This window comes from Opisthocomus hoazin, chromosome 8 (assembly GCF_030867145.1).
Source record: "Opisthocomus hoazin isolate bOpiHoa1 chromosome 8, bOpiHoa1.hap1, whole genome shotgun sequence".
NCBI classification, from domain to species: Eukaryota; Metazoa; Chordata; class Aves; order Opisthocomiformes; family Opisthocomidae; genus Opisthocomus; species Opisthocomus hoazin.
Window position 1 is genome coordinate 51,639,453 of NC_134421.1, and position 141,771 is coordinate 51,781,223.

Below are 141,771 nucleotides of genomic sequence, written 5' to 3' on the forward strand. Positions count from 1 at the left end.
TGCTCTGGAGCCCAGCAGGAGGCCCAACAACAACTTCTTTCAGCTTAGGCTGGCTCTGACTCCCAGCACATTCTTTCTGGAACAGATAGGGAGTCAGTAAAGCGTAAAGTCAGAAGCATCAATAACCGATGAGGACAACAGGATTGGTGGGCCAGCGTTTCCCTGAATGTGACCTGCGGAGCCCTGAGATCCTCGCTGGTGTGGCAGAGTAATTCATAAATTTTTCTGTTTGCACAATGTTCCAAAATGGCTAGGAAATGCTTTAAAACTGTTCAGAGAATAGCAAAAGCCGAAAATTTGTTGCTTGTAAGTAATGTTCATAGGATGGTTTCCCATTAGTTACAGTCTGTTTACAGACGGAGTGGAGTATTCCTCATTAAAAGCCAGAAAAAATTGGAAGATGTCTGAAAAATAATTGTCCTGTTTAAAATTCCCCATGTGCTCTGTGGCTCGTATTTTAGCAGAATGATTTTAATGAGAAAACCCTTTGTTTCTTTAAAGTAAACCATTCTGTGGTCAATATTCCACAGTGTATCTGGTGGAGTAAACCAGAGAATTCAGAGACCTTTCCTGCAACACCCAAAACCATCCTCACTTGCTTACACTGGCAGGTAGGGCAGTGCCCTACCGATGGCACGCTCTCAGCTTTAGATCTGATAGTTTAGACACAGCCTAAGCAGCTTCGCAACAAATTGTTTCACTTTCCTGTGCTTCAGTGTCTGCCTCCATAAGCTGGGGACAACAATGATGAGCTCTTCTAGAGCTTCTTGAACCCTCTGACTGAAAGGTTAAAGCTAGGTTTTCACTACTCCTATTAATATTTTCCTATGGCTGTGATATGAAGGAAAGAATTTTCCCCTACGCAACACTAGGTCAAGCATGTTTAAGGCTGTCTTCAGCTTTCACCGAGTCAGTGGCTTTAGGAGCCTGGGCTCATCTCTCAGAGTTGGCTTTTCATTAGCGCTCCTTTTGATGCGAGTGCTTCAGCCCTGCATTTTCTGCATAATGAAAACCTGTCTAGTTATTGAATGTTGCTATTTTCAATGTGCCACACAAAGTTCAGATCCTTAGTTTTTAGACGTAGTCCGCTTTGCCTGATGCCGGTGTATACGGATATTCGTACATCACTTTAGCTACAGACCTGTACGGTTGACACATTGCTCAACGTGTGATACCAAGCGGCGAGCGAACAGGCAGGCCTACGGATTTCCCCACGCATTTGTAACACCGTCAGCTGAGCTGCTGCAGCCGGGAAGAAATTCACCACGCTGCCTTCCGGCAACTGAAAGCACAGTGGCGTAAGGGAGTTACATCTCTTTAAATCTGGCCTCAGGGTCCTATTCTTTCACTCTGCTTTTATTAACAGGTTCCTGATTTTCTTAAGGCAATTTACCATATTTTTTCTAATTATTTATTGGTATTTAACAAGTACTGAACTATAATGGTTTTAATTTGCCTGAAAGATTAATTCTAACTACAGTATTCATCTCAGTGAATAGGATGTAGCAGGGCATTGGGCTCACCTCCAAAGTCTCGATGTGCCGTTGATTTCAGGTGGCTGTGAACGGATGGCAGTTACCCCTCGGGCCGGGCAGAGACCGTGCTCGCAGTCCCGTCACGGGTGATGCTCCACTCCACGGCTGCCTTGCTGCTGGAAGCTTCCTCCTGTACCTGGGGTGGAATGAAGCCCTGGCTACGCAGGTGCAGACTTGTTATCTATAAAGGCACACCAGTTTATCAATCAATCACGCAGGCAGTGGTGCCAAACACCCTGCAGCTTGTGTCCGGGCGGGTTGGAAGCGGGGTGACCAACCTGCGTCCCCAGGGCTGGAAGGAGACAAGCCTGCAGGAACCGTTGTGGACAGTGTCTCCTGGCTGCCCTGGACCGAGCTCCATGTTCCCCATCAGCTCCACACTGCCCTGTGCCGCGCCGAGACCTCAGGGTGTTACAGCCAGGTCCTCCAGCTGTCCCCAACGCCCCCTCCCCTGTCCGTGGCACGTGTCCTGCGGCTTGGTGCCTTCACAGTATTCGGCTGCTCAGGTCAAAAACGCTGGGTGTAACTGAAGTAGCGTGGGGGGAAATGGTGGGTTTATACATCTCGCCTACTGCCTATAATGAAATCCCACTTGTACGTAACTAAGCTAGGAAGCAGTACACATTAAACTATTCAGAATAATAGGTATTTATTTTCAGTGCTATTTTCATTAAATATTGGTATCATATATCCATGTCTGAGGTAATAAATTAAAAATTCAAGATTTCAGTCCCGTATTTGTGCTGCACTTTTTTTCTACCATTACGCATAATTTTGAAGCAAACACACATAGTCCATAATTCTCAGTGCAGCTAGGAATATTATTTTAACACAGTCACTTTTTGTTTCACTATCATTTTGCTGAGAATGGTTATTGCATGATACACTTTTAGTAGATGTTTTAGTTATACTAGTTTTCTATTAAATCACACATACTGCAGTTATAGGAAGATGGACATGAAGATGTGCTTTGAGCCGAGGAAGGCAAATCTTGAATCGGAGTGATAGCAGGATTATTGTCTGCCTGCACTAGAGCCCAGATCCAGCAAAGCCACTTCAATGTGTGCTTAGCTTTAGACATATGAGTCATTTCAGTGCCATCCATGGCCTTAAGTGTTTGCTGAATCAAGGACTAGCCAAGTCTGCAGACCTAAATTCATAGGCTTCTTTAACTGTGTGTTGTTTGAAAACAGTTTTGCTGGTTTCATATTTTGTAAGATATTTTGTGACGACCTTCGTAAGATTTTTCGTATCAGTGAAGCACCCATGAAAGTTTCTAACCTGGTTCATAAATACACTATGAAAAAATAAGCAGCTACAATGACTCTCTTCTACAGATTTTGTTAAAAGCAACACCCGGTTTGAAAAGTTATTAAAGTAAGTTTTCCCATGGTAAAATATATTTAAAAAAATAAACTCTTCATTTCATCATCTTCCATCAAACATATAAGCTTGTTAAAGGGCGGGGCATACCGCAGGTATTTTCATTTATAAATGCAAGAGATTGAGGGTATCAATCTTTTTGCACTTCAATGCTGGTGGTAGTAAGGCCCTTCCAGCTAAGTCTCCATCAAGCCCAACATTAGTGAGCTAAAGAAAGAAACAAACAAAAATTTTGCTTGCATATAACTTTTTCGTAATCCCAAATTGAAAAAAAATCCTCTGTGCTTATGAAAAAACTCTTATTTAACTGCTGCCAATAAAAAGTATACCTCACCTCCATGTTGTTTTAACTTTACTCAGTGATTCCGAATGCAAAGGATTTAAACACTCACTAAAATTACTGTGGCATGCCATCAGACTCTCAATGTTCATAAATTGTGCTAGTCCCCATTTAAATCAGGACGCTATAGTTTAGAGCTAGAGCTAATGGTTGTATTGGTGTTAAAGGTCTATTTCCACCAGATTTTCTTTATTCTGTTTTGCAAATGACTGACAGTGCTCATGATGTGATCCTGAAAAACCGTCTGGTGTTATTACCAAAAGGCCATAGTCTGTGTGAAAACTCTCCATGCTCATGCAGCGAGTTGCGCTGTTGGGGGGACCACGGTCGGCACCGCAGTGGTCACGGGCCTGGCCATGAGGTCGCAGCTGGGCAGCCCGCGGTCTTCAGTACTCCACTGAGCTCACGATTGCCATTGGTTCATCAAACGTCGCCAACCTCATCTGCTTTGGGGTAGGGATGGAGAGAATTTCCCCGGTGTCAGTCGGTGAGTGGATACCATTGTCTATCATGTTTGAAACTTCCTCCTCATGATCCTCGTACAGCGTGTTGATGTGCAGCAAAGGGTGGGCTGGGTTGCAGTTCAGTGCAGGTGTTGGCTCTGGCTTGACCTGGTTCAAAGTCATACCCGTAGCAGCAGCAGTTGTGGCTATGTGGTTGTGGTTACATGTGACAAAAGCCCCGGCAGCAGGCACAGTTCTGCATGTCTCAGACGAGTATAGGATCTCTTTTGCAGGATGAGGGGTCTCTAAAAGAAAAAAACCCAGCCAGTTAAAAGATGGGTAGTCTTTCACCCTTCCAGTCCATCACACAGCAGTGTCCTGAACCAATAAAAGTCATTAGCAGTTTTGCCACTGATTTCAGTGGGAGCAGGAGTGGACCCAAAACTGAATTTTCTTGGGACCCTTTGAGAAACCCGACAGGACTGTTTCAGAACAACAGGGTTGTAAGCTCAGGGAAACAGGGCAAACAACAAATGGGTTTTGTAAATCTCGCTCTTTTTTACGCATGCTCATGCTTCCTTACGTGAATGGTATTTTCATAAAATGAACAAAAAACAACTGAAAAATATCTTTTCCTCTACAGACTGGCAGGTGTTTAATAAATGTCATGATTTAATGTTTTGACAAACGTTATGAATGTTGAAATCCACAGGATGGAATACAAAAAGCACTGATATCTTCAATGGGAAAGAATAGTGGTTACACATTGTAAGCCACTTGTCTTTAGAAAGAACTCAGCAATTTGACATTAACTGATGTCTCTTTCCAGAAATTTTAAGTCTACCTTACCTGGTGGACAGCAATGCAGGTCTAACTCAAAAGCAAAGCTGAAAATTTTTAATGGGAATGGGGAGTAACAGAGCCCCAAAACTACAGTAATTATTTTTTGCCCTTAAAATATTCAAGCACTAGTTTAGATTAAAGTAATTAAAACCAGAAAACCCCAGTAGTTTTGAGGAGTTGAAATCAGAGCAGGTGAGTGGATAAGGAATGCTGTAGAATAGCTCACATGCACACTGAGGAGTTGAAGGGCTTGAAGGAGCATAAGGATTTGGAAGTGACAGAAACTTTTATACCTCAAACCACTTCTTTGCTGGGCAGTGGGGTGACGGTAGCTGTCAGTCTGTCGAAGCCCAGAGGGAGGTCTTAGCTTGTAATGAGATGAGAGCCATTGCTTTAAGTACGTACAAATCTCTCTGCAACTTCAACTGCATAGTGCTTCCTTCTTATGTCACTGGCTTACAAAAATAAACAAGAAGATATCTATCTGTCTATCAGTTTATCTACTGATCTGTCACTTTTCTTAGAGCTCACATGGCCTTCCCCATCACTCTAGCACCTAACAACTATTGATATACTTGAAGCACTCCTTTGAGGTAAGAAAGGGACAGGATTTCCAAGACAGACACAGCGAACTGAGGCACAGAAAGAGCATCCCCTGCGAGGCCACACAGGAAGGGAACAACAGAATTCCTGAATCCCTGATCAGCACCCACCCTTCAGACTATCCTCTGGTCCAGATGAGAAAAAAGGCAATTTAAAACATCTCTTGTGAGAAGAACAGTATCAATGAGCTGAGCTGTGATTTCCTACGTGACAAACACATGCCAACCCCTAAGAACTGACAGTTAAACAGATTTTTTTTTCTACAAGGAGCTTTAACTGTCATTAGCACAGTTTCTCACACACTCCCGTCAGAGTACTGGTCATCTGTCATGCCAGTTTCCACCTGACTTGAAAATAAGGCAGATTTGAATGTGCCAGGTGCTGGCTGAGCAGGAAGGGTATCACGGAGGCCAAACTCTCCTCATTTTCTTGGCAGGGCATAACCACATTCATAATTGTGAAAATCTGCTTACATCTGAAAAATTACGTGGACCAACAGCCTGCAGGCTGTTTTGTACAGCTCTACCTGTAATAATGCTTATTCTCCATATAACTGATAGAGAGAACGCCTATTTCTGAGGCATGCAAGCCCTAAGATTATTAACTATGCCAAAATCTAGCAAGGTAGTTCAAACAGTTCAGATAAGCTTTGATTTTCTGAAGATTGCTATGCAAATTATGGTCTGCGGAGGTGGTATGGGCATTACAGCATACTGTACCTTTGAGAGAGGAGGTAACGTGTACAACAACATTCTCTTCCTGGTTTAAAAATCCACCCTCTTGGCTTTTTGACGTAGGCATGGAAGGGATGGCTTGAATCTCTGGCTTGGGTTTTTTGCTACTAAGTATATACGGGTGAACATCCAAGGAAAAGTGTCGTGTGTGCTTTTTTTCACTGCTTGTGGTTGGGATAGCATTTGGCTCGGTTTTATGAGCGGACGATTGCTGTGAGGTTTTTGCAGCGGACTCCAACAAAGGAGCTATAAGGCTGTCTGTCGCTGTTTTTCTCCGCACAGGCTTCGGTTTTTCGGGTTTATGGTTTTCAACCTTCATAATGGCTAACTGTTCCTTGAATGGCTGAGGAAGGGGATTGGTAGTCGGGATCCATTTCATCTTCTTCCTTGGTCTCTTAATGATGAGCTGCTCATTAGCATCGATGTCTGCTGGATCAACGCTTGGGTCTATCGTTTGGATCCCTGAATCACGCATGGTTGGAGTGGCATCGTGGTTGGACTGGGCCAACGCTGCAAGCAGCTGGCGTACCACGTTGTCATACATCAGATCACTTTCATTTGTAATAAAATCCAGACGGTTCAATGATTTTATGTGGTCCCGATTTTCATTACAAAACATGGCCAAAATATTGATGTCACAAAACTGGGACTTCTGCCACTGTTTCTTGGTCTTTATTCCAACTTTGTTCAGCTTATCAAATATGAAGTTGGACTTGCGGAATATGAAGAGGTGAATTAAGTTGATGAGGATTATCAGGTTCATAAAGCAGAGGAGAACGATGTCTACACCAGCAATAATCCGCTGGAGCTGGACAGATGGCAGTTTACAGTTCACTCTGATGTGTAATTTGGAGCTGCTCGTTTTGTCTGGAGGCTCTCCTAATGCACATGTAAATTCATTTTGCTTCTGTGTAGCATAGTAGGTGGATAAGTATGTAATTGGTATGATGCTTAAAAAGATGATGAACAAATGTCTCGCAAGATAAAGTTTAGCTAAAAAGTTACTTCGTCCTCTTCTTTCCAGGTATTTCTCAAACAAGTTCTGCTCAGGGCTTTTTTCCTTCTCTGCGTTCTCGATGATCTCTCTCTTCTCTCTCTCGGTGATCCCCGGGCCTTTGGACTGAATCTGTTTCTCTATTTTTGGTGCCCGCCCTTCAGCTGCACGGTGGTAGCAGTTATCGATCTCCTGAAGCAAAAAATTAAGCTCTGAAGTCAGTCGGGTGGAGGCCAGAAATTCCCAGCCCAGAGCTGGAATGTACATTATCCCAGCAAAAGCCAGCAGTGCATAAGGTAGGAACTTATGCTCAAACAAGGAGGGCCAGTGGCTGGCATCAACTCCTGGCAAGGCATCTTTTAATTCTGTCCAACAATATCCTCTGGCATACAAGGCTTGATCGCGGGTGAAGTTGTGTGGTGTGTAACAGTATATTGGCTCCTCTGTATAACAGAGAGAAAAGTCACTGCTGTGCATTTAACCTACAAAAGGAGCTCTGGAAAATAAACATTTCAAATAATATCAATTTTATTTTACTGTATCTTTACATGACCGTTAAGCCCTCCATATCTATTAGACAGATCACATCTTCACAAGCCTCCAGGCAAAACTATTTACCTGGAAGTTTTAGAATGAACCTGAGCTAGAAATGTCAGCAAGAAGTAAATATTTTGGTTTAATTACCTCTCTAAGAACAATATCCTAAGCAACCGTGACCTAAACTCTATAAAGCTAAAAGACCTGATATCCACTATACAGTAGCTGAGGATGTTGTGTGCAAATGCGAAAGGCTCATTTTGGTGAAATTTAAGGTTCATCCCAGCTTAACATTCTTCTAAATAGAAAAGAAGTTAATGTAGCTGAAGGCAATATTTTTATCCTTATTAACACAGTCTACTCATTGGATAGGCTAAAAACACTGAAACGTAAAGACATACAAACATTTAGTCAACTGTATCCCTCCCAGCTGACACTCTTCATTTAAAGTGTGACTGACCAGGACAGAATCTGGTGTGTTAATTGTATTTATCGCTATGAAAATTTAATTCTACCTTTGAAACTGTAACATTGTTTTTTACACAATGTGCAATTAAAAGATGGAACTCCGTGTCACACAGTATTATGGAAGAAATAAATACCGTGGATCAAGAAAGCAATCAGACAAAGTAACGGAAGAAAATGTATAGCAAGGATTATTAAACACACAGATAGTGATGCAATTTTTCTCTCAGGATAGGTTTAAGCCACAGGCTGCTGGAGGGTGGAAGGGTTTATCAAAGGAAGTAACACCATACGCTTGTCTATTTTAACACTCCTTCCTAAGCATTTGCTTTTTACCATCGTCAGAGACAGGATGTTGGGCTAAAAGGACTTTTGTCTTGACCCAGCAGATAAATTATGTTCTTATTCAATTAATACATTTTTCTAGTGATGCATGAAAGTAAGGTAGAAAAACTTGTGGAAGCTAGAATAATAGTAGCAGTAATTGCTCAAATAACAATGACCATTATCAAAACATCCTCTTCAAAGAGAAAGACCGTATTTTCATGTTTTGGCAGGTAGAACAAAGGGAATATATTTCACAGTGTTCTAGTATACCTTTAAAAACTTCCTAAAATGAGACCCACAGGAAGAAGGCACGTTCTTTTGAATTGAGAATTGCTCAAGAACACCAAGCTTGCTCCAGTTCTGAATGCAGTCTACAATTCAGATTGAGAACAGCTCACTGGAAGAGACTTGTGGTACTGCTCTCTTAATAATACAAATCACAAAGAGAAATAATAAAATATTATGTTATTTGATAACAATAAATAAAATATTAGAAATTAATAGGCAGGCAAAAAACCCCTAATCTTTTTGGCTTAATAGGTCCTTACTCAACCAACTACTTCTCATATGCAAGCAAATCAAAAGCATTTACTACTTCTTTGGTAAAACGTTGAGGTGTAAAACTCTCCTGTGACACACAGAGATCTACATGCTGAGGACTGCACAAAAATTGTTTTGTTTTAAAAAGTGATTCGGTGAGGATTCTTTTCTAGAAGTACAACCAATTTAAACAGAGCTGCTAGAATAAACGATGCTACACAAGACAGCATGTAAGGTGAGTAAGCTCTAAAAATTCTTTAAAATCACTTTTGAATACTATTTTAAAATGATCTAACCCCCACCTCAAAGGAGAGGTTAAAGCACTGTAACATTACACAGCTTCCCATTTAGACTATTTTTTGTATTTACAGCCATGTGTTACATGAAAAATGCTCTCACTGACTCTCTTGGTTTTGGACATTACGTGCCCTCCCAACCTGATCCATGAAGGGATGCATATAAAAAATTACAGCTTCTGCTATCACAGATTTTGCTATTACAGATATACTGTATGATTTCCCATGAGACAAAGTAGATTCCTGTGTGAAAACGCTCCCATGGGGAAAAAAAGCGCAAAAAAGCATGGCGTGTTTCTCATAAGCAGAAATGTTTTGAACTGGGTGTCCCTAAGCTCAATAGAACCTGCCAATATGAAACCTAGTTTCCTGTGACATACATGGGTTCATTTCTCCTAGGTATCAGCTCCATGAATACCTGGGAAGACAGCATCAAGTGTGCATACAAATCATCCGTAAGGATTATTTTTGGATTCATGTATCAGTTGCTACTACCAAATAAACTATGAACAGTTCTGTTCAGTTCTCTTCACTGAGACTTGAAAGCTATGGTGACTTCTGCCAAAAAAGTAAACAAATCAAAAGGTCTTCACATTTATGTTGGACAGATCACTTACAGACTAACTCTGCACTCTGTCCGTTGCCACTGCTTCAGCAAAAAGAGTCTGAAGAGCTTCACAACTCCGGTTTGGACTGAACAGTTTCATTAGAGGCTACTTCAAAAATGGGGCTGCTCAGCCCAGTAAAGAAAGCAAGTATCATTTTACAGGAATTTGCTTTTCCTCTGTTAAGCAATTTTTAAGCTGCTGCCATTGCCTGGTACGTTGTGAGGGATCTCTAATTTATCAGAACAGCGGAGCATGGTGTCCCATTCTTATTCAATGTTTTGTTATTTATTGATGCTAGTCTAATATTTTCTTTGCATATTTGTTAAATTGACATGGCTTTCATTATATGCCATGTAAATCCCAAGACCCTTCAGATGAAACCCTATCCTCAGTGAAGTCAGTGGGATTTCTTATAACTGACTAAAGTAGGGGCAGTGGGGTTCCAGTGCCATTTTATTCAAAAGGTATCTTCTAATACGTTGGAGCCATAGTCAACCATCAGTGAATGCCACTAATTTTGGTAAAGTTACTCCACAGGGGAATTTAGCTTAACCTTCTCAGCACAGGACATGACTTGCAAAGCAGAGCATCAGCTCATTTATCCAGAAAATGGTCCAGACAATGGAGAAGAGAGGAAGACCCTTCCAGACAATGATTCAAAGCAAAAGACTAATTTAGCTGTCACCTGAGGAACCTGTCCCTCTTCACTGGCAAGAGGCTGCCAAGCAAGATCGCTACTAGGTCTGAGTTAGCTTTTGTGAACGCTCCTTCTTAGGCGATGTCAGCATTTTACCTTGCATTTAACCTGGCATTTAACACCATGAAGGTGTCTGATCCCATCATAGTAGCGTATGGACCTGTTTCTCCTCTACCGCAACCTGTGTCAATTGGGAATAAAAGAAAAAGAAATGCACTACGGCAATAACTAATCCTGTTTGTTATGAAGGATGGCAGTAACATGTAGCTGGATCTCAACACGCAGATCTGATGAGGATGGGGGAGTAACAAGTTGTTACAGCTCACTCTAGCTGTGACGGCCAAACTTAACGCACAGTTTCAAGAAGGCACAGCAGATGTATTGTTTTTAATTTTACAGTCTTCTGATAGGTAAGTAGCATTAAAAGAAGGCTGTAACAGTGCTAAAATCATAGCTCTGACATTGGATCATGCAATACAAAACAAAGTATTTAACTTTATATTCATAAATATAGAAAGTTTCTACCGATATTCTTATTTCACCCTGAAAACCCTCAAGCTGTTTAGGAATTTTATTTTTCATATAACCACTCCATCCACCATGAAATGCAGCTTTTCCCCCAAGACTCGGCAGTTTAATTGCATGTGAGGTAACTGTTCAGTTGTGTAGGAAACAACAACAGAATAAGGTACTGCAAGGAGGTTTTTGTTAAAAAGCTTAGGGGATATCATCACGGCTGAGCAGACTGGTTGTCTTCTCAGTGTTGTGTAGGTTTAAGCCCATAAATATAATCTATCCCTCCACTCTCCTTGATAGCTATATTCTTGTAAGCCCAGGAGACAGAAACTCCTATCAAAAAGAAAAAAGAGCAAGGTCATCATCTCCAAAATAGTCTTTTGCCAGTTCCAAACAACAATGAAAAGGTGGCTCAAGGTGGACATGCATCTGTGATTTGCACACGTGTGCATCCACATCAAAGGCAAAAAAAAAAGTGAGATAACTAACCTGCCACTGTTATTGGTGGCTGGAATACTAAACTCAACTTATCTGCATTAAATGTGAAGGGCTTACTGTGACATTTTTAGTTCTGATGCTCACAGTAAAACCTCAGTAAGTTTGAAGTCTGAAGGTCTGCCCTTAGGTCCACCTACACACGTGTTAACTGCATGCCAGAATATGAAGTTCAACACAGTTTCAGAAAAAAGTCACTAGGAATACCTAAGAACAAATCCTGTCTTTGGTAATACTTACCTACATTCCCAGGAAATATTCCTTCTGAATAATTTTTAAGAGACTAAGCAACCCTGTGCTAATGCTGTGCAGAAATAATTACTACATTGGATAAAAAGTCCTTGATGTTAATATATTATAAAATATATTATATTTTATCTTATACCAACTTGAGTATAAAGAGGCATACTAGGAAGCTTGGCTTCCCTTTTTTTGATACGGTTAGGTGATCCCAGGAGCACTACACCAGATGTTTTCAAGAGCTGTACATAAATACATTTTATCCTGTTCACTGTGCACGAGTAGCTTCCAGAAGTCCACAAAACTAGTCTCATGGATAAGGTATGAGAGACATCTCACTATATTTTTGGACATGCAAAGAAGATGAAATAATCAATGCAGAACTATTTAGTTGTGTAATAAAACTGATTGTGTTATGCCACTCTAAAAATTAAAATCCCTTGACAGCTAAGTTTTTTCACATGCTCTGTTCTAGCCAAAGTAGGGTGAGGGATAAAGGAAGGGCCTGTGCTCAAAAAATTCTTTACAAAGAATCTAAATAGTACGGAAAGGAGTGAAGGCAAAGTATGGAAGCTAGGAGCTGCTGAGTCTGCTGCCTGTTAGTAAAGGCTCCAAGAAATGCTTGGCACAGGCTCCCACTCCTACTGTTCCCAGTACAAGGTCAGCCACCTCCTTTCAGTGGTTCCCCAACCTCCACGTTCAATTGCCCTCTTCCAGAGGCCCCGATTTAAACACTGTTTTTCAGGCTGCAGGTACTAGGCATGAAAATACATCACGTCCAGCAAGAATGGCTGATTCATGCACGAGTAATTTTTTTTTCACTTTTGAGAAACGGCCATTTCCAAGAATGAACGCAAAGGCCAGTTGCACCGGGAACACATTAGGTAAAATATGGCTAGAAGGCTATCGCTGCAATCAATACAAGCAGCTAGAGCTCAGGCCCCCCATATAGCATCTCAGTCAAAGGAAGAGATATCAACAGCACAGCTCACCAAGGTGGCTGTGTGTGTGCATTTGCCTATCTATATATAAAAAAAAAAAAAGCCTTGCAAAAAACTGTGAGCTGGCATACGGTACACAGAAACAACACTGTCAAGAAGACATGGTGAAGCTGGTAGGTATGTATCACTCTGTTACCTTTGCAAAGTTAAATTTTTACAAGTCTTCCTGGGAAAGTGAGTGAATTGCATCTAAAACAAACATTCACTTGCTCCTTCAAAATAAAGATAACAATGCTAATCTCTTTGTATTCAACACTGCAAAAAATTAGACCTGCTCCTAAAAAGACTTAAGTGACTTCATGCATTGGGCAGTTCCTTTGCAGCCAACGGGACTACTCACAGTGCTTAAAATGTGGCATGTGCATCTCTCTGAAGAACTGATGCTGTAGGGGGGTCAATTTCAAATATTATTATGGGCAAAAGTTATTTAAATAAATATGGACAACACATTTACAATGCTTTTGGTAGACATTAAAACTAAGAAAGAAAGATATTAGTAATAAACAGTATATGCCCCTATATAAAAGGGCAAATGACTTTTCACATCTACCATATTCCCGGTGAAATAAAGTATATTCACCCAAAGCAAAATATAAACCATAATAACAAATTGTGTACGTCTCCTGTGATCTCCACCTTTTAGAATTTACTCTGGAAAAAGAAAGCACACCTCATTAATCTTCCAACAGAATTGCATGATTTCAGCATTCCAGTGCAATCATTCAGTAATTCCAGGAGGAACAGCACAATTTTCTAACAGCAGAAAAATAGAAAAAAAGGAACCCAGCTTTCAAAAAATACAATTCAAAAATGAAAAGATGAAAATTATTGTGCTTGCTACACCAAGACAAAGGTAAGTATGCCTCTTGTGCAAAAAATTATTCTTCGAGGATCTAGAAGTAAACATTCAGCCTGACCACCATGGCCCTACATCGGGTACAGGCAGCAGAAGTGGTGCTCAGGTGCTGCCAAACAGGCTGGATCTCCCAGCTCCTGGACAAGTGCCTAAACCCTCATGCTGGAGACCTGAGTTAAGTATCATGTAAGTACACTCATAAGTATACTTATTGAGTTAAACATACTACAGACTCACCCTGGGCCTAGTGCTCCCTAGCAATCAGCTTTCTGCCCTCTTGAAGAGGGCTGCTAAATCATCCTCATGCTGGTGTCCAGCCTGCCTGTGAAGAAAAACTGGCATTCCAGTCAAGTTCTCTGAAGCACTCCTTGTACGGTCCTCTCCACTTGACTCTAAGGAGAAATTCAGTGTTTAGGTAGAATCTCTCAATCTCCCTGCCCATCGGATGCCAGAACACAAGTTTCTAACAGCCGAGGTAAATGAGAAACTCCTTGAATTCAGCAATAAATGCCAGTATTTGACAAGGGTAGTCCTTATCATACTGCTCTCCTTACACTGTGTCACATACACGTAAACAATCAGACATACAATGCCTCATTCATCTTGGGTACTAAAAGGATTGCGTAAGAAAGCAGGTAGAAAACTGTTTATTTTGAGAAATAGAAATAATTTATTTAGTAGTTTTTCAGCAATTTTTAAATGGAAAAGAAGAAAATGTCCTGGATCCTCTTCTCTCTGGAAAAAAAGAACAAAAAACATTCATGTTACTGAGGTTTAAAATGTAGTCTAAGGAAGTATAACATTATCTAAACAGTATACAGGTTTTCCATCTCAATCACACAGTCCACGAGCAATACATAACTCTACTTTGAATGTGATTTTAACAAATGCTGGCTAATACCCAAATTAATTCACAGCCAAAGGAAAAAAAAATCCCTTAAATTAACTGGTTTATTTCAACTACTTTATTTAAAGGGTATTTAAAGGTTAGAAATTAGTGCAGCATGAGGATGGATTCCTGAAGTTACTTTTGTGTATCAGCTGTAGTCATACAGTCCTATTTAACTCACCGAGTTTACTCATATGAATAAGAACAGAAAACATTCAACAAACTGAGCCTTAACTCAGCAAGCTAATCATTAAGAATTATTACTTTTATCAAAACAAAAAGACAATACCTTTATCTTTCTTATGGAATATTCTTTCCAAATCTGAATATAGGTTCCATGCCCATGAAGTCTTCCTAAGGTACAAATTTCTCCATGACCAACAAGGTAAGGTATAGCCTTTTTTGCCCACTCTCTGAAACCACTTGTCCTGTTTAAGAAAAAAATCTTGAAAAGAAAGTCCCTAAAGAAATGAGACAGGAAACCACTGATGCTAGTAAGTTTTACTGGCCCATACTCTACAAGCATTAGTCGTAATGGGCAAGATGTAGATAAACAGTTTCAAAGACTGAGAGGTAATGAGTTCCCTGCAGGTGTAACTGCAATGTAAGGGCAGCAGCAGGTGTCCCCATATTTACAATTGGGGTCTTTTTTCCTTGCAGTACTGCTGCTTACACTGCATATCTTTTGGATCTGCAGAATCAATAAATAATGCTCTTTCCTAGTGTATATATAAAATTACAGAACTATGTTCCTTGTATGTAATAAACACTGGCTCTTCTAAAATTAGCTGGTATGCTGAAGTTCACTGACCAGCAATCTGAGGCTTAAACACTTGTAATGCCTGCCCAGGTTACTCAGGAGAGTAAGATACCTACTCCTACTTGGTTGATATCTTGAAGTCTGTTTGAGAAGGTTATTCCAGAAATGGCAACTGTTACGGAGAAGGTGCAGAAACACCTAAATGAAATCCCTCAGGCTGCTCCTACAGAGGAACGTTTCCTCAATGAGCTGCCACCCACCATGTGACGGCGGTGCAGTATGGTGGTAATGCCACTGGAAAGAGAGCTTATTTATAGTAGCTGTACTGTTGAACATCTCTAGCAGCGTTTCTTCCTGTGCTTAAGCGAGCTCTGTAAGAACACAGAAAACACCTGGAAGGAAATGACAATGCTTGCATTTGTACATAGAGGTATGTTTCTGTGTTATAATGTTGCTTTGTATTATGTTAAGATTTGAGGGAAGATTAGATCTGAATTTAAAAGAATGTGTTCATCAAAATACAATGAAATTCAGCCATGCAGACAGTCCTACAAAAGAGATCTGAATAACATTTACTTCTAAATTTAGTGCTTACACAAGAAGTTGAGTGGAATTTTGGCGATGTACAGATCTTCTGCACAAGAGAAGCAGCAACGTGTGGAAATAAAGTGTTACAATGTTTTCCAAAGATCGAAAAGTATTTTTGGGCAATTCACCAATACTCCTCTAGAGATGGAACCCCAAAGCAACTACAGAAGCACCCAGACACTATGAAAATGTAGACTAGAGCAACATCTAAAGCAAACTGCAAGAACACTTAAATGACAAAGTGAAATGAATTACAAAAGTCCAATGAAACTGATGATACGCAGACAAGGGTGGCTCCTTCAGTCAAGAGTCAAGTGCAAAATACAAACACAGGAAGCAACAGGAAACAGCAGGTTTGTTCTATTGCATTATTGTTATCTAATGACTAACAATGAAAAAGCTGGCTTGTATTAAGTACCTCTTGGCATAAACACAGCACCCAGAAAACTTCATATTGAAAAAGAAAAATGCCAATAGTTAGCTCATTAGGTAATTACGTTATTTTAATAACATAGTATTCAGGATGCAGAGATGGCCAGTCTACTGTTTTTCTGAAAACTGGTTCCTCCACGTGCAGAGAAATTGCGTTTTGTAAAGTATCAGAACTGTTCTGATCTGTCACAACAGAGCCAGGAGAATCGGCCTCCCAAGGCTCGCAGGAGGTCTGCCATTTCCAGAGTGGAGGTCTCCTGCCCTCCTGAGCAAGTCATGGATCCCAGAGAAGACAAGGCACCTCAACCTCAAAATGCTGAAATAATTACTTCAGCATGTAACTACAATGCTCCGGAAACAGTCGCTGAGCTCTAAGCTGCAAAAAACATACCACGCACCTCAGCACCTGGCTGCATCACTGCTCTGGTACTCAGAATCTGCACAACAGGCATGGTGCCAGTGAAAAAAAAAAAAAAAAAAAAAAGGCAAACAAATCCCCAGACCTTGCTATTGTAACGAACTGCTGTACTCTCCAGCTCAAATGCAAGAGTATAATACAGGCCTTGGACAAAATCCCTGATGATGGAAATATCTGCACTGATTTCAGCGTTTTTCTTAGAATCAATCCTGTATCATGGGGAAAAAAGGAAACCTCTACAAGAATCACGCCAGTCTGCTGCAAAATTCTTCAGCTTTTGCAGTTAAACCCGTGTACCTACTGAAGGTGCCCAGTGCAGTCATTTTTAATGCTGACAAAAGCTAAGGAACTCAGTGATGATGCAGATACTTCTTGAAGAGTTTTACAGTTCTAAGACATGGTACAAGCTTAGGTTTCTTCTAGATTACAGATGTACAATTTCTATCCAGTTTTGGGAGAAAAAAGCTTCAAAATACTTCAGGGCAGCTTTGAAAAACAGTCTTGACCTTACACTTATTTATTCACAAGGTTCCTCTTGACTAAGATGAATGAATTAAATAGGTCTCAAATAAAAATATTTTTGATCATCTGTTCAAATTGTTGGAGTTATCCGAAAGCACATACTAAGCTAAATCGCATCCACATTTTGGACCCCTTCACATATGTGACACTTGGGAAGATGAAGGGTTTAACAGTGCAGAGTCATGAAATTTCATATGAAAAAAGATGATGTATATGTGTCAATGAAGTTTGAGAAATGGAATTAATGAAAGAAAAATATCTGTAGCTGCTACGAGTTGCAGTGGAATGATAACACATGAGGCTCATGCATTTCCTCAAGATTACCTTTCTATTTAACATTCAATTGTGTAACTTCAAAGCTTGAAATGACCAAAACTCATGGAAAGCCAGCTTGCACATCTTGTCCACGGTTCGTGTTTGTGTGTGCGTGTGAACTGCCCCTACCCTTTGGGGAAAATTCCATCAGCAGTGCAAACAGCCAGCAGCTGAACTGCAGCCAGCCTCTGGTTGCTTGTATGATTTCAGTCCTTCTAATAAATATATGATTAGGAAGCACTTGAACACAAGTGGTACTAAGACACTCCTTAAATTCTCTTATCACAGCTAATACCACCTCAGAACCAATTTCTGCATTGGTATCATCATGTACATAAAACAATCTGTCCCTGTATTCTTAGCACTAACAATAATCACTTTGAAAAATGTCATCTTCTCTTTCTTACCGTACATGGCTTTAAGTGCAGTTACAGAGAAAAAACGGACAAGAAGCTCAAAAGCCATCTAATGTATAAGTCACGTAAGCGAGCATGTGTAAATATGCTGCCCACAACTTGAAACAGAAATACAAATTAGAAAAGCTGACCAGAAATACAAAACTCCATCTTATAATAGAGAAATTGTCAACATATACTATTTCAACCACACTGTAGAGTGAAATGCATAAAAAGACACTGAACTCACGCATATACTGTACTACACAGTGAAGTAAGCATTGTTTATGCAAAATGATTACAAATCAGAAAAGAAAACATAAAAACTTGAACTGACCCTTCAGTCATTTAACTTACTGTCTCCTTCCATTACTTCCTCATGAGAATTTTCTAGCAGAAGGGTGGTAGAGGGCTGAGCTACGTAACTGCTAAGAGACATAGAAATACAGTATTTATGAGCAACTTTTTGGTATTTTGTAGGCACTGTTTTATAAACCTAGCAAGAAAATCAATGCCAAAACTTGGGTTTTGACTAAAATATAAAAATCAACTGGATGATTGTTTTGCTTTATTTTCATAAAGTATTGGTATTTAACAGCTTCTGAGGGAAAACCAAACGTGACTGCAATACAGAGGGAATAATTCACTGTGAATAGAAAGCATGAGGCACTATACAAGAGGGATATGACTTAGCAATCCCTGTAACTGACCACATCAGTCCCAAAGCTTTTGGAAGTTTGGAAACTAAAATATTTCAACATCGTGAAGATAACACATAACAGAAACAGCAAGGTATTCTCCTTTGGGGCCCACCACTCTATGCTCCCTTACACAGAGAACCTCCCAAAGACATTATTGATAGCATTGCTTCTGAAAACAGCACAACATTGAACTGGAATATTTAAACCACTTAGTAAGAACATTAAACAACAGAAACAAACTAAGCAGCACATCATGATAGCCAAGTATCTGTTTGTCTACTGGACTGCAGAACAGTGTCTTGGAAGTTCAGCAAATGCCATGGGACGTTTCACTACAAAAGGCTGCCACTCGCTGCCAGTAGCATCGCTGTTGTTCACAGAGGACAGAATACAGCACTTGCTGGTGAAGATCAGTATTAAGTAGCCAACTGCATCTTAATCGTGGCTACTGTCTGCGTGTACTAGTTCCACAGTAAAAACAGGGAGGGTAGAGGAAAGGATGAAAACCACACGGAACACCAAATAGACCCACTTCAAACTATTCATGAATGTTGCAGTCTAGTAATACTCTGCATTCTGTGGATTTTAGAAAGGAAGTGAAAACGGAAAGGTGGTGTATTAAAGGACCCATCCCTTTTTATCTAGATCCATATCTCCCCAGACTGACCATCCCTTAACAGGAGATACTGAAACATTGTCACTAAAAACAACTGATGAACATTGACACAGGCTGTAGCTGGACTAGAACTACGTATCTTCATGCCTTACCTACTAATATTTAATTATAGTTTGGTGTTTTACCTTTTTTTTCACTTAATATTAATCTAAGGCTAGTCTGCTTCAACATGAAAGCACTTTAAATACAAATAGGTAAATAAACAATTAAATAAAAAGAACACTAAACCCTTTCTTGTGGGAAAGGGACCAATCCAGCAGGCTCCAACACAGATAAAATGGAAGGACAAAAGTGACAACCTATACTTACAGGCTTCCAATTTGCTTCTCCACCAGCCAGTACCCGGTATAGTCACCTACTCCTCCACTGGGACAGTGCAGTACTACCAAATCTGAACTCTCTGTTCACGTTGGTTGTATTTTACTTCTAGTTTGCATAGGAATAACTAACTGTTCAAGCTGCTAGGGAATGAAAGTCAGGCTTCTGGATCTTCAGGTATGAGACATCAGACCTCTAACAACTTAAACACAAGCACTGACCTTTGCAAAGCACTACACATACATTTGCATGAGTGCTCCATCAGATGCCTAAGAATATGTAGGGTATAATGGGGGTCATGTCACTATTCTGACAGAAATTGAAACACACTGGTATTCATATTTAAATTAAAAAAAACAAATCTATCTTTAAAGCAGTAATTTCCGAAAGAAAACAGAGCAAACGGAAGTAAGTTCCCTTGGGACTACCAACTGCACGCTTTATTATTCTCAACAGGAACATTGCTACGATAGAGGTTTCCGTTAGCCTGTGCTGCCTTCTGTAGGCACCTTCACTAGGGCTGAGAGCCCTGTGACTCCAGAAGACCAATTCCACTTAAATACAGATCCATCCACTAGGTCAGAGAAACACATCTCCAAAACTTTATTATCTTCAAGGCCAACATACACTTGCCCCTAAATACAGGATGCCCTGGTTTGATACAAAGTCTGTCCACAGGTGAGTTTTAGAAAGGGAAACAATACTCATTCTTCTCTTGTGGGTACTCATGTAGGCTTGCTTTGTGTGGGTTAGCTGATTATTATCATAAAGTCATTTAGGAACAACTGCATGCCGAGGATAAATATGGTACATGGATTTATTTTAATTAACTTTCTACAGGTGTTCTTTCTGGAATCATACTGGTTTGCCTGAAAAACATTAAAGGGGAATTGGGAGAACCCGAAACAATAACGTAAGAGGTTAGCTGAGTTACTTTCTTTTCTCTTACGAAAAAAAGTTCAGGCAGTGCAAGGAAATGCTGTATGCATTTCTTTGCAGAGGGCCAGTGCAAGAATTGTATCTGACTTCAGCCATCAGAGTGAAGTCCTGTCCCCATCAACACCAATAGTCAAACTCTTACTTACTCCCTTGCAGCCTGAGTTTAACTCTCAGGAGCACATCCTAGTGATGTGTATGCCCTACACCTTCCCTCTGCAGAGAGCTCAATTTCACCCAAAACGCACTGCCATCAGGGAGTGAAGTTTGGACACAAAATTTTATATCCCAATAAATTTGGTTACGTTACAGACCCATTTATAGGGCAAAAGTGAACCAAGGATGACAGCCCATTTTTTTTTTTAATGACAAGTCATAGTGTAAGGACACTGTAAGCATCCTGGGCTGCATAACAAGGACCGTGGCCAGCAGGTTGAGGGAGGTGATCCTCCCCTTCTCCTCCACTCCCTTAAGGCCCCCCACTTGGGAGTACTGCATCCAGCTCTGGGGTCCCCAGTACAAGAAAGATCTGCTGGAGCGAGTCCAGAGGGAGGGTCCCGAAAATGCTCGGGGGCGGGAACACCTCTCCAATGAGGACAGGCTGAGAGAGTTGGGGTTGTTCAGCCTGGAGAAGAGAAGGTTCCAGGGTGACCTTATAGCAGCCTTCCAGTACCTGAAGGGGGCCTACAGGAAGGACGGAGAGGGGGCTGTACCAGGGCCTGCAGGGACAGGACAAGGCACAGTGGTTTTAAACTGAAAGCGGGTAGCTTTAGATCGGACATAAGGAAGAAATTCTTCACTGTGAGGGTGGTGAGTCACTGGAACAGGTTGCTCAAAGAAGCTGCGGATGCCCCCTCCCTGGAAGTGTTCAAGGCCAGGTTGGATGAGGCTTTGAGCAACCTGGTGTGGTGGAAGCTGTCCCTGTCCGTGCCAGAGGGGCTGGACCTAGATGATCTATAAGGTCCCTTCCAACCCAACCCATTCTATTATTTTATGATACACATAATAGAAGAAAAGCCCAATACCTAATTTAAAGCCTTTTGTAACACATTAAGTTCAGCTGGATTGTGATTTATTCAGAAAATCAGCACAGTATCTGCTAAACAATTAGGTCTTGCCTTTTACGCTACTAAAACAGAAATTTGTGATTTAATTTCTCAAATGTGATGTAAAGATCAGAACACTCCAATGCAAGGACAAACAAATCACCTACATGAATAGCAAATGCATTAACCTACACAACAACTTTGCCCGTGGCATTGAAACAACATAATTAACTCAGTAACTTTATCTTCACCCACAGGCAAACTACAGTATACAATATATTATACCACAGACATACTAATTTTTATGGTTGTTAGTTACTGCCTTTCAAAATAAATAATACCCTCTTCCTTTGTCCTGTGTTGTGGGGCTGAATGTGGCCTTTGTACGTGCTTCACCGCAGCCTCTGCCCCCACCAGGCTTAGCACTGCCCCAGGATGCCCAGATTCCCTGCGATGATGGGGTGCCTTCTGCACATCCCCAAGGCAGGATGCCCACCCCCTTGGCCAAGCAGCTCTCACCGTGCTCTCACCGTCAAGTTGCTCTTGACTACACTTTAAGCTACGTTTGATCCCACACACAGAAACTCAAAAGTAGATCAGAGAAACAAGAGGCTCTTATCTCCTCTACACGCTCGTGATGCAGATTCTTCCAATCCTCAGCAAAAAGTTTTGTGAGCAACCACTGCTTTTTGATAACTACGCTTCTATGTCTCCAGTGCACACCCCACTGTTCCAAGAGCTTTACCAACACTGATTAAATAAAACAAGATAGACCCCCAGAAAAGGTGATTGTTCTCATAGCTTTCCATGGCTTGCACTGGAATAACGATAAGCGTCAGTTTTTATTTCCTGTTCTGAAGCAGTAACTGATGCCCACGAGGGCCCAAAGCAAAGTTTGGGAAGGTACTACGATATTCACAACCAAAGGGGCAGCAGGAACCTTACTCAACTTTGTCAGCAAAGTTTGCACTTTTCCTACCTATTATTTCAGCAAAGCAAGCAAACAGAGATAGATTTTTTTGAACATCAATGGCAGTGCATGGGTGAAAACAGAACACAAACTGCAGAATCAGGAGTAAGGATGTATTCAGCTGGACTACTGTTATTACCACTGCCAGTGTCTTGGGACAAGCTCGACTTAGTAAAGAAGTCTGAGTACGTACTGTTTTGGTAACAGAGTCACACCTGATTCTGGTCACATTAAAATTAATGGGAGTTTTGCTCTTGAACTCTGTGGAAGCAGAATTGAATCCACTAATCCTAAGCTCTTCAACTCCAGTCCAAAAAGGAATCTATTTAGTTTAGGTGGGTGTCAGGAGGATGGGGCCAAGCTCTTTTCAGTGGTGCCCAGTGACAGGACAAGGGGCAATGGGCACAAACTGAGGCACAGGAAGTTCCGTCTGAACATGAGGAAGAACTTCTTCCCTCTGAGGGTGACGGAGCACTGGAACAGGCTGCCCAGAGACGTTGTGGAGTCTCCTTCTCTGGAGATATTCAAGACCCATCTGGACAAGGTCCTGTGCAGCCTACTGTAGGTGACCCTGCTTTGGCAGGAGGGTTGGACTAGATGACCCACAGAGGTCCCTTCCAACCCCTACCATTCTGTGATTCTGTGATTCATCAGACCCTCACAGTGTTTGTGTTACATTCTCTTGTTATCTTTAATTTTTTCCTTTTTCTCATTTTTCTAACTGCAGACCATCTGAACAAACACATGACATCATATGACAGAAGAATGTTGTTCCACATTTTTCCAAAGACATAAGGGTGTTTTCTGCGTTGCCTTGTAAGCTTTGCCGTGGCAGGACACAATAGGTTGCCACTCTGTCTTACTGGCTCAAATGACCACGCACAGTCCGTAAGTATACACAAATGATACTGCTTTTGGTACTTCCGAAAAACAAATTTGGAACACAACCACCAGCCTGGAAAACAGTCTTCCACAGCATAAAATAAACTCAAATGCGGAAATTCAGTACACTCCCTCTCTTCCATGTACTTGTGTGGACCACAGTTTAGCCTTGCAGAGGGACATCCACTGTATTAATCCGAGTCTCTGAGACTTGAGGCTTCCTCCGCCATCTGCAGTCTCGCAGGATTTGTTCACATGGAACAACTTACTGCTGTCTGCACAAGCAGTGAGTCATCAAAGGACTTCTGCTAGGAAACTCACACAAGGTAAAGGCACATGCATTTACAGGGGGGCGTGACCTTTCCTGCACCCAAAGTTATCGTTAGGCCTACTGAAGTTCAAACCTGTACATCTCAAACAGTATGAAGGCACATATATAAGTACGCACTCTTGTGAGCTTCTGTAGGATTGCCTTTGTATTAGTCAACTTCTCCACAAACCAAATAGAGGAAGGGATCCCAAAAACTTTTGTATTCTACAGGGCATCACTGAAGGTGACCTTGAATCCCGCCTTTCAGTCACTAGGAAGAGACGGTTTTCAGACGTTCAGCAAGCTCAGCATGCCCTGAAAATTTGGTGTCTTTGAGACACCTCCAGATGAACACCCAAAAAATGAGGCTTTTATCATTAACTGTGGCTGAAGATCTTGATCTATGCAACCGTATGTTTAAAAACCAAGGCAGACTCAAAAAATTTTAACTCTAAGAAAAATTTCAAGACTCCATTTGGAAGCAGTTATTCTTCTAGGTAATTTATGTCATAATGAAAACAAGTATTAAGATGACGTAAGTGTTGGAAGTCAATCCCAAAGCAGCGTGCAAAGCAAAAGCCTGATTTCGGTATCTTTCGACTGATTGAATACAGCCAGTTCTCACTAACCTTACAAGCTACAGACTTCCAGGTCAGTCCTGTACGTTAAAGCACTAATAATTTCCCATGGATCTTCACCATGGAGCTTCAGGGGATCTTAAACGCAGTCATTCACTGGCAGCTACACTCATCAAGCTTATACTTCAGAAAGTAAAACAATGTTTATATACACACTAATGGCCCAAGAAGTGTCACAACAGTTTACTGGGTCAGTAATTTTCAAGACTCATCAAAACTTGACCTTCCTGTACTGGAAGGACTCCACATTGGCAGTGACTGGCAATCAGACCAGGCTTTTTAAACTGCCACCCGCTGCATGCAAGATGTAGGCCTTCAACAGGAACCGACACCAGTGATTTCCACCATCACAACACGGGGCAAAGCACAGTGTGCCTGTACCTCCATACGTTCCATCAGCCTCCACGAAAGCAGCTGCCCCTCCCTAGCAGGCCAGTTAAACGCTCACGTAGACGCCCGAGTTAACGTCTGGACAATGCCTGAAGTCAACCAGGCTCTGGCTGAGGACCCACCTCACACAGCATAAAACCGCACCTGGTGTCACCCACTCCCATTTGCTGCAGGGCAGCGGACACCTTCCCGTGCCAGAGACCGGAGCCAGCTCGCTGAGCTGGGGTGGCCGGGGTCCCCTCCCCACCGGTGGGGAAAGGCGCTCGACCAAGGCGAGGGGCAGCGGCCATCCCCTCAGCGCCCATGGCTGTCAGGGAGTGCCGGCCGCTGCGATGCCGCCGCCCGCCAAGGCGCGAAGGTGAGGGGCGGCAGCCGTCCCCTCAGCGTTGACGGCCATTAGGGAGTGGCCCCCTCAGCGCCAAAGTCCGCCCCGCCCGCTGCCAGCGTCCCGCCGCCCTTACCGGCGAAGTTCTTGGTGAAGACGAGCGTGACGAGGAGGATGGGGATGAGGACGGTGCCGATGGTGACCACGCGGTCGAAGGGCAGCTCCAGCTTCAGCTGGAGGAGCAGAGCCGCCAGCGCTCCCGCCTTGTCATCCTGCTGCCCGGGCAGGATGAGCTCCTTCAGCTTCTCTCCCGCCAGCAGCGCGGTGGCCATGTCGGGGTGGTTATCGATGATGTGTTGCATAAGCGGCGGCGGGCGGCCTCAAGCCGCCGGGCCTCCCCCGGGGCGGGCGGCTCGCTGCGGCGGGCTGGCTTGCGGGCGGCGCCCGCCCGGCCTGCGGGGACAACACCGACAGCGGTAACGGCGGGGATGCGGGGGGCGGGGGGGGAGGGACGCTGCCCCCCGCGGAGGGCAGCGTCCCCCCCCCCCCCCGGCGCAGCCGCAGCCCCCAGCAGCCATGCCACCAGACTGGAGCTGCCTCCGTCGAAGCGCTGCGGGCAAAGGAGGGGGGGCATTTACCTGGCGGCTTCCTCGGTTCCCAGGGGGACGGTGAGCAAAACCGACGAGACTCGTAGGGGAAGCCGCGAAATCAATTCACGCCGGAACCTCCCCGCCGGGGAAAGGTCCCCGCACCTCCGCAGCCGCTCCGGGTTGCGGGCGGGAGGCGAGCGATGCGCTGAGGGCTGCCGCGGGGAGGAGGAGGAGGAGGAGGGAGGCGGCGAGCGCAGCCGCGGGATGAGCTGCGGGAAAGCAGAGGTCGCTTCAGGTCTCGGAGCGAGCAGCTGGAGCCCGCGGAGCCGGGAGCGGCCGGTGCGGGCGCGGCCCATGCGGGTGCGGGCGCGCAACACGTCGCGGCGGCGGCCCCGGGCGGCAGCCGCCCCCCTGCAGGAGCCACCGTGCGGCGGCAGCGCGCATGCGCCGGGGCGGCTCCGCGGGCGCGCGCGGCGGCCGTTGCAGCTAGCTGAGGGGCGCGGGGGCGGGCGGGGAGAGGAGGAGGAGGAAGGCAGGCAGGCTCTGGAGGAGATCTGGAGGCGGCGGGGACGGGTGACCCCGGCAAGAGGAGGTCCGGGTTCCTCTCCCCTCCCCTCCTCTGCAGCGGAGCTCAGGCCCGGGCACGGCGGTGCCTCCCGCGGCCCGGTGGCCTGTGAGGGAAGGGGAGACCCTCACCCGAGGAGGCTGAGCCCTGAAGGTGCCCTGAAGGTCTTGAACCTGAGAGCACGTCAGGGTTTAGGCGCTCCCATCAGAAACCTTTCCAGTTGCTTGCTTTTTAAAGCTCGTGTGGGGTTAATCACGCCTGATAGAGCAGCCTAAGGGGTAGAGAGCTTGCCAGAAATGGCAGAGGACAGCTTTCAGCTTGCCTCAGCCTAATGGAGTTCAGGCTTGTGTCTTCACAGAGGTGACCAGCCTTGCTGTCCAGCTTTGGAACGGGATGGGAACAAATCCCATAGTAATGGTCTCTGGGCAAAAGCTGGACCACACAGCATCAAAGGAGGACACCCATGCTGCATCATAGCCAGCAGCTGCGGCATTCAGACAAAAGCTCCAGGTCACAGTTCCTCCTTCTCAAGTTGTTTATGGATTTTATATTTAGAAGTACTTAGATGAAAACCAGAGATACGCTTAAACAGATATTGCTGACATTTCTCTCAAAGGTTTGCAGTTGTCATCTGCAACGCAGTGTAAGGCAGAGAATTTCATCTTTGCCTTGAAGTTTCCCGTTCCCCAGTCACTGTGAACAATATGATGATCCTGCTTGTTATTCAAGTTTAAATTTTGGGTGCAGGCTTTAAATAACACTTCTTGGCAGGGGTCCTTCCATCCAGGCAGGAATGTAATGAGCAAGGCAAGATGGATGTCCTGGTGGTGACAGGCCTGCTGAAGGATCCTGGGCAGCAGACACAAAGCTGTCAGTTCCACATGCTCCTGAAGAGCCCTGAGGATGAGAAGGCAGGAAAGCCTAAACCTGAAGCTGTCGCCATCACTTCTTTCATTTTCCCTGCTTCTCACCCTCTGTAGGCTCTGTGGCTCTGTTGGTCCTCTGTAAGGGCCAACACGCAGTATCTGCCTCACGGGCAGAGGACAGGGAGGAGAGGTAACATCTTCTCACCCCCTTGCCCAGGTGCAGTGGGTACTCACGGTGTAGCGCAGCAGGTCACCAGCTGTATCCCAGGCAGGAGAGCAGGCAGGGCGAGGCAGGAGGGAGAGCAGTGAAGAGCCGGGTGCGGTGAACTTGGGAATGGAGTACAGCCTGTGTTGTTCCCACATGTGGGGAGTGGGGGGACGGTTGCTGGGTCAGGCCTCAAGCCTCAACAATCCTTCCTGCCTGAGGTGGGGGATGGGTGCACCAAATCTCTCGCCATGTTTGAGCTATGTTGAGGGTAGATTCAGGCTAGATAGGGGGTAGATTTAGACTAGATACATGGATGAAATTTTTTACAAGGAGAGTGGTGAAGCACTGGAACAGGTTGCCCAGAGAGGTGGTAGATGCCCTATCCCTGGAAATGTTCAGGGTCACATTGCAGCAGACTGAGCAACCTGATCCAGTTGAAGATGGCCCTGCTCACTGCTGGGGAGTTGGACTAGATGACCTCTACCAGCCCAAACTATTCTGTGATTCAATGTGTGTATTTTATCAGCCCTAACACACAGGCTTTCCATTCTAACAAGAAACAACTGAAACTCCTCGTGCACTTGTTACTGCTGCTGCCAGAGGGATGATATTGAGCGAGGTGGACTGATAGCCTGAGGCAGCACAGCTCATCTGCTGCAACACTTTTGCTCAGACTTTCGATGTCGTGATCGTTTCACCACGCTTTTCTCTGCTATTGGCAGTCTTGTTGTCCCGCTCGTTGAGAATGTTGCTGAAAGACCATTATCCTAATCTTCACTTTGTCATCTCCTTTTTAAGTCCTCTCTTTCGCCCGTCCAGTTAATTAATTCAAAACAGGCTGCTTCCGTTTTGTTTTCAGAGGCTTCCTGTGGTATTTCTCCTCCCATATTCCCCTGCCTAAGCCCTTACCACTTGTCTGCTGTCTAGATGCTGACTCTTGGTGCTTCCTCATGTTTTCCCATGAGGAAATAATGCCAGCCTTTAGTAACCATGTCTGAGGAAGCTCGGTGTAAACATCTATGAACTTGAACAACATAGGAGCAGCCATCCTGCATACGTCTAGTCCCGTATTATATCTCCCACTGTGGCTGTAACTGGACAATTAAGCATAAAAATGAGGCAGCCTGTGTTGATAGTTGATATCTTTTCGCTAACACTGTCCCAGCTTCCAACTATGTTCAGAGACTTTCCTGAGCTTGTGATGGTGTAATAACCCCCAAAAGTTCTCTTCTCAGAGTATTTTTTCTGGTCTCCCCTTGGCACTGTGCAAATTTCGGGCATCCACAACCTCTTTTGTTAAGGAATTCCACAGGCTTACAGCCTGTTGTATCAAAACCACCTTGTTCTGTTTGTTTCAAACATAGTTTAATTTGATGGGCCTTAGTTATGGGAAGGTATTTGGATCAATCCCTGTCCGTCTTTTCCATGACACCTATGCTTTTGTAGACGTCTATTGTATCTTCTCCCTAAATTATATCTAGTTCCACTTTAATATGCAAGGAGTCCCACTAGCGTAGAAAAAAACCATAAATCAAACACTCTGTTTTTAAAATAAATATGACATCCATGAATAATTTAAATTTCTCTTTTGAAGGTTGCTTCATTATAATACCATTATTTGATTAAATCATATCGATTTTGTAATCTTGCTTGCCAAGATTATGTCTGTATAGCAAGCCAAAGAGACAGTCAAGATGGAACTGCACTGCCAAACCAAAACATGTGGGTAAACAGAAACCTGTAGTGGGGCAGAGACTGGGACACAGAAAATTACTGTCGTGATTTACAGACAAACACCATAGCCGAGTTTCTCAGCAGTAACATGCTGGCATGTATGCTGCTGGATAATCTAGACAATAATCAGGCTGTGATAGTAATCCTGTGCTAATAAATATTTCACAAGCTGCTGGTAAGGTCAGAAATTGATTTACAGATCAAAGTGGAAAGCCATGTGAATGAATTCTAATTAGTTCTAACAAAAGATCAAAAAAGGAGTATTATTTTTAGACAGTTTGAAGAAATCATTTGGTGTTATCATATAGAATATATTCATTCTTGAAGGTAAAGTGTGTGGCTTTTTAAAATTTTGTTTTCCAAAGTTCTGAAAGTTCAGAAATTTAAAAGCAAGTGAGTAAAAGTGAGAGATTGTGAATTCTGGCAGGGAGCCTCCAGAATTTGCCTTCGAAGCAGAGAATAGACTGCCTCTAGATGCAGGGTGAGATTTAGCTATTCAAACATGAATGCATCTGAGCTAGACATTGCAGCATACTATTCCTGAATCGTGTAGGAGGAGAAGGAAGTAAATGTAACGGTGCAGTTCATGCGACCAAATACAGATGTCCTCTTCAAAATTATATCAATCATTTCCACATTGTGGGTGTCCAGAGTTTAGACATGAATCCCACTCACCTTCTCTTGTGTTACAGCGTGTCCCAGCTTAGCCTTTTCCCCAAGGGTGACTGCATGCTGTCTTGTCTGTTCCTAGTCACTTGGGAATCGCTGCCTTTTAATCTGCTGGCTTTACCATCGGTCACGCTACCGTGAATCCTTCGTGCAGTCCCTCAGGATGTCCTTATGGAAAGGGTGCAGCTTCCCTGATAACACCCTTGAAGAGCAGAAGGACTGGGAAGCAGCTGTGGGGCGTTTCTTGCCTTCAGCGTTGGCTGTGACTCTAATCCGCGTAGCCTGTAGCCCGCCAGCCCACCTCGGGATGGCCTTACTCACGGAGCAGTGGCGTGCGGCAGTGTGACCCTCGCGCAGACCAGCTGCTCCCAGGGCTCCACGGATGCTGTCGCTAGGCTGGGTTTGCAGTCCATGCTGCCACAGCTCTCCAGACACTGCTGTCCGTCAGCGTGAGCAGCAGTCGCGCCTTTGGTGAGGGCAGCCGTGCCTTCACCAGTGCACCTGGGAGACGAGACTGTGTAGGGCTGGCAATGGGAACTGGCAGATGGCAGCGAGCAGTGGCAGCGAGCCTTAGCGTCGAGGTGAGTGTTTTGGCAGTAAAGTGAAGTGAGATGCCAGATGATAGTGAAAAGTGGCAACTGGCAGTGCAGCCTGGCTGTGGCAGAGATGAGGCTTTGGCAGTAAGAGAAGGCTCTGTGCTCCCTGTCGAGAAAAACTGACTCGTAACAGTAAGATGTCATACTGTTGCTGACATCGGAGAAGTATTTTTTGCAGCAATGCATGTCTCCTTGCAAGTGGATCTTTTCTGGGATTGTTTATGCCTCTTGTTCTCCCAGTCCCACAGTTCCCTGGGGAATCCTATTCAGCTGGACCTGAAAAGCTTCAGCTCACTGTGCTGCATATTATTTCTCAAGCAGCAGTGAGCCATCAATCCCTTCCATTGAGATCAAGTGAGAAGGTATGAGGAGATTACACAACCAGCCTCATTAAAATGCTTGGAGAAGGAGTACTGATTCCAGGTCCCTTTCCCTTTCCTGGCTACTGAGTGTTGGTGACACGTCCAAGCAAAAGAGGCTCGTGCAGGTAGCAGGAGATGGTGCTGACCCTGCAGGCCTGGCTGGTTACAGCAGGGTGCTGGGCTGGCCGGCTGCTTGCTTGCCCTCCTGCTGCTTCTACTTCAGCTTCTTTCTGCTGTGCAGAGGGAGGGAGAGATCACTGCAGGAAGACAATGTCAGTGGCGCAGGCTGTAGGAGACTGATTTCTGGCTTTCTCTTGATGTCCTCTTTGTGTCCTCTTGTGCTAAGAAATGCCTGTGGTGAGGCTTTGAAGTAGCGAGACATTCTCATAGCAACTTCTGCACTGTCTGCTTGCCATGTGCAGGGATGCACTTGGGTGGAAGCACTGGCATTTGCAGGGCCATACAGTGAGTAAGAAAGAGGCCCTGCTCAAACACGGCTTCAAAACCAGCTGATGCCTGCCACGGGAACCAGGAGGGCGACTGAAAGTGTTCAAGGGCAGAGAGACTGTGCGAGCACAAAATGGGTTATTCTGTTGCTCTGGTATGCAAGCAGCCTCTGCATAAAACAAGAAACTGCTTGGCTTAATTAGAGTTAGGAGGGAAGTCAAGGCTAAAGTAAGATAAGATAATTCTGTCCAAAAAATTGTGATATAGATGAAATGTAACCAGCTTGAGTGAAAGGGTCTGAAGGGAGTCTTGGGACTATCTAGATAACAGTACGAGTAATACCATATTGGAGCAAAACTTCCTAGATAAGAGTGTCAGAAACACCAAATTTGGGTGCAGATGTAGCAGCATTGGGACCAATGAGGAAAAAATAATTAGGAGCAGGTCATTAAATAGGTCCTGTTTGTCTGAGAGGAGTCTAGGCAGAGAAGGGGTGGGTGCAGGGTTGATGAAAAGGTGGGCTCAGGAAAATAAGGAATAAACATTAGAAATTAAAATAATTCAGGAGGAGAATCATAGAATAATAGAATGGTTTGGGTTGGGAGGAACCTTATAGATCATCTAGTCCAACCCCCCTGTCATGGGCAGGGACATCTTTCACTACACCAGGTTGCTCAAAGCCCCATCCAGCCTGGCCTGGAACGCTGCCAAGGAGTGGGCATCCACAGCTTCTCTGGGCAACCTGTGCCAGTGCCTCACCACCCTCACAGTGAAGAATTTCTTCCTTATATCTGATGTAAATCTGCCCTCTTTCAGTTTAAAACCATTGCGCCTTGTCCTATCGCTACATGCCCTTGTAAATAGTCCCTCTCCAGCTTTTTCAGAAGCCCCCTTTAAGCACTGGAAGGCCACAATAAGGTCTGCCCAGAGCCTTCTCTCCTCCAGGCTGAACAACCCCAACTCTCTCAGCCTGTCCTCACAGGATAGGTGTTCCAGCCTTCTGATAACTTTTGTGGCCCTCCTCTGGAACCGCTCCAACAGCTCCACATCGTTCTTGTGCTGGGGGCTCCAGAGCTGGACGCAGTACTCCAGGTGGGGTCTCACCAGAGCAGAGCAGAGGGGCAGAATAGACTCCCTCGACCTGCTGGCCATGCTAGGAAATAAACCAGGATCAAAAACAGGAAATAATAAAAATAATAGGAATTAGATATAATCCAGCGGAGAACAAAGAAGGGATATTCTGGTCGCAGAAGTATGGACACCTCCAGTGGTAAAGCTGACCTGTGGCCCCAGGCCCCCCAGGATGCCCCAGGATCCCTTGGGACAACCCGCTGGACTCCCATTAGGCCTGTGTCTGAAAGATGAGGTGTGCAAGGGTGGGGTGAGGAGGGACGGGCTTGTGCCCTCACACTAAGTGGAGAAGGGAAGGCAACAGAGTTGTGATGTGATAGGGCCTGCATGCGATTTATAAGATTCTTCGTTGTAATATGATTGTGAATTACTACTAGTAGTGCTAACAGGCAATAGAATTGTAACTCAGAATTGTTGTGTTTGTACTGATGCAGTTGTGAATGGGCACTGCTAATCTTAGACATTTGTTCATTAACCAGTGAAGGTGTGTTGATTAATCAATAAACATTGTAGCTGTTAATCAGTTACATCTTAGGTCTCCAATCCAAAGGAGAAGTCAGACACGTGATCATTATTTTATAAGCTATTTTGTATGCCAAAAGCTAAAACCATTTCATTTTCCGAAGACTTCCCACCTAGTTATCCACAACAACCAAGGCGGTGAAACAGGGAGTACTGTTGTGTGCTGTGACGTGGGACCTCTTGCAGCGTTAACCTAGTGGTTTTATTCTAACATCACTGTGGCATTGACGATTGGGGAGTCAAGAGATCGTAGAGTGGTGCAAGCCAAAAGGCTGTATGGAGTCCAAGTTTTGTGGGGCCTCAATGCTGTGGCTGAAGACAGCGAGATACAGTGCTCAAATGCTTCAGCAGCAGAGACTGCAGCTGCAGACAGATTGCTCATGACAGGAAATGCGCACGGCGTTAGAAAGGTTGGGCATGACGGAGCGTGGGACCTGGAGACGACACACTGACGTGGGACTGAAGAGACATTCAGAGAGAGCCTACCACGGTACAGAAACTAACACCAAGGGGAAAAAAAGAAAGAAGCCAGCGTCTTAAAATTTTATTTGAATTTAATTATGGCCGTTTGTGTTACTTCAGAGGAGACTAATGACATAAATGTATTGTGTATTGAGCTGATGGTGTTTTTACACTTGTATCTTTCTGTTGCCAGAAGACAGCTTGTTTCTTGTTTTCGTCTCCTGCTTCAAAATTTCCAATTCTGACAAAAGAAAGCACAGCACATGCTTAACTGCTTTCCTCAATACAGACTGCAATCAGCAACATTCTTTCAAACTCCAGGCTGGAGCTTGCACAGTAAAGGCTTCATCCTGCCAGGCAGTGGTATTAAGTGTCACATGGAAGGCTGTCATAATGCCAGTCCAGTGTAGCAAGGAGCTTTCAAAGTTGAAGTAAACTCGTAATGCAAACGAACAAGGAAGTACAGATAAGATGATGATGGCTTTTTTTTTTTCATTAAACCCTAAGTGAAAGGGTGAGAGTCCTGATTTCTGCTGCTAGTCCTGCTTGTTTGAGCATCACAAGCTAAAATACGTAAAAATCATTTGGAGCAAGGAACAAAACTCTCCAGGACTCATAAACTGCTGGGAGTCCTCGTCTCACTGCGCTACACACAGGTACCCTGCTGCTTGTCCCCTTTCCCTGGTCCCATTCAGCTGGCACTCTGCTGCGCGTTGGCTCTGCTTCAGCAGGACGGATGGAGAACTCCGCTGTTGTAGCCTATTTTGTCGCACAATCAGGCATTTTATTGAGAAGCACATATTCAAATTCTTCAGGCTGAAGAGGGCCTAAATCTCAGATTTTTCACTTCCCAGGGAAGTGCTCTAACCCCTAGGATATCACTTTGTCTCCTCTGCTACAGGATGTTGGAATTTTCTTTAATGAAACTTAAAGGAAAACGCTAATGTTGTAATTTTACAGTTGCTCAGAGCATTCAGTTATGCTGAATTGTTTTCTTGCTATTTCTGCGCATCAGCCTTCAGATAAATGGTGTATTAAGAGGAAGGAAGGTTTTAACCCTATGTCTTGACATACAGAAGTAGTACTGGAGGGATTCCTTCTCCTGTATATTTGTTAAGGATTGCTGGCTGGGTGGATTCTGGAGGGAGCTCTGAGATCTGCAAGATAAGCTGTGCTGCCAGAAGGCAGAGCATACTGCTGCTGCCCTGGGGTTGTTCAGGAAGAGAGCTGTGGAAGGTACTGCCGCAGAGGCAAAGGAGAGGGGCCGTGTTCCAGGAGGCAGAGAAACGCAGGACGAACAGAACAGAGAACTTCACACAGGTCTGTGGAACAAGAAGGAGAATCAAGGTGAGGGGCAGCAATGCTGGTTCACAACCACCCTCAGCAACTTCCAGCACGTTGCCTTGTGAGTCTGTGATTCTGCACAGGGTTATGAGTACACAACTCCCCTCTCCCCACAGCCCGGGTCTGACCTCTGCGTCTTGTTCTGGAGAGACGCATGGGGCTTTCATTGCAGAGATCCTTTGCAGATGTTTAGTAGGGAGTTAATCTAGCCTTTCCATTTTTTGCTACTGCAGAGTGAAGACGATTCCAGGGAGGCGGACAGCTCAAGCAAGTGAAGGGACAGAAACAGTGCTCATCCAGGTAGTCTCTAGCCAGCCCTGCATCACATGTCCAAGTAAAGATGCAAAAGGGAAAGGAAATGAGGAGAGGCAAGGAGGTAAGTGAAACTCCTGCATTTTTCATCAGTTTTTGTTCATCAGGTTGCAGTCTTTTTGGTAGGGACCGTTAACTGTTATTAGCAATCAGCTGTTCTAACTACATGACTATTTTAACCCCCTTGCAGACATTGGCAAAATTAATACAGGTCATTGTTTGTTTTTAATGTTTGGTATTGTCCATTTCATTGTAAGGAAATGAGAAGGAGCAGCTGTGCCAGCATATTATTCTTAATGTATTTGAAAACAGTGAGTAATCTACACAGTTCAATTGTAGGGATCCCCATGTCCCCAAGGCAGCAATCGCAGAGATTTACATTTTAATTGATATTTTATTCTGTAAAGGAAAATAAAAGCCCTCAGCTACCTAAGTCCTTACAATTAATTAGGCACAGAATACTCCATAAAGATTAACAGTGCCCTCATCCCAGGAGCGCCAAAAAAACCCCCCAAACCCAAAAGACAAAAGAAGCACTTTAAAATCTGTAAGCTATCAGTACAACATGTCTAACAACAGTTCACACTCCACAAAACAGCACATGCCTTTGCAGTGAGTAATTACTCATTAGAATTGTCAGGCGTGGCATGAATTTGGGCCCATGTGGCATCCTTAATTCCCATTGCCTGCTTTAACCTGAAGTCTGTAGTACTTACGAGGGCGGATGGTTTGGCTAAGGGATCCATCAGTATGTAGGCTCTGCTCCACAAAAAAAATACCCGCCTCTAGTTTTCCAGCTACGGGCTGTGACAAAAGCAAGTCATGGGTGTATGTATGTGCTTTTGCAAATTTGACAGTGGTTTTCAAGCCAGTGCCATTTTGCTTTTGTGTTCCACATGCACAGGCCAACCCTACCCTGAATCTCCTAAATGCACTGGACTGCAGAGGGAAATTGCTGAGAGCCTGTTTCAGTACTTAAGCGGATTACTTCAGTCGTGTACCATGGCCCTGAAAGACTGTAGCACCTCCCTTCCAGCCATGACATCCTCCAGACATTGTGGAGCTGTTACTGGTCATCCCATGTCAGCAAGGCAGTATAATCCCACCTACCATGCTGTGTCTTGTTCTGCTGCTCCTAAGTGTTGATGGCTGAGAACGCAGCATTCATCTTGTTTGCCAGATTCATCATATGCTCTGTATTCAGTCTCCATACTCAATGCCTTCACATAACGATGAAGCGTCTCTCTGATCCACTGTCCCAAACCACAGCTGCCAGTGAACACAGAGCCAAACAGTGTCCAGGCCCTGCAAAGCCATATGCCTTGGCAGACTAACACAGCTTCTGCCCTTGAGCCTACTAAGAAAAAGCGAGTCTCACAATGCACCGCTGGGAAGTGTCCTCCTGGGAACAGCTCTGCGTTCCCATGGAGAGGGTGGATTTGCCCCTACCAACTGCCATAAGACTGTCAGGCACAGCACGAGCACCGGTAGCTGTTGATTGGAGCCTGTCAGGCGAGACAGCACGCGTGAGAGTGGAGGGAGTGTACCTGTGTCAAGCTTGGCATCCACATGTGCGGATGTGTGGATACTTCCTAAGAAGTACCTGCCTCGTAAGTCAATTATTTTTTGTATATTGAGTTACGGGGGTCGGGCAGCCTTTGTCATCTCTTTTGGCAGATGCTGTTGGGTATGAATTTGGGCATCAGCCTATCCTCAAGAGATCTTCCAGTCCGTTTACTGGAAGGACTTAGTGTCCAGAAGACTTCAGCTGGTGACATTCTTCACTGTTAGAAGAAACTATCACAGAAAAGGTAATGCAGAACCGGAACACGATCTTCAGTGGGTTTTGCTGTTTTATATTTGCGAATGGGCACGCACAAATGGAGATTTCCCAGCAGTTATTTCCAGACGTGGGCATATTTTCTAATGGATACCAAAACATAAATTTCTGGAACAACAAGATTGGACAAAAACTCCAAATACAACCAGTGCTTTGCCTAGTTAATAAGAAATATGTTTTTAATAATAATGAAAGAGTAACAAAAAAGAGTTAAAATAGAAAAATTATCTGTTTTTATTCTTCAAGAACTCTTAATCATCTTTTCCCCTTTGAATGAGCTTTGACTACAGCCTACACATGAATATTTTGGCTTAGTTTCAGCTCAGAGATTTAGAAGTGACCGAAGGAAAGAGCTGAGAAAGTTCTTGCAGCATTTCTCAAAAAAATTATAATCCAAATATACGTAAGAAACAGAGTCAATTCTCAACAGCAATGATCAGTATCGGTGCCACAGACATTACCTTAGGTAGCACAGTGAAAACAGGTTTTTGCCGCTGTCAGAACCAGCTGGAGTCCAGCAGCAGTCGGCAGGACCTGCACTGCATCCTGCGGTGGGACCGCTGCATTTCTGTCGTTTCTCCAACAGAGTGCATGGAATCTGGCACAGATGAGAGTCCTCACGACTTCTCCATGCACACCGCACCAATTACCTGCCCAGTCTTCTATGCCCTGGTTGTCAGGTTTGCTGTGTCTGCGCACTACAGCCTAGTGTTTGCATCCGCAAACTCACCGTGTCCCTGGCTGCAGATCTGATCTGCGCGTGTCCGATAGCCTTTTCTTCAGCATGTCCAGCAGCTGGGTCTGAACCATTGCTCCAACCACACTGCCCAGCACTTAGAAATCAGAGAAGTCCTTCTAGTCCACCCAGAATCCTTGTCCCAGCTCTCCACAGGGCTTAGTAGCTCAGGTGTAGTGTGGGACAAGGCAAGAAGCCTGCCTGGGCTGAGGAGGAACAGGAACTGGTTCCCTAGGGATCTGGAGTGCTGGGCAATGCCACGCAGGGTCATTAGTGCAACTGTCTTTTTTGCTGTCTGAATCTGCGTTACCCTGATTTTTTGCCTACCTCTCTGGAGTATCCTAGCCTCTTGTACCCTTGAACTAAGTAAAACTACAGTTCAAAACCTGAATAATAAATATGCTTTCTGTAATTTACATCCTCTGAGTAGTTCTATTGACTTAATGTTAAAATGATGCATGGTGTAAGGAAAAAAACAATACTGTCATAGTGGTCAAACACTGGAAGAGGTTGCCATCCTTGGATGGCCCTGAGCCACCTGACCCTGCTGGGCAGGCGCAGAACAGGGGGGATGGACGAGATGATCTCCAGAGGTCCCTTCCAAGCAAACCTATTCTATAACCTTGTGTTACACAGGTAGCATTTCACATCTCTGTCACATCTGGAAAGATGCCCAAACCCAGAAAGAAATAGGCCTTTGAGAGCTACTGTGGTGTAAGTGCTGTACAGCTGCTGCAAATCATGTCCCTCCATTCCTGGCTGCAAACACTTCGCTTTGTAAGTGATGTCACCCCTAAGAGCTATTAGGGTAAGATTACATGCAACACATCTCCTGAAGAGCTGCATTCTCATCTATCAATGTAACAGTTTTTTTCTTGTAATGCTACGACAGCAACTGGTGTAGCCTTGGGCAAAACATTTTTAATTCATGTGCTGTTCTGTTAGTTCTGGCAAACCCGCAGGTGCTGCTGCTTGTGGCCCTGGTTCTGTAAACTCTTATGCACGGTCTTAATTTTCCTGTCCTACAGTCAGCCACACTAAAAAAAAGTGGAAATATTCACCCTGGCAATTGTGAATTAAGCCACAGCACAGGTGTTTGCAAATGGCCTGCATTTGTGCATCGTTCAGCACAAGCGGGGTTCAGTCTGGCCGAGCTCTCACTGGTGCGCTGCTGTAATCCAGGTGTAATCATGTGGAGGTCTCCAGTATTAACTTGACTGTAGGGAGCTCCTTACCTCTGAACAGAGAATATCAATGGTTAAATAATTTCCCATTGTGCTGAATATATGTTATAAAATACTGATTTTGGCATAAGTTCCTATTGCTAAAGTTAGAGTACGCCTGAAGCTATAAGCTGCAGTTATTGATCAAACCCCTTTTGTTTGCAGGGATAAAGACAAGTGGTGAAGTTGCTTATATAAACCTGGAACAGATGAAACCTTCACAGCCGAACAGATCAGATAGTGGGAAGGGAGGGTAAAGCTGTCAACCATGATGCACAAAATGGAGTTACACTAAATTAGCGTTTTCTTTGGAAAGTAGCAGGAAGATAAAATTAATATATTGCAATAGGGAGGAGATACTTTATATTCCATCATTATCTACTAAAGCTTGTTAAAAAATAACTAGTCCTGTGAAAAAACCCCACCAAATTAAGAGAACCAGGTAATCTGCAGTTTATTAAGGAGTTAATTAAAAAATAATTTGAGTGATTTTGATCTTAAACAACTGCTTGAACCCTGAAGAACTTATATTTAGTCTGGAAAAAACCTACCATTTTACCCGTTAATTAAAACGGGTGAGTGCCATCAGATGGGGAACTACAGGCCATGTAGTCTACCCTGAGGAGAAACCGCAGAGAACGTGCTGCATACAGTATCATAACTAATGCCAATCAACAAGGCAAGGGCAGACACTTCCCCAGTATGAAGGCTGTGGGATGGACATGGCTTCTTCCTAACCCTGCTAACGTCAGAGCGTGTAATATTTTCAGCAGGCAGGAACCGAAGGCTTCCCAGCTCTGCACGGTGCCACAAAGTCTCCGTAGCTTCTTGTAACTGATGTATTTTGTTGAGAAGCCAAACAGAAGACCAGGGGTTACACCAGCAACCCCGAAATTCACATCTGAAGCAAACTGTATCAAATACATTTGGACAAAATTACAAATTTGGTTGATAAACTCTGAAATAATTACTTGATGTAACAGACTCTTTGAAGGCATTTATAAGATATTCAATATGGACTCAACTTTCTGATACAGAAAATTAAAGCATGTGAATAACTTTCATGCTGATTCACAAGTTGCTAGATATGTAACAACACCACAGATATTTGATGGAAAAAGCTTATAGGCTTAAGTTATTCAATAAAGCTTGTGCTGGAGCAGAATTAAATTAGTATATAATTACATTTTCATATTAGAAGAAAAAGTCAAGTGAAAGCCAGTCAAGTCAAGCCAGACAGGTAATATCTGCAGAAGATCTGATGCTGCCCTTTGGGCATTCAGCTTAGTATCTGTGGGCTGTAGTTATTCATCATGACCCTAAAGCCACAAAAGGAAAATTAGTCTTTGCAATATTAAGTAATAATGTATTTTCTTATCTGAACATAAGTTAAATACACATTTTTGATCAGTAAAAGAAATGAAACTCGAAAAATTATAAAGGAATGTCATAGCGGCAACAATCTCTAAGTTATCCTGACGGAACCTGCAAAAGCCTGACTATTATCTGCAGAAAGGAGCAAGGTGCCTTTGTCAGCCTTGCTCTGCGTCACCCAGTGGAAGGCAGGAGTGACTCTGCCAGAGTCTACAACACACAGCACGAAGCTGCTGGCAGCGGGAGTTGAGTCAGGCTACTGCGTTTCTTTGAGTGCAGGGGGTTTGATCAGCCTGGGGCAGGGCAGAGGCTGGGCAGAGGGAGGTCCACACCTCCCCAGGCACCGCTGAGGCAGCTGAGGGCAGCGAGATGGGAGCACTGCTGAGGCACCTGCCTCACTCTGCACACGCTAACGGCACCGCTTCGGTGTCAATGGGTTATTACACTGCATGCGTCTACCGCGACATACGCAGGCAGCTGTTCAAAAGTTCGCAGTAAATCTCTAGCATGCTGTTAAAAGGGAAGAAAGAGATTCCATGAGTACCTGATCGAAGGTCGCAATTTAAAGGTTTTCAGCCCCCAATGCATGCAAATACGCACTGATGTATTCAAGACAATGCACTTCCTGAAAATCTTTTTTTTTTTTTTCCTAATTACATTACCTCCCGAGCTTTTAATGGGATTCCTTCCTCTGCAGTCAGTGGAGAGTGGATGATGTCCTTATGCAGAGCCTGAATCTGCACTGCATAAAGCAGTTGCTTTTCAAAGCATCAGAAATGCTCAGCAAGAACTTGACTTTCCAGATGCAAACAGTACACAGGTATTTTTTAAAAGTTAATGTTTGGGATAACCCTTAACTGGAAACTGGGATCATTTCATTTCTCATGTTCTTAACCAGCTCTGCAGCTCCCAGCCTTAAAGATGAGTAAAGTAAACCGACAGCCCCACAGGTCTGACTGCACGGAAGTTGTGGGACTGTTCACCCTTTCAACGTACCATCAGTTGTCTGCATTTACGTTCAGACACTCGGGACAGAGTCAACGTCTTCCTCCAGCATCGTGAAGCTTTCTACACACATCCCTAACCTACTGCACAAAGAGATGCAGAGAACAAAAGCTGAAACTCTTGAAATCAATAGATCTACAGTTTCCCTTTGCTTCTCTAAGCACGTTCAAAAAGTCTGTGAAGTGCATGTGGTTACTCACAAGCTCAAATTACATTCTTCTTCGGCAGGGAGTGCTCAGCACTGTCTAAGAAAATGCCAGAATTTCAATGGCATACTCATATGGGTGAATTTACTTCTTTGTGTCGAGGCCCTGCCTTCAGATAACCCCTTGAGGAGTTGTTTTGTCATTCAGCTGAAGGCTTGCTGACGCAAGTTTTATTTGGAATTTTGTTTGAATACAGATACCTGCTACTGCAGGCTTATGGACTACAAGGTATGGCTTGCTGCAGGTTTCCAGCCACAGGTCCAATGCAAAAATTCCCGTTATAAAAACCTGGGAATGGCAAATTCCTTTCACAGTAGGAGCACAAGGAATTACTAAAATAGACATTTTTGGAACACAGTTGCTCCAGGACCTCAACCATCGTTTCATTTTGTAGGAAATAACGATAAGCTTGATGCACTGGGGACTAACAGAAGAAAAGAGAGGAGAACGTAATTTTAAAGCACTTGTCTTCATGAGATGTTTTAATGTACCTACTGCGTGAAGTAAGAGTTGATTTCCAGCTGGTTCTTTGAATAATTTACTCTTCAAAAGTCTGAAACATCATTTATAAAAGGAACATGTTTGAGAGTACGTTAACACGCTGTTCAAAGCACTGTCACGAGGCTGCTCACTACCAGTACCTTTGGGGATGGCGTATGCAAGGCTGACTCCTGTCTGTGCACGATGACTAAAGGTAGCACGCTGCTCTTGCCTGGCTATACACAGGGGGATGCAAACACCGGGACCTAAGAATGAGAAACAGCAGGGAAAGCTGTCCTGAACTGTTAACGCTTCTTCTCCTGCTGAGGAGACAACGTTAACTCACTTTATTTCAGAGCATCTCTACAAGCAGGCAGCAGGACAATAAAGATTGGCTTTTCAGTCCGGACCAAATCTTGTTAACTTCAATCCCAGGCAGATCTGCAGTTTAATCTGGATAAAGATTACATAGCAATTTACAAATGATACCATTAGTCTGCCTGTAATGAATTTATTTTTACTTCTACTATTAATAAATCATGTAAAAAGTAATTCTGGTTTTTTTGTAATCTCGTTCCATATGTACTTCTGCAGTGAGTCACTTCTTTAAAAGAAAATCTGTTCATTAAATTTTCTCTTGCTAGACTTCTCTGTGGTGGTAGCAGTGACTCCACACACAAGTGAGGTGCTGGTACAGGGCGCCACCAAAAAGGCCACACATGCTTACAGCACGCAATCATTTTTAAGACTTGATTTCAGGAGATGCTGAAGTACGAAGAGGCAATATTACAGTTACTACTTCCAGTGCACATGAGAGGGTAACATTCGTCTGGAATGTCTTTGGGATGACGTTACCTAGCTAGTGGTCCCTAGTACCACACGCTTAAAATAAAAGCCCGATGGTGCTATACTGGATGTAGAAATCTGACTGAAGACTGGCAAACAAGTTGCTTCTGAAAATGGGTGGCGGCTTCAGTAAAATTAATAAACAGCCTATTACCAGCAATTCCTTGGGTCGCAAGTTAAAAATCGCCACATCTGACACACGCCAAGTCTTAAGCCAGGCAGCTCCAGCACAGCCTCACGAGCGTGGAGATTTGGGCAGGTGGCACGAACGGCATCGCCGGCGGCAGGATGGCAGCACGGCGTGTGCTGAGCTCGGCCGGCTCTGCCCACACCAGCCCTGCCCTGCCAGCCCGGGCAGAGGTCGGGTGCCTGTGGAAACCAGCATGCTGTGTCAAGGGAGGAAGGACACATCTGGAGGGTGCAGTTACAGGGCTGGTAATTACCGTCACTGTCCTTTTCACCAAGGCCTGAAGAGTCTTCAGTGAGCTCAGCCCAAAACAGAAACGACAGAGGTGAAAATGCCTTTTGGTCGCCGTCCTGTTCCACACTAAGAATGTCTTCATTTTAGGCACTCCACAGGGAATGTTTATGCTGGATTTCTTCTTCTGCCTCACTTACCCCACCTGTGCTGTTTGCTCATTAATTTAAGGGAAGCCAAAAGGGAAATTTTCACTACCCTTCTGTCCTCTCTATCTCGTCCTCTTCGTTGCCCCAGGGCACGGCTGTTAGCAACAGAACGGAAACCACCACGAGGCCTTTGACTTCCCAAAAAATATTTTCAGCAAATTGTGAAGAGCTGATGATACGCGTATTGTTGTGCTTTTCCCTCCTACCCCCCAGCTGCCGGGGATTTGTACTGGTGCTGCTCTGCTCGGCCCCAGACAGCCTGGCACAGCAGATCCGTAAGAAGCGCAGCAGCGACCACGGCTGGCTCAGGCGACGGCTGCCCCACTGGGCTGTGCTGCCAGCTGCCCCCGGACACCCACCCTGCCCCGGGAACACCCGCCCTGCTGAAGAGAACCCACTGTCACAACAAAGGCCGCAGCATCAGGGCTTCTCCTTCGGAGCACATTTTCGTCCTATGGTCAACACGGCACACGTGGTTGCTTCAGAGGTGTCGCTATTAGGGACACCCCCGCTTCCCGTTTGCCCCTTAGACGAGCAGGGCTGCTCTTCTGGTCGCTATGACCCCTCTAAACACACTTGAATATCACGATGGCGATCACCTGCCAGATTGACAGTGACTGGTATTCATACAGGGACACATTTTCCTGCTTTTCAGACATGTTATTAGGAACACACGGATCTCTTATGAACACACACACTTCTGCTAAGCACCATCGTACCAAAAGGCACGTGAAGGGAGAGCTTTCCGTTCACAAAAAAGCAGCCAAATACCTCAGCTTTCTTGAAGCGAAGTGGTTTTGGGGACCCTAGCTTTACTGTATGCCGCTAAAGACGTGCCCGAGCGCGTTAAACCTGACACACAGGATACGTTTCACAGACCCGCCCCCTGCACTATCACCCGCACGGCTCTACGGAAGAAGCAAGAAGCCACACAGCCCGACCCACCCAGCTGGAACAGCACCGGCTGCACCTTCAGACACCCCTGAGCAGACTGACCACCGCTGCCGGACACCTCTCCTTAAGGACACCACACGTGGAAAGATTTATCTGTTGTTCATCTCCATTATTCATCTCTGTTACCTTTCCTACTCTCAATTTCCGCTGCTTCTCACCTTCCCTTAATTTTGATTCTGTTTGCATGCACTTGTTCCCCAGCTGAAACAACTACAAGAAGCGAACCACGAACCACACTATTTACATACTTTTACCTCTTACACAGTCCATACTCCAAAGCGTAGGAGGAAAAGTGGCAGTATTTTCCTTGAAGATGACAACTGAATTTATCGTATTAAAGCGTGCCAAAAAGCAAATGAAAAAGCATCTGAGTTCTGTCCAGGACTTGTCTACAATGTCACTTCCCATTAGGAAGGGTAAATATTTGAACAGCTGCTGAACTCCCATGTTTACTTTACATCGCAAACCCTTTTCATTCATTTTAAAGTGATCTAAGATAATTCACGCAAGTCTCTTGGACTTGCACTGTGGATGTTGTCACTTGACAAGTGCTGTCATAATGAACAGCTCTCCCCATTTCACAGAATCACAGAATCACAGAATGTTAGGGGTTGGAAGGGACCTCTGTGGGTCATCTAGTCCAACCCTCCTGCCGAAGCAGGGTCACCTACAGCAAGATGCACAGGACCTTGTCCCGGCGGGTCTTGAATATCTCTAGAGAAGGAGACTCCACAACCTCCCTGGGCAGCCTGTGCCAGGGCTCCATCACCCTCAGAGGGAAGAAGTTCTTCCTCATGTTCAGACGGAACTTCTTGTGCCTCAGTTTGTGCCCATTGCCCCTTGTCCTGTCACTGGGCACCACTGAAAAGAGCTTGGCCCCATCCTCCTGACACCCACGCTTCAGATATTTGTAGGCATTTATAAGGTCCCCTCGCAGCCTTCTCTTCTTCAGGCTGAACAAGCCCAGTTCCCTCAACCTCTCCTCGTAGGGGAGATGTTCCAGTCCCCTCATCATCCTCGTAGCCCTCCGCTGGACTCTCTCCAGTAGCTCTTCATCTTTCTTGAACTGGGGAGCCCAGAACTGGACACAGTACTCCAGATGAGGCCTCACCAGGGCAGTGTAGAGGGGAAGGAGAACCTCCCTCGTCCTGCTGGCCACACTCTTCTTGATGCACCCCAGGATCCCATTGGCTTTCTTGGCAGCCAGGGCACACTGCTGGCTCATGGTTAACCTGTCGTCCACCAGGACGCCCAGGTCCCTCTCCACAGAGCTGCTCTCCAGCAGGTCCACCCCAAGCCTGTACTGGTGCATGAGGTTGTTCCTCCCCAGGTGCAGGACCCTGCATCTGGCTTTGTTGAACCCCATCAGGTTCCTCTCTGCCCAACTTTCCAGCCTATGCAGGTCACGCTGAATGGCAGCACAGCCTTCTGGTGTATCTACCACACCTCCCAGTTTGGTGTCATCAGCAAACTTGCTGAGGGTACATTGTAACTCTTCATCCAGGTCGTTGATGAAGAAGTTAAACAAGACTGGGCCCAGTACTGACCCCTGGGGGACACCACTTGTCACCAGCCTCCAACTAGACTCAGCGCCGCTGATGACAACCCTCTGAGTTCTGCCATTCAGCCAGTTCTCTATCCACTTCACTGACCACTCATCCAGCCCACACTTCCTCAGCTTCCCTAGGAGGATATCATGGGAGACTGTGTCGAAAGCCTTGCTGAAGTCAAGGTAGACAACATCCACGGCTCTCCCTTTGTCTACCCAGCCAGTCATGTCATTGTAGAAAGCTATCAGATTGGTCAGGCATGATTTCCCCTTGGTGAATCCATGCTGACTACTCCTGATAACCTTCTTTTCTTCCACTTGCTTGATGATGGCCTCCAGGATAAGCTGCTCCATCACCTTTCCTGGGATGGAGGTGAGGCTGACCGGCCTGTAGTTCCCTGGGTCCTCCTTCTTGCCCTTTTTGAAGATTGGAGTGACACTGGCCTTTCTCCAGTCCTCGGGCACATCTCCTGTCCTCCAGGACCTCTCAAAGATGATGGAGAGTGGCTCAGCAATGACATCCGCCAGCTCCCTCAGCAGTCGTGGGTGCATTCCATTGGGGACCATGGATTTGTGGACATCCAGATCACTTAAGCGATCCCTCACACAGTCCTCCTCGACCAAGGGAAAGTCGTCCTCTTTGTAGGCTTCTTCTCTTACCTCCGGGGCCTGGGATTCCCGAGGGCCAGTCTTAGCACTGAAGACTGAAGCAAAGAAGGCATTCAGTAGCTCTGCCTTCTCTGCATCCTCCGTCACCAGGACACCCACCTCATTCAGCAGCGGCCCCACGTTGTCCCTAGCCTTCCTTTTGCTGCTGATGTAGTTGCAGAAGCCCTTCTTGTTGTTTTTGACATCCCTTGCCAGCTTCAATTCCAGGCGAGCCTTGGCCTTCCTCGTCGCATCCCTGCATGCTCTCACCACGTTTCTGTACTCTTCCCAAGTGGCCTGCCCCTCTTTCCACATTCCATGGACCTTTCTCTTATGCCTGATCTCCGCTAGAAGCTCCTTGTTTAACCATGCAGGTCTCCTGCCTCCTTTGCTAGATTTCTTTCTCAGGGGGATGCATTGCTCCTGTGCATGGAAGAAGTGTTGTTTAAAGAGCGACCAGCACTCATGGACCCCCCTGCCTTCGAGAGCCCTGGCCCACGGGATTCCTCCCAGTAGCTCCTTGAAGAGGGCAAAGTCAGCCCTCCTGAGGTCCAGGGTTTTGATCCTGCTTATCGCCCTGCTTCCTTCACGCAGGATCCTGAACTCGACCATTTCATGGTCACTGCAGCTGAGTTTACCTCCAACCTTCACATCCTCCACCAGTCCCTCCTTGTTTGTTAACACAAGGTCCAGCAGCGCGTCTTTCCTTGTTGGTTCCTCCACCATTTGCATCAGAAAGTTATCATCGATGCTCTGTAGGAACCTCCTGGATTGCGCCTGCCTAGCTGTATGGTCTTCCCAGCTGATGTCAGGGTGGTTGAAGTCCCCCATGAGAACCAGGGCCTGTTATTTATCAATAAACCAAGGCCTTTGGCATCATGCTTTTATAAATTCAAATTTATTCACAAACCTAGTAAGACTCTACTTAAATCGGCCTTATTTTATCCTCCACATGATCACTGTTGTTATTGAGACTAGTTTGGTATCAACTGCACATCACACCTCAAGTTAATATGCTTCCTCGTAGTAAGATGTACTGAGCTCTGCCACTACGACACAGAATTATTCTACTAATGCCGCTTTTCAGCAGGCGGTGACCACTGAAGCATTTCATTTTGTGCTACTGCATTCCACAGCGGCACACCAGTTTACATCAGCAGCCTTTATTTCCTCATCAACAGAAAAAAAAATTATAATTCCAGTTGCATCATCTTCCCAAACATGGTTATTTCCCCTCTTAGCTACGCTGCTTTTCATTAACTTGGAGGAGAAAAGCCGCTTCCCATGCTTCTAGGAGAAGATGGTGTGGGCAGCCGGGGCAGGCTTCCCCTCCCCTGGCGCCAGCTCCCCATAGACTCACGTGTCTCTGCTCCTGGGCTCCCTCCAGCCAGCAGAGAGGGACAGGCACCCTCGGGACTCACTCACATATTCTGGACACCATTTAGGGTGAAGTAAACTGCCTTGCGCAGCCATTTCTCTCCATCAGCTAGAGGGGCAGCCTAGACAATCTCAATGAAACACAACTCCGGCACCTACCTTGCCACCCGCGTACGCGCCAGATGACAGAGAGGAATCTGCTGTCCAGTTCTAGCACTTCCACGTCACCTGCACCTTCCAGCTAGGCAAGAGGAACACAAGTCACATACTACGGGAATTGAAGCAAAACAAGTGAAGATTAGAAAAGTGACTAATTCTTGTGGGAGGTTTTGCTTGCTTTGCACATGTATATGGGTTTTTTTTCAATTAAAAATTGTTTCTCCATTTTCCCTTTGCAGACTGTATTCTTTCATTACCTATAGTCTCTTCTAGCTTCTAATTTTTTCTTCCTTGACATCAGTATGCCTTAAAAGAACTATCAGTTCTAGACTAGGAACTATTCATCTGTGTCTTCCGGACAAATTCCAACCCTTTCCAAATTTAACACTGCAACAGCACTTTGTCCTCCATTTACCTACAGTTCTTCATTCCGCGGTCTGCACTTTGACTTCGGTCCTTCTACAGCACATCAGCTCCTCACTTACTGTACTTCTGTCAGACACCACGCTGGAAGCGTTCCTTTTGCTCTTGTAGAGCAACTCTCAAGACACCAGTAGTGAAATATCTTTGAAGAGATACTGAGACATAACAACACTTAAAGCTGGAAGGAAATTTGAGCAGTTTAAAAGGATTATTTTACACTCCCACCCTGCACCATGTGCTGGAAGAACGCCCTTCCCCACAGCTTGGAGGCATTTTGCATTTTCCTTACCATTGCTATTAAAAAAAAAAAAAAGCCAATTGTTTAAATTAATAAAGATTATATAAATCTTAACAGAACTGAGACAGATGAATTGTTTCTGAATCTGTGAATGAATCCTGATGTCCTCTTTTGTTAGTTGCAAAAACCCCCATATTGCTGTTTAAGAGTCTGTTTCTTATTAAGATTTAGAATACTTATTATTCTGGCACCAAGAGATCCAAAATGTGCAGCACAATACTCCCAGACACCTTGAAGCTCTTTTATTTAAAGAAGAAAACTCTATTAAACTTTCCTATCATTGTCAAATCAAGTTTGCAGAAGACCGTAAACAGCGGATGCAGTTGCCCACACACTCTGAATTCTGTTCCTTGCCCCACTGACCTAATGTTCTTACTGGGATAATGGGCCCTATGGAAAAAACAGAATCACACAAGGTTGTAACTACAGCCTCAATTTTTTTCCCCCCTTCAGGTGCAGACTGACCATTTTTCAGGAGGATGAAGGACAGAAAGAATTAACAGGGCTCCCACCCCCCATTATTTGGCAAAATACAGTAGCGTATCTGTGAGGCCCGGGCTGCACCCAGCCACGCACGTGTCTTGGACTGCTGCGCTGGTGCGACTTGACTCCTGAGGCTCCTGTGAGAGGCCCACGGTCAGATCCTCAAAACGTCGCTAGGTAGTTGGTAGGGATGGAACTTTTATTAAATAAAGTGCAGTTAAACAGCTGTTTCAAAAAAAGGTGGAACTGCAGAAATAACAAATGAAACATAAAAATACTTGCCCAGCAGCACCTGCCTCAATCAGTGATGTAGTGTGACCTGACCTACACTGCACCAGCGTGGACAGACCAACAACAGCAATTTAAGGGCAACTTAATAACATTAAAAATCATCAGTGGAAGACTGTAATAAGCAATATGAGGGACTGCCCCTCTAATAAAGCCTTCACATTCTAAAATACTATTAGAAGCACATCCTTTTTCTTTTACTTGTGATCTAAATGCAGCCACCTACAGGCTAAGGCCCTTCTTTCAAAACGCAAAGACCATCCGTTGAGGGAACTCCTGTGCCCTGGCAGCAAAACTCAGCTGCTGGGACCGCCATAAGGCTGAGACAGCCACAACGCAGAACGTGCTTCTCAGACCCACGCTACTGTTTGAAACACACCAAGACAACAAGAAGAAGAACCTGCCCAGCGTGCAGCTGAGCACTACGTGCTTTGACTCCGGCAAGGAAAGCTCTGGGGTTCTCCAAAGGCATAACTGATCTTTCAAAGCTAGTTTTTAAAATGTCAACTCTTAACTGCTCACGTTAAATGGCTCAAGAATTATCTGCTTTACAGACCCCCTCTTTCTCAGTCTCTTGCTCTTCTTAAGCCTGCAATGTCCAACACAATATTTGGAGGGAAGCGGGGAAATTTGTAATAGTGTTCCTGTGTTCTCTGACGTGATGTACCCGACACGCTCCTCAAGATGTGGTGGAAGTCCTCTGTCTGGCTTTAGTAATTTCTTAGTAAGGCAAGGAATTAATAAATCAAAAACAGCCACGACAGAGTTGTGGTGTTTTTTTTTTTTTTTTTTTTTTTTTTTGAATACTCCCTGTGTTCCTGTAAACACAATTGAGTAACTGGAACGTGGTTTTCATACAAAGTTAGACCTGGTTCAACTCTCTAGTCTAAAGGAAAGAGACTGACTCTGTCATTGCTGCTTCTGCATGCAGCGGCTGATCCTCTTTTTTTTTGCATATCCCAAAAGAAATTTATGTAAATTTTTGTCACAGTAAAAATGAAAGATGATTCTAACCCATAGCAAGAACTCAAACTATTTTCTCCCCTTTTCCTCATTGCAGCTCATCAGGCCATACGTCTTCATGAAAGAGATGACTTGAATATTGAAGCTAACACCTCTGGAACAACCAGCTCTGCCTGCACATCAAGCTGCCAGAAGAAACTGTTCTAAAGTTGCAAACACTGTTTAATCCTGTACAGTTCCGATGGCTATGTCTCTCTTCAAACAAGGTTCAGTAGCAGCTGGGTTGGCATAAAGAGGTGAGAAACATTGCAAGAGTAGGAGGAAGACCGTTGTTTTGTATCACACAGTACAGCTTTGCGGTCATTAGTAAGGGTGAGGTGAAAGGGTTAGGAAAAAAATGTAGTTTTAAACACGTTAACAATGGAAGCAGGAACAGAAATTCCCCTTGTCCCCATTCTTCAACATCCAGAGAGTGCCAGCTTGCTTCATGCAGCCATCTCAATGAGGCACAAGCACTTCTCAGGCAGCACTTTTTAAGAGAGTCAGAGGCTATTCTTGGTAACTCAGGGGAAAAAGCTTCCACATTTCAGATGTGGATGATGTGAGTTACCGTAAGAATAGTTGTCAGTGAAAAGAGTATATGAGTTTCTCCACTGGCAAAATGTAGTTGTTAAAGATTTTTTTTTTTCTTCCCTCAAAAACATGTAGTTGGCCTTTAAACTAAGAACTCTTCTAGAAAAATAAACACTGTATGATAATAGGCATTTATCATTTGACTTTTGCTGGGTAATAAAAGCACAATGTTAAAAAATAAATCAAGTAGCTTTTTATCTTTGTAGAAACCGATGTCAACATGCAAACTATTATAGTTAAAATATTATTAACTTGTAGCTATTAAGCATCACAATATAATCAATCCTCTGCTACTTTGCTATGCAGAGGTCATGGAAATACTGATCAAAGGCTTTGCATTACGTCTTGCAATCCAGGAAACATCATCAATCTCCACTACAATCACTTCAATGTTCTCTGAAGAGAGCACCAGCACATTGACAAAGAGCCAGGCTGGCAGCAAGTCCAAGCAGGGGCAGGTCTGAACAGTGGTCTGTGGGGCGTGGTACCTCCCAACACAGTCCTGAAGCAAGAGGTCTTTCAACAGGCAACAACTAGGACAGACTCTTAGTTGCACAACTTCCTGAATTTCATGTACAATACTGGCATGGCATCATTGATGCTGGTATTTTCAGCATCATACTGCACAACACAAACCACCAATTCCGGGCTGTCACGAGTGAAAGCAATTTAAGCAGCATAACACCGTGCCACCAGTCTGGAGTGCTGCTCAAGTACAGCTGTGGCTCCGACTGGATACACTCAAACAGCGTAGTTTGGGTGAGAGGTAATTCCGGGTTCTCCGCACCGTGCCACAGTACAGTGCGCCCTTACACAGTATCTGGCTTTGATGTATTACCACGTTTGCCATCTTATGAGTTGCAGTACCTACATACTGTGCATTGCAGAGGAAAGAAGTACAGCGCACACCAGGAATGGAAGTGATAGGAGTGGACTGTAAACAAGCAAACAAAAGCTTTCTCTCCTTTTCCCCCCTTCCATTTCTTTCTCTGTAGGCTATAGTCCTATCCAAAGTACAGATAGCCTGTTACATCTTGTTTCACTGGTAGTTCCTAAACACAGTGGCTAGCTATCCCACTATTCCTAAAGTGTTGCTGGCAAGACTTCATTACCAAGGAGAGGACAAGAAAAAGAAAAAAAACTTAAGGGGACAGCACAGTGCCCAATGAAGCTGACACCAGGAATACTGCTAACCCATCAGGTAAACAAGATACTTTATTCTACAGTGTATTTGTAGAAATACAAAACATAGTTTTAATTCTATTCTCCTTTTTTTTAACCCACTATTTGAGGCATTGTTCTGACATACACCACAGCAGACAGCTGGACTGCAGCAGGAAACCAAGAAAATCCTGTGTGATCTCAGCGGTAAATACAAAGGCCTTAAAAACTGGAAGTAGGGTTTTTGAGCGTGTTTGGCTTAAGATAATCAACATCAGTCAAGTGGAGGTATTAATGTATCATTCCAGTTCACACTGCAGATACATTACTGTAACACTACCATAACAAAATTACAAGACACATATGTTCTTGGGATGGTCCAGTTCTAGGAGGCACTGCAAAAGTCTGAGAAAACTGAGAAACTGAAAAAATAGAAAACAAAAAGCTAATGTAAGAGTTCATCAATATTCTTCTTTTGAAGCTTGGAGGATTCAGGCATACTGTTACAGATTCAGGCACCCTGTTCTATGCAGAGGCATGAAGTCACACACATTTTAAACAGAAAAGCAAGTTGCCACTACTATTTTATACTGTTAAATTTCAACTTTTTCACTTCTTACAAATCTTGTTTGCAGAAACTTCCAACCACTTTAGAATGTGTGCCCTTCCTTGAGGACAAAAGGTGCTGGATCTGCTCAGGACCGAATTTCTGCTAGGTGTTCTTAGTTTCAAAATGAACGGGGACTGAATGCATCTTGAACACTGAAAAACTAGTCACACCTGTCAATTAAAGGGAACAAGATAAAAATTTTGCTTACCTTTCCATGAACAACAATTTTGATTAAAAAGTTTTATCTAGTAGATATTACCCATTTAACAACAAATTACTAGAAGGGACTTGTTTAAATCAATCTTCAAGCAAATGTCCTTAATTCCAGTAAAGTCACCTTGAACATTTCCCTTGCACCCCCTTCCCCCCCATCCGCAAATCCTTACAGTCATCGAATGCATAATGTATCATTTGGGGATACATAAGATACCAAAGTCAACAACAGCTCTTCTTTAATGCTCAGATTCTTATTACGTTTACAGTACTTAAGAAAGCAAAAATCAAATCCTATAATGATATCACAGGTTGCTGTACTTATAAATCTTTCAAACAATACTAACTTTAACAATATTGTAAACTGCTGCATATCTAGCAAGGTTAAAGTGAAGCCCAGACACTCACTTCTGCAGCTCCGAAGGCAGGTCACAACCTACGTAAACTCGATTCATTAAACTGTATTCCAACAGTGCACAGAAACAGGGATCCTACAAGAGAAGACCAATGTTTAATTTAAATCATGCTCCTCTGTGAAGTGAATTGTCAAACAGATTAACACGGCATGTGAATGCAGGAGATTTTATAGGACCTTTTCCAGAAACAGAACTCTACCAAAGGTGCAAGCATGATGTAAGACGGGAGGAAGATACCTATAGCTGCTGTAAGTCACATTTGTTGCACATGGTGTGGGGAGAGTAAAATTTCTATTCAGACCATTTATGGAATAGTGCTTTTCTTCTTACCCGCAAAAAGTCAGGCATAACATCTTACCAGGTATTAAGAAAAGTTCACCTTATTCCTCCGGAAGGACCATGCACGGGTTCAGAAGAAGACCGTCTGCCTGGCAGGCCGTTATATTAACGGGGATCAACCACTTTTGCCCTCCATTTTAAAAGTGAAGCAACTGCATTCACTAAAGAATCTGATTGCATAGGGTTATTCAGAACACGCTTACTGGACTTGCGAGCTGCTGGAGAACTTCAGCATTGAGACTCTGATCTCTTCTAGAGAGAAAAAGGAGGTAGGAGCCCATATGCACAGATAAGCGTTAAAATTTCCTTCGTGCTTGGAAGCCTGCTGTGTGGGTGCCAGAACTGTCCATACTTACAGGAACCTATAGAGGTCAGATCTTCCCAAATGCAGACTAAGAATAGCGTACCAATTCTTAACATTATCTGATGTTCCCTCACATCAGATTAACCCCACAGACCATTCATGTCCTGTGGCAAACACCACATGCAATCCAAAGATATAAGACCAATACTTACTTTCACAAGAACATGAGGATTTCCCACGACAATCAGCAAAGCTTTTGCCCTAGTAATTGCCACGTTAAATCTTTTTGGGTTAGAGAGAAAGCCCAAACAGTATTTGTCATCACCAAATAAGTCTTCATGAGATCGCACCTAAAATTAATTTGGGACAATTTTAGAAATAGAATAATGAGAAAGCAACTTACCTAGCCATAGTGTAACTTTAACACAATATTTGCTTACTGCAGCAATCCACAGCTCAGTGTCAGCAATGCACAAGGTAGCTTCATAATCCAAATTTCAGCTAACTATTTCCCACCACAGGCTTTCCCACAGGTCTATTCTCCAACAGGCTGCTAACGCAATCTCAGCAATTTGAAGAAAATGGTGCACTAGCTTCATTTGAGCAGCAGGACTACCCACTGTAATTTGAAACACAAGATATCAAGCGCTTCCTAAAACCCAGTTATTTTACCTTTTCAGTAGAAGAAATGCTAGAGCTGCTAGTATTCCAGTTCCTACAGCTGAATGAGCTTCACAGTGTGTCCTTCTGCAAGCCTTCTTCAGCAGGCTCAGTGTGCTTTGACTTAGCTTAAAAAAAACAGCCACAGCAACTAATGTGCCATAGCTATGGCTCATTAAATTTTCACCTCTATCTATTTCATCTATATTTGAACCCATCTTTGATAAAATTTTCATGACCTAAATAAGGAGTTCTTATAAATAGGAGCATAGTACTTGCCTAAAACTACTTTAAGAGAGATACAATGCTGGATTGCAAAGCTATGGTATGACGCAGAACAAAGAAAGCGAGCTTAGTACCACTGCTCTCAGAAAAAAAGCAAGCACGAAAATCCCACAAACTCTTCCCACAAGCCACAAAAGAACCCCCAAAAATCAACTGTTCTCCACCCCCACGTTCACTGTACTTTCCAGTGCTTCGGTTGTTTATGTAGCTGTTTTATCCTCCCTTCTCCTGGAAATCCTACGTATTCCCATTAAAAGTAGTCCAGTAATGGCTGTATCTTCAGCTACACATTCCTGGTCTGCACTTCCTCCTTTGATCCGTTTGCCTTGCGTGCCATGACTCAGACTTGCACAGGCTCGGCCTGTACACTGGACACTCCTGCACAGCCCCGAGGGATCCTGGGTCACAAACACCTCAGGAACAACACGTTCCAAACACATAAATCTTTTACTTTAAAGACTTACTGCACTAAAACCCACGTTACCATTTGGAAAAAAAGCAAGCATATGCAGAATTTTTATGTATTGTGAACTGAATTCTACACTGTAGAAATACAGCTATGTAGAGCCTGTCGTACCCACCAAAAGAAAGTCTAAACCCTCAAACACAATCACGTATGCTGGACTGGTATCACTTGCTGATGTTCAAAGCATTAAGTCAGCCTTTCTCTGAAGTTTCCCAACTGTCTCTTCCACTGATCCAGCACAGATTTTCACTTCTGTCCAGGAGTTCAGCGTGCCTACAACGGTGTGCGTTCGATGGATGTTGTCTTAGAACATAAAGGATTGGTATCACATGTTCCAGTTGCGAGAAGCCATCTGCAGAAAGCCTCAGCAGCTGTCAGCTGACTCATCAGCTGATGCTTACACTTCTCAACTCTGTGTTGATTTCTCCTTAGAAGCACAAAGAAAAAAGTCTCCTGTGAAGAGCACCAGCCAACTATCTTGTCTGCCCCTTGTCTTTCAGGCATGTAAGTAGGGTGTAAAGAAGCTGTTGTGGTTCTTCCCTTCATGGGGCTTTTGTGCGAGTTCAAATACCAGGGATATGTCCATGCACTGGAGTAGTATCCAGCATTTAGAGAGAGGGAAATGGCATACTGATCTAACCTCAGCTCAACCTCAGTCTTCTGAAGAATTCTTTCAGCTGCTACAGACAGGATTTCCACGCTCTACGACTACCACATCTTTGTCTGTCACTGGCAGCTAACATGCACTGAGATCGTTCAGAAAAACCAGACATCTGTTGAAGCATATAGGTCATCAAGTTTGCAAAAGAAGGCGAGAGACAAGGGCTGCCAACTTCCAAATAATAACAGCAACTCCCTCCCAGTACTCTGCGACACAATCCTCTCTTTCCCCCTTCGTCAAATGCGGGGGATGGCTCAACAGAAATCTGCAAACATGATCTCCCCAAATGCGCACTTTCCCCCATTTCCTGAACTCTCCCTTTTGTCAACACTTTTCTGAAAGACCCATTTATTGCAAAGAGTGAACCTAAATACCTCTGCATTTTCATGGTTATTTAAAAATCTCTAGTGATGCAGTTTATGCCCCTATACCCTCATAAGTACATAGATGTAGCCAACTGAAACCAACTCTGAATCAAGGAGGTGACGTACTGTTAAAACGATGGCCTGTGACTAGCGTACTGCTGAAGCAGAAACATAGCACGGATTATTTTTTTCTTCCCCGGACCCTTTCTTCAAGGCACGATAGCTTCAGATTCAAAAAGCTAGCACTTAGAAAAGACCTTTACCAACATCCCTGTAATACAACCAGCACAGCAGTTAAAGTACACCATCAAGATGATCATGAAAGACTATCAAGTGCTCTCCTACCAATGCAAAATAAGTAAATTGTGATAAGGGGTGTTCAGCTTCTAGGCACAGTCAGTGTGGCTGTCTGAGAAGTTGTCAGCTGTATACCGCTAAGTGATGACACTCAAACTGAAGGTGAAAAAGAATGTAAGAACCTACATTAGCTTTTATAAGTCAAATAGTAATTACTTCTTAATATTGCAGTTTACACAGTTGTCTCTGTAATATTTTTAACACATCCAGTTTCCATTCTCCCTGTGCACGCTTAAGTGAAAGGTACATTATCCACAAGAAACTAAAATGAATTCAGCACAAGTATCTACAGATGCTGTACTGTTTCCAGACATTTAAAATAAGCTCTGTTTTCAAATACTGTGACAGACTGACAAAAACATAGCTTTAAATTTTTTATATTTAAAAGCCCTATATCAAGAAGGAAACATAGAGAATTAAGACACATAAAAAAAACTCTCCATGGGACCACAACAAATATACATACTGTTGATAAGATGACAACCATGTACTCCTGCCCTTGAAACTCTTCTACTGTGCCAACTTTAATGTCTGCCAAATCAATACTTCTCAGAAGAAATCTGATTTTTTCCACCTATCAAAAAGAAAAAGTGTTTGAAGGAATTTATTTTTACATTTGAGAGTGGATTACTTCAAAATTGAAAATACACTACAGATGTGATTTAACACAAGAGATGTCACAGTGAATGCTTACAACCAAGCTTAGCCATCATCCAGTACTACAGTTTTAAAGTAAAACAGTAACTTTTCCTGAGAAGTATCACACTTATTACACAACTTAGAAGGCGAAGTACTCACTACCATAATTTGAACAGAAATTGTCAGATCTTTAGTAACCTAAATTTTAATGAGTAGAACAACTTCTTCCAAAGTGCATGACACCCAAAACCATGCTCACCACCGATGTGGCACGGCAAGCAGCTTCCTCCAGCCCCTCAAGAAGACCCTGCAGATTCCACCTCTGCTTGCCAGCTGCAGCATGCACAGTGAAAGACAGAGGTGAGATGGGACCTTAAGAACTGTCCCAAAAAGAGAACAAGAAGTCTTGCACAGTGGAATGCTGGTATGTGCGGGATCAATACGTTGTATAGCAACATTAAGTTGCTTGGAGACTATAATTAAGTGCTCTAAGAAATTTACCAAGAAATCATGCCTAGCTAAGCTGAGGATTACAGTCCGTAACCACTTTCTAATCAGCGTTCCTGCAATACAAGGTGACTTTCTTGAAGCGGACATTACTTTTATGCATCTTGCATCACAGGCAGATGAAGGATATTATCATACTAAACGATGCAAAGTGTTCTAGGAGTGCAAGAGGTTCAGTCACATCAAAACGGTATATAAACATTTGAAAAATAAATAGTAACTGTAAATATGGGCAGGTGCATACACCTGACCACTAGGATGAGTGCAGGCAAAGCTCTAATTTGCAAGTGAGATTTCTTCCGAAGGGGTTGATCTTTTCCCACACACCTCACAGCGTTTCCCCCAACCCACGCACGCAAGGCCATGAATACTGAGGTGTGAACACCAAGAAAAACAACATGCACGCTGTCCAGAGCATCCTCTGGAAATGAAAGGAGATTTAATCTTCTTTACAAAATGAAAGCAGGTGTCACATGCTTAACTGACTTGGATATAAGTGTTTTTAAAAACAAAGCACAGATTTTGAAGCTGACATTCAACATTCTCTACAGGTTTAAACAGCAGCACAAACTTCAAGTTTGACTACTGGATAGCTAAGAAGTCCCAGTTCCTCTAGTTTCCTCACAGCCACAACAAGGTGACATGCCACCTACTTCACTACATTTCCCTTCTGTTCCACTCCTCAGTGCAGGGAGCGAGTGACAGATTCAGACTGCTGTTCCAGCTGTTGGATAATAAACTATTGACTTGCACCCTTTCCTCCCTACAACTGAAAAATCTGCTTCTGTCTCTGAAACTGCAAACAGATCTCTCCTTAATCATTTCCTGATTTTTAAAACAAAAAAAAAAAGCAGAATGCTATTACTGCTATCTTTCTCTAGGATTAGATTTCAATGGAAACATCGTTAATGATTGATAATACACTGTGTAATATGACACAGAACAGTGACGTTTTGAGATATGCCTCCCTGCTTTAACAAACCACAGATGAAAAATCAACTTTGAAGTCCTTAGACATCGGTTATACCTGTTTACGATACGGTGTAATCACTCCAATATCAGTCACGGACACTGCCGCATTTTCATTTTTAGCAAGGTGGCAACAGTACTGCATTACTTGAACTGCTTCAGTGGGGTTAAACCACGAAGGACTGTGACCTTCACGTGTTTCACTGCCCTGTATTAGGGGAAAGGAGACGAGACAATGAAGACCAGGTGCAGAATTGACTATGTATTCATTAATAAATTATTCTTATACATACTAAGTGCAAAAAAAAAAAAAGTGATGTAACATTAGATACAGCTTCTCTTCTTTGCTATACACCCTTTCCAATGAACAAGTATCACCTAACATTTTATACTGTTTTTTTAAGCTGGAGAATTTCTATGACAACAGTACTTTAAGCGTGCAACAAAGGAGTTAAAACTCAACCCAGAATAATACGTGTTATCAAGGCATCTTGCTTTTGTGCAAGGTAGAAGAGTTCAAAACCAAGCCTCTCCACGCAGTGGATATTATATCTTTTTACTAACTTCTTGGAACACTAAGAAAAACTTTTTTCCAAAGTACTATATTTCTCCATTGCCTACTTAAGCCTTAGTAATCCTCTCATTTTAGAGGCTTGTATTCATTCTAATGTAGCAAACTGCCATCAAAAGCAATCCAAAGGCAGCAGACTGTAGCTCCATCTCAGTCAATCTGCTATGGATTTAAATTTGTATCCAAAGGCCTCCACAATACACTTTAATGCGCAGCTGCTCAAGTTCTTCGCAAACATTTGACTTCACTAGATGTTTCTAAAACAAGATGGTCAGGAAATCACATTACTTGCAAAAAAAAGTTTATTCTTTTTTCATATCCTTTCTAGAATTCACTCTAAAGAAAACTCATCTCGTTCACTACATGAAGATTTTACATACCCTTATTCCATGAAAAATTAATGGAAATCCCTTCCTGGGCAATTTCCCCCAATGACACAAAGAAGTTACCACTGAAGTGTCTGCACAAACTTCTAGCTCCTTATGATAAAACAATTTAGATGGCAAGGCAAGCAATGCAGAATGGGACCTGTAGTTCTTTATGAGTTTCGTGATCTGCAAAGACAAAACCCAAAATTCATAACTGCCACAGATGATTTTTCATCAGACTTCACAGCTCCCAAGCAGATTCTACCTTACCATCCTCCAGCGTTTAGCTTTTCTGAAGCTGCCGAAGAACTGTATTAAAGGCAAAAACTGCAGGTGTGATCTTCTATAAGTAAATATTAAATAAAAGCAGTTTTCTGAAGGACCACCTCTTTCCTCTCCAAAGGGAAAAAAAGAAAAAAAGAACTGAACGTATGTTATAGATGAATTGCTAATTGTCCAGTTTCTCAAAACATTTGATCTATAGGCACATTCTCTTTCTTTAGGGAGAGTCAGATTCTTTTCATGGGGTTTCCATGCATGTAACCTGTTTTTCTGAGGAAGTCTTGACAGGCAGAAAGACCACCAAAAAGCTGACAGAAGCTAGCCTCAGAAACCAGAAACGTATTTGTCTTTAAATTAAAGAAGAGCCTTAAGGAAAGCCAGTCAGTAATAACCAGCTCAAAAAAAGATACATCCTTTAAAAAGAGTAACATGCGCTACTCAAGTCCAGTGGTAACCTTAAAGCCCTCACACTTCCTGCTCTCTCGCTATGCCAATTCCCCTTAAGCACTGTATAAGGAACACAAGCAAGAAAGTTTGCTGTAGCAGATATTAGGAGGAAGCGTGACAGGTTTTTCAGTGGGCTGAACCCAAGCCTAGGGCCAAACACCCTTGCTTTCCCCTTTAAGTCTGCCATCAGATTTCCTCCCTCCTCTCCTCACCTGATCGTCTAGTCACCTTTTGCCCTCAGTTTAATCCTTCAAAGTGTATTACTGTGACAATGGGAAGGCATTTTAGTACGTTTAGTCCTATATTTCAGATTCATACAACAATTTAAAGCAGCTGAAACAGCTGTGCTCGTTTATGTACTATGCTACCTCTGCCACTTAACACAGACTCTAGGTACTTCGCCATACAGGAGTTTTGGGAAGCTACCCTGCAGAGAAAGAAGTGATAAATAAACAGGAACAGTTTCTTTTTTCCCTTCCTGAAACATGATGTTTGCAAAATTCATCTTTATGTTTAAAGAGGAGGATTTGTTTGTCTTTTTATGTTAAAATTAGAAGTTGTACTTGTTCCTTTGTGGAAAATTAAATTATGAAGTTACGGTAAATGTGGACAATAGAGATGGATGGGAATTTACAGCCCTTCTTTAGAATTCTGCTTTGGGCACCATATTTGAGTTATTCTGCTTAAGAACAGACAACCCCTTCAAAGAAGGTTTTAACATGCTGGAGAGCTCAGTATTCTTGCTGTTCAGGGCATATATTCAAACTAATCAAACTTTCCTAGAGAATTAATGCTCAAAACTAGACTTATCACCAAGCATCAGGGAGCAAGAAGGTGGTAACGAAACTGCAGGAACCACAGTTTCTCCTTTTTGATTCAGATGAAAAAAATAAATAAAAATTGTAGTTTTACTCACCAACAAAGGATTATATGCTCCACAGGCACTGAAAGCATCCTCGTCTCTCAGATATATCTCTCTTGATGTGAGCCTTTCCAGCAAGGACACATTTAATCCAAAAGTCAGTGCAATTTTAGATTTCACTACTGGCCCTAACTGCTTTGGATCTCCAACAAGAACTATCTGTATATGCAATTAAAAAAAAAAATCAATCTTGTATAAAAAGTTATTAAAAATGCAGTTTCAGTAACAATATAGACATTTCAGAATTCAAAGGTCAATTTATAACCAGTATTCTGCTTTCCTCCAAACATCTAATTTGTTCTCAAAGAAGGGTTAAGCCCAGGTCAGTAGTACATTGTTGTCTTAAACTAAAAAAGCTTATTTTTATTTTGACATCTTCCACACCCTGAATCCTGTCGTATCAATGCAGACTTGTTTTAGATGTAAAACAACTCGTTTAACCATGGGAAATGGATAATGTGCATGAATAACATTTATTATAAGTACTTAGAATTCCAGTCTTCATCAGAAAATGGCTGCTGGCATTCTACATCATTCATAAAAAAAGGAAACCAAAACTTTTTTCCTTTCAGTAAAGGACACAGGAGAACTACCTGTCCATTAGCTTCCGAAATCAACCCCACAGGAATCAGGCTCTCTGGTTCACTTGCTTGCCCTGCCTCATCCAGAATCACGTGAGTGAAGTGTCCAAGCCTAGAATTAAATCCCAAGAACCCAACACAGGGCTGATTTCAGACTAGGTCATTCTGCCACCCTGTGGTTGACCTCAGCAATTCTGTTAACTTGTCAAGTGTGCCAGGCAACTCCACCCACACAGGGCAAACATGGATGCTTTCAATATGGCATATAGAAAAAACAACTCAGTAACTTTAGTTTGTCATCTTTGATTTCACTTACATACTCCGATATACACAACCACCACTTATCTTAATTAAAGCATTGTTTATACCAAGGTTAAGACACTTGGAAAAGCTTTCCTTGTTCTCAATTTCCTTCAGCTATTTAATTAGAACAATGCACTTGGTACAGCAAAGACAATCTCCAGGCTTTGCTTCTACCAAACAACTCAAGCCAGTTAGGCTTCACAGTATCCTTTTATAAAATTAAAATCAGCGGAATCTTTAGTTAACAGCACTTGACATGGTGGTTGTTTACAGTTAGTAAAGGTGAGTTGATAAAAACCATATGCAATATAATTTTTAGCGTGCTCAAAATTTTTGGCTCAAAATGATTGTCAACAGCAATACAATTTCCAAGGCTCCCACTGATAGAGGGGGAGAAGTTAATGTTAAAAAACTTTGACACAGTATTTTTAACATTATTCAAGACAATTCTTAAATTTACCATGGAGAAAGTCTTTGCCAAAACATTACTAAAATCAAGTGGTTTGCTAGGAAGTCAATTTCGAAATAGAGGCACATGCAATAAACTGTATTAAAACAGCTCAAGTTACAGTACAGAGGGTATCTAAAAGCTCTAGTTTTTGTAGCATCCAGCTATCTCCATGATATTCCTATCTATAGTACTCTACCGTATTTCTGCTTGATAGAACATTCCTGCACTGCTGCATGTGGTAATTACTATCCTGAACCACAATGCTTTCCAAATATCATCACCATCTTTGCAGTAAGGTTTCACCATGTCATCAATTTGCTGCAGAAACAAAAAGTATTTTGTAAAACAAAATGCTGCTCTAAAACTAGACGTTTCAACTTGAATAAAAAAGCCTGCTGAAAACTATTGTAGAAGCTGAGCAAAACACTTAGATTTAGACCCATTCACACACCGAAACGAATTCCTCATTAATTTGCCTCAACAAAGTAGCACATATGCAAGACATCTGCGTTCTCTTTATCGTAAGGATCAAAACTGAACATATGGATGTTGTATATACATATGTATGCACACAAATATCTACATATATATAAAATGCACACACAACGTGTGCGTACTGAATAAAGATTGTAATCCTACTTGCTTACTTTTCTGTGTAAGTAGTCTTAATTTGAAGACAAAGGCTTGACTTCAGTAACAGATTTTAGGATTGCTTTGTAAGTCAAAGCATCTTACCACATTAAAAATTTCACTGGTATGTACGTGCTACTTGTGGAGTTGAGCACCGCAGGAAAGAAGTGAAGATTCTATACTCCTACAATCAAATTAAGGACTATGACCAACATTTTCCAGTTAATCTTCTGGAAAAGTTGAATTGGTATGTTTGTACTTTGGACCCTAACAAGCCTAATAACCACTGACAGTTACATTACTAAATCAGTATTTTAAGATCAAAATATTAAAATGAAGATATTAACTGGCAGATATCTATAATATTTACCTCTGCTGACCTGAAGATAGCATTAACTCGGACCATAGCTCCTGGTTTTAACAGATTGCTTTGATGCAGCCGCAAGCAAATCAGATCTGTTGCAGCATTTGATGGCGCACAAACCAGAATTCGACTATCTGGTAGAGTATAATGTATCTACATTAAAGAAGATGGACATGAAAAAAAGTTATTTAGATAAGTAGCAATAGCTCAAACATACCCTTTTTTTCTTTTCACTCAATACAGAATCCAGAAGAGTTTTGCATACACGTTGTATTCATCCATCCTTTTGCGGTTCAAGAACACTAGTCTTGACAGTCATGACTAAGTACTCTCAAACTGAGTATACCAACAACAGAATTAATTCGTGGTTATCATAATAATGTATACCTGTGCTTCATGAATATATTATGCACTACTGGAATCACAAGTTAGATACTGGTCACTAAAGCTTTAAAGTAGAAAAGACTTGAAAACAAGCCATTCAGGAATTCTGTTAAATCCATATCAAGATCTTCCCTCTTTCACGGAGCTACAGAAAATGATCTTAAAAAGAGTATTCCGAGAACTCCTTGGGAAAAAGATCTGACGGTACTTACAGAATTACTGCAAGTGTTCCAGCACTGAAAGATAAGAGATGACTGATTTGTCATCCACCATTACCTGTAAAATAGCTTCAATTACTGTTAATGTTTTTCCAGTTCCTGGTGGTCCAAAGAGAACATAAGGTGTTGGACGACATTCACCACTCAGTATCCTATTCACTGCCAGCTTCTGTTGCTCATTCAGCATAGGATTGAAAAATTCACCAGCTCTGTGTTTAAGTGTCACAGTTTCAGCAGCTATAACCAAGATAAGCATATATTAAAACGTGCTTAAATATCTTTAACGTATGTAGATTAAAGCAATTCCAATTCACATTATGCTTCAAAAATTTTTTTTATTTTCCATATATGGTAACAACTAATGAATTAATGAACTCAAAAATTCTGATTTCATAGAATAGCATGTAGAAAATAAGCCATTAATATTTCATAAGTGTATTGGATCTTTGATAAAACTGAAGGCCAGAAAATAACTATGATTATGTAACCCAACAATCTGTAAAAACTCTATTCCGTAATTTTAGCATCAAGCTCACTTTTTTCTCCTAGAATTGCAAAATTTCAGTAACTTTCAGTAACTAGTACTTTGGGGATACTACCAGTACTAGATGACCAGTAGTAAGTCACAACTACTGAATTTTTTTCCTTAATGCTGTCTGAATTTGCCTAGCTTTAGCTTTCCACAGCAGAATCTTATTAACCCTTGGACAGAATTGCATTCTAGGTAATCCATTCCATATTTCTTTAGGCATCCTATTGCTACAAAGTGACAAAATCGCCCTCTTTGGCAATTAAGTACACTGATACTTAAAGTCACACTTTCCAGAAAAGCATAGGAATGACCTGGGCTTTCTGAAAACTTTTCTAAAGCTTTAGCGTCTTCGGCAAAGTAGCTCTCCCAACGATGAGACACAGCATCTCAGTAACAAATTGGAAACTTCGAACATAACCAAAAATTTTCCAGTAGACGACTGGGAAATTGTATTACTGAGTACAAAACATATCACTAGATGTCTGCTGCCCCCTCTCTCACAGTGTTCAAGGCCAGGCTGGATGTGGCTTCGAGCAGCCTGGCCTAGTGGAAGGTGTCCCTGCCCATGGCAGAGGGGTTGGAACTAGATGGTCTTTAAGGTCCCTTCCAACCCAAACCACTTTATGATCCTATGAACTGGAGATGCTGAAGTAATCCACAGAGAGACTCCAACGAAACTTCCTGCTAGTACTGTTCTACAATTTGTCTTTAAAAGAGCAGGAGGATACCCATACTTATCTTGCTCAGCCCTGGTCTGCTGAAGTGATTGCAATCCTGAACTGTTTATACTTGAATAAAACATATTAAAGTATACCAGGTTGGCTTGTTTGCACAGCTACTCTCTTCGTATCTGTTATGTTCCTCTCCCTTGATACCATGCATTTTGCCTGTTTGTTCTGCAGTTTTTTGACCTGAAAATAGCAAGTGAAGATAAATGCATTTATAACCTTAAGATGACAGGCAACTATCTTCACTAACACTTTTGAAGTTGCTAGGTTTTAATTTTTCCTGTTAAATAGCATTATGTCACTAAATAGAGTACCTACTGTGAAGACAGAAAGATACAGTAGTAAAAGAAGGTGCTAGGAATTCCCACCTTAAATTTAAGATTTCTAAAAGTTTGGCTTATGTTAACATCAAACATTTATTTCACAAACACTTTGCAGGCTCAGATGAGGATTTTGAAGCCGTGGCTGAATAACTTGTTTCCTTCCACAAAAGATAACATTCACATTCCATACCACTAAGCAAGATGATACCTCTTTCAGACTGCAGCATGGGAGAAGACTGCTTGTAGGGAATGTGAAGTTTGCAAGGTTCTGGACCAGATGCCTCAATCATCTTAATAATACTAATCCTAATCCAGCGAAGCGACGAGCGTTAGGAGTGGATTGTTCCTTCTTGCACAGGACAGAGGTATCATCCAGAGATGTTTGCTGCTTCCCCAGAGCCATGATGTCATGGAAAGACTGCAAGGCTCATCTACTCCTGACTACTCCCTTTGCTGCTTACCCACGTGAGTACTAGCGACACCTTGAATAGATCAAGTGGAGTACCATGTAGCTCTGTGGTAAGCAATGAGGGGTCCAGGTGATGTTCTCCACCATGCTTCCAGTCAAACAGAAAGGCCCCAGTAGAAGCAGGCATCTTGTAGAACAAAAATTAGCTGTGCTGCTGCTCTCACCAGCACAGCTTTGGGTCTATGTGCAGGAGCTACTCGACTGCACATTACTAATTGCAAAAACCAGAGACGTGTCTGAGTTATTGCTGCAGGAGCAGCATCAATATTGTCTGGTGGTCTGCGACAAATCCCTGCCGGAAGGAAGGCAACATGGGTGAGGCTTCTGACAAACAACTGGCATCAGTGTCCTGATCACAGGTTGTGCAGCTTCCCGGAGATTTCAGCCATTCACATACCAGTTGCAGTTCACCCAGGAAATGTCTAGAATTTCTAGACTGAGTTGGTGACAGCTTCCTAACATCGATGGCTGAAGTACTGATCAGAAATAACACTCTACTAGACTTGCTACTCATATACAGGAAAGAACACATGTTCATATACCAGCTTTTGTTGCAGAGACTGCAAGATTGAAGGAAGGTTAAGCAGGTAAAGCAGCAGAGTCAGAACTCTGGCCCTTCTAGAGCAAACCTCAGTTTCTGTCAGAAATCACCAGGCAAAATCTCTCTGAGAAACTGCTGTGTGGGGAAAAAGGTGCCCAGGAGAGCTAGAAGCTGCTTACTGAGATATGATAAACAAACCATCCTGTTCCACAACATCATCAGGAATTTCAATAGAAGGCCTGCTTAGCCAAGCCTGTAGTTTCTTCATGAATTTATATAGAGCTTATTACCAGCAGAAACAAGGACAGGCAAAAGCACTGCTTGGACAGCTGGACAAAATCAGGAAAGTCAAAGAGATCAAAGTACAGCTGCAGCTAAAATGTGGCAGGGACACGGTAATAAGAAGGGACTGAGCAAATGTTGTGGTGGAAGAGAGACAGTTCAAGCATCATGGAGACTCACAGATGGATAAGAGAAGACAATTTATTGATAGATTATATGGGAAAGAACTCAATGACTTTTCCGTCTCACATCCAGGCTTCCAGATTCCTGTGCAAAGTAACAGTATGGGAAGGAAAGTGACAAGTAACAGGAGGACCATGCTACAAACTGCTTAGAGACACTGGATAGGGTAGATGTGATTCACCATGCTGATATGATTGTGGACATTGCTGCCTATTATCTACAATAAAAAAATAATCATGACAAGCTAAAGAAAGTCTTTGACAGCAGTAAAAAGCTAATATTGCCCCAGTTTAAGACAGACCAAGGAAGACTTAGGGAATAATAGCTCGGCAGCCTCACTCCAGTCCTTGAGAATATCATGGAGCACATCCTTCTGGATTTCCACATCCTTCACATGATCGGAAAAAAGGGTGACCAAGAATAGTCAACATGGCTAGATCAAGACCTTTCATGACCAACCTGATTTTTCTCTATGATGAATAGACTATTATGTAAGCAGACTATTACACTGGCAAAAGAAAAGCAGTCATTGCAACACTCCTTGACCTCAGCAAGGCTTTTGAAATAGTTTACTTCCTGCATCATTCTTATTTGTAGCCTGATGACATACTAGCTAGATCAACAGACAATTAGACAAGTTGAAAACTGACTGAACTACTAGGCTCCGAGAGTATTAATCAACAGTTTGATACCCAGCTGCAAGCTGGTCAAAAGCTAAGAACCCCAGGGTGGTTGTTGGGATCAGTATTATTCAGTATCTTCATCAATGACTCACATAAGACTAAGCAACACCCTTGACAAATTTGCAGACAACACAGAATCAGGAGTCACACCTCAAGTATCTGATGGTGCATCTTCAGTTCAGAGGGACCATAAGAAACTTGGCAACAGAGCCAACAGAAAACTCATGAAATTCAGGAAGGAGAAGGGGAAAGCTCCACACCTGCAACTGCATAACTGTGTTAACACCTCCCATTTGCCCCCAAGCTGACTTGATTTAGTGTTGGTGACAGTCTTGCTTCAAATGGGAGGACTGTGTAACCTTCTGAAGTCCTTTCTAAGAAAGATTACTATATTTTCTTCATATAATTTAACTGGCAGTTAAGAAGCCTGGGTAAATCTACTCAGAACAGGATGATTACGTTCTATCATAAAATTATTTCCTGCCACAGTGACAGGACTTAAGTACTTACTCAACAGTAGCTATGAAAGTTAGTCTAAGACAAATCTGACAATTCCAATCATAATCATACAGGTTTTTTTATAAGCACTTTCCAGTTGAGATGGAGCGCTAGCTTAATAGTATCAGTTATCATAAAATCCCTGTCCCCAGGCAGCAAACAAAAATTTCTGTCATCAGAAAGTGGCAGAATACAACTTTGATTCTTTGATACTTCATCATGCAATTCCTTCTAACAATAGCTGTACAGCAGGTATCTGTTAACAATCTGAATGGTATTCAGAAATTTAAGGTACATTTACAGAACAGTTACCTTACTTTCCTGCTGGGAATGCTGTTCAAGGCCGCCATCAACAACACAATACCCAGTAGTATTCTGGGTCTTGATATCTCGTGGTGATTGCAAGACAAGCCTTTCCGGAAATAACACTTCATATTTAGAGGGGAAAGTAGAGAAATTTGAAAGCCACACAAACACTTTGCATGTTTCACTGATAAACACTACTGCTGATACATCAGTTTGCTCTGAGTTGCTAAAACTGGTTTATCAGAACTAACATAAAACTGGTAAAGACCTATTTGAAGTTCATATGGATCATTCTACTCAACCATAAACCAGGCAATTAGTGTTTTTTAATAAATACTGAAGTAACACAAAACACTGCCATTTCACTTCCTATTATTATAACCGTATGATTTCTACAGTTTTTAATGGCTCAAACAGTCCACAAAAGACTGTTTCCATTCCTCTCCCCTGTGATGGCCAACAGACGAGATCATTCTGATGACACCTATTCTAGATTCAGAGAGTTGATTTCTTTCAGGAAAAAAAAAAGCTACAGAAAACTCCTCTAAGCACAAACTACAATGCATTCTTCTCGGTGCACCCTGATGCAAAAGCAATATAAAACAGAAAACTCCCCACAAACTCACTCCTTTAGACAGCTTAATTCAGCTGAAATGTACCTTTTTCACCCAGGTAGGCAGCTTGCTCAACTCCCAGCTGGCATCGCCTGCTAGTAATCCTGTTATCAGAACACAAATTTGTAGATTAAAGTAAAAGCTTACACTTCTATCAACTACAACAGCATACACCCACAAAGTAGCTGGTATTTTTTACTACACACCAACGCATACAAAAATAGGAGTTCTATATAAAAACACTTTTTTTTTTTTTAAAAAGAATTATCTATTGAGAAATATGCTGCAGAAGTGTCAATCAACAGCTTTGCTATGAATAACATTGATACATTTATTCTCTAGCTCTTCAGTGAGACAAAGATGGCCTGGTGTTCCAGACTTAGATAGTCTTTCAAGGAAGTTCTCTGCAAAGCTTATTTTACAGGGAAGATTAACTAACTTAGTACAGATAATAACATCCCACAAATAAAACAGAAGTATGAAAGGATGTGTAGTTAACACCAGCAATTTTTTTTTTTTACGTAGTCTTGCAGCCATATTGTTTTTTTTTTCTTAAAAAAAGCACCAAGAAAAAAGAAAACCCAAACCAGAACACCCCACCTCATCCTCCCCACCATTTTACTGCCTAGTATTGGTGCAATCATTTAGAGATGCTTAAGACAAGAATTCTTTGTACACTGTGACTGCAGTTGCAGTCTTTTACCAATGAACGTAATGACAAAGGTGTGTTGAGGGAAAGAGGTGAAAGAAGTGGCAAGGTCTTAATTATGTCCTCCTCCTATCTGTATCCACCAAAACAACCAACAAACAGTCATGTATATTTTAAAAACCATTTTACTAGAGGAATCCTTAAACACAACTTTTTGGAAACTTATAAAAATACCTGCAATAGACAAATTCTACATCCATGGGTTCCAAGTTGTAGGCCTGTTCAAAGTCTGCATTAAGCTTAAGAGTAACATCTTCATTACAGATCTATTGCAAAGATATAAAGTCAGTTTACTGATGAAGGTTTAGTATTTCAAACACAAAGAAGCATCCCTGAAAGCACTGAACCCCCACAACACCTCTAATAAACCAACCTAGATTTACCTGCTATCAACATACTGCATATCTAGATTATGTTATGAGTGCTTTCAGAGCAGGTAAAGATTATAATCTAGAAAGAACAGGGAAGCCGAAGTCTTAAAAAAATACCATAAAAATACAAAATCACTGCCCAGAATATAGATAAAACAAACCTAGCTTCCCAAAAGTCAGGCTGAACTAGTCTGTAACTGCATGAATTGCCAGCTTCCCCTTTGAAACCTGCGGACCACAGTATTTTCAACAGGAGATACACTTTACTTACCTCAGTAATATAGGCAATGTACTCTATTATATGCTCAGAGTAGACCTGACTTTTCAGTATCACCTTATCACCTAATTGTAAACAAAGTTAAAAGGCAACATACTGTTACAAGGAATCACAAAATTCTTGCCGCAGCGCTTAATTTCTTCGTCTTTTGCATGGTTAAACTAGGAATTTGCAGAATGCTAGATGTTAACTAACTTCAGCAAAGTTGCTGTGAGTACCTGTTCTGAAATGGTGTACAGAGTTGTATATTACATTTTAAAAGTCACCTAATATTGACGCTATCAGACACCAGTTCCTGAAAACGGTATCTTGTACATTTTATTATTTGAGATTCTGAATTAAATTTTAACTACTTTCCCAGCTTTTGCTTTTGATACACCTATTTTCTTTTAAGTTATTACTACATTGCATGGTTTATTCTTGCTGAAAGCCCCACCAATTTTTGTACATGAAAAATCCTGAAGTATCAGAACATGCACAAGAACAGACACACACAATGCTGCTTCAGGCAGCAGCCACTGCAAGACTCACACTGAGACACAAATGGTGTAGTTCTCCTGTCTAGTAGCCCAGATAAATAACGTTGTGTGCAAACATGCGAAATACTTCTTTAAACAAATGAATAAGCAATGGAGTTTGTATTGCACTGAAAGCCAAACAGCATGTTGATCAATATTTTATCTCTTACTAATTACTACCTGCAGTCAGGTGAGGTCTGCCGTCTGCCACTCCTGGCACTTTCAAGACTAACAAGTTCCCGTTCCTTTTCAAAGTAACCCCACTCATGTTGAAGTCTCCTATCTCCATTTCTGCATGGATGTCTTCAAGCCACAAGAGAGTAGAAAAGTTGGCTTTATAATTATCTAGGTTAAGATGCTGAAAAACAAAACAGTATGCATTATTGTTGTAACTTCTACACTAAGATATGGAACCCACTATTCTTAACATTATACAAAACACCTCATAAGACAGACTGCACAGCAACTGGGTTGCCAATTAAGGCACCTAAACACATGTACCTATACATTAGCTAATAATTTAAACCCCCCCAGTAGTCAAGCCAGAATTAGTGTAGCCCTTGTGTTGAGACACAATAGCCAGTCAGCTAAAGAGTTAACCAGCTCTCCCTACTACAATGGCAGTTTCAACATCTGAATTCAGGGGCAGTCTACACACTGAATTTCATGCTCAGCAATCCCAGAAAACATAAAATCTAAGTATGCTGGGCAGAGATGGGTGAAGAGAGAGAGTCAAGTCAGTCTTGACCCTGGCTGGTGATTATACAACTTAGGGCAAGCTGAACAAACCTGAACTTTCTCCCTCAGAGCTCAATACATCTCACTGAAGAGGTATTCTCCAACAGTACGCAGCTCTATCTAAACAATGACTGATAGCACAGAATACTTTCTATTTGGTATCTTCTCACTTAAATACAGGGCAATACCAGACAGAATTTAAGGTGGGGTTAAAAAAAGTTACCATCAATGGCAGGCTTTCTGCGTAAAATTATTTCAAACACTACAGAGTTTTATTTTGTTTTTGAGAGAGGATCAATAAACTGCTGTCTTCATGCTGTGACCTCAGGTTTTGCATGAACTGCTTAAAAAGCAGACAACATAGCCTTTTACATTTTTGAAAAATTAAGTATCAGTCGCAGTTTATAAGTCCTTAAAAAGTTAGGGGGGAAAAAAAAGTGAGTTGCAACAATGGTCTACCAGAAAACAGGACAAAGTTTTGGAGAAGGAATCATGGTAATATTCCTGTTAGACTTCATGGTGTGTGGTGTTTGTTTTTTTTTTTTTTTTTTTTTTTTTTTTAAAAAACTTATTCTGAAATCACTATATTTGTGAGAAGAATTTGAACAAGCCACAGTGAATTCAATTTGAGGATTTAAAAGAAAAAAAAAAAAATTTTGACCAGTCAGAAAAGAACCCTCTGTTATTGTAGTAACTTAAGAATTTCTGCTTTCATTTGCTATAAAACAACCACTGGACTACTGTTCTGACACCCCAAAAACTCTTTCCAATGCTACCTAAAAAGCGAGAGTGAAGAGGAATCTTTGTTCAACTTCTGTAATACCCCCCCAGCAGCATACTTCCACTCCCTTTTCAGTTTTTCATATTTACTCTCTTGTGCTCTTGTAAGCTTGGATTCTGTGACATACTGAAACCCACAGAAGATACAGACTAAAGTTTTAAGTCTACTTGGCAACTGTATAACATCATCTTCGGTTACACTAAGGGCTACACATTTTTGCTAAATTAAGGCCAGCTTGAACACACTTATATAAAATATATTTTCTTATATAAACCTACACTTGCATACCTCTGCTAGGAGAGGCTGAAAGGTCAGTATGTCTAACTTCTGCTCCACACATTTTCTTAACTCATCTGGTATGGTATAATGGGGGAGAAAGTTTGGCAACAGCTTTCTGTGATTTCTAAAACAAAAATGTATGACATTTCATTTAGCATTCTCAAATTATATATGTGAAAAAAAGTTAATGAACATGCCACATCACCAAGGCTACAAAACCACCACACACACGCACACACACAAGAGACCCAGTGATTCCTTCAAAGTGACAATTGAGAAGTTTACTATACTGGGAAGACAGATCAGTGTTCTAGTTACAGATCATTTGAAAACATCATGTGTCTTTTTCAGTTTAGGGATATTTTATAACTACGCAAATACTGTAAGTATAATGGAAGCTTATTTGCAAAAGGAAAAGTTCTGAATGAAAGATGGGAAACATTTATCAGATATAGATGTCAAAGCTCCTTGAGGAATTAAGAAGCTGACTCTCTCAGAAAAATATTTTTGATTTTCCACATTTTTTCTTAATAACAAAATTCTTACTTGTAGATTACTACGCAACAGTGTTCATCTTGTTTATCACCTCATCCTGTCTGACAAATCTACAAAGAAGTCCAACAGTTCATTACTAAAACATCCTCTTCTGTCAGTGATGTCCACAATTATCTACGTACAGACTCTCCCAGTTACACATTTTCTTTGTCGGCATTACAGGACAGATATAGCAATACCAAAAAGAGCAGCAGTAGATAAGTGCTATTTTTTTTCTCTAATTCACAGTACCTTCTGTATTTAGGGGCAACCACTGTTGTTTTCCTTGCCTGAGGTTCTGGAATAATTTTAGGGTTTCTTGGTGAATATGGTTCCACAGGTGCTATTAGTAATTCTTCTTCATTTGTTACAGTGGCTTCAATATAGCGTCCAACAGTAAAATCAGCAAAACCAAGTAACAGGAGTTCTTTACTGTATCCAGGATTTCTTCAAGCAAGCAGAAGTTATGTTCTTAAAATCATCACGTTCACACTTTATTTTCCCAAGCCGTAAGTATTTTTTAAAATAAAATCGTAGATTGTCATCTCAGTAACATATGAGAACTGCTAATGCAGGATAATTCCTCAGACGTACTCCCCACCTTGAGTTCAATCCAGGTATCATAAATAATTAAAAAAAAAGAGAGACTAAAAAGCTCAAAACCCAAATTTCATCAAAAGCTTGGGTAAAGAGCGAAATCACTCTCCTCAACATACTAGATACAGAATTAATAATTCTGCCATAAAGAACACCTTGGAATTACTGTTACTGAAAAAGATTAGCCAAATGTTTCCATCAGAAGGACCCGAGGCACATCCCTTTGCTATTTGCACCAACAGCTTTGCTCTACCTTGCTTAAGGCTACTCAGAACTGAACCTTAATTGTAAACACATCAAGCGGAGAAAGTAGGAAAGATCCTTTATTTCTGAAAAATGCACTTTATATGTGTAAGCAGTGCTTGGGGAGTGACAGAGGGGGGGAAAAAAAAAAAAATCAGAGGAAACAGTTTCTTCAGATTGTTTTCTAAGGAACTTAAGACAAAAGATCTAACACACACTATCTGCTCTGAAATCCCTTAATGAACTCATCCCAGCACTACCCAGAGCCCAGTTCTCTCCTTGGTACTAACTATGCAGTCCAACACTGCTACTACGTGCCTGAAACAAAAGCATCCCAGAAGGGTTCTAGCTTACTTTCTCTTCGGCAGGAGTACCACTTTTTCATGCCAAGTAACAGTACCTGTTCAGGTTAAAGCTACAGTCTGTTTTTTTCTTGATACACAAATGCAGTGAAGACACTGAACTGTGCAAGATTTATGAACTAAATTTTCAGGCTCTTGGTCTCTTAAGCAGCCAGCAAGGACTTATGTTCATGCTGCAGCCTCCCATGGAATTTTGTGTGGATTGTTTTGTATTATTAGAAGATTCTCAGACTTCGTGGCATTTACATATCTACAGTGAAATACAAATTGTTCTTCCTACACATCTTTCTCCACACAGGCAGGCCATGCCTGCAGCTTATCTTTCAAACTGAAGCTAAAACACCCTCTTTCAGAACATATCTACCCCTTGTCTCACTCTTTAAAATGGTAATAGAAGTAGCATGAAAGTTAATGCAGTGCTACTTTGATGAATGAAACCATTCGACCTTGTTTTACCCTGTCCAACTTTTAAATTATGATTGTAAGAATCAACTGTTGCGGTACACAACCTTTTTAGAGCTACAGCTGGAAGTAACCAAAAAGTACATGTAAGTAAGCTTTCCAGCATGAGCTTTCTACCCGAATTCTGAAAGAGCTTACACAAAGCCACTTTTTATTCTTAACTAAATCCATGAAATACTTTGTACAGCAAAGTATTTCTGTTTTTCAAGGGTTTTCTAAGATCTGCAAACCACTTCCTCTACAAATTACACATTCAAGGAAGAAAGCTTTTTTCTTTTTTATTTCAGCATATACAATCTGCATTTAATATCACAGGACAGAGCAGCTTGAGATCAAGGCATATAGCAACTTGAATGTGATGTCAGGGTATGGAGACTGGAAGAAACATACCAGACATAACACAAAAATTGCCAGGAAATCTACATTAGCTCTAGTGCTCATTGAGCAACGGGTTTCCTGAAAAGAATCTAACCAGCTGTAGGCATTAACTTCTCTAAAAAAACCAAAACACAGTAAGGTGAAGATATCTACTCCCACTACATTTCTTCATTTACTACTACCATTTTCTTTTGACAAAAATCAGAATCAAGCATTAAGATGCTAACTACTTTCAAGACCTAATAAAGGTTTCCACATCATTTGCTAATATGTACTTGCTTACTTTATCCTAGAACTATTAAGTCAATTTTTATGACTTGTTTCCATTGTATGGATCAGAACCAATGGAAAGAAATACTTACACAGCTGTGCATATGATCACTATGAATGTTTTTTCACCTGGTGGTATGACAATTTCTCCAGTAATATTGACGTGATTTATTGGTTGTTCCAAATCTTCTCTTTGCTCATTTTCTCCATTATGCAGATTTTCATCTTTCACCAAGGAAAAGTTTTCTTTTGTCCTTGAGAAACTTGTACCCTGGGAATTCATTCCTTCTGTAGTAAACAGATTAAATTGTTACCACAATTACTATTGCTAGCACAGGCAAGTCTTCTCAAACAAACCTACAGATCTTCTGAGAAGTTAAGACTCAGCATTCAAATGTTAGTATTTCACTGTACCTGGAATGACTCCATTCTTCGTACTGGATGTATTATTCAATGACTCATCCGTTGTTTCTCCACTGTCATTACACGAATTAACTGCAGCTTTTGAGATGTTTTCTTGATTTATTGGAAAAGACGAGAGATATGCTTCTGGACTGTCCTCAAATTTTTGAGGAATCTGAAAACTGAATTGCTTGTCTTTCACCCATCCAGCTAATCTGCAGCTGATTAAGGACTGTGGTACACTCCCTTTATTCCTAGAAGTAGTTATGTAATTAATTACATAATTAAATGCATAGTTAATGTTCTTGGGAAGCTTAATTCTACCTGAAGTCAAATCTAACTGTTTGCAGCAGGTTAGTTCACCATTATTTCATAACTGTTATCAGAAAGAAGTTGCACTGTTGCTTCTAACTCATGAGACCAGAACCTCTGCTAAATGTTAGTATTTCTAGGTCATATCAACCCCCACATGAAGCATACATAAACACTGTGCGTAAAATCAGTAATAGTAACTTCAAATTTATCATTGGGTAACTAACTCTTAGGAAAGCGCACATAGCAACAAATAAAGGGTATTCAGGTGTAAGTTCATTTGAGCCTCTATGCCCAGATGTGAAAAAAACCCAAAAGACAAAACACAAAACCACCAAAACAAAACCCCCTCAAGGATACGCCCGCATAGCTCTTCAGCATCCAAGTTAAAAGACAAAAACACCCCTCCCCCCCAAACAAAAAAAACAAATAGAAAAAAAATCTGGTCTGCTTTTAATAAAAGAGTATGCAACAGTCCTCTTGTTCTAAGATTTTGAAGACAACAGCATATCTGCAGGATAAATTGAACACACTTACAAGCAAAAGCATTTACTTTAATCCTCATTCCAGACAAGATTTTATGACGATTGAAGAGAGACACCAGACTGGGGAGTCTATGAGCACTATCTGCAAGGCAGACGCTCAATAAAAAGACTCTCCTAAAGACATTAAATTCAATATGAAATTCTCTTTAATTCCACAGTATTTGGGGGTTACTTGAAGACCATGAACCACAAGGCTCAACTATAACAGGCTTCTGTATGGAAGACAAGTTTACAGATTATGGAGTGATGGAAAGCAAGCTTAGAACAATACGAAAGGCTTACTCTATCCAAATGATCATTCTTTCAGATTTCCCCTGCTTCAGGGTCCCAAAATTAGTCATTCTTGATACTTCCAACCCTCCTTTGTCTCTCATTAAGTTTTCATAAGGCTCATCCAGACTGATTCCATTGGAGTGAGATTGTCTGTAAAAATAATTTTAGCTAGCAATTTTGAAACACATATAGACTTAGTAAGTATCTTTTATTCAGCACAGGTTTAAGAATCACTACACCAAAGCATAGCCACAGTATTTAAGAAGCAGAAGGTGACATGGTTCACCTTCTCCTCAGTTACTTACACTTCCAAGACAATTAGATTATCTTTACTAATTTAAACAGCAAATTAAAAACAACAAGCCTTTTGTCAGCAGCACAATAAACCAGCATTAAGCTTCGGATACATAATGAAAATGACAAAGCTAGCTAATCTCTGCTGAACAATCATGGAATCACAGAATGGCTTGGGTTGGAAGGGACCTTAAAGATCATCTAGTTCCAACATCCCTGCCATGGGCAGGGACACCTTCCACTACACCAGGCTGCTCAGAGCCCCATCCAACCTGGCCCTGAACACTTCCAGGGAGGGGGCATCCACAGCTTCTCTGGGCAACCTGTGCCAGTGCCTCACCACCCTCACTGAAGAATTTCTTCCTTGTATCTGATCTAAACCTACCCTCTCTCAGTTTAAAGCCATTACCCCTCGTCCTATCACTACATGCCCTTGTAAAAACTCCCTCTCCAGCTTTCTTATAGGCCTGCTTCAGGTACTGGAAGGGCTAAATCAAATGGTGACTGAAGTTGTTCTGGATCTCTTTGGGAGCTGAACCAAGACACAAGAAAGAGCAGCTCCTTAGCAAGAGTCCTGACTAGCAATGGAGCTTAAGAGATAAAGTGACTAGACTGAAGTGTTTCAACATGTACCCCAAGCACGCACTTATGTCTTCTGCCTACTGCTACAACCTGCAAGCAGCAACTGAAGAAGAAACTAAGAAGAAGCTGAAAACCAAAAAGCACCCTTAAAAACTACTATCACACATATTACTGATGAAAAACGCGTATGAAACCATGAAGTCACATGCTCCTCCCTGAGACAGGGAACAGAGCTCTGCCCTCTCAGTGCCAGCTACCTGTAGGAAGCATTTGAAAAATTGTTTCTATTCTACATATTAAGAAACTATTCAGTTAGATAAAGTGGCACAAAAATAACTTGGAAATGTTTTAATAATCTTGCCAATATTTACACACCCTAAGTATTCCTTAGTTATCTAATATAATAAAGTAGAAAATTATGGCAGCTGTTTTTTATTAGCTACATCAATTTACTAGCAAAGCCCACTAGATGTCTCCCATTGCAGCATAAGCTGCCTCAATTTTTTGATATGGCAGGAAATACACTAAAACTGAGAAATCAACCCTAAGGCCTCCTTTTGTAACTTGGCTTTAATAATAATTTTCTGTATAAAATACATCATTAAAAATAGGTCCAACCGAAAAAACAAGTGAATAAATTGTAGTGTTGTGCAAAGTGATGTAAGCACTCCAAGCTCCATCTCGGTACAATTTAAATCTATTACGTTTGTTGTCTCCAGTGAAAACAGCTTATTCGGTTCTTCATAGTTCCTTTGAAGGCATATGCACTGCCCTTGGCTATATTTCCTAGAGATCGAACAAAGCAAGTTCTCCCTAAGACTATATTTGAGAGGTACCAGAATGTCCTTTTTGCTCTCCTTTGGACTTTCCAGTTGGTTGACAGCTTATTTTTTGCCTGCAGAATCAGACTTGGTAATCCTACCAAGGCCTTGTTAGCACTGAGAGCGACAGATTTTACAGGTAATAGCCCTGTTTATATACATCTGGGCAGTATTTGTGTTTTTCACAGGACAGACACTTTAACTCACAAGTCAAACTCCAGATTTTTGCTGCAGAACTGACTAGTTGTTGCCCGTTCTACATTTGTGTAGTTGATTATTTCACAAAATTTTGCTTCTTCTTCACACTGAACATCATCTACTATTTCCAGCCTGTTCTGCAATCTGTCCAGATCCTCCTCAGATCACATATGCCATCTAAGGTATCTGCAGAACCTCCCATTTTGATATTGGCAAGCCCAACAAATCTCTGTTACTCAGATCATTAAACTACTCCATTTAGGACAGACATCTGAAGAATCACTACAACCTAAGCAAAACAGATTAAAGAAACATCCATTTTACATCAGTTTTGCTGAGAATGGTATTCAAGCAGTAAAGTCCTCACTAGAACACAGATTAGAGGAAACACAAATTAAGAGCATGAGACTGGCATTTTTCTAACAAAAACATGCAAAGTTCCTTCCTTGCCTAGCAATATCCCTGAACTCAGCTGCTATTAGTTTTGCTTCTCTAGTAAGCACAGATGTCCCCACCTCCTGGAAAGGAAGAAAAAGCAACGGCCAAATGATATCACACACTGATCTTTTCAATGATCTATCATGCCTTCTAGTCAGCTAGTAAGAATTCACAGTATTTCCTGCTTAACAGATGCAACAAAATTTAAGCTGCATAATTAATTACAATTAATCTCTAGTTGTTATTACGTGCAAAGAGAATGAAAGAATGAATATTACCCATCCTGGCTGACTGGCACCAAGCAGAGAGCTCTCCAAATATAATATGACCGATTGCTTTCCACCACAATAGCGTTCACTAGATCATGTCTACGAGGTGAGTAGCCATCAGGAAGTCTCAATGAATCCAAAGTGAAAAATATACTCTCATCTACTGTACCATTTCTTCCACACATGCTGGAAATGCGAACCTGTAACAGTTTGTTATTCAGCATTACTTGATATTGTCTGCTTAAGCTAACAGGCAATCTACCACTGCATAGTTTTTTTCCTGCAACAGTCATTCTAGCATTAACAGAGCCGCATTCTGAAGTTTCTGTTACTCATGGGAGGTAAACATACAGCTCTAACCTAGAATCATTTGGCTTGTCTTTAGATATAAAAGTGTGAAGAAACACAAGTACGTCAGATAAGCACTGACCTCCGCTTCAGTGCATAACAGAATACGTACATTTGACTTAATCATGATACCTGTCTCACGACTTACCGACTTATCTAATTTATACACTCCAATACTAGCAGTCACAAGACAAAAAAAAAATTTCCTATGCTTGACATGAAAGTATTATTGGATATACACAGTTAAGTGAAATACAATAAACCATTAACCTAACATATGTATTCCTAGAGGGAACAAATACTTTCATTAATATAAAGGGACAAGGGTTGTTTTTAAGCCAAAATACTTGGACAAATTAAATATAAATTCCACAGTCATTACTTCTTAAAAAAGTTCGAAAATCCACACATCCTCATTACAACCAATGCAACTAAAACAATAGTAAGCATCTGAACCAGCAATTGACAGGCAGTAAATAAGTTACTCTTCCTGTTCTAATCAAAATGTGTATGCTTTTTCAAAAAGCTTTGCTATTTTAGAAATTATCCTAAGTGGATGAGTTGATATGTTTTATCTTTTAATTAAAGATGTGTTATAGAATATCTACCAATATTAGCAACTTAAAACCACCTTCAAAAGCCCACTGCACACAAGATTCCTCTTGCCAAAAACAATGTGCAGAATATTTACCTTGTCTACTTGCTTATATCTCAAAGGCTTTACAGCAACTGCTTCACTGTTCCATGTTGTCGGGTTAATAAAATAGTTTGCTTGCACCCAGTCACCTTCACAAGGTTTGAAACCTATGTAAAACAGAACATTTCTCAAGTTCAATTGCTGCTGCTGACATTAGCATTACTCCCATACAAACTAATATAATGAAATGACCAGCCAGAACAACGCGTTCTTCAGATCCACTGTGCTCTAACTTCTCTTTACACCTCTTCCCCCAGTAGGTTATGACAAACTACATAAGAGATGCTAGGGGAAAAATACACTTGCTTATGTGTAACTTTTGCTTACATGACCGCATGCAAGTTTTGCTCAGTGAGAATGAACAGGTAGCTTTCTTCACCCAAATGCCTATGTTTGTTTCACTGCATACACTCTATTAGAACTTATTTGGGATGTGGACTGCAAGTATATCAGAAGATATTTCTGTTGTACTTATAAAAAAAAAAATAAGGAAAAGTAAACAAGAAATCTCCTACACACCTTCACAGACATCTTCCATTGCAAAAAAAGTATTCTGATTAATATAGCCACCATCCTTAGAGAGAGAGGTAACAGTGCCAATCAATATTTTCACATTTAGTTCAGAAGCATCACAAGTAGGACTGGAGTCTCCCCATGTATTCTGGACTGTGTCTACCTATTAATACAAAAAACTCAAATACTTAGCATTATATGTTAAATGCATATTCCTACAACAAATATCAGAATTTCAACTGCTTATGGAAGTCCTTATTAGACAATTCTATACTCACCGCAGCTATTCATTTTTGTACACAAGAAACATGAGTAGTAAACAGTAACTAACTTCTCTTCTAAGAAGTCTGTTGTATGCTGCAACACTGACAGCTGCTATAATTACATGGTGATTTGTCAAATCTTTCTCATGCTTCCCTTGCTTCAGGTCTACTTAAGAGTTTTCCTCATACTGACAAGAGGACTCTGCCCCTCCAGCAATCTGATTATACACAAGTGGAAACAGAACATCACTATTTCAGAAAGTGCAAAAAAATTTTTTTCAAGATGCTATTTATTACACTGTATGTATTTCACACTGCCCCATAGTCATTCTTTAATAATTTGAATTTTAAAAACCCAAAGAGCTGCTTCTTACAGACTCTCTGTATCACCACATCAAATGTAAGATTACTTATGCAGTCCTCTGCAGAACACAAGCTACTGTTGTGTACAAACCATTTTTACCCCCAGCTATATTGGGGCAAGGATATGGCACCTCTGCTCTTAATTCCTAGAATGCCTAGAACTGCAAGTTTTCTTCCTTCCTGCCAAAGGGCCACCACCACCACAGGTTCAGGAATCTCCACTCTACAGCTCAAATGCTTGTTCTTCAGAGCTCCCTTTCTCTCTACAAGGTCTGTCACGGCCAGTAACAACACCAATGCCACTGCACAGAAGCACTTATTACTGCGAAGAACTGCTGACTCCAGATGGTATGTAGAAAAACTACACTGTGTAATAAAGCAGGAGAAAAAGAGATACCAAATTCTTCCTTTGCGAAGCTTATGAGGATAAGCAAGCATGAAGCAGTCACTAAACAAATACAATGAATGGAATGCCTGTGGACAACTTTTTCCATGAACTCTCTAAGAAGTGTACAAGTCAGATCATTAAATTAACAACTCATTTCAGAAAGCCAAGTGCTTACAAATTCACAACCCGAATAAAGAAACTTACAAGCACGCTAGAATAATGCGGATGAGGGAGTAACTAAAAATGCAACTGGACAGAAAAAAAAAAAAAGTTAGATGTAGTGTTTTCACTTCTACATGAAGATTAGTAACTCCGAATAAAAAGTGTTTTCTTAATGTATAATGTTAAAAAAGCAATACAGTGCCAAAACACTCTATACAGTGCCATCTTTCTCTAACAGATCAGCATTTGTGCACAGATGGAAAACTGTCCTCCTATAGCCATACTTTTCATAAATATTACGAATTTTACACTTGTTAAATGGTATTACTACCTTTGTGTGGTGCACTGCCTGGAGGCACAATTTTTATGAACACGTACATTACAACGCAAGAAGAAACACTTTGAATGTTGAACTGCTTTGTCTTGATCATGGGAATCTTCTTCCAGATGTTGAGGCATCATCCCAAACTGGCATCATTCCAAACTAAAAACTTGCAAGGGAAGCTATCTGAACTAGCCTGTGAGTTGGCTTCTCTTCCAATAGGGACTTGCTTCGCAAAGGAACTGGAAACAAATTCCATGTGAAGGTACTTGCTGAAAATTTACACGGTGTTTATGCAGGGAGACTCATCCTTGGCTAGGACAAGGACACCTTCTACGTACCTGGCAGCACATATACCCATTGTGGAGCTAACAGCAGGACTGGTGATCTTATCGCAGCACACTCTATTGCAGTGACCATTACACTGTTCACTTTAAAGAACACTCTACTGTTTACACAAGTGAAGTGCAACCCCAACAACAGGTGTACTAGTCTAGACTAGACTCACTACAAGTCTAAATCAGGTTATTTCCAAAAGCTTACAAGATACGCTGGCCATTATCTAGCACAGAGCAAAACATCCCATAATCGCTAAAATATCCTAGTTGTTTTGGAGATCCTGATGCAGTTTGTCAGTTACCAGGTTTACATGTTCTGAAGTGATGACAATATTTCAACAGTATTGTGAAAGCTGTCAATCAGAACGAAAACAAGGAAGGAGAATGAAGATTTAAAGTAATTTATTGTTTCACTGTGTGTGTGAGTACTATTTTACTGACCAGCACTGAAATTGCTTGCTGGACTTACAGTATTTAGTTTTCTTGTAGGAAAGTCATTCCACTTAAAAAGCAAAAATAATTTAAAAAAAGAGGAAAAAAAAAGTCGAGGCATAACGTTATCTTACAACATGTTAGGTTTTTTGAGAGCATTAAAGCTGGTAGTATTTTAGAAACATGACTTCTCTTTCACTTTCCTGCTATGTTTCATTTTAGATCATACAATAAAACTCTCTCCACTAATATTCTTTCCTCAGCTTTATTTAATCAATGAAATCACATTGGTTTCAAAATGAAATTGATTTACTAAGAAAAATTCTCCTCAAAATTTTGTCTGTACCAGGAGTTTATTTTATGACTTAATGTTGCTTTCTTATAAGGTTCTGATCTTTAATATGAAACATCTTTCTTACTTTAGCAAGAAGAATTCCTGAAGGCTACTGTGAATTAAAGGAAGGATAAAACAGAGGAAACAGAAGCATGCAACATTTTACATCTTCCTGAAATAAGGTATTAAAAAACAGATGCCTAACAAACCCAGATTAAACTGACTGTTATCAACTGCCAACATCTCCTTAGTTTCCATATCATTAGTTATTATCAAATCAGCAACAGAACTCGAAAAAAGTCTATACAAGTAACTCTACTGCATTTCCTCATTAGTCTACAGATTTCACTAACATAGAAAAATGCATCTAAACCCCTAAAAGTTACACACAGTAAAACACAAATCAAGTTAGTCTTCTAGCATTTCTATTTTCTGTCTACTCCTACTAGAGAAGTCACATTTCTAATCAACTTCACTTTATCAGATATAGTACAGTTACTGCAATTCAACCATTAAAAGAATTCTCAGGGATATGCATTTACTTTAAGCTTAAGTTCAGCCTCTAGCAAGGAGTTTATCATGTGCAATTCACTATTTTAGCCATTTAATTTGTCTTCCTGATTAGCCTGGTGTACATCTCATGGACTATTACCATGTTCAGATGAAAAGCATGTTTATTATTGATGAATAATGACTATAAAGAAAGGCTTTCACTAGACATTCAGCATCTTTGCACTGGTTTCCTATTTGTAGGTTAGTTAGATAACCATCTTTCCCCAAGATTAATGGCTATAGTGGCTGATGAAGTTAGAGCTTTGAATCCCAGGGAGATTTTTAAATTGAAGGCAAAAAAGGTGAGAAACATGATAACACAAAGTAACTTTCTATACTAACAACTGTAGGAACGTGTTTTACAGGAGGCATCTCTTTCTCACAGCAAAGACAAACCTTCACTTCTTCACCCACACAGCCACACTCAAAGACAGACCATTACAGTGAATGGAACTGTACTGCACTAAACTGTGGTCGCTCACAGAGCAGCCTATGAGGGTATTTGGTCACTTTTTACAGAGACCCTCGGGGCCTTAAGTGCAGCTCTTTAAAACCAAAGTATCATCAACAGGCAGTGTTAAAATTTTTATTATACTTCCAGTCACAGATGTGTATGTGAGCTTTATGTACATGCAACACATGCCCTCCACAATATGCATTCTTTTCTCGATTTTAATTAGATGTTTCATGCAGCAATGACGCTTCAGAAGTTAGATGCGCTGCACATCAGAAATAAATTCTAGGGGATGTATTTCTGCATCCGCAGAGACACATGACCCCTTGGATTTCCAAGCGTTCAGTAGTTTATTGAGTTAGCCTGACTTTCACACACCTGGAAATTAAAACACACAGGTCAAATCCTCAACATCTGAAGAGGACAGAGAGCGAGGAAGTACACCATACAACCTCGCTTTTAATAAAAATGTCAGTGCCTCTGCTGATACTCAGGGCCTTACTTAAAAGCCATGAAGCTCTTAGAAAAGAATGCACAGAAGAATCCAGTGGTGCTTCAACTGCTGAAGTTTATCAAGACAAGAGCCATGTCTAACAGAAGAGAAATATAAATAAGAAGTAATCCCACAGTGACAAACGAAAGCATTTTTAAAGATATGTCCTGACTTACCACTTGTGTGAACAGTTTCAGGACTGGTCAATGGACTAATTCTGAAAAGCGTACAGTGCATTACCACAGAGATACCAGCAGTTTCAGGTATGAACTGCAATTCACTGTACAAATATAAGCCCCTTGGTACCAACAGAAACACTGAACGTGTCAAAATAGTACAAACTCCCTTCCATATGACAGCTGTCAACGTCTGGACACTGCTGGCAACTGAACAAAATGTCTCTGAAGTACCAGAATCAGGATGGTGCATAGAAGACATGAGGAATCAGAAACACTATATGCTAATCAACGCAGGATTTTGACCTCCTTTCCCCAACTTACTAACCATTTGCTAATTTCACAGAGCAATGGCAAATTTATCAATCCAGTAACTTACACTCTTCTTAAAGCTGCGTATCAGAACTTCACTAAGATCACATGAGAATATTTTGACTAATCATTACCTTCCTATTATCTGAAACACAATCACTGAAGCTATTATGGTTGCTGATTACATTCTTTAACATAAATGCTCTTAGCATGAGCTTGTAGGATGCCTAATTATAAAATATCCATTTACTAGAAAACTCAAGTTAACTTTTAAACCAGTTACACTGTGTTTTGCTCTGTAGAAGCAGCTTAAGCTTTGGTTCAGACTTATGGTGAAGGTGAGTTTATTCGATGAAGTACACTAGTCTAATGCTGTACTTAAAGTACAACGCAGCTAAGCCAAGCAGATACAAGCCAGAAGGTGGGTTCTGTATCGCCCCATTATCAGCTGCTTTTGCACTGCTATCAGTCTTCGAAGCACCAGTCATATTTACATATCCAAATGGAGAAGGGCCACTTGACTCAGCTTCTCAGCTAGATTATCACAGGCACCTGAGAGTTGAGCCTATATGATTAAGACTCTTAAAGTTGTAACAGTGTATAATAATCTAGCTTGAATTAGGTTTACAAATGAAGTGTTCAGCAAGAAAGGTACCGAAATCTACATTTTTATAACTCTGCATGACATTAAAGTTGTGGATTTTTTTTACAACAGGAAGTTTTGAAATACATGTTCTTCATTTCTGTGCAAAAAGAGTAAACTTACAGCCCCTGTTTTTATTTTCTTTTCCATTCATATAACAAAACCACAAAATTGACTTTGAAGCTCAAAAGAAGTTAATACACAGAGATTTGAACTTTGTATGGCTAAAAAATTCTGACGCAATTATCTCAATCGTTTCATATTCATTGCATCTAGACCCATATTCAGAGAATCAGTATTAAAGGAACAACATTTTAGAGGAGATGGAATAAAATAATAATAAAAAACCCAAAACAACTTATCCCCACTAAGTAAAGGGCTGGCAATTTCTTCTGTTTTGCAGAATTCAGGAGGCTAAAACTATACTATCTCCCAAAAGAAAGTCTCAAGGTATTTACAGACAACTATTTATCTTCATTTCTTACCTTGATGGCCTTCAAGCCACCTGATGTTTTATCATCTTCAACAGTGGCAGTAACTTCCTGTCCAACAGTCAGTGGCACATTTTTTGTAACAACATCCTTTGTGAAGATTATCATGTCATCTATCATCCCATAATCATAGCAAAGTCTTGTCACTACTCCTTGTACAGTTTTTAATTCTTTATCACCTGCATTCAGAGGAAAAGTGTTGACATAAAAACAAATCACTTGTTTACAGAACTATGCAACAACTAATGAATGCTACTAAAAGTACTACCCCTTCTATCAAAAAGGTCATTCTCTTGTTCAACTAAAAATGCTATTGCCAACTAATTAGATTCATATTTACATTTTGAAAACTTATTGCAAGATATGGTTTCAACCAATCAAGCAAACTACTTAAATACAAACTACATTGTAAAAACCAACATTTTTAAGCTGCATGAAAAGCTCATAGAACATCTCCAAGTGGAAAAGAGCCATACGTATCATCAAGCCCAACTCCCTGCTCCTCGCAGGACTACCAAAAGCGTATGACTAAGAACGTTCGTTGTCTAGACGCTCCTTGAACTCTGGCAGGGTTGGTGCCATGACCACTTCCCTGGGGAGCCTGTTTCAGTGACCGACCACCCTCTCAGTGAAGAACCTTTTCCTAATGTCCAGTCTGAACTTCCTCTGACGCAGCTTCATTTAATTTCCTCGTGTCCTACCGCTGGCCCCCAGAGAGGAGATCAGCACCTCCTCCTCCACTGCCCCCCATGAAGAAGCTGTAGACTGCAATGAGGTCACTCCACTTCTCCAAGCTGAACAAACCAAGTGACCTCAGCCAGCTCTCCTGAGTCCTGCCCTCGAGACCTTCCACCACCGTGGTCACCCTCCTCTGGACACACTCCAATAGTCTGATGTTCTTCTTATATTGAGGTGCCCAAAACTGCACACAATACTCCAGGTGGGGCTGCACCAGCGCTGTGTAGAGTGGGACAGTCACCTCCTTTAACCTGCTAGCTGTGCTGTGCTTGATGCACCCCAGGACATGGTTAGCGCTTTTGGCTGCTGGGGCGCACTGCTGACTCATATTCAACTTGCCATCAACCCAGACCCCCAGATCTCTTTCTGCAGGGCTGCTTTCCAGCCTCTCAACCCCCAATCTGTACATGCAACCACAGAATCATGGAATCATTTAGATTGGAAAAGACCTTTAATATCATCAAGTCCAACCGTAAATCTAACACTGCCAAGTCCATCACTAAACCATGTCCCTAAGCCCCATGTCTACATTTCTTTTAAACACCTCCAGCAATGGTGACTCCACCACATCCCTGGACAGCCTGTTCCAATACTTGACAACTGTTTCAGCGAAGAAATTTTTCCCAATATCCAATCTAAACCTGCCCTGACGCGACTTGAGGCCATTTCCTCTCATCATTTGGAAAAGAAGACTGACATGCACCTCACTACAACGTCCTTTCAGGTAGTTGTAGAGAGCAACAAGATCCCCCCTCAGCCTCCTCTTCCACAGACTAAACAATCCCAGCTCCCTCAGCCCCTCCTCATAAGACTTGTTCTCCAGATCCTTCACCAGCTTCGTTGCCCTTCTCTGGACACACTCCAGCAACTCCATGTCTTTCTTGTAGTGAGGAGCCCAAAACTGAACACAGTACTCAAGGTGCGGCCTCACCAGTGCCGAGTACAGAGGCACAATCACCTCCCTGCTCCTGCTGACCACACTATTCCTGATACAAGCCAGGATGCCGCTGACCTTCTTGGCCACCTGGACACACTGCTGGCTCATGTTCAGCCAGCTGTCAAACAACACCCCAAGATCCTTTCCTGTCAGGCAGCTTTCCAGCCACTCCTCACCAAATATGTAGCATTGCATGGGGTTGTTGTGACCCAAGTGCAGGACCTGGCATTTGGCCTTGTTGAACCTCACACAGTTGGCCTCGGCCCATCGATCTAGTCTTTCCAGATCCCTCTGCAGAGCCTTCCCACCCTCAAGCACACTGATACTCCCGCCCCACTTGGTGTCATCAGCAAACTTGCTGAGGGAGCACTCAATCACTTTGTCCAGATCACTGATAAAGATCTTAAATAGAACTGGCCCCAATACTGAGCCCTGGGGAACATCACTTGTGACCAGCCGCCAACTGGATTTAACTCCGTTCACCACCACTCTTTGGGCTTGGCCATCCAGCCAGTTTTTAACCCAGTGGAGAGTACACCCATCCAAGCCGCGAGCAGCCGGTTTCTGCAGGAGAATCCTATGGGAAACAGCGCCAATAAAGTCCAGGTAGACAACGTCCACAGCCTTTCCCTCATTCATAAGCAGGTCACCTGGTCACAGAGGAGACAGGTTAGTCAAGCATGACCTGCCTTTTATAAACTTATGCTGCCTGGACCTGATTGTCTGGTTGTCCTGTACATGCCACCTGATGGCGCTCAATATAATCTGCTCCATAACCTTCCCCGGCACTGAGGTCAGGCTGACAGGCCTGTAGTTGCCGGGATCCTTTTTCCTGCTCTTCTTGTAGATGGGTGTCACATTTACTAACTTCCAGTCAACTGGGACCTCCCCTGTTAGCCAGGACTGCTGATAAATGATGGAAAGCGGCTTGGTGAGCACTTCTGCCAGCTCTCTCAGTACCCCTGGGTGGATCCCATCTGACCCCATAGACTTGTGTGTGTCTAAATGGTATAGCAGGTTGTTTACCATTTCCCCTTGGATTATGGGGGCTTCATTCTGCACCTTGTCCCCGTCTCCCAGCTCAGTGGGCTGGGTACCCCAAGAACAACTGGTCTTACCACTAAAGAATGAGGCAAAGAAGGCATTAAGAACCCCAGCCTTTTCCTCATCCTTTGTCACCATGCTTCCCCCTGCATCCAATAAATGATGGAGGTGCTCCGTAGCCCTCCTTTTGTTGCTAATGTATTCAGAGAAATATTTTTTATTGTCTTTTATGGTAGTAGCCAGATTAACTTCTAGTTGGGTTTTGGCCCTTCTAATTTTCTCTCTGTATAACCTCATGAACGTCCTTGCAGTCCTCCTGAATTGCCTGTCCCTTCTTCCAAAGGTCATAAACTCCCCCCCTTTTTTTTCTGAGTTCCAGCCAGGCCACAATTACCCCACCTCAGGTGCAGAATCCAGCATTTGAATATATATATAAAAAACATACATTCAAGTATCTTGAAAAACTTGAGATAAAAAACTACCTGCAAACTGAACAGCTTCTCCCAGAAGCTCTGGGCCAACAACTGTTTTCAAGTTTTTCCACAGCAAAACAAAGTTCTCAGCATTGTTTGCATGGGGAATCCAACACATTTAAAATTTCTATACTGAAAATGCAGGAACAAGCTATACAAACTAATTCTTCAAATCTGTTTACATAATGTTATCATTAATATACTTGTGCAACGAGACGTGGTGCTGTTTCTCTGGAGACCTAGGATTTTAAAGCCGTCTGGAGTAGAAGTAGCACCTACTCATATATCACACTAACTTTCACTCAACAGCACTATACTAGAATTTCAGGCTCAAAGCTGGAAGGAAGTATGCTAGTTTAGATTTCTTATATATTATTAGCTACATTCACAATCAAGACTATTAATATAGTAATTTTTTTTGCCTTCTGCATTCATAAATACAAAAAAGCACTTTTTTCTACATGGAACAATGCTTCTAAAAGTATCTTAAACCTACGCTGTTTGGGAGCCTCAAAGCTACACTGTCATCTCCATTCTACAGCCTCAGAAAGATGAAGCAAGTTTATACATTGAGATAGCACAAGGGAAAGCCCAAAGAAAGCATCCATCACCCACCGTCACAACTCTTCTTTTACACCTCACTGCGTACTGTACAATGCAACAGTAACCTGCCCTGCTCAGGAAATACAGCAACAAAGTACTACTAAGAACTCCGCTGTGCGCTCTGTAGACAGCAAGCTGCCTTCCTTTCCTGCCTTCCCTTCAGGAGACTGGTCCCCATTCAGGCGGCGACAAGACCCCCCAACGCCCTCAGGGCCCCGAAGCCGCGCACAGGCCCCACAAGCCGACCACGGGGCCCAGGGACTCCTACCGCAGGCCGCCCATCGCTCCTCTTCTCCCTCCGCGCTACCCGCGCGCCTCCAGAAGTAGGAGAGGGCCTGAGCAAGCAGCCCCAGCATCGCCCAGCGCCCGCCGCCCTCCCGGCCGCCGCGCTTCAGGCCCCCGCCACGCCGCCGACCAATCGCGCTGCTCGCTCCCGGTCACGTGGAAGAGCCTCCGCCGCGTGCCACGGGCCGGGGGGGTGTTACGGGCCGGTGCGCGGGCTGGAGGGTGGGGCAGCAGCGCTGCGAGGGTCACGTGGCACCCGCGGCTGCCTCGCGCCTCCTCGCAGGGGCGGCCCGCGCGAGCGGCGGTGCCGCCTGCCCCCGGGCCGGCAGGAGCCGCACCCGCGCCCGGCTCCGAGGGGAAGATGTCGGCGGGCGGCACGGGGCTTGGCGGGGGAAGGTGCAGGCCCCGCTTCTGCTACGGCCGAGTGGCAGGACCGTCGGCGGAAAGGAGGGTGAGGGGACCTCCTTCAGGGGGGACTTCGGGGCGGCGGGGGCTTCGAAGGCATTAGGATGGTGTGGCGTGGGGTTACCACAAAAAGCTTAAAACCAGGGGTGCGCGGTGCCTGTCGGTTGCCTTGAGTGTTTCCAGGGATGGGGCCTCCTCTGCCTCTCTGGTCAATCTGTGCCAGTGTTTCACCACCATGGTAAAAAATTTCTTCCTTATATCACATAAGATATCCTTATATCTTCCTGTCACAACAAGCCCTGCTGAAAATATTTTCCCCATCTTTCCTATAGGTCCCCTTTAAGTACTGAAGGCTGCAATCAGATCCCCTTGCAGCCTTCTCCAGGCTGAACGGCCCTAACTCTCTCAGCCTTTTCTCATAGGAGAGGTGTTCCAGCCCTCATCATCTTTGTGGCCCTCCTCTGGACCCACTCCAACAGCTCCATGTCCTTGTGCTGGGGCTCCAGAGCTGGATGCAGGACTACAGGTGAGATCTCACGAGAGCAGAGCAGAGGGGCAGAATCACCTCCTTCAACCTGCTGGCCATGCTTCTCTTGATGCAGCCCAGGATACGGTTGGCACAGTACAGTCGTACTGTATGGCAGGTTTTCTGGGTTTCTGTGAGTGAGGAGTCCTGAGTAGGTGATATCCACAGGCAGGCTGCCATCTCACCTGGGCTGAGGGCACTTGGTGGGCTTGTGTGGCACTGGGGATAAGTTGGATGCGGAGTCTGTCTGATGTGGTAAGATGGAGTGCGTGGGAGAGTATTCATGTGCAAATTGTGTATTGTCATCTTGGTAGGAGCCACTTTCAAAATGATAGAATAAGCTCTAGAACACTATAAACGTGCTTGACAGAAAAAATAGTGTTTTTGTCTAAATATTAACGTAGGAACTGCTGGGGCTATAGAGGAAATAAAATTTTACTGACTGTTGCTTATCATTTCCATAGTTGATATTTTTGCCAGTTGTCTCCATACAATGCACTTTAGGCATCTTGTATGAGCCCCCTTTAAATTTTGTTTACCAAATAGTGTTTCACAAAGTATAGCTTTTGAGTTGATAAGCTCAATAGTCAAGTAATTTCAGTGGGAACTGCAGTATTAGACTTAACAGGAGACGGTTTCAGGAAGCTGGGCAGAGCAGTGTGTACTTATATGGGAAACTACTTTATGGCTATTTATTGCAGAAAGGCAGCGTAGTCTGCGATTAGATTCTGAGACTAGACTAGCAGTTGTCTTGGGCAACCTTTTATTTTCTACTGGTATGGTTAGCTCAGCGTTACTTAGGTAAAGAAGGGCTAGGAGTGCATTGTGGATTGTTTAGCACCTTTTTATGCAGTTCCTAGACCAGAATAAATTTTGGTTGCAAATAATTACACACAGGTTCCAGTGTCTTGCTCTGAAGTAACTGAGGTGATGCCATTGGGAGGAGAAATGAGTGTGAGCATCTGTAGTCAGTGAGCTTTTTAGAAAAGTGCTGAGGGAGTGACAGCCTCCTCTTTTAGATACATTGATTTAAAGCATTGCGACTACAATTTCATTTCACTAAGACTCCTGTGGAGTGCAGGCAGGGGAGTGTTGTTTGGCAAAACGGTGACAGGTGAAGAAATTGTTTTTCTGAAGGAGGGGAGTAGTTGTACATGCATAAATTCCTGTCTGAAGGTTCTGTAATTTGTAACAGCCTTCCTAGGCTATGCTTCTCAGGAATCTTACTGCAAGAAAATGGCCTAGGCAGAAAAGACCAGTATTCAATCTGAATGTCTTTTAAAATATAAACATAATGTTTTTATGACATTCATAAAACTAGAAGTATTTTATATTGTAGTAGCATACGATGGATAGTATATACGTTGATCAAACCTGTTTAAACTCTTCAGATGATGATTCATGTGAAGGACTAGATCCAAATAAGTTTACATTACACTAGGTGAGCAAGACATCCTTTTGAAGCTACTAGGCCTACGTTTTGCTCTTGGTTCAGTACATGCCCCAAGACATGAGCTAGGAAACAAGGGTTGACAAACCAGCTCCAAAGAAGCTTCAAAGAGCTGATTTTTAAAAGAGCTGAAAATATTGAACAAGGAATGCAGGTAATGAGCTAAACCAGTGTAATTAAATATTGTGTGAAAGAATGCATAGGTAGCATAGCTAATAAAAACTCATCAGAAGAAGGGAAGATTGGTCAGCATGGCAAAAATCTGCTTCATCAGAGCTTTAGGTGCTATATATTTTTGCATTTAGATTTGGGAACACGGCTATGAGCCTGGGTTCAGTTCTAGGGAAACTGTTCCAGGACAGAATGCTTTTTGATTAATTACTGATACAAAAGTAGGATAGTGACAAGTTTATGTACCTTTTTATTACATTGTCCATTGTCCCTTGGCAGATCAGTTATAATTGTCAATCTGTTTTTTATCTTTTGTGGTTACTGTGGGGGATGTTCACATGGCACAGCCCTGGCAAATGACCTGGTATCTGCTATAGCTGCTTCAGGCAGTCTGAACTTGTTCAGTGGTCTTTTCACCGCTGGAAGTAGGTAGTTCTTCATAGCCTCTGTCGATTTGATTGTCATCCCTTAACATCTTTTGGCCTAACTTAGAATGGAAACACTTAATTTGTAAATCCTTTTCAGAAGCTGGTAATGTTCTACTGGCTTTGTTGTATTTCCTACAGTCTCTGTGTAGGTTTCCTACGCACCCTTTAGAATTAGGAGAAACCTGTTTGTACAGCACCTTCATACTCTACCTAGCATTATGAGGTCTTGGCCCGCGACTTCGACTCTGGCTACCAGATCTTGCTTTGTGGTTGTGTATACACAAAAATAACCCAAGATGTTTATGAAATCAGGAGCATTAAATTAAGGGAAACTAAAATAAGGGCCCTAGAAAATTTTTTGAGCGGAAACTGAATGGTGACGTTTATATGTCTTTTTGTTGACAATGATGCCAAATGCAGAGGATACAGTAATTGTGTGGTGAACCTCTGTGCAAAAAGGAAAATGGCAAATTCTGAGAAGTGTGCAAGAAAGGTGGCAGAAGGAATTTTGTCATAATCGGAGAAAACACTGTAGTACCACGCTTGAGTGAGGGAGCTTTCAGATACAATACTGGCTGAAACACTTGGAATCGTGAACAGAAATTTCTAGGGTTTGAGCCCTGCTCTGTTCAGTGATGCAGGACTTTATAAATTCTTTTTATTCAAAGATATTAGATCAAGTAAATACCTGAATATCTCACCAGTTTTGTGTAAAAAATAAGTTGATCCCCTAAATTGGTCAAAAGGGATAAAATATCATCCTGTTTTATATCTATGGTAATTTATGTTAGAGCAAGCCACTACTTAGCATTCACTGAAAAAGATGTGAAGTAAGTATTAGCAATTTTCCATTAAACCATAGTCTTTAAAAAGTTACAGATAATGGAAATATTTGCATAATGTTTCTTCTGTGAACAGAGGAACAGAAGGACTTAAGACAGTTTTGCCTGGCTACGCAGTCTTTTTTTTCCCTCGTTTTTCTAACACCCTTTACAGCTGTGTCTAGTGCTGTGTATGGTGTATTAATGTCCATGTTTCAGTCTATTAAGACAATTGTAACATTTTAATATTCTTTCAGTATTGGCTGACATTATGAGAAGAGCAAAATCTACAGTCCATACAAATTGAAAAGTAGTGCTGTTCTAAAGTTTTTCTGGTATACTTTAAAGGTGATGCCCTTCCGAGTACTGCAGATTTAATTGTGTCTTGGTTACAACAGTGTTTAAAGTTTATACAAAAGACCCTGTCATTACTGTAGCTGTAAAGGTGCCAACAGCTTCAAGATAAAAGCATTCTTTCTTTTTTTTTTTCATTGCCTAATAAGCAGGAGGACTGGATCCAATGTACGCTGGCCATTGCATGTCACTGCTGCCTGCTAGATTTAAAATACGTTGTTTAGTCATCATGGTGTTCTGCAAGTATGAATGTCAGCATGATTGAAGTGTGCAGGGGTTATTTGAACACTCTAGAAAACTGGGGTTAGTAGAAAAAGAGTTTTACAGTGAAGATAATATTCTAAGCTCTAACTTTCTAACTTCCCAACTTGTTGGGATACTTGAATTTTTATCTGTAGTTTATTCTAGGAGAATACTCCATTGTAAATAGCTTTTGAAATAAGAACTAGATTGTTGAATATTGTTATCACTTGCTACTATAAGAACTAAAACTAGTAAAATATGAGGCAGGTTTTGTCAAAGATGCCAAGTAGGGGATAGTACTCAAATAAAAAAGAGACTTGAAACTTTTTGCTTTGTTGGTCTGATTTGGAAGCAGCCCTATGAGAATGTAGTACAGTCATTTTCTAGTGTGTTCTGTTAATTAAAATTCAGGAAGCATTTTCCTGTTCCCTGGCTTAACTGAAGTTTTTGCTGTGCTTTTGTTCTATATCTGAATAGATGTTGTTGAAAGCCAAAGTGTAAGGAAGAACTTTTCAAAGACGGCATGACTCACTGAACGGTGAGAAGATCACAAAGTGTGCAGGCAGCTGTGTTCACAAGACTGTTTTAAACTGACAGCTAACTTTTCAGTTGAAGGTAAGCATGAAGGTTTTTAGCTGTTGAAAAATCTATAGTAACTTCATTCTAATATAAGATACTCAAAGTATTTGAACAGATTGGCAAGCAGTGAGATGAACAAAAAAGGGCTAAATGAACAAAAGAAATGGTTGAAACTGGGTAAATTAGAAACAGTTTGCTGTAGCTGAGTTACTGTGTACGAGTTCATTGGACTCGTAGTGAAGTCTATAATTTTAGATACCTGATGAGAAGTGTTAAAATCAAATGAAAGTTAATATCTAAATATGTTTAAGTATCTTTTCTGTCCTAGAGTTAAAAAAAAAAAGAAAAAAGAGCGATTTGATTATAAAGTTACCCTCAAACTATACACCTCCAAAAATGGTTCTTAGATCTTGAAATAAAAATCTGTTGAGGTATTGTAGATACACAAACTTTCGTATTGTTGGTATTTATACTGTATTATTATGAACTGTGGCTGTAGGATGTAATTTACTTATTGTATGCAAGTAAGTTGTTAGAATGCTTATGTATTTTGAAATGTAAATACAGCTCATTACTAAATACTGCTTTTATTTATTTTATCTTAAATAGACAAAAACCTAGCTGAGCACTGATCTGAGTATGTGAAGGAACTAAATTATACTTTTAGTCTTTCTTCATCATTTGCATTTCCATTATTATTATTTAATTGCCTTTGTGAAGTGTTATGACCAGGGAAGAAGGTTACAGAGAAGAATTTAGCTATGACAGGATGCCAACTTTGGAGCGGGGAAAACAAGAGAATGGAAATTATATACCAGATATCAAATCCAGTGACCTTCAGCTGTCGAAGAGGCTGCATCCTTGCTTTAGTTACAGAACATGGATCTTTTCTTTGCTGATGGGAGTAAGTAGTTTAAATGATGCAGAATTTAAAAACAGAGGTGAGGTCTCCGTGCCCAGTAATCTGTTCTGTTTCACATCATTTGAGGACTCAGAATTTCATTGCTGATGGTATTGAATATAAATATTTGTACAGAAAGGAACATATTTAGCAAATTTAGGATGTAACACTTAATTGACAAATAGTATTCTTTGGATAATTCTGCACTAATCGGAGATGCTATGTGAAGGCTGATTTTTATCCTTAATATTAACCGTATAGCATAAACAAAGAATAAATATGGTAGTGGAAATATCAACCCATATGTATGTGTAAGCAGTGCCTTTTGGTAAAAGATGTAAAGTATTCTGATCCTATGCATTCTTTTAATGTATATTTAGCTGTTTAAAGTACTTTACTTGCCATGATAGCATTTTGCCGTTGAAAATATATATGGTACTTAATTGCCACATTCATCTTTCAGGGTTCAACAGTCATGTGGTTATTTGGTAAAATCTGCCTGTAGTGAGGTATATACCTGTGTTACATGTTCTTACATGAACGTCACAGTGATTTGCATTTTTGTGTCACTGCTAGAATCATAGGATGCATGTTGCATGTACATCATGTGCTCCTTCATGTGCTGAGCCAACTTAATTAAATTTCACTATAGCAATTATAATTTGGTCTTTTCTGTTTCTGTCAGATCGTGTGTTTTGAAGAGTAATTTTTACAAAGAGCTAAAAATTTTTCACTGTTAATATGGTAATTACTTGTTTTCTCACAGTGAATAAAAGTATTGCCTTATTTTCATGGAAACAGATGAACATTTTTCCCTTCTGACAGTCTGCAAAAATTGGATTTTCTTTCAGATGTACTGTTACATAAAGACAGCAAAAGAAGAGCTGGATTTTTTGCATTAAATTTTTTCAAACTTAGTTGTCAAAAGGGAGAATGACTTTAATTAGATTTTTCCACTTTACTGAGTTATTGTGAACGATTTGAGATACTAATGTTTAAAGATCATTTGCTAAAATCATATTATCAAGAAGCATGAATTTTATGGATAAATGAAAACACAATGTTATTAATAATCTAATGCAATAAATGCCAATTAGATTTTTCTCCCAAGTATTATGGTGATTATTCTCTCTCAACTCTTCTGAAAGACAGTGTCCAGAAAGGAAAGTCTGTAAGCTGGACAGCAGAAGTCATAGTGAACAGAACCGTCTACTTCAGGGAGTAGTTGCAAACCACAGAGTGACATCAAAGTGACGGCTAGTATGGGCTGTTCTGGTGCGGGAACAATTCAGTACGCTTCAAGCAGTATTTCAAGTTGTGTTCTATAAATGCTGTGCTTCCAGTCTGCCAGAATTCTCTGTGTGTGTGCTTGCATACACACATACGCTATCCTTATTTTCTGTCATTTTTTGACAAGGTCTTTTAAAAGACATTCATAATTTTGTAACATGAAAAAAAATGCCCATATAAAACAGAAGAACCATTCTGTTTCTCATCGTCCCTGGCCCCTTCAGAGAAATGCATACTCGAAGGAATGACAAGCAAAAAGAAAAAAATGTTAGTAGAATAGACTAGTCATTTGTTGCTGAGTGTGTGACTGATAATTACAAAATAAACGATAGCAAAGGAACAGTTGAACATTTGTGGGTGTGCCACTGGACCAAAGCAGGAAGAGAGTTTTGAGAGAGGCAAGAATAGAGGCAGAAAAATCTTCATCAGTGTATCCTAATATTATTTTTGTTACTGTGTTCTAGCTGGTAATTGCCCAGCTGCCCATATGCATAATCAACGTCGGTGGAGCCAAGCAGAGAATGCAAAGTAGAGGCTTAGTTGAGGTTTCTGAAACATTTTTACCACTGAACACTGCAGTTACCTTTTGAGCATTTTATTACATATTTGCCAAGTCAGGGCACAATGCTTGATTCAAACAAGATTATATTGTTCAGTATTAAGTCTTGGTAACCAGTAAAACATCTTCTTCAGAACTCACCATGTTTTGATACTTTTCTTCAAAATTATTCACACAAAGACCACATTACTAAATATTCATCAGTAGTTTCAAAGGAATTGCTGATTTCTATCTGACTAGTTGCTTTTTGAAGAATAGTTTTATTCATATTAAATGTATCTTATTTGTTGCTTTGCAGACTTGCCTTCTTATTACGTCTGGATTTTCACTATATCTGGGAAATATTTTTCCATCTGAAATGGATTATTTACGTTGTGCAGCAGGTTCAGTAAGCATTCTTAATTATTTGCTGTGGCTGTTTGACAGCAAAATCAGTAGTAAATTTTTGTGTCTTTATTGTCCTTTTGTTCTGTCTGTCTTTTTACTACTAACTTTCTTCATGAAAGATTTAATTCTGTTTCACTGTTCATTAAATGGGCTTTCATCCATGGTTAAGGGAAGAACAGTTGTCATAAAGGTAACTGGTTTGTGCTGCTGTTTTTCATTAACTAGCTTACCACTGGCATGCAGTAGTTACCTGCACAAACTTTTTCTGTGCTTGATTTTGAGAAAATTTGCACTGTTACATATTTGTTATATATATTTCCTGGCTAAATGCTGTCAGAATGTGTCTCAATTTGCTGTCAGAATGTGTCTCAGTTTGTATTCCAAAGTATGATTTTTTCAGTTTATTTTGCCATGATAACCAAGTAGTGAAGCAGACTAAAGTTCTCTTGAATATTATTGTTAGTAAAATGTGCTTTAAAGATGTTTGACATTTTTCTAAGTTCAGTATTTTTTACTATATTTTTGGGGACTTTTTTTTTTTTTATTGTATTGTATATACTTAATCTACACTTGACATTGATGTGCAGAAGACGAATCTGATGTACTTGCTTTGCTCAGGGCAGGATTCTGTTGTGTCGTTGTTATTTTTGCAAATTGACTTGCAGATTTATTTTAAGTTAGGTGCAAGACTAATGCTTAACTTCAAACAAACAAGTCCCAGGAGTTGCTCTGTGATAGAGTTGTCACATGTTTCTGCTAGAGGTGTTAGATTAAAGTTCAAGCAGTTTTGGAAGTTAGTATCTTCACTGATGTGCTGTTCTCTGCAACAGTAGTGTTAGTTACCGATATGTCTCGTTTTCTGCCCCAAAGCTTGTCTCTTTGAACTTTGTGTTTACTGGGAATTGCCAAAGATCCGATAGGTGCAGAAGGTTATCACATTGGGTTTGAGTGGCTTGCTGTGGGTGAAGATGTGTACGTTTGGGTGTCTGTATGTGAGCAAGGTGTTAGAGTTCCTACTACAGATAATAGAGTCAGTATAGTTGGAAGAGCCTAGAGAGCTGTATGGCCAGCTGACCACAAAGTGTCTGGTTTAGCATGAGCTGAATTGCTCCCTGGACTTTTTTATCCATCTTGCCTAGTAGTAGGATACAGTTGCTTAAACGAAGGCGTGTAGTGTTCTAGAGATTCTAGGGTATCCAGAACATAAAAGGATGTTTTACTTGTGTCAAATACAGGTCGTTTAGGTGTTAACAAAGTACTGCCAAGAATTTTAGGTGTCCATATTAATCTAGTTATAGTCGTTCCATTGTTAAGCCATCAGTGTTCAGACGTGTGGAAAGATAATTAGTGAAGAAATGCAGCATTTTTTATTTGATTCATTATTTAACATGGAAGCACTTTCAATATTTTTTGTTGAGTATATTTTTATTGTGCTTATTAGTATGTTATAACATTATGTATTTGTGTAAAATAGAGTTGGATCTGTAATGGTACCATATCTGTTGTGGTGGGGAACAGCTAAGCAATAGAGAAATTACTTTGTGAAACTTTTCACTTACGCATGATTTTTCCATTTAGCTCTGCCCTCAGGTGTAGAAACACAGTTCCTAGTGAACCTAGTGGAGATCCCACGCACAATTCTTAAAGTGTAATTTGACTCAACAGATCAGTTGTTACAAAGTTCTTCAGAACTGTGATGAGATTGGCCAGACTTTAGCTTACACAACTGTGAGTTTGTCTGTTTAAAAGAACGTGGAGGCCCAGTTTGGGAGTAGCAGTGTTTTGCTTATCCCACTGGAGGATCTCAGGCCTTCTGGAGTTAGTTCAAACTAACAAAGGCATGAAATGCCTTGTGAAGGAATTCCTTTATTTCCTTTACTCATGACCTTGTGCTGGGTAACTACTCAAAACTGAGGGATATGGAAGGCATATTTAAACCTCTTGTAATCCTCAGATACCGATTGTAATTAATGTACTCAGACAAGAGTGGCAGACATTCCTTAGTGTTTCTGATCTTCTGTTTGTCTAAGTTAAATGAAATATGAATTTAGACCAAATAAAATACATGTATAGAAATAGATACAAAATTCTTTGTGCGGAATATCCCACTAGTCTTCGCTTTTAATTTTCCCAGTGTATTCCTTCAGCAGTTGTGAGCTTTGCTATAGCGAGGAATAAAATTAATGTGGTAAGTATAAGATTTTATTGGCAATTATATCTTCTTTCTTTTCCTGGGGTTAAAATGAGAGAGAAACCCATTCTGAAACTGTTTTTCAGATACCCAGTTTTCAAATTCTGTTTGTCTCTACATTTGCTGTTACAACAACGTGTTTAATTTGGTTTGGATGCAAACTTGTCCTCAATCCATCAGCTATAAATGTAAGTTACTAAAACAATTCCTAATTAATGCTACATTTATCTTTGTTAAAAAAAGAAGGGGTGAGGTAGGTGGAGATCACCTGCAATTACATTGTTGTCAATACTCCAGTATTCCTGCTTAGTCTGCGAGGAGAGATCATCTAGCAGTAACTTTATTTTTCTGAGTGAGACAAGACTGGAAAATTGACATCAGAGATGAAAATTTATATGTCTAAAAGACACAAGGTACAACTAACTAGGAGGTTAATATGAAAATGACTTTCCTGTCTTCTTTTATTCAAAGTTCAGAAAAATGAATTAGATCTTCAAATGCAATCCAGTTTGATCAACTGATTGTTTATTTTTCTGTTGACTGTAGCAAGTTCTGTTGGGTTTTTTGTTGGGTTTTTTTGGATGCAGGATCAGAAGAGAAAGTTGAAAATTAATTAGTTGCTCATCTGTAGATTAGCCAGTTTTTAGGGTTCAGTTGTACTGAAATGAGATGTCGTCCCAAACAGTGCTACTTCTAGGACATTTCTTCATCAGATATAGTATAATTCTTTCCTGGATTTTCTTTAGTGGATAGTTTTGCTTGTAAGACCACCAGGAAAGAAAATTTTGATGAACATTTTTCTTGTACACCATCAACAAAGAGAATGCAGCAGTTGTATCATTTGAAGCACACACATTCCGTGGTGGGAAAAGTTCCCTGGATTTGAGTCATGACCTTTTAGCATCTGTCTTTGGTAGTCTGAACCTAACAGTAGAACTGCAGGGTAGTTTTGGTATTTTTTTTGCTATGGTAAAATGTTCTGAGACATCTATACATAAGAATATTACATATATAAGGAACATAGTGATAAGTTATCGTTACTATTGATGAATACTCATGATAGATTGCATTCATAATCAGTACAACTACACATTTCTTATGAAGGTTAATGACTGCTCTTATGTGCTATATTGTTCAGTTCTTCTCCCACTGTCATATCAGCTGTACTAAGAGCTCAGCAGTAAGAATGGCTCCCTATAATAATGTAGCAGATCTGAATTAGTGTTAGTAACAAAAGACTTTTCTGATAGAAAAATAGTACAGAGATGAAGTTTTCTTTGGAGTTATCTATGCTATTTCAATAACATCTGGTTAGCTCCGAATTTCACAGGTGTTGAACTTTTAAATTAACTATGTTTACTTCCTCTTAGAAAGTGCAGTGTGTTAGGCCAGTACTTATAAACCTGCTTTTTAAATTAGGTAACTATGTCTAGCTTCATGTTTCTGTGCAACTGGCCTGATTTTCAGAGAGATGGAATACTGCAGTCAATTGGAGCCGTGGAGATTTAGTACTCTGGACAGTCAGATCACTTGAAATCAAGCAGCACTGGCTTTAGTCATGGGCAGTTTTGCCCTGTATTTGATGGGACAATGTCATGGCTCCCTGGATTCTGTGTGTATCTCAGGCCAGTGTACAGCAGTCAGTTCTTTGCACAGCCCTTGCTAGCTTATTGCTAGTGTAGCAGTTCTGTCATGCATTCGCCCCCTCAGGTGTCTTGGGCTGTTGGGGCTGACTGAATTATGTATAAGGCAAGGGGATACTGCCTTTTCCATTGCTTTCTTGATAAAGAGTTCAAATACTAGAAACCAGTCCAAGCATTCTGAGAGGAAAGAGCAGAGAAGTGTGACTGGAAGCTGTCAGACCCTTTGTATTCCCTTTCTATTGTAGACAGGATCACAGCGGTGTCAGCACAGTGGACAGCTATGTCTGCCCAGGAAAGGTGGGCCCAAGGGACTCATTTTGCCATCACGATAAATACCTATTTTGTCATGACCTCCCGTGTGACAAAACCAGTTCTGCTTATGGTCCTGAGAAGCTTTGTGCTGGCCCTGCGTCTAAGAGCTTAACGTTAGTTGCATACTTTTGAAGGGAGTAGTTTTCAGATTGCATAAAAATTTGCATTTTCTATTATTAAATATTAACAACTTTTGTATTTTCAAGGCAGATCAAACCATTTGAAAAAAGAGATTATATAAGACTGGAAAAGTATAGGTGACAAACATTACGTTTAGAACAAGCCAAATTCTCTTTGCCAAATGTTAGTTATCTAAAATAATATCCACAAGACATCCTTGTTTATGTGGTTTTGAATCTTTTCACTTGCCTATTGCAGGTCTATACTATGTTGTTGATCACTGAGTAAAGATACGTCAGGATAACTGTGTGCAAAGCTGGCTCTGAAGCTTTTTTGAACCTTGCTCTCTTAAGAGTTACTTATGGTGCTGACTGCCTCTCCTCTTTGAATGCTGCTGTTTCAGTGAAAGAGTCTCACTCCTTGGCAGCTCACTGCCAGCTGTTTTCCGTTACTCCTATGGTACAAAGAAAATGTAGAATACCATCTCTTTAACTGTTCTTTCATCATCATATTTATTTTTCCTCCCTGTGGGAAACTGCACAAGAAAGTAATACTAGGTCTGATGTGAAATCACTGCCAGTAGTTTAAAAGCAGTGATGCTCATAAAAAGGCTAAGTTTATCCAATGAAGACAATTCATATTTAAACACCCCCCTCACATCCTCACCCCTCGCTTTATAAAGGATCTGGGTCATTCTTCATTAGTGTTACTTGTGGATGGGTAACTCTACAAAATGCAGGATACGAGCCATGTCATAGACTGACTGTGTGACACCACTCCAATAGGGTGCAGTCAGTATACTATGAACATGAAGGATGCGATGTGTAAAAGATGCAAACTGCCACTACTGCCACTCTCTTCCTTCCCTGTTCCTTCCTAGCTCTCAGAGTAAGAAGCCCCATGGACAAAAATGAGTGGAACCTTGGGCATTCTGGCCACTGCAACTGAAAGCATTCACATCTTGAACAGGATTCAAATTAACTCCAAACTGAGTACATGCATTCGTTGTCTTCTTGCAAGTGGAGTACCTCCATTATAATTGAGATGATCCAGTCACTGGGACCCTGCAATACAATCTTGTTTGCCTCAGCGTAGATGGCTAAGGCAGGATTCCGTGGCCTGAACGTAGACATCTCTTATTTTAAAAGTGCTGTGAATTACTCTGACTGGCTGCTGCTTCTACGCTGGGTGGGTGAGAGTTTCCCATCGGTCCTGTGTCATACATCCCATTCATGCAGGCACGTTCAGTATGCTTGAGTATTTCAAATGGCATTAGCAGCCAGTATAATTGAACCCCACCTCTAGCGACTGGTTGGCCCAGTAGCTTTTGGGGTTCCTTCTCTTGCCTGTATAGGCTATGTCTCCACTGACAATAGTGGAAGCGTAGGTGATGTGGGTGCACAGACATACTGAAGTGTAGATGCTGGATTTGGTTGCCTAACTATAAGTGTGTGTCTCCATTAGATATGTGCTGGCTTGTCCTGCCTAGTTACAGCTGCTGGTCCAAGAGGGCATCAGTATTCTTTAGGTCCTCTGTCATGATTTGTCAGACCTGTGCAGATGTCTTGAAACATCTGTAGGATATCTTAAATCGTGTTAAAAGTATACATTTAAGCAACTATGTAGAACTTTAAATTATTTCATCTTGAAATTAATTCAACCCTTTCACAGAGTTTCAGTGAAGCACGTTTTTGATACCTGGTGTAGGTTCAAAGCAAATTGTATTGAGGTTGTTCTAATCTACTGCTTTCTACCCAGTTGCACTTGCGTGTTCTTTAGTCATGGAAGAGGATTAGGGACACAGCTTACTTGGTTCTCTGCGTCTGGTGGTAGATTTTAGGTACGGTGGTAGTTGTAGAGAGAATTTTCTTCAGTGCTTAAAAATCTAACACTGAACTTCCCATTTTTACAGATGGTATAGAAAGGTACTTACTTCTAGCTTTAGCTGTATTTCTGTTTAAAAAATGAAAACAACAGTACCACCTAAACTCCAAAACTGGAGATGAGATATTTTTCCTTTGGTCTAGGGGTGTTGAACTAATTTTATGAGTGGAAGGCTCTATCTGATATTTTAGACTTGTCATGTCAGAAGAAACATACTGGAAAGATAAAAAGATAGAAGTTAAATGAAGAAAAAAATTATTTACTGTTACTTTTTCAATTACTGTTATTTACTTCATTATACCTAGCAGTAAATGAGCTAGTCCATCAATGTAGTTACAGTACTTCTGGGTTCAAGCTTGTGCATCTACTTGGCACTGCACTATATAGTGTGGCCTTGCTGGCCCACGTCAGTGCCAGCACTGTGTGTCAAAACACATACAAATCACGGGAATTTACAGGCTGGATTAAATTGTTCTGCAGGCCACATGTTTGACACCTCAATTTTTACCAAATAATGTCTTTATTCTTCGTTCTAGCACTTTCCCTAGAAGCTTACCACTGTGACATTTATTGCTGCTTGTAGCTCCAGTACAACTGTACAGTCTGTTGTGTACTGCAAGGCACACAGTTCCGATTATGATTTCTTGAGATGGATGAATTTCAATGCTGATAAAAGCCTCTCAAATCTGCCACTTACTATCTTTTTCAAAAAAACTTGAACTGCAGGATACGTGTCAGAGAAAAACTGAGGTTTGATCATCTACAAAGCAGGTCTGACAGGAGGGAATAATATAATTCTGTTCTAAGTCATTGAACAATGGTTTGCTATAATTGTATAGGTTCTGAAAGGAGTCAGTTCTCCCTAAACTTTTCGTACTTTGCCCAACGGCCTGACCTAACTACCAAAAGTTTTCTTGGGCTGCCAGTGGAAAAACACGGTGCTTTTGAAGACGAGAGAGGGATATCTACTCTGCCTAACTTGTGTGCCTCTAGAAAATGATTCAGCCCATGTAGAGTAGGTATCTACCACTTTTTAAGAGATAACAAGGAACAGAAGAGTGATATTAAGTATTACATTCAGTTATTTGTCTCTTGAAGATGAGCAATGGCAGAAGGAGTGGCAAAATCCATGTTTTTGCACAATAATGTCTGTTCGACCTGCAAGAGTTACGAAACTGTGAAGAGTGTTCATCAGTGCTCTGCTAGCACTAGATAGAGCACGGAGCTAGGATTCCTGGCCCAGTTCCCTGGATTGTGTTTTCATTCAGCATTAGACATTGTGTTGCACCATTCGGGTTGCAGCATAGGGGTTGGTAGTCTGTGGCCCTCCTTCCCCCCTGCAGTGGATTGCTTTAGCCCCTGGGCCAGTCAGGCTTGCTCTTGTTTGTCCTCTTTCTGTTCCTGTGAATCTTCCGCGATTTGCTGCAGTGTTCTGGTTTCACATGGAAAGTCCTGCAAAATGCAAACATACCCATCAATCACCCCCTTGTCATTAAGTGCTCTTCTGGAAGACAGTGATAAAATCTTGAGGCAGAATATTCCCATAAATGAAATAGGCATTCTGAGTATTATGTAAACAGCTAAGTGTTGTCCTAGAAATTCATCAAGAACCAAGAAGACGGTTAACAAGGTATCTAATTAATAGCTATGTCTAAATGTCACAGAAGATAGACAACATTCTGGATCCTGTCAGATCCCGCCTGCTCCTTTATTTTTAGTATGGAAGATGTAACTCATTTATGTCTGGGTTTTACTGACAGATAAATTTCAACTTGATTCTACTTATTCTGCTGGAAATCTTCATGGCAACTACTGTGATCATTTCAGCCAGGTCTAGTGAAGACTGCTGTATGAGAAAGAAAGTAGGTACCCTTAAGGATTAAAAATGTCTTTTTTTCTTTGGTGTTAAAAAATTCTCAGTTTTTTCTTTATTACATTCATTGACAAGTTGCTGGCAAGTCCAATATATAAATTCATATTATGTGGTAAAACAAGATTTGAACAATAAATGAAAGTACCATACTAAACAGTGATAGTGTCTTCTATCTTTAAGAGTGCAATGGGCCCTCTGCAAAATGACCTGTTGCAATTGTATGGCACAGAGTTGAATGTCTTACGAACAGGCATGGCAAATGTTTTATTTGTTAGTAGAACAAAACTTAGTAACATAGGAAACATTAGAATACGGTGACTTGTGTGTATGCAAGCAATGCCTTTTTGAAGCCTGAGATGGAGAAAATATTCGTCATGTATGCAAATTTGGTGGTATCTGGACACCGAATATTGGCTTCAGGATTTGGGGCTATAGATAATATTTTCTTTAGTCACAAGCACTCTCCCAAATACCACCCTCATTTCTCTACAACAATAATTCTTTAAGGTAATAATGAAAAAAATGTGCTGTGCCATTTTGTTTTCCAGTGGAAATATTGCTTGCTAGATAAAGTCGTGTAGTGTACTGTCCTTCTTCAGTTACTGTTTATGTGTTTTGAAGATGGAGAGGGGAAATAATAGGACAGTGTTTCATTGCTGAATGGTGGTTGTGTAACAGCTAATCTGTGACTACTTCATTTGTTTTTGATGTGATTGATGTGGTCTTATGCTGGCAAACACTGTAATGTGTCACTGTCAGCTCTGATGGGCCAGCCAGATACTGGATGCCACTGTTAATATCTATAGCAGGTTGTACAGGACATTAGGAAGAAATGTATTACTTTGTGTATTTTTTTGATTGTGATTTTTTTTATTTCCCTCTAGAATGCCACATATGACAGTACCATTGCTTTGAGCAATATCAGCTTTCCTACTCGAATTCTGAAGTCATACTCTGTAAGAAAAGCATTGTTTTCTTTCATTAAATCAATTTGCTCTTTCATCTGTCTAAGTGCTAAGCTTCTTTAAAGTCAGGAAGAGATTGGTGTAGGTAAGAGCTGGAAGAATAAAGACAGAAATGAGAGATATATCTTAAAATGTTTCATTTTAGAATATTGCAAGATGAATGATAACTGCCATGTATAATAGGAAGGAGAGTAATAAGGATAAATAATGTAGACAGAACGGTTGTTCAGTGGATCTAATAAATGAGAACATCAATATATATAATGAAGCTGATCTTGTTTTCACTTAAGCCAGCTGGAGTTTTGCCATATTTTAGATCTGAAAAAGAATGACTTCATGCATAGCTAATAGCATAAATGCATTTTTTTTTTCTCCCAATGAGTTCCTTTCTATATGCAAATAGGAAATTTGGTCTTCAAATGCACTGTTAATAATTTGTGTGCTCTTCTTTGTTTTAGGTAATTGAGGTGATTATTGGAATTTCATCAGTATTTGGTGGAATAATTGCTTTGAATATGGATGTTCTAGTCTCAGGTCCATATCTTTCAGTAACATTCTTTTGGATCTTAGTTGCTGTAAGTAGTGCAAAATAAAGGTACTCCTTTAAAACAATGTCTTTGATTTAATTTTTTTTGTTGTTTGTTTTCCCTCTCCCTGCTGGAATACTTATTTGGCCCTAATACTAATTGGCAATTGCTGCTTAGCAAATGAATTAGTGCTTCAGTTTACTCAATATGTTTATGGCATATGCTTGTTCTATTTTGATTGACAATACTTTGGTTCTTGTAAAATGTTCTGATATGTTTCCAGTCCTCTGTTCAGTAAAAGGGAAATGAGTAATAAAACAAGGGTATTAGAAGTGAAGTGTTTTGTCAAACAAGTCCTACATTTTAGAATATTTCAGGCTGCAAAATAAAAAGTTGAGTTTAGTTTCCACGTGGTAGAATCCTTAGAACATCACCTTTAGCCGATCAGCCTTAATTGTCTTAAAAGCCTGAGACTGATTGGTAACCCTGGTCACTCATAACAGCCTGTAGTTAGAAGTGGTGGATGCTGTGCTACCCCACTTGCCACGAATTGAACCAGTTGAGAAAGAAGACAGTGAACCTTGGGTTTATATATGGCTCCTATGTCTGGAAAGTCCCTCAGCATGAAGTGGAAAAAGGTCATAAGCAAGTTTTTTAGTGTTCAGAATTCACAACGTTCAGTAGGGTTCATTACGTTTTGATGTAGAAGTGTCAGTTTGTGAGGATAATGGTGTTTCAGTATGTGTAGGTTCAATGCATGATACTCATTAAATGCAAGTTAAAGAAAGATTATTTTTATCTCCATTTGACTAGTTGATTCCTAATACCACTACAATAAGTCTATACAGTTGTACCTTTTCAGGAAATTTAGGATGTGATCTGTGACTAGTGGGAATCACTGTAACTCAATTGTAATTTTTGTGATTTTCAAGTAGGTAAATACTTCTTGTGTTGCGCTTTTTTGTTTAGTGCTTTCCAAGTGCTATTGCAAGTCATGTAGCTGCTGAATATCCAAGTAAATGTCTGGTAAGTGTGTAAAATTCTTAATTTTATCTTTAGAGTGGAATAATGCTAAGAAAGCCTGCCTGTGATAGTAGGCACTACTCATATTTGCTCACTCGTTTTTAGTTACTTCTACAAAATGAGACAGAAATATGTAACATGAATATATGGTGATATTCCTGAAAAGAAATCCAGTAGGTCCTTTGGAGACTTAATTCCACCAATTATAGAAAAGAATTCAAAGCACTCCTTGGGTTTTTTATGTACTGGTTCCTTGAGAATGGATATTACTATAGAAAAATGCCTTACCTTATATATGGTATACCCCAAACTGCTTTCGTGCTCCTGAGATGAGGTCCTTTCTGTTCCGTTCTCCTTTCATTATGAGCTGTGGTTTCTGAAAGAAGAAAATTAAGTGTGCAAACTGCACTGGACCTAGAACCTATTTTAAACAAATTGCTGATTTTCATGACTAGCAACAAGGAGTAAGAATATTCAGTAGAGTGCATTTATTCCTTTACTGTCCTTAACTACACTAATGTGTAGTTAAGCCTCCTTAAAACCTCAGTTCTAAGTTACAATCATGCAACAATATTTAAGTCAGTAATGATGCATGACTGCAACTGAAGTCAGGATTGGATCCTGTAGGGAAGATACTTGAATGAAGACTCAGCTGCTATTGTATTGCAAGAAATTTACCTCAAAGCACTCAAATTTATTTGCATAGTTATTTTGGGTTGTAAGTCTGCAATATCTGCTGTTAATTCTCATTATTTCGTATGAACTGAAGAATAAATGATACTTCTGTACTGGCTCTCTAAATTTGGTATTGGTTCTTCTATCTGCATATGAAAAGCATTTTTAAAATCAAACAAAAACCTCATAATCCATATTAAATGAAAAATTAGTTACAAAACAACAGTGTTTTGGATAGGAAACTTCATTCAAAGCTTACTTCTGTATCTCCATGCAATGTGAATAGCTCTTAATATTTGTCTTGTGTAATCTTACACACTGTTGCATGCTTTTGTTATGCTTACTTTGGGGAGATATAGCTCACAAACCAAAGTGTTAACTTGTTTTTATTCTTGTTTAACATTGATTATCTTACATTTTAGGTTGAGGTCCTGATTGCCATTAGCAGTGTTACCTCTCCATTGTTGTTCACCGCTTCTGCATATTTATCCTTCAGTATCATGCAAGTTGTTGACATCTTTAAAAATTATCCACCTGCTGTTAAAGTATGTATTTTTGTGCAACTGAAAAATTAACATCTATCTATTACAGTAGCAATCCAAGAATGAACTAGGAATTATAAGAAGACAAAGTACTGCATTATAGAGATGGAATAAAATGTTATAGAAATTATTCAAAAACTCTTACTTAACTAATGATAGAATTTTAAGTATGTTAAATCTGTTGCCACCCGGGAATTACAGTTAAAAAAATGGTATATTATTCTAAAGAATCAGTAAAAATCATATGTAATATGCTGGACTCCTTGAGGTTTTTATAGATTTGTAATATGTCAGTTAAAGATTCTAGGTTTACTTGAAGAATACATTGTTCTGTTTCTTAGGATGTCTACCAACAGTTGGGACTGTAAGGTTACACCTGGATTCGTTCAAAGCCTGAATTAGGGCAGAGAAGAAAACAAGTTTGCAAGTCTTAAAGCATTTCAATATGAAGTGTTACCAGTTCATTACTGAAGAGCTTTCTAGGGCTTTCACGTCTAAGCGTTCAGCAATCTGTGATGATGTTCAAAGAACCATTTATGGGGATTAAAATAGTGTCAGTGAGAGTCTTGACTCTTAGTACCCACTAGTCCTTAAGTGGTCTTGTAATTTTAGGAGGGAAAATGTTTAATAAACTGAGATCTTAAGGACTGGGAAAACAGCTTTTGAGTATGTGATCCCGTTCTGATACTGTAGGAGCACAGTGTGTTGTTGGATCTCAGGAAGTGGCGACGGCTTACAGGTTCTCTTTAAGTAGCTTCTCCTGTCACACATGTTGTAGACAGAAGACTGGACTTTTGAGACAGCTGATGTGACCCTGCAGAGCATTCTTACATTCTCATGCTAGTTTGTGTCTGGATGCAGCGAGACTGGGCTGCTCTGCGAAGGAGGGTGCATGATGGAGCGGAAGGTGACAGCAAGGCAGACAAGGACAGTGACCCCACTGGCAAGGGGTGCAATCCTACAGTACCTAAAAAAAGAAAAACAAGGCAGGTCCAGCCATGGTAACCAGGTTCAGTCGATAGTTCAGTGATTGCGAGACAAGTCCACAGTAGTGAGGCAGATCCAAGGTCAGCCAGGAATTAGGTCAGCAGGGCAAGGTCAGAACCAGCAAGGCCCAGGCCCAGGCATAGCTACCGTATTGCTCAGGTCAGAACCAGCAGTGAGGCTCTGTATTTTAGAGGATGGTTTCCTCAGTTCTGTTCTATTTCTAGCAGAAAAGATAGTTTGGCAAATTAACATTTATTAAAAATTATTGGTCTGTTCTACTTTGAGCAAACTCAGGCACTCATATTTTAATTGAAGCTTCATGCTGAAATAAACTGTGAGTTATGATGTAAGTTAAAAAATGAAATTAGATACAAATCTCAAGAATATGGGGGTGGGAATGGCAGAAAGTACTTTATTCAAGTAGTTAACAACACATTCATGTATCTATTTTCAGCAATCTTATGATGTACTCCTGTTGCTTTTGATGTTGATGCTGCTAATTCAGGCATGCCTTACTACTGGAACTGTAATACAGTGTGTAAATTACAAGACAAAAATGAAGCTACATGATTCAACATGGACAGCATCACAGGTTAGAAAACAGGAACACAGAACAACAGAGGTATGTATTTATACCTATTATATAATTTAAAAATCTGTATTTAAAAAGGAGGGGGTGTTTAATGTTTTGTGTTACCTACTTCAGATCACAATTAAAAGCTGCTCTGTAAAACTGTGAAACTGTTCATGCACTGGTGAATTTTGTAATAAAGAAATAGTATTTTTCTGGTTAAATGATAACTGGGGCATGACAGATGCAATATCTGTAAATTTGTGAGAGAAAAACAGTTGTAAGGTTAAAGCCCCCATTTGTTCTTATTTGTAGTATGGGCTCCCAATTATACATGAAGTTCATCATTGTACTAAGATAAAGCGATAGTCCTACTCCACAGGATGCAGATCCATAATCGCTATTTGTATGTCAGAATGAAGTTACAGAAAAGATGATGGGCCTTGCATGACCATGTTTTGATAATGAGATAGCCATCCATTAAGCAAGGAATGGATTTAACCCTTTCAATGTGAGCAGAAGTTTTGGGCTATGGGATGGGAGTACTTGATACAGTTGTACTTTTCCAAGGCCAGCTGTGGGGTACCGAATTTACTAAGCAGAGTTATTTCTCTTAAGTTCCCTAAACTTTGAATGGGAAGAGTTAAGAACCTGGAGCGTAAGAACAGCAATAGGGAAGCTGAGTGAGTGGCTGCCTGTGCTGGGCAGTATGAAATAGTGCGCAGAGGAGGGTGCCTGGAATATCAGGTCTCTCCATGTCCTGACTACACTACCAAAGTTGGTGATAAAGACAAGAGTTGATATTTCCCTCAATTTCCATCCTGCACTTACGTGTTCAAGCTATCCTTTCAGGTGCAGATTTGGCACATATTTTATTTACAGCATGGTGGTGCCAGTATTACTGTTACCACTTTTCATATAGTCATTCAGGGCTAGAGTCCTATTTAAGGGACCGAGGCAACCCAGCTTTCTTCAGCCTGCATAGGTTCACTAGATCCATCGCCTAGCACAGCACTGTAGCCCTCAGGCTTTCCTCACCTCTGCTGTACAGAGCATACAGAGCAAAGCACTGTATCCTTAAAGACTAGGAGGGAGTAACTCATGCTAGCTGGATGCTTACTGCATGGCCCAGCACTAGAAGGACAGAGTGCTGGATTCAGTCCTTGCTCTAGAAAGAGCATCTGCATTTAAACAGCACTGGATGGAAAGCATTTGGAGCAGGAACTGAAATTCAGTCAAATCATTATACAGCTGGTAATGGAAGGTGGAAGCTGTGGATTTATGTCCCCTAAGGCTGCTGAGGGCATTCGGTGTAGGTTGCTTATTTTCTGGATCTATGTCCTGAGAGTTATGTTCTGTATAAAAGATGAAGCACAGCAGCACTTCCACTGCTGCAAGTCATGTTTTGGAGCGTAGGTCATGGCAAGGCTAAACAGATCTCTTCCAGGGATTATTTATGTAAGTATGCATAGTTTGTGAGTCACTGAGAAATTAAGTGTGAGTTAAATGCTAAAAGGAGCACTTTGTCCAGAAAAGCAACACCTTTTTGCTTACCTTTTAGTATTTAAACACATCAATAATGTTACAGGTGAAGCTGTAGGTCCCTTTGGCTTCTCAGAAGTCTGTGTTCTTAGGCAAGACTTCAGTTTGCTTGCATGTATGTAGGTAAATCTTGCTTCAGTTGCACAGTAGGGGACTATTTCTGGCTTTGGGCTTAGACATTTAGATGTTAGGGCTTTCAGTCACATTTGGCTTGAAAAAATGTCTGAAATAAGATGTTTAAAATAGGAATTTGGCCAACATTCTTTGACCCAAACATCTCAAGTATTATACAATTTACATGATTATATTTTATATCATAAATGTATACTATACAATGTACAAAACTATACCATTAACAATGTATAGAAGATTTTAATAACTCAGACTGTAACTATTCATGTTTAGATTCTCCTAGCTTCTCTCAGATATTTATTTGCTTGAACTTTGTTTTTTAACCAAAGCATTGTTGCATGTTTCCATTTGTCTGAAATTTGTTTATTTTTAGGTTTCCAATAATACCTTAAAGGATTTTGACAAAGACAAAGCCTGGAAAGCAGTTGTGGTGCAGATGGCTCAGTAGTTTGGATTCTGCAAATGCAGCCAATACAGTACAATCCAAGACAGTAAATAAACTGTTGGAATTAAGGCTTAAAAACTTTTCAGTTTATAAAGAGCAATATAGTTACAGCAGTAGGAGCCAAGGAATAACACAGTAAAGAATGTATCTTTCTAATAATTTTGAAATATATTGATAATATTGTTAACATATATCTTTTCTGTTGGTATTTGTATTCTAGTGTTGCTTTAGAAGATACCCTTAGAGAAAAGGCAATGAGTTGCATGGATTTACGCTGATGGCAAAGTAAAATATGAGAATATGTAGTAGGCTTCATGTATTTGCAAGAGATCGTTGCAACTGCAGTTATGCAGTCAGTGTAACTGATAAATGCTTTTGTAAAGTTATGAGTACAAGTCATAATTGATGTTTTTGCTTATACTTCACTTTTGTAGGAGTTGTAAAGTTATTTTGCATCTCATTGCTTTTATATAAATAAAAGTCTTTATTATGTGGAAACTCAAGAATGTGGATTGACATTCTAGTTTGGAGGGGTGAAGCCAGAATATTCTTTCCCATTAATCTTCTATTTCTGGACAGTTAAAGGCATTTCCTGAGTGGCTAGGCACAAAATCTACCAGCCAAAGCAAAAAACAACCCCAACAAACAGAAGCAATTAGTCAAATAACAGGAGATACTACTGATATTAAAAGAGTTCTTTCACATATGAAAATGAATTTTTAGGTATATTACTTTTCATTTATTTATTTTCCTAAGTATCTTTAAAACTTACACAACCTAGCTGCCTTTAAACAAGGGATATCCCCCATACAGATTGCCTTTTCCTCCTAGACAAATTACCTGTATGATCTTGTGGATTCTGAACACTGTAAGACTTCCCATGTTAATGGGCTTTTTGATGTAACTAGGGAGATAGATAGCTGCTGACAAGGTGGCGAGTTTTTTATGGGTTTTTCTGGTTTTATGGTTTTATTGTTTGTTTTTGAAAGGTTCTAGACTTTGAACTTCATTCTTTTTTAATCTTAAATCAGATCAGTTTTTCAGAGCGTGCTGCAAAGCTTACCTCTGCTTTTGGGGAGGGGAAGTAAAGAGAGAGAAAGGTATGTACAGTGCGGAGCCCTTCAGGTATGTTAGCGTGTTTTCTTTGTTTTTTGGGAAAGCTGACCATTGTTATGTCATTTTAATACATAGAGAATACTCTTTCAAGTTTAGAGCAGTGCTTCTTAAGAGTATGTATACAGCAAGCTGTCCCTTCACCTAAAATAGTGTGTGTTTTTAGTCCAGGCTAATACTACTAATCAACAACCAGAGGATGCAGCTGCTGTTTCCTTAAATATTGAAAAATCTCATGCCTCTACTGGTGGTACTTGTGTAAACATTCTCTCAACAAGACAGATAAATAATAAAGCATCAGCTACAATCTTACCATTTTTAGAAATAGAAAAAGTTAGTTTTTGATTGTTAACTATTTTTTGAAAGTCGCAAAGAAATAGTGACAGTTCTACCTAAAAATAAACATCCAAACAACTTACTAAATCTCACGCATGGGTTGAAATTGAACAAAGACTGTAGATAGTGTAGAAGTTTTTAATGAAACACTGTCAAATGAAAAGATAGTCATATGTAGATTAGTGTGAATGTATCTTAATGGTTTGCTTTTTTTCTATGTGGTAACACACTTGACTTCATTTAACTGAACATATCTTGAAGAGATCTTCTGTATCTTTTCTGTCAAATGATTATTGGCTGTGGTTATCCAGAAGGTTAGATATAAGTAGATACTACTTCTGTTACTGACCTTGGTTGGAAAAGAAATTAGCAAGAAGTTGCACATTCTGAAGGAATTGCCTTTCCAGAAAACGCTTATACTGACAAGGCGCTGGGGGTCTTTAACCTCCTTTGAGTCACATGGTTTGAGGTTCTCTCCTCCAAAGAGTCAGAACCTTTTAAACAGCTATTGATTTCTGTTGTGCTCTCAGGAGTGGCTAGGAAGAACCACATGACAGTATACAATAGAGGATATTTACCGTTCTTTTGGGGAACTAAAGTATTTTAATAAGAGGTGAAGAAAATAACATTTATCAAAAAGGAAGAGGAAAACTAAATAGGCTAAACAGGTTGATCAAGTTAGAATTTGGATTGACCCTGAATAAATCATTGAGATATGTGACTATATCTGAGGTTTTTTAGTCTTCTTAGATTAACAAGGGGAAGGAATAGATGGGGAAAAAAGAAGAGGTTGTCACAGAGCTGCCAGGTGTAGATTCTGCTTTCCAGTGAAGATGAACACCCGTGGCTCCCTGCCTGGCCATGGCTCCCTTCCTGCCTGGTTCAGCACAGTGGGGACTGCATAATCTTCCAGGTGCTAGGACTTTTCCCTGCACACCTAGTAAACTAGGAGCCCCACCATGGATACTGCTCTGGAGGTTGAGTTTTCTTATTACATGCAAGAAAGAAAATCATGGAGGTAGAAGGCAGACTTTTAAAACCGTGATTAATGTAGGGCTGGCTGCTGATGTGAAAAACCTTTCTCAGGCAGAGAAAACTTCACTGTAAATCTCACTCTGTGGGTAAATGCTTTTCTAATTCAAAGCAACACCCCTTGTGGCCCCTGCTACTGTCAGCCATTCTTTGCCAAGTGCTTTTGTGTGTTGATATTTGACACAGTAAATCTTGATTGCTTGTAGCTTTAATTAGGCTGTGCTGGTAGATGATCTGTTTCCACAGCACAGCTGGGAAGCCTGCTGAAGGGACAAAAATCATAGCCCTCTCTGAGGTTAGCTTGGTGAGATAACAGTGTATGTGCCATGCTGTAAGTGTTTCTGTGTGGAAGTGGGTGGAGAGTGCCCTTTCCTCCCTTGCTAGGTTTCAGTAGAATTAATGCCATGGGCTACTGCTTAGCTTATACCAGGAGTTAGGTTGAAAGCCAAAAAAAAAAAAAAAATAGCCCTAGGTAAAATAAATAAACAGATCTGGCTGAAGCATCTTCTGAAAAAAATAAAATTGTGTGCACCTGGTATATGAATCCTTCCTCAGCTACGAATTTAGCTAGAAAAAGCGAGGAAAGCAGAAGGGGAAAACTGCAGTTTTAAGAGCTTTTTTTAATCGTCTCTGCTACTGCAGGCAGATTTCTGGTAGCATCTCACCAGAACAAGAACACACAGTTTACTATTGATACATATTTTTTGTTGGTTTTAGTAGTAACCTGCTTTATAAGAACAAACAGGTGAGGAGGAAAACTGCAGTTAGGATCCAATTTATCAAGTCTCACCTTTGGTGCTTCTATCTAATGTTTTTCTGTTAAGAAACATGCCTAGTTGTGGTTAGAAAAACGGTACGTCTGTAGTTTTGTTGGACCTAAGCTCCTGTTGTGAACCTGGTGAACTTTAGGTGCTCAACTAGAATGACAGATCTGGAAGAAGCGGTACACTGCCTACCCCACAGCAGGAATACAGACCTCTCCGTATCCAGAAATGTCTCTGTGGAATGGATGGTGCATACGTGTTTTTATATGTACAGGTGTTTTCTGCATGGATAGTTTTGAGTTGATAGAAGTTTTTTAGATCTTTCCTACCATTCGTCTCAAAAGGGGAAATTTTTACAAGGCGAATGAGCTGATCTAACTCGGTGCTGAAAGAGATTGTCTCTTCTGGCCTCGTCCCTTGTGCCAGCCGTGGCTGGCATCTGATTAAACTGGCAGAAAAATTATCAATAAAAAAAATGAATAGTTTCCTGCTGATTTAGTTAGCCAGCTTAGCGCATGGCAAACTTGTAGTGGCCCTGTAAGACCTTGGATATGACTTCATACCAAGCGGAGGTAGATCAGCAGAGTTATTTGTCTCTTGTTAGTACCTCCGTTGTCCCTTCCCATCACATTCCTTGCCTATGTTTTGCCTTGGTACCCTGGGGTGTATAGCCCTTCTCTTCTGTGTTCCCCGCTTGCATAAGTAGACTTGTACGTGATCCGTGCTAAGAAGTACAACTTTAGACTGACCATGTAATCAGTGGATTTGTGTGTAGATCACTGTCAATTATAATTGGAGTTAAAGGAGTTTCTCAAATGAAAAATTGTGTGTTTTGAGACCTGGGTGTTGTGTTTCTGAAGAGAATCCATGAGATCAAAAAACAACATCTAAATTAGTTTCAGAAACTGGAGTAGGCAGGCTTCCCTGGCAACTGATACTATTTTATAATAATTTCCTGTTTTTTCAAATGTTCGAAGTATTTTTGTTTGTTACTGAGTGGGAAGTCCCTCAGGGAGAAACTGACAGTCAGAAGAAAACGTTAGTATCATCCATTTTACGAATAACAGCATCTTAGATAAAGTATCTTCAAAAGATGAGTTTTGGATTGTTTTTTTCCTTCTTATCTGGTGTTACCTGTCTAATGCTAATATAATATATTTCGCAGTAAACTGTTTTTCTGCCCCTGTATTTATAGGGAAAACAGCTCAGGAGTGAAATAACAATGATAGAGCCGAATGTGTTCCAATGAATCAGATTAATGCGAAAGCAAAACCATGCCTGCTACCTTTAAGCAACAAAGAAAGAAACTTCCACGAAAACAGTTTATACTGTCTGATTACTTTCTGATCAGTGTTTTGTTAATTTCAGGTTATGACTATTAAATATAAGCAATAATTGCTCTTCATACTTCCTTTTTCAAGACAGGAGAGGTCTACAGGTATAAAATATGCTTATGCAGTGCTTACTGGAGTTTTCCTCAGAGTATTTTTTTTAACATTTATTTCCTACTTAACCTTTCTGTTTCATTTGTTCTAAAGTTATAACCTCTTTATTGAACAGGCTATAATTATTCTTTTCTGTCCTGTAAAGAGAAACTGTTTCTGGAGAAAAAAATATAGAACTGATACTGATTTTTTTTTTTTTTTTTTGTGAACGGTTTTTCCCCTAGCTGACTCTGTTTTTAAAATCTGATGTACCTCCTAATCCAAGAAACACCTTTTGTATAGATGTTTGGTAGTGACCATTTCCTCAAACAAAGGGCAGAGTGTTTAGGTTTAAAAAGGCCTTGTTCTTTTCTCCTCTGCTTATTGTGAGCCATGAAGGCTAAATTCCAGATATGCAGAGTTTATTGGGATTCTTACCACCTGTATGTTCTGGAAATGGAAAATAAGAGTGTTAAAAAGCTGTGTGCATAGGATGATTTGCTGTTTTGTATTGCACGTTTTTGTGCTTTATGCTGTCAGACTTTGGGCATCTGGAGGATGTGTTCCTGTATTACCAGCTCTGCTTTCCAGCAGCTACAAGAGGCCAAGTGCTTCTGCAGGGGCTGAGTTGCAAGAGGTTGCCCCAACACTGCATTTTTCAGCAATGCCACCAGAGGAGAGATGCTAATGGAGTGCCTCCTACCTCTGTATCTCCTGCCTCTGTACCTCTGCCCTGTCTGTAGAAGGTGTAGCCTGTCTTTCCTGCTGGCCCCTACTGACATTGCAGGGTTCATGACTGGTTCTTGGTTGTGCTCAGGCTCGCCATTTAACAAATAACCAGGATTAATATCAACTACTCCAGAGCTTGTTTTTCTAGACAGAGGCCCTGACTCACTCAGGCTGAGTTCGAAGGTTACATACTCTTTGCCAGCAGTCCTGGTTTAAATTATTCATCGTGTTCTGCTGCTCATTTACTCATTTCCATTGAAGTCTATGGAAAGAGTCTCATTTATTTCAATAAGGTTCATCTTGAAGTTTTTGTATTTATTTTTATGTTCTTTCCAACATCTGATTTATATAAAAAGTTACATAAAATCAGAATGATTTTATCTGCATTATATAAACACTGAAGTTCAAGATTGAAATGGGAAGGAAAAGAGCGTTAAAAATTCAACCTACTCCATGCCGTCTGCTACTACTCTGAGTTCCACCAGGACACCTGTGATGCTTCAAACTGATCTGCCTAAAAATCCCCAAATCATTCAAATCACACAAAATCACTTTTTGTTCTGAAGAAGTTTTAAAGCTGCATTGGTTTCCTTACTCAGTTCACAATGTGGCTTCACACCCTCAGTTCAACTGAAGGATTGAGATGCTACAGCACAGGACAGCGCATATGGTGTTGTCTTAAGCCAGCATTGTTGCCACTTGCAAGATTTTCAAACCCTGTCCTAGCCTTCCCGTTTTTCTGAGGGCTACATACCATCACTTTGTTAATAGACTTTGTTAATAGTTGCCACTCTGCTAGTCTTTCCAGACTTCCCCATATTACTGTCGTTTGCCGGTCCATGCTTTTCAAGGAAAGACTTTCCCTACACTTGGTGAGAAAGGAGAATATGGTAAGAAGCAGCTTTCCTTCTTTCTATGACTCAGCTTATATTTTTATTTCTTGCTTGGTCCTGGTGTTAATACAGTCTAAAATCTGAAATCTTATCCTGCTGACCTCAGATGAAATTTTGATAGCTGGGAAGGTGATTTTATTTCAGTCCTTCCAGATGGTTAAGGGTTACTTTCTGTTCTAGAAACTGCTGGTGGTGTTGTGTGCAGCATCACTTGTGTGTTAACCTCCTTTTTTTTGTGTGCATCATGACCCAATACTTCCATACCTATTCTGTTCGTAATCTGATTCATAGACCTATCTAATTGTGGAGTATCTATTTCTCTCTAAAATTCAGTCTGTCCTAATAATGATGCAGTAGGACTTTAAAGGCAAGCCATAATCTTACTCATGGAGATGTCATGGAGTATCAGAGTCCCTACCCCCCAAAGGAACCCTCAACAAACCAAAGCCTAGAAAAAAATTGTCATCACCAGAGAGAAGTAGACAGTATGGTAAATAATCCAAGAAGATTTTGGCAATGCATTTTTGGTTAGTAGCATGAATATAACTTTGTTCTCCACAGAGGCAATTGGGTCTGTTTGTTGTCTCTTGTAATTGCTTGCACTGAGGAGGGTTTAGTATTTAAATCTTTGTGCCACCAAGGCTCGTTGGCAGGTGGGATCTTCACACATGTGAGAACAAGTGAGCTGGACAAGGGGTTTCAGCATGTGTTCTTTCTAATGATGTGAATCCTAAATGCGCTACAGCTCTTTAGGTAAGGATAATGTCTAATTCACTCATTAGTGTTATTCCTTTAAGCAGACATGATTGAAAAATATTGTGGGCATAGCAGAAAACCAAATCACGTAAAATTAATATTTTTTTTTTATTGCTAAAATCAAAGGAACAAAGTATTTCAGGTACTTAGTTGCACTCGTAGCTGTGGTCTGATGAAAAAAAGGGTAAATTACATGTGTTGCAGTTCATATTAGGGAAATTGTTTCCTAAGAACTTGTCTTTAAATGCTTTTCTTTTTCCAAGTCATCTAATTTTCATCTGCATTAGGAAACAAAGTTGGGTGACATTGTGTTGTATTTTTGCAGTGTTGCTTGATTTACATTCCAGTGTTATTATATAGTTGTGGAAATATGTAATAATAACAAAATCAGTATATACATCTGAATATGAGAAATGTAATATTTTTTTTTATTATTTTTAGACAGTTTAAACACAATTAGATCTTATAAACATAGTTCATCACAGGGTTTATGCTCTTCCCTACCGAACAGTAGTCAGCAGCCTCAGAGCTCAGGTAAAAATGTTTCGTATCAAATCTGGAAACGTCCCGATCTCTAAGCCTTCCATACATCAGTATTAATGTAAGTAGTAGAACTGAATAAATAGATAGATGTAGTCCTTAGCATAGAAATGAGAGAAAATTTTCCAATACTGCTTTTGTTTATTGCTGCTTGGACTGTAGTTGCTTTTGCTCCTTTTCTTCTATAGGGCTAAAGCACAGAAAAGCACAAGAAATACTTTCTACCCCAAAACCAGACAAACACAATTTGGCAGGATTTCTAGAAGGGCAATTAAGGTAAATATGTTTGGCAATTGATTTACTCTTAGTTGCAAAAACCCCATATTTGCTAATAACTTCAGTTTCTCTGAGCTTTAAGTTCTTAAAAGTGTAGATTGTCTACAAAAAGGTTTGAAAATTGTGAGTATGCTTTTTTTCCTTCTTTTTACCTTTTTTCTTTTTTTAAGAGGATTTTTTTGAACACTCAAGTTTGTAGCTTTTTCTTTAATAATTTTGTTAACAATTTTAATAGTGCTCTAAAATAGTTTAATAATTTGTAAATAACTTTTCTGTAATTTTTTTTTCTTTAATAATGCGTTGGGCTTTCAGCAACCTAATTTGGAACTAGATGATCTTTAAAGGTTCCTTCCAACCCAAACCATTCTATAATTGTATGATTCTAATTTTGGGAAAAGAAAGTCTTTAGCATCTCTGGATTGTACCCAGTAATTCATATAATTTTAAGGAAAAAGAGTGGAAAAAAGACTTCCTTGTACAAGTGCCTTTGCAGAATGGTAAGAGTGGTCTGTATTGTAGTTGCTGTGAAGACCCTGGGAAGAATGGTAGGGTACCTCAACAACCTCTCTGATGTGGATGAGAAGATCTGTTCATTCATAGCAGTGATCAGCACAAAGTGATTAAGTCTAGTTTGCTTGTTTGGCATTTCTAACTTAAAGGAATTGATGTGGAGCTGCTGAGAAATTTCAGGTGGTCCTGTGTGGAAAATGGAAGATGCAAGTGACAGAAAGAGCAGAAGAGAGAGCAGGTGGTTGAACTCCTCATCACCATTCTACAGTAGCTGCTGGCAAGCACAACTGTGATGGGGTGGACACAGCATGTGTCTTCACTTGTTTGGAAAGGTGTCTGGGAAGGTCAGTGGTAATAAATGAGTGCTGCTTTAAACATCTGCCTCCCTTAGAGAAAATTTTTCTTTACTTGTTCTGTGCAAGTAATTCATCTGCTACTGTTCTGTGGGAAAACCATGGGACTGAACACTATGTGTATGTAAAATATATTATTCCCAGCTTGATTTAGAAGTAAAACCTTGCAGCTTGAGCCTCAAAAGTTAAAGAACTCAGTCTCTTCAGTATAACATTTTGTGTTTTGATGTGGAGAGAAGGAGTGTTAAGGAAGATAAAGTGTCAAGTATCTCAGAGCAAAATAGTGCTCATTGTAATCATAGACAAAGTAGGCAGATGTGTATAGGGCAGCTGACCTCTGGGTGAGGACTGACCTCTTGGCCTGTGTGTTTCTTCCAGAGCTGTAGAATGCAATCTTTGCCCTCTCTAATTGATATGATGTATTTGGAATGCTTGCTTGCAGGTGATGGTAGCTCCTTCCACAGTAGTGATTATTTTCTCTGCCCTCAAGCAGCTGAAGAGTGACAAACCAATCTCACTAAGGCTTTGGGATCACCATTCCATCTCTGTGATGAGACCAGCCTGATTCCTCATACTCAGGGCAGCAAAATCAGTTTTGTCTGTGCTCAGAGATACTTTGAACTAACCAGGGCATGTAGCTGCTGTTAGACAATGTCTTAGGAACTGTCAGTCTCTTGCCTATTTCTTAGTCCTCTGGAGTTGCCCTTAGTGTGTTACCGCATTTCCCTGGTAGTCTTTAAAATGGCAATATAACATTGATACGTGTTTTGCTTTTAAGGAAATGAGAATACCTTGTGGTAAGAAGCCACTTGGGTTAACAATTCAGGTAGGATTATATACCTGTCTACTGGTTTTCTGTTTTGAAGTATATCTTTGTTACCTGTAATATCTGTCATGATAGCTCTTTCTTTAATCTTCTCACTGTTGTAAAAGGTTTTTTTTTGTTTGTTTGGGCCAAATTTTGCTGAGAATGAGACACATGACATGGAGCAGGTATTTGCCTGAAGGCTAGGAGAAAGCTATGCCAGTAAATATTGTCTATGCTGGAAAGAACTTGGCACTATATAAGTTCAGCATGTAATTTTGCAGTAAATCAGTCTTGTATAAATATAAAAAAGGTGTGGACCCCTTGTTGAATCAGGTGTTACATATCAGATTGAATTGCATAGGTAAGTACAGAGCTAGTCATGATGGACAAATTTGTGCTTAATTTGCAGCAGTTAAACAGTGAGCTGATGTTATGTACCGCCCAAACCAACATCCGTGGCTCATGCCTTGTCTTCTATACTTGTAGAAGCCAGTGTCAGTCTCCCTGTTGTCCACAATGCATATTTTCTAGGAGTGAAGATTCATTGTGCCTGGAGAGCAGGCAGAACCAAAAGAGTTCTGGCAGTACAAACAATATTCAGACAGTACAGCGGGCTAGATTGTCTTTAAAATATTAGCTTGAGATTGTTTCATAGTCACAATAGGTAAAAACAAACTTCTGCTCAGGTGGAGGTTCTGAGTGAGCTTAAGAACTTCTGAGGAGTAGGGAGGAGAGATGGTTTGGGTCCTTCTGGTATGTTTCAGCCAACAGCCCAGATGTTTACCAGTTCCCATGACTGGCTTTGTGAGAGTATTATGAGGCTTATGATAGCTTGATGAGTGCCTTGGGATATTTTTTTAGAGAGCACTCTAATGTGTGGTTCAAAGGCAGGTGGGATTTGTGTGGCCTAGATTCGGGCTGTCATTTTATAAGTGTGTACCTATATGGGAATAATCTGGGCATCCTGCATCTGCCAAGGTGAACATGTCTTCTGCCAGCATTGACTGCTCTGCGCTCCAGAGTGCGTGCCCCATACACCAGAGCTGTTAGGGTATGTTGTAAAGACAGTCTAATATTCCATGGAAAAACATGTTCTGTTGATTGAGTGATTACAGTAGTTCATCCTTTCTGTGACTTAATACAGAAATAGTGTGTAAAACTCTTTCCAGTCTAATATTGATATCCTTAGTAATTTCCAAGAGTTTATATGATGATAATACAAATTCTCTTTTTATATCAGTCTAGGATGGTAAGAAATGAGGGTGTCTCTTTGTTCTTGACTGTAAGAAAGGATGCTAGTAACTGCCGTACTTGCATTATAACCAGATGTTGAATTATTATGGAAAAAATGGCTCCTTCATAGCTAAAGTACATTGCTGAAATCACATGGTTTCCAAGTCGGAGATGGCAGCTGCTAGTTTTCGTAGAAAAGGATCCAATTTCTTTGTGAACTTGATCACCAGTAAGTGAAATAAGAATTTAAAAGTCCTGAGAGAAATACGAATATATTCAGCTTTACTATACTGGGCTCCAGTCAGCATTCAGATCTTTACATCAGTATGGAGCCCGTGCACATAAAATTATTAATAAGGTCCATGTGAAAATTCACATTTTGCTAAGCTCATGATGTATTCATAATTAATCTTTGGAAAGAGGATAGATGGAAAGAAAGTTACCTGCTTATTCTTCTGTATAGCCGTAATTGTCAAAGGCACAAGGTTTTTTCAAATATTTATATCAGCTTTTCGTATTCAAATATGAATGTGAACATTGCAGAGATGTCGCAAATGTTCCTAAATTAAATTCCCAATTACATGTTTTTGCATAAAGCAAAGTATGTTAATATGTGTGGTGAGATTTCAAGTAGCTTATTTGGATTTGGCTTCAGAATTCAAAGTTGGCTCCATTGTTGGCTTCAGATAGAAGCCAATAATTTAGGTGCTTGAGAAGTAATTTGCTATTTTAGTACCTCAATAACTGTTTAAGTAACAATGGCAGAGGAGTAAGGACAAGAAGAAGAGAGCAGTTATAAGTAGTGGAATTCTAAGAGTTAGATTTTATTTTGCTTTAAATCATTTCTTGGCTTAGGACCTGTTTTTTGAGAAAGCATGCCAACATTCAGCCCAATTGCTCTATGTGCAAAGCGCTTGAACTGATTCTCCTGCACTGTCGTAGGTGGCAGTTAGGTGGCAGGAGGCTGAGGCCTCCCAGCTCTGAGACTTGCCTCAGCTCTGCCCTATGGCTTTTGGTCATATTGTCAAACTTGCTGGGTTACTTCCATGTCAGTACCCAGGTTTGGAAATTAGGCTCTGTCTCTAGGTGGTGGAATGGGAGAAAAGGACCTTCAGAGGGCTTTAGATTTTCTCTTCCTCTGTTCACTAGGGAGGTAGTCAAAAGGAGATTGGTTGCGTGCTGATGCTGTAGTTTCATGAGATAGTTTGGACTGACTTAACTTCTGAACTAAAATTTCAAGCTGTATTCTACTTGATGTCCTCCCCTTCCCCAGTGTCCATTCCCTGCCCTGCACCACTGCTGTTTGTTTACCTTGAGTGAACTTGGGTACTCATTTCATTTCAGAATAGGCTTCTTTAACTCACTGATGCAGCAAATAGAGTTGTGTTGGTTTTTTTTTTATTGGAATAATTGAATTCATTTTTGATGAAATGAGTGCCAGGGTCTGTGCAATGGCAGAGGCAAGAGTGACTTTGTGTGACTGAATATGAAGTGGAAAGAGCCAGGAAGGAAGGAGAGAAGAGATTAAGCTGTTATTTTGGTTCAGACATAATGTGAATCCTCAGCTCCTAGGTAATGTTAATTGGGAGGAGTCCATACAACAAGTGATTTACTACTGAATAATTAAAGCATTCATGTTAACAATTAGAAGGCAGTAGGTCTTAAATACTTAGCTAAATTAACTAGATCCTTTTCTGAATTAGAACTGGTTGACTCTGCATAAGGAAAAGAATCATTTGAATTAGGAATGTATTTAGTAGAATAAGGTAGGGAGTGTCTTTTAATAAACCGCTCTGTCTCTTAGGAATGCCTGTTATGCTGGAGAATCTTGCGGTTTCCACTTTTAGTTATTGTACGTGAATCAGGCTCTCTTGTGGAAGAAGCAATATCACATTCTTCCTTACCTCTCCCATGCTTGGTTCCAGCCATGCATTCCTGTTTTGTCCTGTAGGCTCTTTTGTATCTGAGTTAACTTGCTAGCTGACCCAAAAGAAGCTGTTCAGTTTATTGGGATGGATTAGTTTTCTGACAGGTCAACAAATTTAATCATGTTGGCAGGTAGTCTGGTGAGCGAGGCTGAGACTGAAGGAAGTAGGGCTATGCCTTTCTTTTGCAGCAGCAAGCAACTAGAATTGGCCAATCTGTATCATTGTATCATATCATCAGAGCGTGAAATGGGATCCTTTTAGTGGAATTGCATGCTTAATAAAAATACACACTTCAATTCTTGTGTGTGTCAATATTGTATGTACTGTGACATGGTGAAGTCAGAGCAAATGTATATATGTGTGTGTGGTATTTTTTTTTTTTTTAATTTGTTTTCTCTTTAAATTTGAGAAATTTACACTGGTATGCTCAAGCAAATCCTCCTGCCCTCTTTCCCTACTGTTAGAGTATTTGCATGAAATATGGAAAGTGAGATTTTTATGGGTAAGTCATTTCATCCTTTGACTGTTTAAACAGGAATATTTTTATGTACCTACAGCTTAATGCAGGAAGGTACTGAACACTGGCCTATATCTGTGAAAGTACCTTCTCATGTACCACATAAAACAGGTATAGCTCTGTTGAAGTAATTAAACCATTACCATTAAAACAGGTGCAAAAATACTGTGTTGAGTTAGGTTCAGAAAACTCAACACCTTGCAGCATCAAATAGACACTTTTTGCTGTTTCACTGTGTATCTTCACTCCTGCAAGAAGATATGTATAAGCAAAATCTACTGTTTTAGATATGCTGGTAAATCCAGAGTAATGCTCTTATAGTATTGGAGAAAAAATAAATGTTAATCCTCAAAATACCTTGTTTACCCTCAGAATCTTCCAGAAAGGTGAGGTATATTCCTTAGTCATTCAGCTAACTCCAGCGTTTCAGCATAATTTGCATAACAAAAGTTTGACCTTAAAGAGGCAATCTTTTCTTTCTATTGTGATAACTGTAAATGTAACAAATGTAACATGTGGGGGATGTTATCACTTCAGGTTGTCAGAAACAAGTCTTGGTTCTTTGTGAATATTAGGACGGTTGCAAGACAAGGGACTCCTGAATAATCCCTTTAGGCGCCTGGGCCTTGGGAGAACAGGTATGCAAACTACAGAGATAAGGAGGCTGCAGGATAATCTGAAGACCCCTGCCGAGAGATGCCAAACAAACATGTGCGATGGACATTACCATATATTAATGAATTCTGGGAAAAGCCATTACTATGATAAACATTTCTTGGAAATGTAATGAATATGTATGTTAACATAGCATAAATACCTAGTAACTGTGTCTCTTCGGTGCACACATTTGGAGGAGATATCCCCCGTGTGCCCGGCGCCGCAATAAAGAATACCTGCTTAATAGTCTGCCGACTATTGAGTCTTCAATTCCGGCTTTTCACGGCATCATTTCTGGCGACCCAGATGGGACCCGCTCTGCTCGGCTGCAGGACCCGCTGAGAACAGGACTCCCTAGGGTACCCCCGGGATTTCCCGGAGGGACTCCTCGCCTCACTCGGATCACTGCGGGAGCAGGCAAGGACCATCTAAACAAGTAAAGGTATTCTTTTTTTTCCTTTCTTTCTCTGTTTTGGTATGTGAGACCGGTCATTTGGAGAGTTCTCATAAGTCGTAGGAGACGTCCTACGCTGAGCGCTGTACACCAGGCTACTAGTGCCTGAGGGTGTACGTCTTGGTACGTTGGTGCAGGCACGGGTTAAGGTTTGCACTTCTGTAATAACGTGCTTTTGGTAATTGTGCGTTGGTACAAGCATGGGTTAAGCTTTGTACTTCTGTAATAACTACTTTTGGGTATTGGTGCGTTGGTGCAGGCACGGGTTGTGCTCTGCACTTCTGTAATAACGTGCTTTTGGTAGTTGTGCGTTGGTACAAGCATGGGTTAAGCTTTGTACTTCTGTAATAACGTACATTCGGTATGGTACGCTTAGGAAACCCGCTTAAGTTGTACTTCTGGCGATACGGATTCGTTGGTATTGAACTCGGATATCGGATATCTCGGATACTGGCCTGTTAACATACCCATCAGGCATCGTAAAACCAAAAAAAAAAAAAACAAAACACACCACCTTGTATGGTGAACCTCTTTTCTTGTGACCAGAATATTAATTGTGACATTTTTGGAACGTGGTCAGAGCGGGACAGAAGGGGACGACAGATTAAAATTGTTAAGATAAAGACTAACAGAGGTACAGAATCAACAAAGTAAAATGGGGGACAGCAAAGCAGTGGTATTTTAAAGAAAAGCCCCTTAGGATGTATTCTAGCACATTGGAAAGCTTGTGTGACTGTATATGAAGCCTCTGTGTGAAAGACAAATAAGTCAAAAAAAAAAAAAAAAAAAGAAAAAAGAAAAAAAAGAGAAAAAAAATGGTGAAGGAAAAAAAAGAAAAAACCACCATGTATGTTTGGTACGTTATGCTAATTTCCGGTTTTTGACTTGGGACTGTTGTATTTGAACTCTGAGTCTTCGGGGCCGTGGTTTATGATTTCTTAAGTATCAGTGCAGGGTCTTCCTGTGGGGGGGATTTTGAGAGTCTCTCCCAGGATCTAGACGGCAACATTGGGAAAAGTAGGGGGAGACACCTCACTCAACAACATCTTAATAATGTATGGGGTTTGGTTTGCTTAAAGAAAATCGGCATGATTTAGGAATTGAGTTGGGAATTTGGGGATTGGTTTTAAAATACAAGTTGGTATATATTGTGGGGTTACAAGTTCTCCAGTTATTTGGCATTGATCGATCATTTAGGGACTCTGGTTTTGGGGTATGTATTAAATATACTGTATATATTATTTTGAAAGAGCTCTATGTATATAAACATGTTAACTGAAGTGGTTTGCCTGTATATATTGTTGTACTTAGGTGATACAGTTTGTAAACAGAAGGATTTTAAAAGATCGCTTCTAGGTTGTGTGTGTGTGTGTGTTGTGTTAACCGATTGGTGGAGAAGTTGAGAAGTTATTTTATTGTAACATGAGCTTCGGAGGGAGGTGATCCCCTCACAAGGAAACAATTAATTGAATTATGATATGTTGTTAGAATTGATGCGGTTTTGTGGACAATTAAAAAGTATAGGAGATGAAAAGTTTAACGCGGTATTGAAAAAAGAAAAAACCAAAAAAAAACCAAAAGGAAAACCCCTCTGGATTTTCCGAAGGGCTGTGTAAAGTCATTAGAACATAAAGGTATCAAGTTACAAGCTGCTTTGCTAGCTGCTGCTCTAAATGAAGAAAGAAAAAAAAAAAGCAAAGTTCTTAGAAGTTAAGCAACAGAAAAACGAAATGAAAAAGAGGGGAAACAAGGTAACTTTTTACAGTATGGACTACTAGTGGAGTGTGAATCAGAATATAATACTCCTGTGTTACCAGTAAAAAAAAAAAACCAACAAAAACAGGTGGAACTTACTGGGTAGTACAGGATTTAAGAGAAGTGAATAATATTGTTAGGGGCATACACCCTGTGGTAGCAAGTATGGTTTACAGTATTGGATTTAAATGATGCATTCTTCTGTCTGCCTTTAGCCAAAGAAAGTCTGAATTTATTTGCATTTGAGTGGGAAAATCCTACCACGGGTAAAAAAACCCCAGCTTGCCTGGACAGTGTTACCCCAAGGTTTTAAGCATAGCAAAGCGATCTTTGGAAATCAACTAACACGAGAACTTGAAGCATGGAACCCGCCCTCCAGAGATGGAACCCTTTTACAGTATGTAGATGACATTAATAGCAACTGAAACAAAACCTGACTGTATACAGTAGACTATCAGTTTGTTAAAGTTTTTGAGATTAAAAGGGTATCAAGTCTCTCAACAGAAAACTCAGATGGTGCGGCAGCGGGTAAGCTACCTTGGATGCAAGCTGTCTGGACAAAGAGAACTAGGAACAGAACAGAATGAAGCCATCTGCAGGACTCCCCTCTGTCAGACGGTGAAAGAGCTCAGGACCTTTCTGGGACTGACAGGTTGGTGCTGGTTATGAATTTATAATTACGGAATAATAGTGAGACCCTTATGTGAACTTTTGAAAAACAACCCCACCCGATTGATCTGGTCCAAAGAAGCTCAAAACGCATTTCAGACACTTAAGCAAGATCTAATGAAGGCCCCGGCTCTGGGCCTGCCTGAAGTTACTAAACCCTTTTGGCTGTTTTCTTATGAGAGACAAGGCATAGCTCGGGATTCTAGCTCAACAGCTGGGACCCTAGAAAAGAGCTGTGGCCTATTTTGCTAAACAGCTGGATGGAGTAAGCAAAGGATGGCCAGGATGTCTGCAAGCTGTGGCGGCGGTGGTCTTGACTATTCAGGAAGCCCGAAAATTTACCTTGGGCAAAAGATCACAGTACCGATCTCACACAGAATATCAGCTGTACTGCAACAAAAAGGGAACTACTGGCTTTCCCCATCCCAATTTCCACGATAACTAATATTACGAACCCAGCTTCTTTTCTCAGCGGATCAATCTCTGAACCATCGGTACATGATTGCTTAGAAACCATAGAGACTGTGTACTCCAGCAGACCAGATTTGAAAGAGGAACCCCTGGAAGATGCACAGGACTCCTGGTTCACGGATGGAAGGAGCATTGTCGGACAAGGTATTCGAAAGGCCAGGTCTCTGGAGTTAACAAAACGAAAAAATATAAAAAATATGGACAGATTCCAAATATGCTTTTGGAGTTGTCCATGCTCATGGGGCAATTTGGAAGGAGCGAGGACTACTAACTGCGCAAGGGAAGCAGATTAAATACACTGAGGAAATCCTTCGACTATTAGAAGCTGTTCAACTACCAGCAAAAGTTGCCATCATGCACTGCCGAGGACACCTGAAGGGTAACACTGACCAGGAAAGAGGTAACAGGTTGGCTGACTCTGAAGCTAAACAGGCAGCAGAGAGAATGTAAGAGATTTTAGCCTGAATTCCAGATTATAGAAATAGAAACCTGAGTGACCAAGAAAACATTGAGTATTCTAAAGCTGATGAAGAATTAATAGAGGGATTAGGGGGCCAAGTTCCATCCCAGGGTGGGCCTACTTAAGTGATGGCAGAATTATAATCCCTGCTAAACAGATATGGGGGGTCGTTAAAGAAGAACACAATAGGACACACTGGGGAGCGGACTCCCTGTACAAATTTTTAAATCAGAAATTAATAGGGAAAAATTTGTATACTACAGTCCGACAAGTAACCCAACAGTGTGAAACATGTTTAAAAATAACCCCAATACAGGTAACCGGGTACAATTAGGAGGTATTGGGAAGGGAAGTATACCGGGACAACATTGGCAAATTGATTTCTCTGAACTTCCAAGAAAAGGAGGGTACAAGTACTTATTAGTACTTACGGATACCTTTTCAGGTTGGCCAGAAGCATTCCCTTGTAGAACAAATAAAGCAAGGGAAGTAACTAAGGTATTATTAAATGAAATAATACCTCGATTTGTGGTACCGACAATTATCTCCTCAGATAGGGGGACGCATTTTTGTGCAGAAGTAGTGCAACAGGTCAGCAAACTGTTAGGAATCAATTGGCAGTTACATACGCCCTACAGACCACAAGCCAGTGGGCAAGTAGAAAAGATGCAAAAATATGCCAAAAAGCGAATCTATATTGGTACCAAGCATTGCCTATTGCACTACTTCGGATACGTGTAAAACCTAGGGCCAAAGAAAATTTGAGCCCTTTTGAGATACTATATGGGAGACCATATCAGGCTAAATATCAGGGGGAAGATTTGAACCAGTTGGGAAATCAGTATCTACAGAATTATGTTATATCCTTAGGAAAACAATTAGAAAGGATTAGTAAAAATGTTTTGGGTACCAGGGCTAAAGGGTTAGATCACTCGATCCATCCATTTAGCCCTGGAGATTGGGTTTATGTTAAGAATTTTTCAGGTGATCCACTGAGAGAGAAGTGGAATGGACCTTACCAGGTATTGCTGACTACCTTCACTGCAATCAAGATTAAAGAACAACCGGCCTGGATCCATTATTCTCAAGTGAAGAAGGCTCCTAAACCAGGATGGATGGTCAAAAAGGCTGGCGGTTTGAAACTATGATTGCGGCGGTAACTTTGTTAAACCTAGGCTTTTTAGGATACTGCGATCATGACAACTCGAACTACATGACTGGACCAAGATGTGACCTACAGATATTAGATAACAACACCCAGATATTGGTCAGCAATAATAGCTGCCTATGGAAAGCAAGATCCAACACTTGTTCGTGCTGACCCCCTTCCATACACACAAAAATTGTACTTGCAGAGATGGGTGGAATGATTATTGGATCAACAAAACTACAGTAGAAGTAGGAACTTGGGATTTGAAAGGGACAGGCGCGATATATGTAGATTTTTGTAACAGAACCCAATTAGAAACCTATAGCCCCTCGAACTGGGATTATTTTAGGAATGTACCAATTGGCTGGGTAAACCGCGGAGCATTTTGCAGAGCTAATCTCACAGCCACTGACGGGGCCCTGTAAATTACACAACACGTATTGGTGGCTATGTGGTGATGGCATTAGCAGAAAGCAGCTCCCTGCGGGTTGGAAGGGAATGTGTACCATAGGACATCTAGTCAGCCAGGACCGAATATATAATCAGTCCCAAATACCTAAAGGCATATTAAGAACATCATGGAGACGAGCCAAACGGGAAGACAACCCACTTGTAAGTAGGGGAACAAAGTTTCATAGCTTTGTCAGATGGTTCTTACCATGGCTAGGAGTAAGCGAACTGGAAAAAGCCATAATAAACATTTCCACGGTTTTAGAAAAGATGGAAAATCTAACAATAAATACTATGGAAAATTTACAGACAGAAATATCATCCCTTAGCAAAGTTGTGCTACAAAACCGAATGGCATTAGACTTATTGACTGCCAAAGAAGGGGGAGTGTGTATGATCATCAATACCAGTTGCTGTGCATATATCAATAAAGACAGACAGATAGAAGCAGATTTGAACACACTCTGGGAGAAAACACGAGTATTCCATGAAGTATCTTTGGATGATACTTCCTTGGGATTTCGAGACTTATGGGATAAATTAACCTCTTGGCTCCCCAATTTAGAATGGTTGAAACAATTATTCATGGGAATGATCACACTGGTGGTTTTGGGAATACTTGTTTGCATGTCTCTCAAATGTTTCCTTTGGTGTTGTCAGGGCTCAGTTGAGACATACAGTGACTGGAAAAGGAACAAGATTAGGCACCAAATAGAAACTGGAAAATACTTTTCCCAGAGCCTTGGTGTGAAAGGCTAAAGGAATTTGAAAATAATACCTACAAAATAGAATAGTGAGGATTCATAGCTTTCTAGCTACAAATCCTCAAAAGAAAAGGAGGGATTGATAACTGTAAATGTAACAAATGTAACATGTGGGGGATGTTATCACTTCAGGTTGTCAGAAACAAGTCTTGGTTCTTTGTGAATATTAGGACGGTTGCAAGACAAGGGACTCCTGAACAATCCCTTTAGGCGCCTGGGCCTTGGGAGAACAGGTATGCAAACTACAGAGATAAGGAGGCTGCAGGATAATCTGAAGACCCCTGCCGAGAGATGCCAAACAAACATGTGCGATGGACATTACCATATATTAATGAATTCTGGGAAAAGCCATTACTATGATAAACATTTCTTGGAAATGTAATGAATATGTATGTTAACATAGCATAAATACCTAGTAACTGTGTCTCTTCGGTGCACACGTTTGGAGGAGATATCCCCCGTGTGCCCGGCGCCGCAATAAAGAATACCTGCTTAATAGTCTGCCGACTATTGAGTCTTCAATTCCGGCTTTTCACGGCATCAATTGCATGAGAGAAGAGAATGAAATTTTCCAGCTTTTCAAAGCGAGCTTCTTTTATAAAATTTCACAAGTTCCTTGCCTGTTGTAATTTTTACAATGCCTTGAAAATGGATCAGCTAGTGGGTCTTAGTCATAGCCTGTAATTTATTTGAAAAGTGCATGCATATGTTTTTCCTTAGCACATGGGGTAAGGACGATCCGTGATACTTGATTATGTGTAAGCAGTACACAGAACAGTTGTAAGGTCAAAGAGTTTGAAGGGGCACGTACTGCACTTAACACCTAATTTGCAGAGTATGTACTTTTGCCTTAGGTTTCTCCAAAGCTCCATTGATCAGCCGACTGGATTGGTAAAACAGCTGAAGTTTTTAAAAACCTTGGCCAGAGTCACCAGTGCTGATTTTTGCACCACTAAAAGTCTTAGGGGAAACATATTGCTGCTAAATTTCCACTGTTGTTGAAGTGGAAAATGGCCACAGTGCATGGGATGATCTTAGGAGGTGTATACAGTCTCTGAAAAAAAATCCTCCCTTTTTTGACTTCCACTCAGAATAATGTGTTGTTTCACTGAACTTCCCCAGAGTCTAATTTCCTCCTTTTCATTAGGAGGATTGTTGTGAAGTAAAAAACCAAAGAGATTATGCAACAGTTCAGAAAGTACAGGCATACGTTTACTGTCTTCCAAATGTGTAAGCCCACACATATAGAACTTTTCAAGTGAATGTTGAAGTTTAAGTGGCATGTGAATAGCATTCTGTCCCTTAAAATGTCTTTCAAATAAATGAACGTTTGATGACATAAGGAAGAGGAACTTGGCAGGACTTTAATTTTAGAGCTTGATATAGTTCAGACAAATGCTTCAGAGTAAGGAGGCTGGTGCCAGTCCACTGCCCAAACTGAGTATCTTTTTCTGTACTAGTTTAAGGGTTAGTAAGAGGATTGATTTACCATTTTTTGAGTGTTCAATTTCCAGAGGGCAAGGAGGCAGTGAAATTCCTTCACAGTTATTAATGGATTGATCAGTTTTAGTGAAGCAGAACTTACAATAATGTGAGTTATTTTAGAAGACTTCTGGAATACAGCAACTTCTGTATTCTCCTTCAAGTGAGTTGTTTAAATACCAGCAGTAGAATACCACAGGAGGCTGAAGAAAAAATCAACAAGAGAGATGTAGACACAGATAAAGGTATTTATTGAGTAATGTTATATTTTGTTTTGTTTTTAAAAGTAGCCAAGGATTAGCTTTTAGCGAATACTTTTTTTAAGGGACAAATGCTCTTGTTTTTTGTTTTGATTTTTGTTTGTTTGGTTGGTTTTTTTCCCCACTGATGTAACCATCATGGATGCGATTTGAATTTATTTTTGTGGCAGCTTCTTACATAGTTGTACACATTTACTTATAATAGTTAACAGTATAACTGTAGTGATGGAGAAAGTATTAGAAAAGCATAGGAAGAGCCCCAAATTCCTCTTGTAATTCCAATCTAATTTTTAAAAATGAAAGGTTGATTATACCATGAAGATGACTTCATCATCTCAAATACTAGCATGGTATCCCTGCCTGTCTGATATCTGTGGTGGGTTAACTTTAGCTAAGGGCCAAACTCCAGCTGCTCACTCCTCTCCTCAGTGGGACATGGGGATAGTATAGGACAAGAAAGCTTTTGGGTCATGATAAAGGCAGGGAGGTTGCTTTCCAGTTACTATCAGAGGAAAAACAGGCTTGACTTGGAGAAAATTAATTTATTGCCAATTAAAATTGATTCAGGTAGTGAGAAACAAACATTAAAACCCACCTTTCCTCCTGTCCTGTCCCAGGCTGAATGTCACTCTTTCAGTCCCGAATGCTCTGTCCAACCCTAAGTGACGCAGGGAGAATGGCAGGGGTATGGTTGGTACACAGTGGTTCCTCTCTCTTTCTCCTTCCCTCTGGATGAGCTGCAGGGAAATAGCTGCTCCACCATGGTCCTCTCCATGGGCTGCAGTGTGGATACCTGCTCCACTGTGACCTCTCCATGGGCGGCAGGGGAATCTCTGCTCTGGTACCTGGAGCACCTCCTCCCGTCCTTCTCTGACTTTGATGGTCACAGAGGTGCTGCTTCTCACACTTTTGTCCTCATTCCTCACTGCCATGCAGCATTTTGCCCTTTCTAAAATACATTTTCCCAGAGGTGCTATCACTGATGTCTGTCGCCCTCAGTAGATATTTTTTGGGACACACCCCTTTCCCACCCCAGTGGCTGCAGCCAAGACCTCCACCTACTCCAGCTACTGATGCCACTGGCCAGGGGTGCTTGCACCCCAGGGCTGACTCCAGTTCCGGGCACCGAGTGCCATCCCAGTTGCCCCTTGAAATGCTGGCAACTCATCCTCACAGCACTCCCGTATGTGGGGTAGAGGGAGGTGATGGAGAGATGGTTAAGGAAGGATTCAATAAGAAGACAGGACAGACTGGGCTCATCAAGCTCAGAGCTTGGTCACATGCATACTCACCAGACACTGTTTAGATGCAACTGGCTCCTTTCTATCCCCCCTTTATTCCTCCCTGATCCCCTTCCCCTGCACATTCTTTACGGAGTTTTGTGTAGTCCCACAGGCTCCTCTTAAATGTCCAAAAACCTCGCATTCCTCTTGTTTTCCCTTTCTTACTGGCTACTAAGTCCAGGTTTGCCCTCTCCAGAGCTATGTCTACCTGTCAAGCAGATGCTCTCACCTTTGGCATACTCTTGCATTATCCTTTCCTCAAAAAGGGAGGATTCAGAAAAAATGTAAAGGAAAAGCATAAACTAAATATAGTTTCAATATAAAAACAAGTATCCAAAAAAAAGCGGAGCAACTAGGACAGAAGAAACTAAAACTAAAGTAATTTGATACAGGAAAAAAACCCATGCCAACTAGAGGTCATCATCTTTGAGAATGATCCTGACTGTACTAAGTAAAAAAGGTATTTTCACAGTGTACTAGTGAATACAATACTGCTGATATCACTCCAGAGGAGCAGCAATGAGTCTGTTCAGGTCAATGCACTCCACTGAGAGTACTCAGCAGACAAATGTGTTAATGTGGGTATTGTATTGGAGGGAGAAGGGTGAGGGCAGCAACAATCTTCCAGCGGTGCTTCATCCTTTCCTGCCTCTTTCCTGGTGCTGTGGGTGGTGAGAGAAGTAGATACAAGGAGGAACTCTTGATTACTCACAGGAGAAATTGGCTTGCTTTGGCTGGGAGGCAATATCACTGGACACAATACTATGGCTAGGGGTTCTACCTGGAAGTAAATCACCTCTTAACTAGACATTGCTGCCTAGATACAGTATACATGATTTTAGTAGTGCTTGCATATGTAGGACTTAATCCTTTGGTGTCTGGTGCATCTGACCTGCCTGTGCTTAAGGCTGTATTTCCAAAGTTGCATTTTCCAAAGGGGCCCAAACACAGAATAATTGCAAAAAGTGCATAATCTCATCAGCATTGGATCTGGCTATAAGTGCCTGCTTGTAGCACGGCATGAGCCCGGTGAAATAGCAGCCTTCTTACATCCTGCTGGGCGTTTCATTCCCCCCTTGTACTGCAGACTTGTGCATGAATGACACCCAGCCTTTACCTGAAGTTCTGGGTGTGTTTTGACTGCTTCTATAGGTTGTAGGCAATGCTCCTAAGGTGCTACCCATTGTAACTTTTGCTATCATTGCTGAATAGTTGTCACTCTTGTAGGGTCCACTTGGATCATGTAGATAAAATAAGGAGCAATTGGTTTTGGACAATGAAGCAGTAACATGCTGGATACAGGTGCACTTGCGCAGCACCAACCTGTCTTGTGGCTCTGTGGCACTTATGTGCCCTGCTGGTACCCTCTGCTGAGTACCTGCCCTGGCCGTACAGGTACACTCTGGACAGATGTAGGCACACTCCTGGAAAAGTGCAGCTCCCAAGTAGTTCTGAATCACTGTGAATATTTTGTTGTGATGTCACTAGCACCCCACACACCTCTGCTCCAGAGCTCGCCCAACTTGACAAGAAGATGTGAAGTTATAAACACTCAACTGTGGTTGATGTGAGTGGCCCTGAGGCAAGATGTTTGTTGCCTGGTGCAGGCAGTACAACTGCACACTAAGCTAAAAGAGGAGCCATGGGACTGTGCTGGCGATGGCCCTTCACCTCAAGACAGGTGGAATAATAGTAACAAGATATTTGTGCCTGTGTTGGTGAGACATGAAAGTATGTAGTGCTATACGACAGGATACTCTTGCAAAATGTAGTGTGAATGTGGCTGTTGTGCTCCAAAGAAGGCTGGGACTTCTCCAGTATGGATGTGACAGGGACATGCCTTTCAGCCTAGGTGTTGACATGTGCATCTCAACAAAGTCAGTAAATATGTTGTCAAGGTAGAAATCTGTGCAGTTCTGTGCCTAAACTCCTACACATCAAGTCATAAAATCCATGTCTGGCTACTTAGGTATGTCTGGTGATACACCTGTCCTGACTTTTGTTTCCTGTAATACTGCTGGAACACACTTGAGCAACGGTGGAGTTATATTAGTGGTCTTTCTTGAAATGGGCCAAGTGTGTAGCCAAGTATGCAACATTTGTGAAGCTAGAGAGCAATTAGGAAGAAGGGACCTCAGCTGATGGTCCAGAGATCAGGCTTGACCCATGAGAAAACGGAGAATGGGAAATACTGGACTTTGCTCTGTATTCTAGGGTCTACCTCTGCATTTTTATTAGAAAAACCTGAGCGGCCAGGCTACTATACTGAAATGTGTAATATTTGAACTCAAACCTTCTTGGACTGAGAAATGTTTAGATAAAATATCCTCCCAAAAGCCACCTGTAAGAAAACATCTTTTTGCAGATCCCAATGCAATATTTTTAAGAAAAGTCAATACCGTCCTTTTTTAACCAAAGATGAGAGAGAAGCCTCCTAAAAAGTCTGTGGAGCTAATAATGGAGACATGAAAGGACACCTTCTGTTCGAGGAATCTGACACAGTAAAAAAAGTGAAGCGCTTGTTTGCAGTGGAGTTTGTTACAAGGGAACCTACTGAAGTGTGAGTTGGACGAATTGTCTCAGATCTAAGTTTAAAACAAATAATCCGAAAGAATAATATCTGAAACAGCAATCAAACAGTATTCTACAGGATCCCATAAATTGCAATTGAAACTGAAGTTGCAAAACTACTAACTGTGGTGTATGCTGTACTGGCTTGCTTGCAGTAGGCATACTGGTAAATGATACACTAAGGAGAGTCAAAATGGCTTTTTGGTAGAGGGACGTCATGCTTCTGATGATTCAGTCAACGTCACGATGCTATTGCGTAAAAGATCCTTGATCTGCTCGCTCCTGAATACTGTGTGTGGGACTCTCTATCTTATAAAATGGTATAGTAAAAATGAAGAGGTATATTCCTAACCTTAGAAAAAATAGGGGAGATGATAGATAGATATGCTAGAAATCAATAAAACTGTGACTATTTTGGCAAAGATGAGATGAGAATGAGCATTCCTTATTTTTACTAAAGCAGGAACAAGGGGAGAACCCAACTGAACTACTTGGAAGCAGTTTTAGAATCAAAACAAAGCAAATAAACATAGTTTAATTGTGTAACTCATTGCTACAAGAAGTTTTGAACCAAAAGGATAAATAAATGAAAAGAGTTGTACAAATTCATTTAAGAAAAGTCCAGAAACAGCTATTGAAAACAGTGATGTGCACGTGGCTTTCAGTTCAGGAAATCCCATAAGATCCAGGTCACTGGAACTTGGCAGCACACAAGTTAAAATAATCAGTGGAAGCAGCATATTTAACTTCTTTCTTATTTTTCCTAAGCATCTGCTACTGATCCTGTTAGGCACAGGAGAGTGGACTGGGCAGATCTTTGATCTGGTGCATTTTTATGTATAGATGACAAAATTTAATTACTATTTTTTTACCAAAAGAATTAAATAACAGTTTGTTCAGTACTGTGATTGATACTGCTCTTTATCTTCCAAAAATAAAGTCGTATTGAAAAATTGGCAAACTGGTCTCACATGAAAGTATCTTAAGTACAAGTATAGTAGATACACTGACAGAGTAGACAATGTCTTTTACCTGTTTATTAAAAAAAATACTGGTA

General features: G+C 41.0%; 4 protein-coding genes and 1 long non-coding RNA gene across 15 annotated transcripts; 3 read left to right on the plus strand and 2 right to left on the minus strand.

Moving 5' to 3' along the window:
* Positions 1 to 2,200: 2,200 nt before the first annotated feature.
* PANX2 (pannexin 2) lies at positions 2,201 to 25,936 on the minus strand. Of its 4 annotated transcripts, XM_075428263.1 has the most exons (5): positions 25,603 to 25,936; positions 25,101 to 25,417; positions 5,867 to 7,318; positions 4,838 to 4,911; positions 3,921 to 4,006 (listed from the first exon to the last, which is right to left on the minus strand). In XM_075428263.1, the coding sequence occupies exons 2-4, from the start codon at positions 25,324 to 25,326 to the stop codon at positions 4,880 to 4,882; spliced, it is 1,710 nt and encodes a 569-aa protein (XP_075284378.1). In that variant the 5' UTR covers positions 25,327 to 25,417; positions 25,603 to 25,936; the 3' UTR covers positions 3,921 to 4,006; positions 4,838 to 4,879. The 4 variants fall into 4 exon arrangements, 3 of the variants coding, with proteins under 3 accessions (XP_075284376.1, XP_075284377.1, XP_075284378.1); XM_075428261.1 differs by lacking the exon at positions 4,838 to 4,911 and having other exon boundaries at positions 2,201 to 4,006; XM_075428262.1 differs by lacking the exons at positions 4,838 to 4,911; positions 25,603 to 25,936 and having other exon boundaries at positions 2,201 to 4,006; positions 5,867 to 7,371; positions 25,101 to 25,179.
* Positions 25,378 to 51,066, plus strand: LOC142362176 (uncharacterized). Of its 7 annotated transcripts, XR_012764753.1 has the most exons (6): positions 25,378 to 25,632; positions 34,694 to 34,836; positions 35,677 to 36,583; positions 37,985 to 38,156; positions 40,643 to 40,765; positions 40,844 to 44,477. It is a non-coding gene; the product is annotated as an uncharacterized LOC142362176 (long non-coding RNA). The 7 variants fall into 7 exon arrangements; XR_012764754.1 differs by lacking the exons at positions 37,985 to 38,156; positions 40,643 to 40,765; positions 40,844 to 44,477 and adding an exon at positions 50,349 to 51,066; XR_012764757.1 differs by lacking the exons at positions 37,985 to 38,156; positions 40,643 to 40,765; positions 40,844 to 44,477 and adding an exon at positions 50,349 to 51,066 and having other exon boundaries at positions 35,677 to 36,382.
* A 2,206-nt stretch (positions 51,067 to 53,272) lies between these two features.
* MOV10L1 (Mov10 like RNA helicase 1) lies at positions 53,273 to 91,601 on the minus strand. The gene is made up of 26 exons (XM_075429559.1): positions 91,514 to 91,601; positions 87,445 to 87,629; positions 81,734 to 81,890; positions 81,209 to 81,321; positions 80,179 to 80,369; positions 77,577 to 77,717; positions 76,450 to 76,691; positions 76,128 to 76,323; positions 73,976 to 74,170; positions 73,199 to 73,313; positions 71,572 to 71,749; positions 70,868 to 70,938; positions 70,400 to 70,491; positions 69,562 to 69,620; positions 68,909 to 69,024; positions 65,704 to 65,800; positions 64,416 to 64,594; positions 63,762 to 63,908; positions 62,958 to 63,079; positions 62,020 to 62,119; positions 61,421 to 61,585; positions 59,788 to 59,961; positions 58,895 to 59,044; positions 57,188 to 57,295; positions 54,140 to 54,277; positions 53,273 to 53,359 (listed from the first exon to the last, which is right to left on the minus strand). Exons 1-26 carry the CDS (start codon positions 91,599 to 91,601, stop codon positions 53,273 to 53,275), a joined length of 3,606 nt encoding a protein of 1,201 aa, XP_075285674.1.
* A 4,830-nt stretch (positions 91,602 to 96,431) lies between these two features.
* MLC1 (modulator of VRAC current 1) lies at positions 96,432 to 116,636 on the plus strand. 2 transcript variants are annotated; one of them, XM_009935180.2, is made up of 12 exons: positions 96,432 to 96,543; positions 97,228 to 97,411; positions 99,556 to 99,645; positions 101,779 to 101,832; positions 101,922 to 102,023; positions 107,555 to 107,656; positions 108,552 to 108,623; positions 109,091 to 109,207; positions 110,129 to 110,185; positions 111,280 to 111,402; positions 112,841 to 113,008; positions 115,005 to 116,636. In XM_009935180.2, exons 2-12 carry the CDS (start codon positions 97,232 to 97,234, stop codon positions 115,077 to 115,079), a joined length of 1,140 nt encoding a protein of 379 aa, XP_009933482.1. In that variant the 5' UTR covers positions 96,432 to 96,543; positions 97,228 to 97,231; the 3' UTR covers positions 115,080 to 116,636. The 2 variants fall into 2 exon arrangements, with proteins under 2 accessions (XP_009933482.1, XP_075284497.1); XM_075428382.1 differs by lacking the exon at positions 101,779 to 101,832.
* A 9,378-nt stretch (positions 116,637 to 126,014) lies between these two features.
* Positions 126,015 to 139,355, plus strand: LOC142362325 (endogenous retroviral envelope protein HEMO-like). Its single transcript, XM_075429560.1, has 3 exons — positions 126,015 to 126,072; positions 134,296 to 134,975; positions 139,296 to 139,355. Exons 1-3 carry the CDS (start codon positions 126,015 to 126,017, stop codon positions 139,353 to 139,355), a joined length of 798 nt encoding a protein of 265 aa, XP_075285675.1.
* Positions 139,356 to 141,771: the final 2,416 nt, after the last annotated feature.

What these genes read in the sequence shown, in the direction of transcription:
- PANX2 (XM_075428261.1), bottom strand. Translation starts at nt 25,326, where the DNA reads ATGCAACACATCATCGATAACCACCCCGACATGGCCACCGCGCTGCTG. An exon ending in CTTCACCAAGAACTTCGCCG is followed by an intron (nt 7,319 to 25,100) that starts GTAAGGGCGGCG and finishes TCTGTTATACAG; the next exon opens with AGGAGCCAATATACTGTTAC. An exon ending in CGTTACCTCCTCTCTCAAAG is followed by an intron (nt 4,007 to 5,866) that starts GTACAGTATGCT and finishes TTTTTCTTTTAG; the next exon opens with AGACCCCTCATCCTGCAAAA.
- MLC1 (XM_009935180.2), top strand. Translation starts at nt 97,232, where the DNA reads ATGACCAGGGAAGAAGGTTACAGAGAAGAATTTAGCTATGACAGGATG. An exon ending in ACTGCTGTATGAGAAAGAAA is followed by an intron (nt 107,657 to 108,551) that starts GTAGGTACCCTT and finishes ATTTCCCTCTAG; the next exon opens with AATGCCACATATGACAGTAC. An exon ending in TCTTTTGGATCTTAGTTGCT is followed by an intron (nt 109,208 to 110,128) that starts GTAAGTAGTGCA and finishes TTTTTTGTTTAG; the next exon opens with TGCTTTCCAAGTGCTATTGC.
- MOV10L1 (XM_075429559.1), bottom strand. Translation starts at nt 91,601, where the DNA reads ATGCTGGGGCTGCTTGCTCAGGCCCTCTCCTACTTCTGGAGGCGCGCG. An exon ending in GTAGAATTTGTCTATTGCAG is followed by an intron (nt 69,621 to 70,399) that starts GTATTTTTATAA and finishes TTCTGATAACAG; the next exon opens with GATTACTAGCAGGCGATGCC. An exon ending in TAATTTTTCATGGAATAAGG is followed by an intron (nt 59,045 to 59,787) that starts GTATGTAAAATC and finishes CCCCTAATACAG; the next exon opens with GGCAGTGAAACACGTGAAGG.
- LOC142362325 (XM_075429560.1), top strand. Translation starts at nt 126,015, where the DNA reads ATGGCAGCTGCTAGTTTTCGTAGAAAAGGATCCAATTTCTTTGTGAAC. An exon ending in CTTTGTGAACTTGATCACCA is followed by an intron (nt 126,073 to 134,295) that starts GTAAGTGAAATA and finishes AGCATTTTGCAG; the next exon opens with AGCTAATCTCACAGCCACTG. An exon ending in TGGTGGTTTTGGGAATACTT is followed by an intron (nt 134,976 to 139,295) that starts GTTTGCATGTCT and finishes CTGCTTCTATAG; the next exon opens with GTTGTAGGCAATGCTCCTAA.